The sequence below is a fragment of the Mus musculus genome, chromosome 7, assembly GCF_000001635.26.
Source record: "Mus musculus strain C57BL/6J chromosome 7, GRCm38.p6 C57BL/6J".
NCBI lineage: Eukaryota > Metazoa > Chordata > Mammalia > Rodentia > Muridae > Mus > Mus musculus.
The window spans coordinates 131,011,129-131,155,307 of NC_000073.6; the positions used below are offsets into that span (position 1 = coordinate 131,011,129).

Sequence of the window (144,179 nt, forward strand, 5' to 3'; positions counted from 1 at the left end):
TGTCAGGACCAGGAATGGGAGTGGGTGGGCTGGGGAGCACTGGGGCGGGGAGGGGGTAGGGGATTTTCAGAGAGAAAACTAGGAAAGGGGATAACATTAGAAATTTTCAATAAAGAAAATATCTAATAAAAAAAGAAGTGAGATTCTGAAGCAAATAAATTAAGAACAAACTACCTATACATGTTTGAGTTTCAAGAAAATGGTACAGTGTGCCTGCATATGATACGATATAAACTTCCTATTCTTTGTAAAATCTCCAGTTGTAGCATGCCTTTAGTGGGCAGGAGGGTAAGGCTTTGAATGGTATTCACATTCAAACAAACATATGTAAACATAAAGAGTATCTCACCATATTGGGAATCTTTCAGTCTGTTTGAGTCAATGAGCTGTTTGAACGTCATTATATTTTTCATGGGTAACACAGCCTTTATTGTGTTGTCTGTGAGATGAAAAAGTAAAATTTATATACAATTAAAAAAAAAGAGTTTAGTATGCAGTTGAGCCTGGGACTGATGTGAATGTATGAGCACAGTCAGGGCATTAAGTTTCTGGCCGGAGCTTCGGTGGGAGAGCAGTGGGGGAAACATTAGCTGGGTCCTTTTATAGGCAATGCAGAAATTCTCATATGGTTTTAACAGTTTTGAAAGTTTGATACTTCAAGTTCCTGTTAGAATCCTAGATGGGAACCATTGCTCCAGAAAGAGTGGTCAGCCCACCAATAATAAGCCACAAACTCTGGGGGAGGGATTTTGGGGGATATCAGTGGCCCTTTTGTTTCCTAGATCTCCTGCCATTTTTTCAAGATGATTATATGATAAAAAGTCAAGGGCTGCACCCACTTTGTATTTTTATGAAACTCTTACCCTTTGGCAAGTATTGCAAATATGTCTGACCTCCTGCTCTCAGTTACTGAGTCATTTCCCAGTAGCAATCTCCATCTGGCTGGTTATAAGTAAGTGTTTTTCAGAGAATGATAAGAGTAAATGATGTTGACATAGAATGTTGAAATCACAGTGTGAGAGCTTTCGCTGGTCTCCTGCCAGTGGTTAGATTTTAATCAGGATTTGGTAGCTGGCTCTCCTTAATATTCTAGAACTCTTCCTAGTCCTATCAACTTTAGACCTTAATCTACAGTATCTGGGCTAAAATCTTGGATTGTGGTTTTTGGAAGTGGTTTTAATTTCTCCTCCAATCATATGCCTAATATGCTTCAAGATTATGTTGGTAGATGTAATCAGATGTTGCTGAAATATTTCCCTTAAAGATTGTATCATTCTTTTTTTAATCCTTGTAAATATTTTTACTATAAATTATATATTTTTGCTAAAATCTGACATCACCATGCAAGCCTTTGTTTGATATTTGAGTGGTATCTCTTTTTACAATCATTCAAGGTCATTTTGTTTTAGGCATGACTTTTATAGACAGGGCATACCTTGATTGAGAAAACATAGTAGATAGTCTGCTTCTACTGAAAAGTAAATCTAGCCCACTTATATTTAGTGTGATTTGTTGTCTATTTGGATTTATTCTAAATATTTAACATTTTCTGCTTCTATGTAATTTGTTTGTTTGGTTGGTTTGGTTCTTCTGTGTAGCCCTGACTGTCCTAGAATTCAGGTCTGTAGACCAGACTGGCCTCAAATTCGTAGAGCTGCCCAAGTATTGAGATTAAAGGCATGCACTACCACTGTCTGACACTACTACCCAATTTGTTTACATTTCAGTGCTATTCCTATTTTTGTATGACAGTGTGGTATTAGAATCCAGCCTCTGCTAAGGCCTCTAACAGATACTAACAGGTATTTTATTTGGACCTCATCTGTGAATCCCTAGCTAACAGACTTGCTGGTGCTGTGACTTCCTGACAGTGCTACATCCTGCTCTTTACTTCTTTTCCTGCCTCCTGCCTTGGAATAAGGGAGATGGACTGCAGGCTTTTGTTGTGAACTGCTTCCATCCTGAATAAAGGGTACAAGAAGAGATTGAATCCCTGTTGTGCAGTTTCTGATTCTTTTCGATACACTGTATACTGTTTGTCTCTGATGGTAGGGCCTAACTCTATTTGAAGTCCCTCCCCTGCTGTTGCCCCCTATCTGCTGTTCATGGTGTTAATAATGTTTCTAATAAACTCCTTAGGTCTCCATAGCCCATCTCAGTGTCAGGTCCCCATGGTCCATTGGTATCCTCTCAAACCATCTTCTTTATTCAAAACCTAACCAATCAGTCTGATTTAAGATTGAATGTCATACTATCATTCTTTCTTTCTTGGTTTTCTCACTTTCTCTCTTCCTCCCTCCCTCCCTTCATTTCTCTCATTTTTGTTCAGGGTCTGTCTATACCACTCTGCCTGTCCTGATGCTTCCTCTAGCTGGCCTTGAGCTCACAGGTGCTGGGATTAAAGGTATGTATCACTATATATGAGCACAATTTCTCTTCCTTCCTTCCTTCTTTCCTTCCTTCCTTCCTTCCTTCCTTCCTTCCTTCCTTCCTTCCTTCCTTCCTTCCTTCCTTCCTTCCTCTCTGTCTCTCTCTGTCTGTCTCTCTCTCTTCCTTTCTTCCTTCCTTTCTTCCTTTCTTTCTTTCTTTCTTTCTTTCTTTCTTTCTTTCTTTCTTTCTTTCTTTCTCTCCTTCCTTCTCTCTCTCTCTCTCTCTCTTTCTTTCTTTCTTTCTTTCTTTCTTTCTTTCTCTCTCTCCTTCCTTCTCTCTCCTTCCTTCTCTCTCTCTCTCTCTCTCTCTCTCTCTCTCTCTCTCTCTCTCTCTCTCGCTCTCTCTTTCTTTCTTTCTGATACAGGATATTGCTATATAACCCTGACAAATAATGAACTCATTATGTAGTGTGTGCTGGTCTCAAACTCTTAAGCATCCTGCATCAACCTCCAGGGTGCTGGGAGATGAGATGGTGTATACCATCACATCTGGTTTTGTTTGTGTATCTTTTCCATCCTACCTTCATTGAGATGATAATGTTTATTAACATTTATTCTTCATCTTTTTTGCTCATGTAAAAGGTATAAACTATATATTATTATTTTAATTCTTACTATTTCTAATAATAATTATTTTTTATTTACATGTGTGCATATCTGTGTGAATATGTGCACATGAGTGCAGGTTTCCGCAGAGAGCAGAAGGTATCAGTTCCTCTGAAGCTGGAGTTCCAGGTGGTTGTGAGCTGTCTTATGTGGGTGCTAAGACCTGAACTCAGGTTCTCTGGAAGAGCAGCAAGTGCTCTTAACAGCTAAGCCATCTCTCCCGCCACTTTAATAGTTACTTCTAAATGTAACAATGTAATTGGTTAATGTAACTATAGTTAATACAAACAATAGTTAATATAACATTTTCTATGAAATATAAGGTTCTTCAGTTTTTAGATTCTACCTTCTTAGTGTCAGTAGGACATATTCTCTTTTACTGTTATTTCATACAAGCATGTTTTCATCAATGATGCTGAGGGGGTGGGATTTAGACAGAGTCCCTTTTAGACAGACAAGGAGAGGGGCCATAGTTATGTAATAAAGGTGGTGAACTTCTCAGACTGTTGGCTTCTTCCTTACTCTCCTGGTGTGAGACAAAAGCCTGACAGATTAAAAGGTATGTATCACTATATATGAGCACAATTTCTCATTGTGCTCATATATAGTGATACATACCTTTAATCCCAGCTTTGGACTCCCTCCCCCCCAACCTCCACCCGTGGACACTAGCATGTCCCCTGCTGGGGGGACTTGCCCAGGCTGGATCAGGACATGCTATGTAACATTGTAGGCCAATCAAACATCCTGTTTTCTTCAAATTGCCAACCCTAATTCAGAGGAAGAAAACTCCACAAACATCAATTTTTGAGAAGAAGATATTGGATTCCCGTTACCCTCTGCAAGGATCTTTTTCTCTGTGTTCCCTTGCTATGTGAGTCTGTCTCTCTCATCCTCCAATAAATGCCTTTCTTCAACTGCTGATTTCATGTGCTGCTGCTTGCTATGTTGGAGATTTTCCCAACACTCCCTGTTGCTGAGATGTTTTTCCTGCCTTTTCACTCTTTAACTGGCAGAGAAAACAAACCTGTATCATTTTCATCAGTGCACACCGCACACAGACATACGGATACTTTATTGTGGTTGTCTATTCTGAATGTTCTGTCCTCCATTCTTCCAAGATCACATTTCCTACTGCTCCCTGAAGCTGCCCCTTTCATTTCAGTGGGAGTTCTTAGAGACCCAAATTAAATTTGCTAATTAGCTTAGTGAATAATGTGATCCAAAGTAGGCTAATTAAACTCATTTCCCAAAGTTTTTAAATAGGGACAGAAAAAAAAAGATTTTTTTTTCATGTACCAGACAGTGACACATGGCATGGACACATACATTGAAGATGAAGGAAACAACAAGTCCCATGGAAGGCAGAGGGCTGAAGGCCACTAGGCTCTTCAGGAAAGGGACCAGAAGGAAGGGTTGCTATCATTGTGACCATTGCTTTTCAAGAAATAGGGTATGTTCAAGAAATTAGATGTATTTGTACCTCATGATCTGTAAAAAAGACAAGCTTTGAAGCAGAAGGGTGAAAGGAGCAGGCTGGCCAGAGCTGCAGTGGGTTATATGAATCCCAGCCCCCCCAAATGTAATAAATCTCTAAACTTTATGAAAAAGGAAGGATGAAGTTGGAACATGATAGGAGAGGGTTGTAAAGATGAATCTGTGACAGGGTAAGACACTACAGAGGTTTTTCCATCTTGTGTTTTCACTAAGGGAATTTTTTAAAAAAAAATTCTTTTATTAGATTTTTTTTTCTTTATATACATTTCAAATGCTATCCCGAAAGTTCCCTATACCGTCCCCCTGCTCTGTTCCCCTACCCACCCACTCCCGCTTCTTGGCCCTGGCGTTCCTCTGTACTGGGGTATATAAAGTTTGCAAGACCAAGGGGCCTCTCTTCCCAGTGATGGCCCACTAGTCCTTCTTCTGCTACATATGCAGCTAGAGATATGAGCTCTGGGGGTACTGGTTAGTTCATATTGTTGTTCCACCTATAGGGTTGCAGACCCCTTTAGCTCCTTGGGTTCTTTCTCTAGCTTCTCCATTGGGGGCCCTGTGTTCCATCTTATAGATGACTGTGAGCATCCACTGCTGTATTTGCCAGGCACTGGCATAGCCTCATATGAGACAGCTATAACAGGGTCCCTTCAGCAAAATCTTTCTGGCATATGCAATGGTGTCTGGGTTTGGTGGCTGATTATGGGATGGATCCCCGGGTGGGGTAGTCTCTGGATAGTCCATCCTTTCATCTTATCTCCAAACTTTGTCTCTGTAACTCCTTTCATGGATATTTTGTTCCCTATTCTAAGGAGGAATGAAGTATCCACCCATTGGTCTTCCCTTTTCTTGATTTTCTTGTGTTTTGCAAATTGTATCTTGGGTATTCTATGTTTCTGGGCTAATATCCACTTATCAGTGAGTGCATATCATGTGAGTTCTTTTGTGATTGGGTTACCTCACTAAGGATGATATCCTCCAGATATATCCATTTGTCCAAGAATTTCATAAATCCATTGTTTTTAATAGCTGAGTAGTACTCCATTGTGTAAATGTACCACATTTTCTGTATCCATTCTTCTGTTGAGGGACATCTGGATTCTTTCGAGCTTCTGGATATTATAAATAAGGCTGCTATGAACATAGTGGAGCATATGTTCTTATTACCAGTTGGAACTTCTGGGTATATGCCCAGGATAGGTATTGCTGGATCTTCCGGTCACTGAGGGCATTTTAAGTTTAACTAGAATTTGATCACCTTGATGGAGAATCCTGTGGGGAACTATCAAACTCTGTTCTAAGAACCCAAGGTCAAGATGACCCAGCTAACTTATCTTTGCTTCTGCCTGCTTGTACAAACATCCCCCTCCACCTAACTACTTATCTTAGCTTCTGTTATACTGCTTGCTTGCATAAAACCTCCCCCTATAGCAGCCGAGTAAGATATCAGGATGTGGTTTTTTCCTTTAAAAACTCCTTACCCTAAACACTTGGAGCTATGCTTGGGTCCTGAATATTTTGAGTGTAGTCCCAGTCAGCTGGAACAAAGACTTTCAACTGGCTGTAAACTGTGTCTGAGGTGTCTGAGTGGCTATCTCTGGTGAGCTCCCTGTAACAAAAGGCTAGGACAGAGTAATTTCTGATGCGGCATCAAAGGAAGATAGACGTTCCCCTTCCTCATTTGGGTCAGTGTTTAACAGCCTTCATTCTTGTACATTCTGAGTCTTGTTCTTCATGAAAAGGATAACTAAGAGCTATGGAATCTCATCGTGCTTTTTTTCTTGACATTATGAAATACATGTAGAGGATAAATGGTTATTATGATAAAGCAGATGAAACTATTCATCATATATGGTTTCTTTTTTTTTGTTTTCTTCTTTTTTCAAAATTTTTATTAGATAATTTCTTCATTTACTTTTCAAATGCTATCCCAAAAGTCCCCTATAACTTCCCCTGGCCATGCTCTCCTACCCACTCACTCCCACTTCTTGGTCCTGGTGTTGCCCTGTACTGGGGCATATACATTTTGCAAGACCAAGGGGCCTCTCTTTTCAATGATGGCTGACTAGGCCATCCTCTGCTACATATGCAGGTAGAGACACGAGCTCTGGGGGTACTGGTTAGTTCATATTGTTGTTCCACCTATAGGGTTGCAGACTCCTTCAGCTCCTTGAGTACTTTCTCTAGCTCCTTCATTGGGGACCCTGTGTTTCATCTTACAGATGACTGTGAGCATCCACTTCTGTATTTGCCAGGCACTGGCATAGCCTCACAAGAGACAGCTATATCAGGGTCCTTTCAGCAAAATCTTGCTGGCATATGCAATGGTGTCTGGGTTTGGTGGTTGATTATCGGATGGACCCCAGGGTGGGGCAGTCTCTGGATGGTCCATCCTTTCATCTTAGCTCCAAACTTTGTCTCTGCTTTTCTTAATTCTCTCTCTCTTTCTTTCTCTCTTCTTCTTTTGTGTGTGTGTGTGACAGTAGTAGCATACATTTTAAAAACACAACTCCTGACACAGTTCAGTGTTATTGGCTATAGTCTTTATGCTGTTTGTTAGTTATACAAACTTTTTTGTTGCACATGTTTGTTATTTCTGTATTTTTTTGTTGTCACATACTTGGGCACCTACTATTTTATTCTCACCCCAGCACACACACACACACACACTTTCTATGTCAGGGTTTCTCTGTGTAAGTCTGGTTGTCATGAAACTTGCCCTGACCTTGAACTCCAAGGGATCCACCTGTCTCTGCCTTTCAAGTGCTGGGATTAAAGGCATGCACAACCACTGCCCAACTATCCCAGTATATTTTAACCTCAGTATATTGTCTTTCTTTTTGTATTCCACATGTAAGTGAAATGGTGTGCATTGATTTTTAACCCTGCCTGGCTTCTTGAAAGAGAGAGAGAGAGAGAGAAAGAGAGGAAGACAGAGAGAAACAGAGACATACACATTTATATGATCTCTCTCTATATATTTATACATATAAATATATATTTCTTTATATATATATATATATATATATATATTCACACACACACATATGTGTGTGTGTGTGTGTGTTTGTGTAATGTGTGTGTGCATGCATGTGTGTGTGTGTAATGGAGCATAACTCCACCTTAAACAAAGAGGATGAGCCAGGCAGTGGTGGTGCATGCCTTTCTTTAATCCTAGCACTTGGGAGGCAGAGGCAGGCAGATTGTTGAGTTCGAGGCCAGCCTGGTCTACAGAATGAGTTCCAGGACAGCCAGGGCTACACAGAGAAGCCCTGTCTCGAAAAACCAATAAATAAATAAATAAATAAATAAATAAATAAATAAATAAATAAATAAATAAGGATGGCCCTGTCATTTGTCACATGACAGATGGGACTCTGGATGGTAGCATACTAAGTGAAATAAACTAGACATAGTACCTCAAGTTTAAATGTCTTAAAACAGGTAGGTTTCACCATCTGGGATAGCTCAAAGTGATGTCTTAAGCAGAAGACCAAGGGAAAGATAAATTAGCTTCCTAATGAGTCCTTTCTTGCCCAGAGATGAAAATTCTGTGATAAAGACAGTTGTGGTGTGAGCTTGGCCAAGTGCCCTACAGTGGATCTAAAGGCACTTCCCTGATCAAAGCTCGATGTGATTACAGACAGCTGCGATGTTCTAGACCTATCCTAGAGGGAAGGAAAAACAGAGTGGGAGCCACATGGGATGGCTGTGAAAGACACACCCCTCTGACTATAACAGTGCCAGCTGCCAACAGGAAAGTCATTCTGATAGAGACAGGCAGGTGGGTGCCAGGCACAGGTAGGCCTTGGGCCAAGAGGCTTGAGGCTCCTCTGTAACACCAAGCAGTCTTCTGAGAGGAGACAGCCAAACATGGATTAGTCAGGAGAGAGGGCAAGGAAGAAGGTTCTGGAAGAAAGCCATGTAAAAGGAAGATGAGGAAGTCTGTTTTTTCAGCTTCAGAGGAGCATGCCCAAAACAAAGAGGGGAGATGGACATTGTAGGAGGTAGACATAGTGAAGACCTCACATCCTATAATAACAACCTGTGGCTAAGGATGAAGGGGAAGGGTGTTTGGCAATCAATGTTGGCAGCAGGAAGAGGAAGCTTTCCCCAGTGCTCTGCAGCCTTAGCTATGGTCATTGCCATACAAAGAGACATAAGATAACCCATCCCTTGTGCCAGGGTTTCTAAGGAGTGGTAGGGCAGCAGGTAGTTTGTTTAGTTGTTCTTCTACAACCCAGGAACCTGTGGAAGTCTTTTGTACAACCCGGAGGATGAGTGAGACACTCTTCTGATGCTGACCTCATAGCCCTCCCCACTACCTTCACATCTGTCTGTTCCCCTCGAGCCTGACTCTTACAAAAACTGGGTGCCCACAGTGGGCTTCCTTCTTGGAGTGACCATCAGCTCTTGGCATGGTTCAGAAGCGAGGATGGAACAGGAAGTAGGGGAGAGCTGGATACACATGTGGCCGTCTTCTCATCTGTAAAATGGAGAAGAGGGAACTGGCTGTCTCGTGAGCTTCTTGATGCTTCTAAGATCCTACAACTCAAGGGACCATCATGGACTCAAGGCCATGCATGGCAGTTTCCAGAGAAATGAGGGGGCTTTTAAGAACTTGCTGAGGGAGCCAGTCAGCTTTTCCCTGGTGCCCCCATTTTCTCACTTTAAGGTCAACCAATGTGCCTTCATAATGCCCATATTCTTAGCCCCAAATGGGAACAATGGTTTAAACTTTTCTATTGGTAGGGTGATGCTTAAGAAACAAGATTGTCACTTTCCCTAGTGAGGATAAGTAGGAATAGACTTCTCAATGAATGAAGGGGGCTGGGAGGAGTCTTTCAGTGGCCTACATCCCCTCACACAAGCACCATGTTTCAGGAACAGGTCTGCTGTGTAAAGAAGAATCTGTCTAGGGAGGGCCCACAACACAAGCATCCCTTGGGAGTAGGTTGGATACTTTGTACAATGATAAGCTGCTCATAGTTTAGTAACTACATTTAAAAAATTGCATTTGTGCAGGCCTGTGAGGTAGTGTGTGAGCTCACATGCACACACCACACACACACACACACACACACACACACACACACACATTAAAAATCTCAAAAAATTGTATTTGCCCTCAAGAACTTTGCTAGTATAATTAAGACACTGAATAAATTCAATAATATTCATGGTATCATCTAAACAAAAATTCCTTTTAAGACTTTACATTATTGTGTATGTGTGTGCATGTGTGTGTTTGTGTGTGTGTGTATAGTATGCCTGAAGATATAAATCAATGGTAACAGCAGCTTTCCTTGATTAAATTCCCCACCAACACACACGCATACACACACACACACACAATTAATCTAAAATAAAAAATAAAGTGGTTTGTATTTCAATAAAAAGCAGAAAACAGATATTCCAGAAATGTCAGCAGTCACTTTGAAAGTATCCTTGAGGGCCCAAACTGCTCTGTGAGCCTCATTCTGTGCATTCAAACCCCAGAGTACTGGTTTCTGTAGATCTCATACCTCCTGCAAATGACACAGAGCAACTTGTGTTCTGTTTGTAGGCTTTTCAGCTTTTAAAAGAAAGTATTTCTGCAAATAACATTTTTTCATATTTTTTGTTTTTGTTTTTTAAATGTATTCTTTAATGTTTGTTTGTTTGTTTGTTTGCTTGTTTGTTTTGAGACAGGGTTTCTCTGTGTAGCCCTGGCTGTCCTGGCACTCATTCTGTAGACCAGACTGGCTTTGAACTCAGAAATCCACCTGCCTCTGCCTCCTGAGTGCTGGGATTAAAGGCGTGCACCACCAAAGCCCGTCTTTTTTTTTTTTTTTTTTTTTTTTTTTTTTACAGTCCATACTTTATCCTATTCCCAGTCCATCCTCTGACTGTTCCACAATCCACACCTCCCCCCACCCCTGTCTCTAAAAGGATGTCCCCATTCCACCCCCACCCCACCAGATTCCCCCATTCCCTGGAGCCTCAAGTCTCTCTAGGGTTAAGTGCATCTTCTCTCACTGAGGCTAGACCTGGCAGTCCTCTGCTGTATATGTGTTGGGACCTCATATCAGCTGGTGTATACTGCCTGGTTGGTGGCTCAGTGTCTGAGAGATCCCGGGGGTCCAGGTTAGTTGAGACTGCTGGTCTTCCTATAGGGTCACCCTCCACCTCAGCCTCTTTCAGATTTTTCCCTAATTTAACTACAGGAGTTTCCAGCTTCTGTCCATTGGTTGGGTGTAAATATCTGCATCTGACTCTTTCAGCTGCTTGTTGGGCCTTTTGGAGGGCAGTCATGATAAACTCTTTTTGTGAGCGCCCCATAGCCTCAGTAATAGTGTCAGGCCTTGGGACCTCTCCCTGAGCTGGGTCACTGGACCGCCTTTTTCTCAGGCTCTTCTCCATTTTTGTCCCTGCAGTTCTTTCAGACAGGAACAATTCTGGGTCAGAGTTTTTGACTGTGGGGTAGCAACCCATCCCTCCACTTGATTCCCTGTCTTTCTACTGGAGGTGGGCTCTACAAGTTCTCTCTCCCCACTGTAGGGCATTTTATCTAATAACATTTTAAAATAATCATTTCCTATTTCTAAGTGTGTAGGCAGTGTCAGTTACCACCTCATAAATGGTTGACTATGAGGGAATCTAACACCTGTACCTCATGGCTGACACTCATGAGAACTTTGACGAGTGATACCTGTGTCTTAGCATCAGAGGTCCTTCAAGGCTAGAGTACACATCTCACATCTTTAGTGCCCTTTCTGATGCAGGGCTCTTGAAAGATCCAGGTTGTCAGTTACTTTCCAGTGCACCAGTGAGGGTTTTGTTTTGTTTTTTAAAATTTTTTCTCTTTCCACCTGTACTGGCTAGTTTTGTGTCAACTTGACACAGCTGGGGTTATCACAGAGAAAGGAGCTTCAGTTGAGGAAATGCCTCCATGAGATCCAACTCTAAGGCATTTTCTCAATTAGTGATCAAGGGGGAAAGGCCCCTTGTGGGTGGTACCATCTCTGGGCTGGTAGTCTTGGGTTCTATAAGAGAGCAGGCTGAGCAAGCCAGGGGAGGCAAGCCAGTAAAGAACATCCCTCCATGGCCTCTGCATCGGCTCCTGCTTTCTGACCTGCTTGAGTTCCAGTCCTACTTCCTTGGTGATGAACAGCAGTATGGAAGTGTAAGCCGAATAAACCCTTTCCTCCCCAACTTGCTTCTTGGTCATGATGTTTGTGCAGGAATAGAAACCCTGACTAAGACACCACCTGAATTGTAAGTGCTTCAATAATTCCTACAGTGCTATCTGTAATTCCTTCAGATAGGAATGGTGGTCTTCCTGGGAATTCGACAGAGCTCTGAAACAGTACGTTGACTACATCTGTCCTCAATAAATTAGTGCGCATCTTCCATGCCTCCCAGGACAGACCAGCTTTCAATTTGTATGTAATGGGTGCAGTAAAAAAAACAAAAAAACCAAAAAACCCAAAACAATAACAAGAAAAGACCTTCTGAAATGACTGCTACATTAAGGGGAAGGTTTTTACTATGAATAAGAGAAAGACAGAGAGAGAAGGAGAGAGAGAGAGAGAGAGAGAAAGAGAGAGAGAGAGAGAGAGAGACTGTGGAGTGTGTTTTAGACTCTGAGGGTTAGCTAGGTCCGGGTGATATGATGTCTCCCAAATGAGGCCCTTGATAACCTCAGAGTCAGAATGAAAATGTGGTTGTTGGGAGTTGAACCTGGGTCCCCTGGAAGAGCAGTCAATGCTCTTAACTGCGGAGCCCTCTCTCCAGCCTTCCCTCCAACCAAACAAGTAATTTTTTATCTCTTGAACTAATATATATATAAATAAATAAATATATAAAAATAAATATATATATTTATTTCAGTAGACCACTAATCTAGACATTTTAAGCAAACACAAAGCAAAGGCATCTTGGGCCCTTGTTAGGAACTTAAGTAACTATTACTTAAGTAAGTAACTCAAAAGCTATTTTTTTTTAAAATTTTTTTAGATTTATTTATTTATTATATGTAAGTACACTGTAGCTGTCTTCAGACACTCCAGAAGAGGGAGTCAGATCTTGTTACGGATGGTTGTGAGCCACCATGTGGTTGCTGGGATTTGAACTCCGGACCTTCGGAAGAGCAGTCAGGTGCTCTTACCCACTGAGCCATCTCACCAGCCCTCAAAAGCTATTCTATATGTCGTAAAATAACATGATGCCTAAAAGCAAGACTCTACAGGCCACTGTAGAGCCCAGATCCAAAGCCTAGACCAGAACAGGCCTTGATATGCTAATGAGCTAACCCCAAGTGGTGTTGATGAAGTGAACCAGCCTCAAGCTGTGAGCCCTGATAGTACAAAGCTTTCACCCAATGAAGTGATACACAAATAAGAACTTGGGGATGGTTTCTAGGACCACATTGCTGTGCTCTCAGACATGGTTTCTCCAGCCTCTGTGTTGTCCATCTGCTAGAAGACTTGAGACTCTGTGTATGGCCCTGACCTCAGTGACCATTGAACTTCCTGCACTGTTGCTGGGCCCACACAGGCTGACCTGTTAGCACTGGGCCTATGCTCCCAAGGACCTCCTGAGCATCCGTCAGTGCCATCCTCCCAGCCCGCCACAGCTGAAGGACTTCATGGTAGATGTAGGTTCAGTCGGCACGTTACCAAATCGTCCTCAGTCCTCATGGGAGATTCCCCATGGGGAAACCTGCAGTAGCATTTCTCACTTGATGTCCCTCACTTGATGAGATGTCTGTTTAACTTTTATGTCAGCAAGATATTATAAGGAGTGTTTGTGTGAATAAACCAAGCATATTTGAAAAGACAAATCCTGGGCGGACATCCTGATTGCTGGGAGCTTTACAGCCCACAGGCAGTGCTCTCTGCAGCTCTCCTTGTGTCAAGCTCGGGGAATCAGAATCTATATGCTTCTAAGCTCAGGCGTCTCTCTGGAGAGTCTTTCAGGCACCCAGAACAGCTCAGTGGCCTCTGAGTATGGCATAATCAGCTCTGAGCAACCTCACCCTTCTGACAGCTGTTATGTTTAACATCCTAGAGGAATGAAGCTAGCTTGAATGGCTCTCCAGGGCAAGTGTCTCTTGTCCAACGAAGGCAGCTTCCAGAAGGACATGGAGGAGGCAACTTGTGTCTAGTCTGTCACTGGGGAAAACCCTCTTAACCTCTGGGCTACAGGTAATAAATAGCAAGTCAATTCTCTGTCCAACCAGGAAGCAAGGGTAGAAAAATTAGGCCCTTTGGGCCACTGTCTTATCTCCAAATTCCTACTGGATTTCTTTAGACTGGCAGGGCTTACTATAGGTGATAAAAAAACAACAGACGCTTGCAGGAAGGAAGCAGGTGGGGTGGGGTGACTTTGACTAGGGGTTTGGAGAGGGCATGCAACATTGCAGCCTGTTTCCTCCTTGGAAAACAAGAAATGTTCATTAAGTAGACTCTAAGTTCTGAGAGGAGGTTTCAGCCCCAGGAACAGGAATGCATCTAAGATCCAAGAGATGGGTTAAGCTTTATGGAGACACACACACACACACACACACACACACACACACACACACACACACACACACACTTGAAACAGGGTCACATGTATTCCAGCTGGCCTTGAACTTGCTATGACGTTAAGGAAGACCTTAAACTTCAGATCTTCCTGCCTTTAACTTGGAGTGCTGAGGTTATAGGGATGCACACCCCCTCCTCAGCCCCCTTGTGTGTAGGGCTCAAGCCTTGAGCTTCTTCACCCCAGGAAAACATACTCTCAAGTGAACTTTATCTCCAACCTCGATAGATACCTTGTTTCCATCTTTGCTTTGACTGCTAGGAGGCTCACGGCCACAATCCTAGTTGATCTTTAGTAGCTAAGTCCTTCTAGCAGGTGGTGGGAAGGGTGGGGGTGGGCAGGCCTATGGGGGTGTTTATGGGGAAGGCTCCTGGCATGCCTCAAGTCTTTGCTCTGTCTCTCCAGCTCCGATGTCCTTGTCTGCCATTATTTTTCTGTTTATATGATAAGTGTTTGCTTAGTGCATTGTAGGAGGTTTTGAAAATGATGTCAGGTTGCTTTGGCATAAGCAATCTCACCCCCATCAGGGAGAGGCAGTGATGTCACAGTCATACCCCATTGTCCTCACTTCTTGATCATCATCTTAGGAAGGTCAAGTCCCCTCTTTGAGCCTCTTTTCTTTCTCTGTAAGATGGTTGTACTGCTGCGCCCTAAGTCCTGCCTGCCCAGGGCATGTGGGACTGTTCCACGAGATACAGGGTGCAGGAAGGTGATAGCATTTACAAGACTTCCCCAGCTGCCGTTTGAGGACATGCTGGGTGAGCAGAGGTGGGGGGTGGAACTTCTGGGTAGGACAGGAATGAGTGCATGTTGGATGTAGGCTGCAGCAGCATGGTGTGAGAGATGAAGGAAGTGTGAAGAGAGTGAGGTGGATAGGAGGCTGTGCAGGAGCTGGAGAAGAAGGCACCAGCTTTCTATGTGGGACCAGAATCAGAGGCGAGGACTCTTAGTGGTCCCTTCTGCTTGGGTGAGAAAGGTCCCTTTGTCCCTGGCCCTTGAGACACAGGGCAGACTATATCAACCAGAGCCCCTTGGCAGAGTCCAGGCTGTTTGCCTGGGGATGCACTAGAAGCCATGGAGATCACTTTGTGAAAGAGTGCTTCCTCCTGCTCTGCCCCTGCTTGCTTCTCCTGGAGGCTGACACTGTCCTATTAGAACCACCAGCATGGTGGCCTTCAAGTCAGTGAAGAACATGTGCTTGTCTAACTGTCCACCAAGATAAGCTTGTGTTAGTCATTTGTGCTGTGATTTACTATATGACAACATGTGCGCGCACGCGCACACACACACACACACACACACACACACACACACACACACACACACACACCTCTGTAGCTCTCTGGCCTGGGGCTGTAATGAGGAAGCAGGAAATAAAACTGAAATGATCCCTCCACTCAAAGAACTCACCCAGTGTCAGTGAGCTTAGTGGAGGCCATCCACTGTGGTTTGTCAGTCAGCGAGCTTAGCAGAGGCCATTCTCTGTGGTTTGCCCCTTCACTGGCCACACATAAGAATCCCATTATGGCCCTGCTGCCCTTTAGCTCGGGGACACCAATGGCACTTTTATTGACTTTGTTTTGGCTTAGTGTTGTGAACCTGTCACTGCCCCATACACATTTAAAGCTCCCCTTTTGTTCCAAGTTCCTTGGGGGTGACAGTGTTTGTTGTGTTCTTTCAATGCCACCTGCCAAACCCACTGACAAAGGCTGTGTGAGAACATGTATGGTAGCAGTTGTTGAGCAAATCAGTGGTTCTGAGCCATTGCACTGAGCTCTGCAGGAAGCAGTAATCTGGGGTAGAGAGGCCTGGTCCAGGCTTCTGGGTCCCAAGGGACACACCTTAGCTGATTTGGTGGCCCAATATGCCACCTTGGCATAGTGGGCAACAAATTATGAGTCCTCCCTCTTTCTCTCTCCTTCTCTCCTTCCTTTCTTACCTCTTTCCCTCTCTCTCCCTCTTTTCCTTCCTCTCTATTTTTCCTTCCCCCTCTCTCCCTCTCCCTCTCCCCCTCCCCCTCCCCCCTCCCCTCCCCTCCTCCTCCTCCTCCTCCTCCTTCTTCTTCTTCTCTTCTTCTCCTCCTTCTCCTTCTCTTTTCCTTCTCTCCTCCTCCTCCTTCTTTTCTTCTCTCTCTCTCTCTTCCCTCTCTCTCTCTTCCTATCTTCTTTCCAGACACTGTTTCCATGAAGCTCAAGATGTCTTTAAACTTGCTGTGTGGTTAAGACCTTGAGTTTATTTATGATCTACCTACCTCAGGTGCTGAAAGGCCAGGTGTGTGCTTCCACATTTGGTTTTTGATGTTCTAGGACTGGAATCCATGGCTTCATATATGCCAGACTTCATATATACAAATACTCTACCAGCCCCAGCCCTGCCCCCTCTTTTTTTTTTAGGGCTTTCCTTTTAGATGGGATCTTTGGGGTTGTTCAACAGGACCTACTCAGCTAGCAGCTCACAAGGTTGCCTTTGTCCTTAGAGAAGCTGACACAAATGAACTCTGTACAGCTAGAGAAGTCACGGCTGAGATAAGGCCCTGCCTGCCCAGAGCCTACTAGGGCCCTGCTGGGGCTGGAGTCTCAGGACAGCTCAGGACTGGGTTCCCTCATGTTTTCCTTCTGAGCAGCCACAGCATTTCCAACATTGCTCCCTGACCCTTTGTCACATGGTTTCTTGTCTTACCCTTCTACCTCTATGGCTTCCTGGACTTGAAAGGTACAAACCCCTTATCAAAGACGAGAAAGGTGAATGTGTAGGACCTCCTTCCAGATCTCAGGAAAGGGAAGGCCAGTCTTCTGGAAGCCCGAGGACAGGAAGATGGTGATTCCCATGCACTGGGAGCAGCCTTAGATGAAGCAACCCCACAATGATCCTAACCCAACATTTTACCCATGTGAGGTAAAGAGGCACCGTCATTCACAAGCCTTGGATAAGAAGTCATAGCTGAACAGTGGTGGTGCAGGCCTTTAATCCCAGCACTTGGGAGGCAGAGGCAGGTGGATTTCTGAGTTCAAGTCTAGCCTGGTCTATGGAGTGAGTTCCAGGACAGCCTCGGCTATATAGAGAAATCCTGTCTTGAAAAACAGAAGAAGAAGAAGAAGAAGAAGAAGAAGAAGAAGAAGAAGAAGAAGAAGAAGAAGAAGAAGAAGAAGAAGAAGAAGAAGAAGAAGAGGAAGAAGGAGGGGAGGGGGAGGGGGAGGGGGAGGGGGAAGGGGAGGAGAAGAAGAAAAGAAGTAGTCAGCCTGCTGCTCCAGGCTGACTGGACACATGGTCTCTGCTTGAGACAGCCATGGAGTTCAGTCTTTATGAAGAGCCACTGAGGTGGCCACAAGTGTGTTTAGGAAGGTGTGGAGGTATAGAACCAGGATAGGCTGTCGGAAGGAGGCTGGCTCTCGGTTGGGATATGGTCCTTTAGAATGGCCTATGCTACTCATCTCTGACGTTCACAGATGATATGGATGTGCTAAACCAGAGCCTGGTACTTGTCCAGAGGCCAGGCCTTGATTCTGAACCTGTATCACTCTTGCCTCTTTTTTTGTTTAAATATCCATGGGTTTATGATATGGAGGGGAGAGAAACTGAAAATCTCTTTGTTTACCAAATAAAAATTGGCTCTTTGTGTTGATCTCAGAAGAGAAATGTATTTGACCATTTGCAGGTTTGTAGAGTGTAGTTAGAAGAAGGAAGGTCCTATGGCCTGAAGCATGGGTCTCAGTAAAAGGCTTCAGCTCTCTGACTTTCTGTCCCCCCACACCCCGACTTTTTCTTTCTTGAGCTTTGTCCCTCAGTCATACTGCCGCACCCCAGCCTTGCCCACATTAGAGACCATAGCCTGCTGGACCGATGCCCATCTTGGCCTAGGCCCCTGCTTCTTTTTCCTTGGCTTTGGCGTGTATGTGGGGAAGTCTCCACACCTTGTTTTATTTCCCCTGTACCTACTCCTAGCACCAGCTCCTGTCTCCCAGCCTCACCTGTGTTCACTATAGTTTCAAACATTCTGTTTCCACCTTCCAGACAAAAGCCCTGGAATCCCAGAACTTGGGTGGGTGCGGGCCCCTTATGTGTAGCCCAATCCTAGCTGCCACTGGCTGCTTGTCAGTGAGTGCTTCAGTTCACCTTTGACCCAGGACCTCCTCTCCTGGTCAGAACTGTAGGACAGTTTTTCACAAGGTGAAGGTAGCCTGAAAGTTGCAAAGGACTTGAGAGCAAGGCTGCTGGAGAGATGTGGGGGTCCATGGAATATTGACTGTCAGTAAAGCTACAGACTAGATGGACCATGAGGAGAAAGAAGAGCAGTGGATGGGACAGGGCCTGGGGGACACATGTCCTCCAAACTCCTTTCCTTTTGAGCTTCCTCTCACCTAGGTGTCATCAATGACTGTTATCAATGACTCAAAGCCCATTTGGGGGTCATTCTGGGCTCTTGTATTTGCCATGCACATATTTCCCTAACATAACTGCAATCTGTGGAGTTTCCTATGCTCACTGACTCTGCCTGGTGATTGGAGTTAAGGCTCATGACTTGTTTGTCCGTGTGTCCCCAGATGTAAAGCAAATCTGACACATTGACAATGTTCTTTGTGTGTTCTGGCATGCAGACATTCTCTACATTGAGTTAGGTTCTGAACTCATGAATGACCCGTTGAAACATATCACAAGGCCCTATCAGACAGCCTTGGCTTTTATACTACAAGCTCTTAGCAGATACATGAAGTCCAGAGCCCACTCATCAAAAGCCAGGGGTTCAATGCAGAAATGCTCAAGGTAGGGTGGTCCATTTAAGAGGAAAATGGTCTTCCTTCTTTTAGGGCCCAAGACCCATCTACGTTTTGGGGTAGCCTCTGCTGGGCTTGCAGTCAATCTTGATGAAGATTGCCACCCAGCATTGCCTTGCCATGTTCTTCCTGGTGTACACCATACCATCCCTACCCTCCAAGAATTGTGCAGCTAAGTTTTAGACGCTAGGATAGATCTGACTTGGGGTACACTTGATCTCATTCTACCCTATCACTGACTTCTATCTTTTTAGATGGTGGTGGGTGCTGGTGGCATCTTTGTTTCCTCTTCATCTTTCCTTTGAGTTCACAGATCCAGGTAGAGACTGAAGGGAAAAGGGGACCCTCCAGCTGGGCATCTTTAATGGGCTCCAACATCAGTCCATCTGGGCCATAAACTTTCTGATGGAAGAGATGAGCTCTCCTTTTCTGTCCAAAGACCAATGGATGCCACTGTCTAACCCAAGTGGAATACAACAGGAATCCTTAGGTGACCTGAGTAGATTCATCTCGTGCTCTGTGACCATGCCCATGCGTGCTCTGGCTTGGAGGTGGTCTAGTAAATTCTCCTATGACTCCAACACACCTGGGACCATATGTCCGTGATTTGGAGGGGCAGTTGTGACGCCAAGCACTTAGAGGTGCCTAGACCAGTTCTTTGTGCAGAAACTGCCTGAGGAGGTCCATGGAAGTCGCCCTTTATCTGGATAAGAGTTACCCTTGGATGCCATTCAGTTTCCTTGTTCTTATTCTTTGCTCCGAAACAAACTATTAGGATATATTTTAGTCTTTCACACAGACTCATTCTAAAGCCAAAACACACTTCCATTGTCAATGACTGACTTGGTTTCCTGGTGTACCAATAGTATCTGAGCAGTGTAATTAATGCAGTTGGACGTCTGAGGATCAAGTTTTACTTCAAAGTCTGCCATGGGTGATGGTGCAATCCTGTGAAGGAGGACCTCTCTGAAAGAGCTGTCCCCACTGTCTGAGGACCCTGGTCTGCACAGAAGCCAAATCTGGAATGTAGCTTGTTTTTGGATGAAATTAGAGGCAGAGTCTCAGTCCCTAAAGATGACTTCACAGCATCCCACTAGAATCAAGTGACAGAGACTGTGGGTTAACAGGGCAAGGTAAAGGAGGCAAGGTACTCCAAGGTCTTATGTGGCAAGACCCTACTCACCAGGCCAGAAAACAGTCAATTCTGCTGAGCTGGCTGCTTCTTACCAGCTCATTCCACCACAGAGACTATCTTACAAATGTCAAGTAACCTTCTCAGAGTCTTCATCGGGTCTATCGGAATCCTGGAACGCAAACTGGAGTGTCCCAAAGAGTTTGGGAACATTTACTTCATAAACCCAAGGAGGAGAATTAGAACCTAAGACAGAAACAAGGGGCAAGTTCCATGGCTTTCCCAAAATCTAAGCATCATACCGTGTGCTTGCCGAGGACAAGAAATGGAAGCAAGGTAAGATGGTTGGGGAGTGGTTTGGTTTAAGGCCAGGGATTTCTCAGCTGAGATGAAGATGTTGGGGGATCATCTGGTAGAAGTTGGGATGGGTGCATGGTCTGAGTGAACCAGTTCTTCATGTCTTCTACTTTTAGTCAGTGTGCAAGGGCATTCTCAGTCCTCTGAGCCTTGGTGATACCCTCAAGAGCTAACTAGGAGGACAGCATGCCAGTATAAACCATCCTGAACATATGCCTTCCCCTTGGCACCATGTCTCTTATTTGCCCAGCAGCCCACATCCTGCTTCCCATAAGTTGCTTGGACTCTCCAAGATAAAAATCAAGGCCATGTTCAGGGAGCCACTGGGAGTCTTCTATGCTCATCAAGAAGGAAATTTTATCACTGAAGTCAGGCCTTCTACATTGGGCAACAGCCAGTTTGTTCCTACCACAATCAGTCAAACACACCTAACCTTGTTCCCACGGATTAGTCAAACTGTTAACAAAGTTCCCCACTTCCGTCATATTGATTTATAGTAGCAATAGAAGCACACCACCCAAGAGGGCACACCTCTTTCCACCCAGGAACTTATAAATGTCAAGGAATTTCTACTCAAATCGAGAGGAACCGGCACAATGGGGATCTCCACTGTTATCTTTGAAATATGTCTTTTGTGGGGTCAAATTCTGTCTACAGGTATTTCGTCTCATTTATTTATAGTCATGAATTGTGCTTCTGCAAATCTCAGTCCTGGTGGGTTGGATGAATTTGTTCATGGTTGTGTGACTGTCCGTCTCAAGGAGGCTCTTTGCTAATAACTGTAAATATTTGTAAGTGTGTGGAGGCGTGTGCTTTCCTTTTTGCCCCATGTCTGCCTGAGAGATAGAAGAGGCGGCGGCAGGGAAGAAGCCAGGCATTCTGTTGGTGTTCTCAGGGAGTCGTTCGGTGAAGGAAATGATTGACTGAAGTCCCCAGGCTCAGGAAAGGCTTATGGGAATTAGGGAGAGGCCTTGCTAAATACATAGGTCCGGTGCTGTGAAACTGGAAGGAGATGAGCTTGTATTGGTGTTCTGCATGTGCCTTCTTTTCCGTATGTCTGGCTCTCTGACCATTATTTGCTGAGCAAAGCCAGGTCAAGGGACCAACAGACAGGATGGTGTTAGTGTGCCAGTCACACTGCTTGCAGCTCAGTCACTCCAACACTGTGTCAAGTGATGATCAGGGAAGACTTACCTGGTCACTCCTCCATATGGCTGAATGTGTCATCTCACAGAGGACACCCTGTGTAACCCATCTCTTTCTCTCTGGCTGTATGTCCTCCCTCTGTCTGTCTCTTTCTGTCTCTCTGTTTTTCTGTTTGTCCTTCTCTTTGCTCTGCCTCTCTGTATCTCTGTCTCTTTCTGTCTGTCTCTTTCTCTGTCTCTTTGTTTCTGTCTCTGCCTCTCTCCTCTCTACCTTTCCCTTTCCTGGATATCCTATCTCTCATCTCTTTCACCCAGTTCTTTTTTTCTTTCCTCCCTCTTTCCCTCCCTCCTCTTTCCCTTCCTCTTTTTCTTCCCTTCCTCTTCTCTTTATTTCTTCTTCACACACCCTGTTCTTTTCTTTCTCCCTTTGGAGCCTCTATGGCTAGGTTTCTTAGGCAAGATTATCAGATGAATTCCAGAATGCTCACTCTCCCCAGGCTGGGTGAGATGAAGACTCATTTGGGGCATGGCTTTCACGAGAACATCACCCCAAGACCAAATCCTCAGGCGTGCACTGCTGACCAAGGGGTCCTAGACTGAGGCAGCCAAGAACTAGTCAGGCTGTCTGTCTTCTTGGAGAGTGTGAAATGGGAGGCAAGGCCAGCTTTCAGGGTGACAGACTTGCTCTGTCCTTGCCCAGTGACCTGGAATCACCATAGTCCTTGGGGGGAGACAGCCGTGCCCTTATCCACAAAGAAACAAAGGCAGTAGTGCTATGGGGCTGAGGGAGTTTGTCCTTTTAACATGATGCTACATGTGTGCTTACATACAAATATGCATGCTGGCCCTACATGTGTGCTTACATACAGGTATGCATGCTGTGGCTTCAGCACACAGAGGGGGAACTGACCCTCTTCCACTTGAGCTTCTTCTCTAATTCAAGCCAGGAAACACCCCAAAGTTAGGCACCATAGTTCAGATGAGGGACACAAAGACTCAGGAGATTGGCTATATGGGAGCTGGGCTAGAATTTGAACCTGGAGTAAGGCCTGATGGCACTGAAGTGACAGCTACGTCAGATTAAGCCATGGCTGCTCCAGGCAGGGAGCAGAGGGAGCTGCATGTCTGACCTCAGTGTCATCTTTGTACAGAGTCAGGTGCACAGGTCATGCTGGGCAGGAGAGAGGCTGAGGCACTGCTGTTGGTCAATGGCAGAGCCAAGGACACTGTTGGGACAGACCCTCTCCTGCAGTAAAACCCAGTTTACCCCTTTGCAAATGGGGTGGCATGCTCTTTTCTACAGAGTAAGGGAATGAGACACCTCCCACCGGCCACCCCGTCGGACTAGCAGGTAGAATAAGTCTTACGATGGTCATGCCCCATTTGGAGCAATTTTCTAATGTTTTATCCACATGTGACTTCCTTAGGGTAGTTTGGGTCTCGGAGTATCTCTAGGAAGACAGGACTTGGGAGCAATTCGAACATTAACCACATCCTCACCATTCCTGAGCAATCATCTCTCCGTTTCCAAAGAAAATGGGTTCTAGGAACTTCCTTGCTTCTACCCAAAGCATCTAGCACTCAAGTCTTTTGTCAACTGGTGTGTGACCCACAGACATCCTTCTGTGTCCTTCCAGATCTAGCCCCTCATAGAATATCAGCCTTGTGTGACTCAGTGCTATACCACATTGCTCATGTGAGGACGGCAAGAGGGAAGGTTTTCATGTTCAATAATACAGGAGCAGGCTTTTTTTTCTTTATATTTTTGATTCACCACCTGTGTAATTTGTGAAGGAGCCCATGGGTACGTAGGGCCAACTGGAATATACTAAGATTATTTTATTGTTTTGACCATGAAAATGGAACCTTGGTGTTTGAGTTTGGGCTTTGAGGGACCCACACAGCAAAGGTGTAAAAGCTATGTCTTTAGGAGTTGGTGAAGGTGACTTCAGGTGTTCCTGGTATGTCGTTGCTTCCAAGGAAGGTTTTTGCCCGGATTCCTGTACATAAAACACAGAACCTGAATTTGCTTTTATTTCTTTCACAGCATCTCAAACAGCTGTTCCCACAGATGGTAAGTACTTTGAAAATATGGACCTGTATCAGTGTATGATTTCCCCCAATGTCGTGATAGACACTGCCTCAATAAATGGTAATAAATGACACTAGGATGAAATATATAGTGTTCCATGTAGACGGTAATGACAATAGAAACTCCTGCCAGCTAGAGCATAAAGGACCCTGTGTTAAGACAATTGCAGTGTTCATTTTTATGTTGCTCCTGCCTCATATTACATTTTATGTTAGAAGCGAATAGAATATCTAAATGCAGGCCTTGGATTCGGTCCTGGTGCAAGAAGTTCTGACTAGGAGACATGAAGCAAACTCAGGGATCAGTGGTTGGCAGATGATATATAAGAATAACTTGCCTTCTTCATACTTGGACCAACTCCTGCTTGAACTAAGACGAATCAGAATCTGATGTTAACAAGATTATAGGACCATTTGCTTGCCATTGGTTTATTTACTCTATTTTGAGACCCACCTAGCCCAGGCTAACCTCAGACATGCTATGAAGGCAATGTTACCCTTGAACTCATGATCTTCTTGCCTGGAGTTTCCAGGTTGTAAGAATCTAGAATTGTGTCACCATCCCCCAACTCTTGTCACATTTGAAATGACATAAAATTCACCTCCAACTCCCTGGCTTTTATCTCCTTTTGCAAAAAAAAATTATTTATCAAGACCTTGGGTAGTGCACATAGACAAAACTGAAACATTGATCCCCCCACCCCCAACTCCCAGGGGAATGAGTGCATTCGAGGCTAACCTTGTACCCTGTATGAGACTATATCTAAGAGGTGGATTCAATTCTAAGCTGAGCTTTGTCTTTTTTAAGGTTGGTGGACCCAGGGAGTGTAGGGGACAAATAACCATAAGGCCTTCTTCTTCGCTCTTGTTTCTGGCTTTGGGCTACTGATGGAATAGGGGTTGGATCTGCTTCCTGTTGCTGGGATCACACACAGGCTCTAAGCAACTTGGAGGAGGGAAGGTCTCTTTGGCTTACAGGTCACCATCCATCATTGAGTGAAGCCAGGGCAGGACCTGGAGGCAGGAACTGAAGCAGAGGCCATGGAGGAGCCCTGTTTGCTGGCTTTCTGACACATGCTTAGCTAGTGTCTTATACAGCACAGGCTCACCTGCCCAAGGACAGTGGGCTGCCCTTGCCCTGACAATTATCCATCAAACCAATCCACACAGACAGGGCCACAGGCAATTCTGATCTGGGCAACTCCCAGATTGAGAGTCCTTTACTTGACTTAGTTGGAGCTATGTTGACAGTGGAGATAACGAGGACAAATGGCCAGCATTGCTGCTGCTGCTTGGGGAGAACCCAACAAAATTGTTGGGCACAGAAGTCAGGGGTGGAGTAGAGAGGAGAGATGTGGGTATCAAGCTGTTGGGTATACCCCACCAATCCCCACCCTTCCCCTTCACTCTTCTCTCTGCCCTCAGTCACGTGATGGGTGAACTTGGCTTTAGCCTCCTGTCTGTAGGGCTAGTGAAAAACAGTCACTGTTTCTTTCTTCCAAAATTAAATATTGCACATAATCAATGCTCAGATATTATAGGTAATATGTGCTATTATCAAAATACCTTCTTGGCAGGAACTCCAGGGAAAGCTTTTTGACCAACTCCCAGAAAGGAACAAACCAAGGCTGGCAATTCTCTAGTGGGACCAATCAGAGAGTGACCAGCAGAGGGTAGTAAGTTTGCGTCCTGCAGACACAGGGCCTTCTTTGGGAACACCTTGGAAGGTTCAGGTTTCCTTTGCCAATCCCCATAGCACCCTCTGAAGATCTCCAACAACAGTAACTGTCTGATCCTCTTACCTTGTCTCCACTTCCTCTCACTCTCAGATCTCAGAGTTCTCACAACCACAAAGGAGCCACCGAAGGGTACACTCAGAATGGGCTCCTGCTGTCAGGATGCAGAACCTGTTTTTTTCCTGCTATCACATAGCTGCTGTCTGTTTCCTCTCACAACACAGCACAGATATAATTGTGAGAGACATAAGGCCAGCACTCCACACAGAAGCATGCTGCCTGACCAGTCATGTGCATTCTTACAGTGCGAGAGTAGACTGGAGGGCTGGAGAGAAGACTGCTGTTAGATGGACTCCATTGTAACCTTGACCCTGATGAAGATGGAGTGGATGCAGAAGCACCCTTGTGGGTGTGTGAGTGTGTGTGTGTGTGTGTGTGTGTGTGTGTGTGTGTGTGTGAGAGAGAGAGAGAGAGAGAGAGAGAGAGAGACAGAGAGACAGAGAGAGAGACAGAGACAGAGACAGAGAGACAGAGACAGAGTCTCACCATGTAGCCCTGGCTGGAATTCCTCATGCAGACCATGTAGACCTTGATTTGCATAAACCTACCTGATTGTGTCCCAGTAGTGCAGGGATTAAAGGTGTGAGCCATCATTCCTGGACTTTGAGAAAGCAGTTTGGGACAGGGAAGTAACTAAAATATATAGGTGTTTTTTCAAAATAAAACTTAAGGAGCAGCCACTGGTCATGGGTGGGTCGTCGGGACAGCCCTGGGCATGACTTCAGAGACTATGGGCAGGTCTGTGATAAGCAGCATTAGATAAGAGCTAGACAGAGGCAAAGTTGAGTGGAGATGTCACAGAGAGGTCACAGAGCAGGGCAGGTTGGAGAGGAAAGAGGTACAGCCTAGTGGGTGAGCCTTAGTGAGAGCTGAGAGTGAAGGTGGAAAGAAACAGACATCAAATGTGATGTCCAAGTTCCAGCACACTTGTGGCTGTGCATGGTAGCATCAAAGATCCCAATGAAATACTGAGTTTAGAGTGGTTGACATGGATATCCTGGATACTGATGGAGTGATATCCAGTGTGAGTCTGGAGTTCTACACTGGGACTGTCAGGGCTAAATAAGGACTAAAGAGGTGACCTTGAGAGACCCTTGTCTAGGATGTTTCCAGAGGATATGGGGAAGAGGATACTAGGAAGACGATGTAGAAAGTAACCTTTTGGCTCCTAGGGTGGGGAATGACAAGTAAGACAGCCCTGCAGGCCAGGGGAGGAGAGGGTACATGGTGGTGCTGGCACAGGACACAGAAGCCACAGAGCCCAGCATGCCAAGAGAGCAGTTCCCGCTGTGTCAATGCAGGTTTGTCTCTGAGGCTGGTGAATGGCAGTGACCGCTGTCAGGGCCGGGTGGAGGTCCTGTACCAAGGCTCCTGGGGCACCGTGTGTGATGACAGCTGGGACACCCAGGATGCAGATGTCGTCTGTCAACAGCTCGGCTGTGGCCATTCTGTGTCAGCACCAGGAGGGGCCCATTTTGGAGAGGGCTCAGGGAACATTCTCTTGGGAGCTGTGCACTGCTCAGGATGGGAGTCCTACCTGTCCAGCTGTCAACATGACGGGTGGTACAACCATGACTGTGGCCACAGGGAAGACGCCGGAGTTGTATGCTCAGGTAGTGTTGTTGTGACCTCTAGATGTTGCACTATATGCCTAGGCAACATTGTGATTGTGTGTGTGCACACATGTCTGCCTGTGTGTGCATGTGTGTGTATGCATGTACTCACACAGCTTGAGTGTGCTTCTGCTATGAGTCATACCTTATTTAATGTCAGAGGCTCTATATCGCAGTCTCTGTTCATAGATGATGACATTGAGTGCTGAGAAGTCCCAAACTGGGAGGTGGTGAAGACAGATTTTTAGCTTCTGTCTCATCAGAGCTCACTGACACCATCACTCAGTGATGACTGGGACCAAGATTATCCTTGACCCTGAAGAGGATAAGGCGACTGCTGGTCCTTACCACCTAATTGTATAAAGCAAACGCAAAGCAATGAGTGGCCCATATGTCCTCTCTATTGGAGATTACATGATAAACAGAAATACACCATCTTGAGGGCGACAAATTCTCCCTAATCCTAATCCTAATTGATTATATGATGCTGGTATCCATTCAAATAAAGGCAGCTTTTAATCTACAAAGAAGGCACCCAGGGTTGCAGTCCATTGTATGTAGCCAAGAAGATTTCTAGTTCAACCACTGGTAGGCAGTTTTTATATCCTGGACTGTGCGCATGTCACAGGAAACAAAGAGTGACCGAGTGGATCACAGCCCACCTGAGAATGGCACTTATTCTCAGGACCATGGTCCTGCCAGCAGCCACACTGTGAGAGGCTCTATCTGCCCTTCCAGAATAATCCCTGGAAGTCACCTCTTTTGTTAGTTAGAGCCACTTTCTCAGGATTGTTTCAGCAATGGCAAATGTTTATAATGAGAGGTTATGTCTGGGTTCCTCAAGGTAGGACCAACACCCAGTGAACTCTTTCTCATTCTGCAGAAGTGTCCTATACAGCTGAACAAAGCACAGAAGGTAAGTTGTAGTAGGTTGTATCCCTGTGGCCTATTGTCCCCAGAACCCCCAGACTCACCTCCTATCAGAAGATGGGCAGAAGGAAGAGCATGTGGAGTCCTTAGCAACCAGGGAAATTTCCCAGTAAGGTCAGGCCTATAGCGGCGTATATGCCATGGATTATGGCCCTGAGTTGTGCAGGTTGGGGAGGATCAGCCAGAGGAGGCACCTTCAAGGGTCACCAAGGACTTCTTTTTTGTAGGGATTCCATTGACCAGTCTCAGTGCCCCGAGGTCCCCATGTTTCATCCACACCTTGGCCAGTCTAGGGAGCAGAATTTATAACTTCAGTGCCTGGAGAGGAAATCAAAACTCTGCTTAGCCAATGCCCTTGTCATTTCCTTTCATCTAAGGCCTTATAAAGCTACTCTGGATGCCTGAATCACCAACAAGGGACATTAAATATCCGGTTCCATCTCTTTGAGTTCCTCCAATGAGTGGTGTTGGTGGCACATCAGTACAGTTTAGACGCTGATGGCCTGGGCTTTGGGAAAGAAAATCCCTTTCTTCTCTCCTTGGCATTCTTTTGATCCTAGGACACTGCAAGAACTGTTTCCATAGCAGTGTCTCTGGCCAGCCCAGGGTTTGTAGGGAATCCAATTGGCCCAGTGTCAGGCATCACTTTTCCTTAGGAATATGAGGTGTCCCAAAGATGAGGCTGGCTTTACTCTCACTAAAGCCATATTCCTTCCCAAGATTCCACCCAGTTTATATCAGGAGCTGCTGTGTAGGGGAGAGGTCAATTCTTTCTGTATCCTGAGACCTTTGAAGGTTATGCAGAGCTGGTTGCTGGGTGCCAGTGGGTTAATGTCTTGATATCATCACTCCAATCCCCAGTACCAAGTATACTCTTGAAGGCACTGTGTCTGAGAGCCAGGGCTCTTTTAAAGTAATTTAAACATATGTTTGAAATTTGTCTCTCATTTAAAGAGGACAGATTAGAGTAATTTCCAAAACAGTAAAAAAAATGAGCATGTCCACACACACATATACACAACCACACACACATACATAACACACACAACAGCACATAGACAACACACACACACACAGCTGAGAGTGTAGGATGACATACAATATTCTACCACTCATGATGCTGAGCTAGTAGGTTGTTGAGTTTCAGTGTAGCCTAGGGTACATGAGGCAGTCATGTGATCCAGGACAGTAGGGGACAGGCAGCTCATTCAGGTTTATAATTTTGTATTAGGCCTGAAAGCAATTCTAATGTAAACTGTCAACCATGTGTATGTAAGCAGCTGTTGAGAGCCTTTGCCATGCACTCTTTTGACGGTAGGATCATCTTTAAGCCCCTTTGGTCTATTTTAGACCAACCTGCTCTGCCTTCTCATTTACTGCTGACAGGTATGGCTCAAGGTAGAGAGTAATGTGTGCAGGTCCAGTGTGTGAGGAGTTGGGAGGGGTTTGCAATCTCTCTCTCCTTGAAATAGTCTTGATTCTACAGTACACGGCCCTCCAAGTACCTCCAAGCCATAGGTACAAGGTAGAGTAAGTTTCTTGTCACTATTCAAGGCAGATTCAACCTATGCCAACACAGTTTGCAGAAACTTATTCACCCGGGTGACCAACTTGGTCCTCATGTCTAGGACAGAAGTAGAGAGCATTGTAGTGAAGGTTCACAGGCAAAGTGAGAGGGTACAGATCTTTACAGGTCAGTGTGGCCAGGATGCAGCAGCAGGAGCTGTTCATGTCCTATATTGCTTTAAAGTTCATGAGTGAGCTGCCACCAAGTGTACAAGTGAGACATGACCAACAATGGAGAAACCACCATGTCTTTCCAGGAACAGATTCTGGTTTGGCCGTGAGGCTGGTGAATGGAGGAGACAGGTGTCAGGGTCGAGTGGAGATCCTTTACCAGGGTTCCTGGGGCACTGTGTGTGACGACAGCTGGGACCTCAATGATGCCAACGTGGTGTGCAGGCAGCTGGGCTGTGGCTTGGCCGTGTCTGCCCCGGGAAATGCCAGGTTTGGACAGGGCTCAGGGCCCATTGTCATGGATGACGTGGCCTGTGGAGGCTATGAGGACTATCTGTGGAGATGTTCCCACCGAGGCTGGCTCTCTCATAACTGTGGACACCAGGAAGATGCTGGAGTCATCTGTTCAGGTAAGACCCAGTGATCATTACATCTGCCTGACAGCAATGAGCTCAGGTCACTATGAATGCTGTCAGAACTCCATTCTGGCCACTTCATTGGTCCTTGTAAGGACTGGTGACTATCCAGGACAATGCCTTTCTCAGTCATTGTCCTGCACAAGGCTCTCAGTCTCTAGTGAGTGTAGAGTTTCTGTGAGAGAGGTAAGCAATGGAAATGCAATGTCAAGTCTTACCCATGAGTAAGGTCAAAGGTCAGCATACATGTGCTCTTGCAAAAGGTAATCCAGCTTTGGTCTGGAGTATTGGAATCCTGTTTCTATGCTGAATTTGAACTATCAGAAGGGCAAAGCTGTACCGAATAGCAAGGTGAGCAAATTCACTCTTCTTTTTCCATAGTGTTCCCCAGAATCCTTCCCAAAAAGTTTTGCTGAAGGACTCTTCTGGGGAAGCTTCAGTAACTCCTTCAGTCCCTCAGGGTCTGCAGAGTCCTGGGTTCTCACAGATCGGGTTCAATAGCTCAATCATGATAACACACTGGGAATGTTATTCATGAATGTTGGTGGTGTGGACATGGCAGTTAGGTCCTATGTAGTATGTTCATGAGGTAAATTGACAAATATTTGGACATGGATATAGCAGAGAGGATTGCTAGAGTCCTACAGAATCCTTTAACTGTGAAGGTGGATCTTTGAATCTTCAACAAGTCAAGGCTGACTGTGTTGTTGGCCCATTACCCACACAGTAACATAGAACCCTGGTTTCCTGTCATGTCTGCAGGTGGTCATGGTTTTTTACTTGCTATTATTAAACTGCATAAAACCGGGTCCACCTGGGGCATGGAGTACATGGTAGAAGTACATGAGTAGCTGTATTACTCATGGTCTGCTTTGGCAACCCCCACCTTGGAGCATCAGCCTCAGCTACATCTGTAGAAATGCTGAGTCTGTCTTCCCTGGGAGTCCAGGTGAAATTCAGGTGCTTTCTATCAAGTGTCCTTCTATTTCTCAAAGATGTCTGTGCCTCCCCTTGCTCAGGTCAATGTCGACAGCTTGGAGTCCCCTCTTCTCCTGTTCATTTCAGGGTCATGCTTTTTCTTCTGACACTAGGGAATTATTGATAAGACACACATTGCTCACTCCCTCTAGTTTTCACCAAATATGTTACCTGGGTCATCAGCTTTGCTCTTTGCACATTCATGGCTGACACAACATGTCTGGTATGTTTTATACACACATCACTGGGCATCATAGACCCCACTGCTGCATGCTACTCAGAATGGATGGCCTGAGGCTTTGCATGGTGCTAACCTCAATTGGGCGGGCTGGTACCTCAGAGTACCACACTGTGTCCTGATGCTCTTAGAGTAGCTTCCTCTGCATCTGGACATCTGAATGTTTCAATTCCTCATGTTCTTTCCTGTTTTCTACATTGATTATCTTACTGATAAATAAGTTTATCAGTATATTAGTATATGTATAACCCAGGCTGCTGTCCTTGAGCTATGAATTCCCCATCTTCATTTCCCCAGTGCTGGGATTACTTCAATGAGCCCTGGTACCCAGCATACATCCTGGTTTCATTTCTTCTTATACAGGGTACTGCAGTTCACTCAGTCTACCCTAGTGTGCTTGCCATAACCATGTTCCAACACCACCCCCTATAGCCTCAGGCAGCTCACTGCAGATGCTATGGTGTCCTGGAGCAGGTCGCCTTTGTCCTGTCCCTCACCAGACTCCACTTGGTTTGTTCTAACTGTTCTTTCTAAATTCTAGGGGCACTGTCACCTTCAGAAGTCCCTACCTGGTTTATACTTTTAAAGACACACACACACACACACACACACACACACACACACACACACACACTCAGACAGAAACAGACAAACGATACACACATACATATACTTGGATGGACAGAGACACACAAACATACATAGTGATAAATACACAGACACAGAAACACACACATATAGTCTCACATGCAAAGGAAATGGGTTCCAAGAACTTCTTTGCTTCTACCCAAAGCATACGACACTCAAGTCTTTTATCAACTGGTGTGTGACCCACAGACGCCCTCCTGTGTCCTTCCAGGCATCCCAGATCTAGTCCCTCATAGAATATCAGCCTTGTGTGACTCAGTGCTGTTCCACATTGCTCATGTGAATATGGCAAGAGGGAAAGGTTTTCATGCTCAATAATACAGGGGCAGGCTGCTTTTCTTTAATATTTATGATTTACCACTTATGTAATTTGTGAAGAAGCCTATGGGTACAGAGGGCCAACTGGAATATTACAAAGATTATCTTGCTCTTTTGACCAATGAAAAAGGTATTTAAGTTTTGTCTTTGGGGTGAAGCCCACAAAGAATAGGTGTAGAAACTATCCCTTTAGAAAGGATTTTTGCCAGGATCCTTGTGGTCGAAACACACACTCTGAATTTGTTTTTATTCCTTTCACAGATTCTCAAACAAGCAGTCCCACACCTGGTAAGTACATTGAAAATATAGACTTGTATCAGTGTATAACTTCCTCCTATATTGTGATAGAGGCTGGCCCACTANATAGTAATAAATGACAGTAGGATGAAATATATAGTGTCCCATCTAGACAGTAATGACAATAGAAACTCCTGCCAGCTATAGCAAAAAAGGCCCCTGTGCTAAGACAGTTATAGTCTTCAATTTTATGTTGCCCTGGTCTCAATTTTCAGTTGATGTTAGAATCGAGTAGAATATCTGGATGTAGGTCTTGGATTCAGTCCTTCTGCAAGAAGCTCTGACTAGGAGACATGAAGAAGACTCAGGGATCTGTGGTCGGCAGATGATATGTAAGGATATCATGCCCTCTTCACACTTGGGCCAACTCTGGCTTGTCCCAAGCCGAATCAGAATTTAATGTTAGCAAGGTTGTAGGGCCACTTGTTTGCTATTGGTTTGTTTATTTACTTCTTTTTGAGACCCACAGAGCCCAGGCTAACTTCAGACTTGCTGATTTGGCAAGGGTCCCCTTGAACTCCTGATCCTCTTGTCTGTAGTTTCCGAGTTCTAGGATTCCAAAATGTTGCCACCATGTCCAGCTGTTTTTTTTTTTTTTTTACCACATTGGACATGATGTGTAGTTCACCTCTATGCCTAGACCTTGGGCATAGCCAAACTGAAACACTGATTCCCACCCCCACCCCCAACCTCTCAGAAGGCATGGCTGTGTAGTGCAGTTCAGGCTAAGTGTATCTTGTATGAGACCATCTCTACATGGTGGATCCAATTCTAAACTAAGCTTTTTCTTTATTAAGGCTGGTGGAATCCAGGAGGGACAAATAACGGTAAGGCCATCTCCTTCACTCTTGTTTCTGTCTTTGGGTTACTGATAGAATGGGGAGAGATTCTGAGTCCTGTTGCTGTGATCACACACTGGCCCTAAGCAACTTGGAGGAGGACAGGTCCGTTGGGCTTACAGGTCACCACCCATCACTGAGTGAAGCCAAGGCCAGTTCCTGAGGTTCCAGCTGGAGGCAGGAACTGAAGCAGAGGCCTTGGAGCAGCCCAGCTTACTGACTTTCTGGCTCATGCTTAGCTAGCGTCTTATACAGCGCAGGCTCACATTGCCCAAGGACAATGGGCTGGATTTCTCTGACAGTTATCGATCAAGAAAATCCATACAGACAGGGCTATAGTCAATCCTGTTCTGGGTAACTCCCAGATTGAGAGACCTGTACATGACTTAGCTGGGGTTCTGTTGACAATGGAGATAACGAGGACAAATGGCCAGCGCTGCTGCTGCTGCTGCTGCTGCTGCTGTGGCTCCTGCTGCTGCTGTTGCTGTTGCTCCTGCTGCTGCTGGTGGTAGTATTCCTGCTGGTGCTAGTGATGCATCTGCTGTCTGGAGGAATCCAACTGAATCGGTGGACACAGAAATCAGGGATGGAGTAGAGATGAGAGACATGGGTGTCACACTGCTGGGTAGACCCTACCAAGCCCCTCCTTTCCTCTTCATTCTTCTCTCTGCTCTTCAGTTATGTGATGGATGAAATTAACTTTAGCCTCCTGTCTGTAGGACTAATGAAAAACAGTCACTGATTCTTCCTTCCAAAATTAAAAATATTGCACATCATCAATGCTCAGCTATCACAGGTAGTATGTACTTTAACAGAACATACACATGTCGGGGAATCCAGAGGAAGGTTTTTGACCAACTTCTAGAAAGGGCCAAACCAAGGCCGGCAGTTCTCTAGGGGGAAACAATCGAGAGTGACCAGCAGAGGGCAGTAACATTGTGTCCTGCAGACCTGTGCCTTCTTTGGGAACACCTTGGAAGTTTCAGGTGTCCTTTGCCAATCCCCATAGCACCCTCTGAAGATCTGCAACAACAGCAACTGTCTGATCCTCTTACCTTGTCTCCACTTCCTCTCACTCTCAGACCACAGAGTTCTCACAACAACAGAGGAGCCACTGAAGGGTACACCCAGGATTGGCTCCTCCTGTCAGGAGGCTGAACCTGTTCTTTCCTGCTACCACACAGCTGCTGTCTGTTTCCTCTCACAACACAGCACAGATTCATGTGTGAGAGACTTAGAGCCAGCCCTCCACACAGAAGCCTGCTGCCTGCCCAGTCATGTGCATCCTTACAGTGGGAGAGCAGGCTGGAGGGCTGGAGAGAAGACTGCTGTTAGACGGACTCCATTGTAACCTTGACCCTGATGAAGATGGAGTGGATGCAGAAGCACTGTGTGTGTGTGTATGTGTGAGAGAGAGAGAGACAGAGACAGAGACAGAGAGAGCATATGTGTGTGTGTGTGTGTGTGTGTGTGTGTGTGTGTGTGCATGTGTTCCCATATCAATTGCTGGTTTAACCAGATAAACAATGTCACAGGAAACAGTGTGACTGTGGTGATCACCACCCACCTGAGAATGACCCTTAAAAGGAACATGGCCCTGCCAACAGCCACACTTGACTATTTATTCTGTCCTTCCACAGTAATCTCTGGAAGTCACCTCTTTTGCTAGTTGGATCCACTATCTCAGGACTGTTTTATTGATAACAAATGTTTATAATGAGAGGTTCTGCTTGAACTACAGAGATATCCAAATGACTTTTGAATACTTTGTGCCCACATTGGGGCTGTTGGTGAACCGGATAGTTTTTTGGAATGAATAGACAAAGAAGGAGAGTGAGGCCAGAAGATGCTCATGGTGACATGTCAGTAGCAAGTTAAAGAAGGATCAGTGTCAGATCCCACAATGCATTTCAGCATTTCTAGTGATGAAAGGCCTTTAGCACGGGAGACTGCAGCTCCTGCCTCTGGGTTCCTCAAGAGAAGACCAACACCCAATGAACTCTTCCTTTCTCATTTTGCAGATGTGTTCTATCCAACTGAACAAACCACAGCAGGTAAGTTGTTCTATGTTGTATCCCTGCGGCCTATTGTCCCCAGAACCCATAAGTTCACCTCTGACCCAGAAGATGGGCAGAAGGAAGAGCATGTGGAGTCCTTAGCTCCCAGTTAAATTTCCCAGTAAGGTCAAGCCTATAGCGGCATATATACCATGGATTATGGCTCTGAGTTGTGGAGGTTGGGGAGGATCAGCCAGAGGAGGCACCTTCAAGGGTCACCAAGGAGGTCTTGTTTGTAGGGATTCCATTGACCAGTCTCAGTGCCCAAGGTCCCCATGTTTCATCCACACCTTGGCCAGTGTAGGGAGCAGAATTACTGACTTCAGTGCCTGGAGAGGAAGTCAAAACTGCTTAGCTAATGCCCTGGTCATTTCCTTTCGTCTAAGCCCCTATAAAACTACTGTGGATGTCTCAGGCCAAAACCTTGAACATGAAATATCCTGTTCCATCTCTGAGTTCCTCCAATGAGCGGTGTTGGTGGCACATCAGTACAGTTTAGACTCTGAAGGCCTGGGCTTTGGGAAAGAAAAGCCCTTTCTTTTCTCCTTGGCATTTTTTGATCCTAGGACACAGCAAGAACTGTTTCCATAGCAGTGCCTCTGGCCAGCCCAGGGTTTGTAGGGAATCCAATTGGCCCAGTGTCAGGCATCACTTTTCCTCAGGCATGTGAGGTGTCCCAAGGATGAGGCTGGCTTTACTCTCACTAAAGTCATATTCCTTCCCAATATTCCACTCTGTTTATATCAGGAGCTGCTGTGTGGGTAGAGGTCAGTTCTTTCTGTATCCTGAGACCTTTGAAGGTTACGCAGAAGCTGGTTGCTTGGTGCCAGTTGAATAATACCTTCATATCTTCACTCCAATCCCTAGCACCAAGTCTACTCTTGAAGGCACTCTGTCCAAGAGCTAGGGCTCTTTTAAAGTAACTTAACCATATGTTTGAAGTTTCTGTCTCATTTAAAAGTGGCAGATTAGATTCATTTCAAAACCAGTAAAAAAACAATGAGAAAGGTCTCACACACACATGCACATACACACACACACACACACACACACTGAATCACACACATACTCTATTGTACTACTCAGGATGCTGAGTTAGTATGATCTTGAGTTTCACTCTAGCTTTAGGTACATCTAGACATACAGACCTAAAATAAAAAAACAACATTCACATACAAAATTGAGGCAAACAGTCATTCCACACATCTGCTAGTGCATAATATATTGATCTTCCAGCCAGTGTAATTTAAAAAGAATTAATTAGATGTGTACGTGTGAGAAAAAGTTTTGTACTTGTTCCCAAGATCTCAGTGCAAGTCCAATGTAGGCAAGTTAGAGCTAGGGTCTATGGGATATCCCTTTCTATAAAAATAGACTTTAGACTTGGAGGACTGAAGACTACATAGATTTCTCACTAGTGTCAAGTCAAACAGCATTGCCCAGAACAGACCCTGAATCACATCCCATCAGCAGGTTGACTGCACTTGCATGTCTTGGTTTTTCTCCATGGAGACTTAACACTATGTTTCTCATTTTTCTTCCTCATCTGTATATGTACATACAGAGCAGACAACCATTCCTGATTATACACCAATAGGTAAGAAAAGATTGTATAAATCTCGCACTGTAGGTCACAATGCTGATTGTATTCACAGCATCGACTTCCTTGTAACACTTAAGGGGATAGGGTGGTGGGTGTGTGCTGTGAAGACTTAGAGAAGCTGTGGATGCCTCCTGATCCTGAGGACGTCCCTCCTGTCAACCCTGTGTCTGTATTTCTCTGCCTGTGGAGGGGGTCAGTCAGTCTGCTGTCGCTTGACCTTTCCCTCTCCCTGTGTGTAGAAGTCAGTATTGGAGTGGGTTCCAAAACTCCCCTGTCTCTACATTTAGTATGATGTCAGAAGAGACTCTGGGGTTAGAGTGATTAATATAAGACAACCTTCCAGAGAGGTTGGGTGACAAAATGAGACTGATGACCTCTTATGAGAGGCCATTCTGATTCACTTCAAGTGGGTGCCCAGTCGAGGAATATGTCTTAGTGCAAACCCTCTACAGATGTTTGTCGTGTTTAAACATGCTGGGTTGAACTTTGTCATTAATGAAAAGTTCACATCAGTGGTCTTAGTGACCAGCAGTGACAAAGCTTGGGGACCTTATTTCAAACAGAGAGGAAGGTCTTGGAGTGTGTCATGTGGTCCTAGGGCAGTGTAGACCAGCACCTTTTTCAGATTAATAATTTTATATTGGGCCTGATAGCATTTCCATGTAAACTCTCCATCTTGTGTGTGTAAGCATCTGTTGAGAGCCTTTTCCAGGGACCCATGATCTTCTGTTGTGGGAGGAAGCTATCGTTCTGCCCCTTTGGTCTCTCATAGAGACTACCTGCTCTACCTTCTCTTTTACTGCTCTTTTTCTCTGTTCAGGATAGAGATGAATGTGCGCATGTGCAGTGTGTGTGTGTGTGAGGAGTTGGGAGGGCTCTGCATCCTCTCTCTCCTTGATCCTACAGTGCATGGTACTGCAAGGCCTAATGAACAAGGAAGCGTAGGTAGACAAGGTATCTTGTCATCATCCAGGGCAGATTCAACCCATGCCAACACAGTGTGTAGAAACCTAGGCATCCTGGTGACCAACTTGGTCCTCATGTCTAGGACAGAAGTAGTGACATTGTAGTGAGGGCACAGGGGCCATTGTCAAAGTGAGAGGGTACAGGTCTTTTTTTTTTTATTGGGTATTTATTTCATTTACATTTCCAATGCTATCCCAAAAGTCCACCACGTGCTCCCCCCTCCACTCCCACTTCTTGGTCCTGGCGTTCCCCTGTACTGAGGCATATAAACTTTGCACAACCAATGGGCCTCTCTTTCCACTGATGGCCGACTAGGCCATCTTGTGATTCATATGCAGCTAGAGACATGAGCTCCGGGGGGTGGGGGGGAGGTACTGGTTAGTTCATAATGTTGTTCCACCTATAGGGTTGCAGATCCCTTTAGCTCCTTGGGTACTTTCTCTAGCTCCTCCATTGGGGGCCTTGTGATCCATCCAATAGCTGGCTGTGAGCATCCACTTCTGTGTTTGCTAGGCCCTGGCATAGTCTCACAAGGGACAGCTATATCTGGGTTCTTTCAGCAAAACCTTGCTAGTGTATGCAATGGGGGAGGGGTACAGGTCTTTACAAGACAGTGTGGTCAGGATGCAGCAGCAGGAGGTGTTCATATCCCATATTGCTTTTAAGTTCATGAGTCAGTGTCCCACAAAGTGTACAAGGTCCATCATCCACACGGGACCAACAATGGAGAAACCACCATGTCTTTCCAGGAACAGATTCTGGTTTGGCCGTGAGGCTGGTGAACGGAGGAGACAGGTGTCAGGGTCGAGTGGAGATCCTTTACCAGGGTTCCTGGGGCACTGTGTGTGATGACAGCTGGGACGTCAGTGATGCCAACGTGGTGTGCAGACAGCTGGGCTGTGGCTGGGCCGTGTCTGCCCCAGGAAATGCCTACTTTGGACAGGGCCAAGGGCCCATTGTCCTGGATGACGTGGCCTGTGGAGGCTATGAGAACTATCTGTGGAGCTGCTCTCACCAAGGCTGGCTCTCTCATAACTGTGGACACCAGGAAGATGCTGGAGTCATCTGTTCAGGTAAGACCCAGTGATCATTACATCTGCCTGACAGCAATGAGCTCAGGTCACTATGAATGCTGTTAGAACTCCATTCTGGCCTATTCATCATTGGTCCTTGTAAGGATTGGTGACTATCCAGGATAATGCCCTTCTCAGTCATTGTCCTGCACAAGGCTCTCAGTCTCTAGTGAGTGTAGAGTATATGTGAGAGAGGTAAGCAATGGAAATGCAATGTCAAGTCCTACCCATGTGAAAGGTCAAAGGTCAGCATACATGTGCTCTTGCAAGGGGTAATCCAGCTTTGGTCTGGAGTATTGGAATCCTGTTTCTATGTTGAATTTGGACTATCAGAAGGACAAAGCTGTACAGCATAGCGAGCTGAGCAAATTCACTGTTCTTTTTCCAGTGTTTCACAGAATCCTTCTCAGAAAGTCCTGCAGAAGGACTCTTCTGGGGAAGCTTCAGTAACTCCTTCAGTTCCTCAGGCTCTGCATAGTTCTGGGTTCTCACAGATTCTGGTTCAATACCTCAGTCATGATAACACACTAGTAATATTACTCATGAACGTTGGGGTGTGGAAATGGCAGGGAGGTCCTATGTAGTATGTTTATGAGATAAATGGACAAGAAATATTTGTGCATGGATGTAGCAGGGATGATTGCTAGAGTCCTACAGAATCCTTTAACCATGGGGGTGGATCTTTGAATCTTCAACAAGTCAAGGATGAATGTGCTTTTGGCCCCACTACCCACACAGTAACATAGAACCCTGGTTTCCTGTCATGTCTGCAGGGGGTCATGACTTTCTTACTTGCTATTAGTCCCACCTGGGGCACGGAGTACATGGTAGAAGTTCATGAGTAACTGTATTACTCATGGTCCACTCTGGCAGCACCCACCCTGGAACTTCAGCCTCAGCTACATCTGTAGAAATGCTGAGTCTGTCTTCCCTGTGTGTCCAGGTGAACTTCAGGTGCTTTCTATCAAGTGTCCTATTATTTCTCACAGATGTCTGTGCCTCCCTCAGCTTGGGTCACTGTCAACAGCTTGGAGTCCCCTCTTCACCTGTTCATTGTAGAGTCATGCTTTTTCTTCTGACACTAGGGAATTATTATAAGACACACACTCCTCACCCCTCTGAGTTTTCACCAAATTCATTCCCTGGGTCATGGACTTTCTTCTTTGCACATTCATGGCTGACACGCCCTGTCTAGAAGGTTTTATGCACACAGCACTGGGCATCATAGACCCCACTGCTGCATGCTACTCAAAATGGATGGCCTGAGGCTGCATGGTTCTAACCCCACGTTGACAGGCTGGCACCTCAGAGCCCCACACTTTCTCCTGGTGCTCTTAGAGTATCTTCCTCTGTATCTGGACATCTGAACATTTCATTTCCTACATGTTCTTTACTATTTTCTACGTTGATTATCTTACTGATAAGTTTGTATGTGTATGTGTATGTGTATGTGTATATGTATATGCTAACCCAGGCTGCTGACTTTGATCTACTATTTCTCCAGCTTCATTTCCAAATGTTGGAATTACCACTGTGAGATCTGGTGCACAGCATGCATCCTGGTTTCATTTTTCCTCTTTATTGTTATACAGGGTACTGTAGTTCTCTTGGTCTACAATAATGTGCTTGCCACATTCCCCATTCCAACAGCCTCCTTTGTAGACACAGTCAGGTCACTGCAGATGCCATAATGTCCTGGAGTATATCTACTTTGTCTTGTCCTTAACCAGCCACCACTTGGTTTGTTCTAACTGTTCTTTCTAAAGATTAAGGACATGTGCCCTTCAGAAGTCCCTCCCTGATTAATACATTTTATGACACAACATACACACACACACATTGACACTCAGACATTAACACATATAATCCATATATACATACAAACATATTTGCATGGACAGACACACGAACATACAAAGAGTTACATACATGGATACAAAAACCATAGACATATATTCTCACATGCAAATATGCACATCGTAGACAGATACAGCACAGAAACACATTGTTATACACAACCCCTCCCCCACAAAGGCACAGAGACACATAAAATCCCAGAAGTACACACAGAGACAGATGTGGACACTGACACACAGGCACACACATGTACATTCTATTGGTTGTCCATGCATACTTACCCATAACATCTCCATTAGCACTTGTCCCTTGTTCAGAGCTCTCTGTTGAACCTTCAGGGGCCTAGATATGCTGGATTCTCTGCAGGGCTGGGAGCACTCATTGCTCCTTTCGTTCCTAGCTTGGTACATGTACCAAGAGCCTAACAGGGTGCCTGACTCAGGAGAGTGTACTGCAGCTCGCAGGATGGAGGGTGGAACTGTGAGCATCCACCCTCATGGCTCCTGAGAGCCTTCCTGCTGATTCCACAGATTATGCATATACACCAAGACATATTCATGCACACATGCTACACCAGCAACATTAACCACATCCTCACCATTCCTGAGCAATTACCTCACAGTAACCAAGGAAATGGGTTCCAAGAACTTCTCTGCTTCTTCTTAAACCTCTGACGCTCAAGTTTTTTATCAACTTGTGTTTGACCCACAGACACCCTCTGTCATCCAGTCATCCCAGATCTGGTCCCTCATAGAATATCAGCCTTGTGTGACTTAGTGCTATATCACATCACTCAAGTGAGGACAGCAAGAGGGAAAGGTTTTAATATTCAATAATATAGGGGCAGGCTATTTTCCTTCATATTTTTGATTTATCACCTGTGTAGTTTGTGAAGGAGCCCATGCTACAAAGGGCCCCGATTGGAATATTTTTCTAAGAACATCTTGTTCTTTTGACAAATCAAAAAGGAACCTAGAAAGTTGAGTTTGGAGTTTGGGGTGGGGCCCAATAAGAGAGTTGTAAAAGCTACCACTTCAGAAAGGATTTTTGCCAGGATTCTTGTGGTGAAACACACACACTGAATTTGCTTTTTTCTTTGACAGCTTCTCAATCAAGCAGTCCCACACCTGGTAAGTATATTGAAAATATGGACCTGTATCAGTGTATAACTTCCCCCTATGTTGTGAGATGCTGACACAGTACATGTCAATGAATTACACTAGGCTGAAATATATAGTGTCTCATCCAGATAGTAATGACAATAGAAACTCCTGCCAGCTATAACATACAGGGAAGCAATTACAGTCTTCAATTTTGTGTTACTCCAGTCTCAAATTTCATTATCTGAAGAAGCAAATAGAATATCTGAATGTAGGTCTTGGATTCAGTCCTGCTGGAAGAAATTCTGACAAGGAGACATGAAGCAGACTCAGGGATCTGTGGTTGGCAGATGATATGTAATGATAACATGCCCTCTTCACACTTGGGCCAATCCCAGCTTGTCCCAAGCCTAACCAGAATTTAATGTTAGCAAGGTTACAGGCCCACTTGTTTGCTATTGGTTTGTTCATTTATTTATGCATTTTTTTTGAGATCCATCTAGCCAAGGCTAACCTTGGACTTGCTGTTTTTGGCAACGGTATCCTTGAACTCCTGGTCTTCCTGTCTGTAATTTCCAGGTTCTAGGATTGCAAGACGTCCAATTTGTTTGTTTGTTTGTTTGTTTTTAAATCTCATCAGACATGATGTGTATTTCACACCCAGCTCAGATGTTTTTTATCTTTTCTTACAAAAAAAAATCATGTTTATCAAGACCTTGGGCAGTGCACATACCCAAAGTTGAAACACTGATCCCACCCCAATTTCTCAGAAGGCATGGCTGTGCAGTGAAGTTGAGGCTAACTTTGCACCCTGTATGAGAACATCTCTCCACAGTGGATCCAATTCTAATCTTAGCTTTTTCTTTATTAAGGTTGGTGGAATCCAGGAGGGACAAATAATGGTAAGGCCTTCTTCTTTGCTCTCGTCTATGGCGTTGGGCTATTAATGAAATTGGGGTTGGATCTGTTTCCTGTTGCTGTGATCACACACTGGCCCTAAGCAACCTGGAGGAAGACAAGTCTATTTGGCTTGCAGGTCACCATCCATCATTGAGTGAAACCAGGACAGGACCTGTAGGCAGGAACTTAAGCAGAGGCCATGGAGGATCCCTGTTACCTGGCTTTCTGACTCATGTTTAGCTAGTGTTTTTACACAGCACGGGCTCACCTGCCTAAAGATATGGGGCTCAACTTGTCCTGACCATTATCAATCAAAGAAGTCCATACAGACAGCTCCATAGGCAATTCTGATGAGGGCGACTCCCAGATTGTGAGTCCTGTACATACTTAGCTGGAGTTCTGTTGACAGTGGAGATAACGAGGACAACTGGCCAGCATTGCTGCTGCTGCTGCTGTAGCTGCTGCTGTAGGTGCTGCTGCTGTTGCTCCTGCTGCTCCTGCTGCTCCTGCTGCTCCTGCTGCTATCTGGTGGAATTTAATGGGATTGTTGGGCACAAAAGTCAGGGATGGAGTAGGATGAGAGACATGGGTGTCACACTGCTGGGCAGACCCTACCAATCTCCACCCTTCATCTTCATTCTTCTCTCTGCCCTCAGTCATGTGATAGATGAAGTTAGTTTCAGCCTCCTGTCAGAGGGCTAGTAGAATACAGTCATTGAATCTTCCTCCCAAAATTAAAAATATTGCACATCATTAATGCTCACCTATTACAGGTAGTATGTGCTATCATCAGGATATGTTCCTGGCAGGGAATCCAGGGGAAGCTTTTGACTATATTCCAGAAAGGCCAAACCAAGGCAGGTAGTTCTCCAGGATGATCATTCAGAGAGTGGCCAGCAGAGGGCAGTAAGATTGTTTCCTGCAGACCCAGAGCTTTCTTTGGGAATGCCTTGGAAGGCTCAGTTGGCCTTTGCAAATCCTCATAGCACCCTCTGAAGATCACCAACAACAGCAACTGTCTTAGCCCCTCCCTCACCTTGCATCCACTTCCTCTCACTCTCAGACCACAGAGTTCTCACAACAACAGAGGAGCCACTGAAGGGTACACCCAGGATTGGCTCCTCCTGTCAGGAGGCTGAACCTGTTCTTTCCTGCTATCACACAGCTGCTGTCTGTTTCCTCTCACAACACAGCACAGATTCATGTGTGAGAGACTTAGGGCCAGCACTCCACACAGAAGCCTGCTGCCTGCCCAGTCATGTGCATCCTTACAGTGGGAGAGCAGGCTGGAGGGCTGGAGAGAAGACTGCTGTTGGTTGGACTCCATTGTACCCTTGACCTTGATAAAGATGGGTTGGATGCAGAAGCACCTTGTGTGTGTGTGTGTGTGGTATGTGAGTGTGAGTGTGTGAGAGTGTGTATGAGTGTGTGTGAGAGAGAGAGTGTGTGTGTGAGTGTGTGTAAGTGTGTGTGTGTGTGTGTGTGTGTGTGTGTGTGTGTGTGTGTGTATTCCCATGTAGATTGCCAGCTTAACCATTGATAGGTAGGATGTACTGTTAACATGTCACAGAAAACAGTGTGATTGTGATGATCACACCCCACCGGACAATAGGAGAAGGATCATGGTTCTGCCAATAGACACACTGTGACTGTGTTTATTCTGTCCTTCTGGAATAATCGTGGGAATTTGTTTCTTTTGCTTGTCAGAGCCACTCTCTCAGAACCGTTTTAGTGATGGCAGAGGTTCTGTTTGAACAACAGAAACATCCTAATAACTTTTGGATACTTTGTGTCTACAATGGGGCCATTGGTGAACCGTTCTCTTATTTTGGGGGGTGGTAGTGGTGAAATAGAAGCAAAGATGAAGGAGAGTGAGGCCAAGAGATGCTCATGACATGTCAGTAGCCAGTTAAAGAAGGATCAGTGTCAGATCCCACACTGCATTTCAGCATTTCTAGTGATGAAAGGCCTTTAGCACGGGAGACTGCAGCTCCTGCCCCTGGGTTCCTCAAGAGAAGACCAACACCCAATGAACTCTTCCTTTCTCATTTTGCAGATGTGTTCTACCCAACTGAACAAACCACTGCAGGTAAGTTGTGCTATGTTGTATCCCTGTGGCCTATTGTCCCCAGAATCCCCAGGCTCATCTCCTATCAGAAAATGGGCAGAAGGAAGAGCATGTGGAGTCCTCAGCTCCCAGGGAAATTTCCCAGTAAGGTCAGGCCTATAGCGGCGTATATGCCATGGATTATGGCCCTGAGTTGTGCAGGTTGGGGAGGATCAGTAGAGGAGGCACCTTCAAGGGTCACCAAGGACTTCTTTTTTATAGGGATTCCATTGACCATTCTCAGTTTCCTGAGGTCCCCATGTTTCACCCACACCTTGGCCAGTCCAGAGAGCAAGCCTTGGGCTTCAGTTTCTGGAGAGGATATCAAAACTCTGCTTAGCCAATGTCTTGTCATTTCCCTTTTTCTGTGGCCTCATAAAGCTATTGTGGATGCCTGAATCCCCAACCTGGGACATGAAAGATTCTGTTTTATCTCTCTGAGTTCCTCTAATGAGGGTTGTTTGTGGCACACCAGTGTAGTTTAGACTCTGATGGCCTGGGGTTTGGGAAAGAAAATCTTTCTTTTTTCCTTGAAATTTTTATCCTAGAACACAGCAAGGACTGTTTCCATAGTGGTGCCTCTGGTCAGCACAGAGTTTGCAGGGAATCCAATTGTTCCAGTGTCAGGCATCACTTTCCCTTATGCATGTGAGGAGTCCCAAGGTTGAGGCTGGCTTTACTCTCACTAAAGCCATATTCCATCCCAAGATTCCACCCAGATTATATCAGGAGCTGCTGTGTGGGGAGAGGTCAATTCTTTCTGTATCCTGAGACCTTTGAAGGTTATGCAGAGGCTGGTTGCTTGGTGCCAGTGGGTTAATGTCTTGATATCATCACTCCAATTCCCAGCACCAAGTCTACTCTTGAAGGCACTGTGTCTGAGAGCCAGGGCTCTTTTAAAGTAATTTAAACATATGTTTTAGGTTTGTGTGTCATTTAAAAAGGACAGATTAGAGTAATTTCAAAACAGTAAAAAAAAACAATGAGCAGGTCCACACACACATATACACAACCACACACACATACATAACACACACAACTGCACATAGATAACACATACACACACAGCTGTGAGTGTAGGAAGACATACAATATTCTACCACTCATGATGCTGAGCTAGTAGGTTGTTGAGTTTCAGTCTAGCCTAGGGTACATGAGGCAGTCATGTGATCCAGGACAGTAGGGGACAGTCAGCTCATTCAGGTTTATAATTTTGTATTAGGCCTGAAAGCAATTCTAATGTAAACTGTCAACCATGTGTATGTAAGCAGCTGTTGAGAGCCTTTGCCATGCACTCTTTTGACGGTAGGATCATCTTTAAGCCCCTTTGGTCTATTTTAGACCAACCAGCTCTGCCTTCTCATTTACTGCTGACAGGTATGGATCAAGGTAGAGAGTAATGTGTGCAGGTCCAGTGTGTGAGGAGTTGGGAGGAGTTTGCAACCACTCTCTCCTTGAAATAGTCTTGATTCTACAGTACACGGCCCTCCAAGCCATTGGTACAAGGTAGAGTAAGTTTCTTGTCACCATTCAAGGCAGATTCAAACTATGCCAACACAGTTTGCAGAAACCTATTCACCCAGGTGACCAACTTGGTCCTCATGTCTAGGACAGAAGTAGAGAGCATTGTAGTGAGGGTTCACAGGCAAAGTGAGAGGGTACAGATCTTTACAGGACAGTGTGGCCAGGATGCAGCAGCAGGAGCTGTTCATGTCCCATATTGCTTTAAAGTTCATAAGTGAGCAGCCTACAAAGTGTACAAGTGAGACATGACCAACAATGGAGAAACCACCATGTCTTTCCAGGAACAGATTCTGGTTTGGCTGTGAGGCTGGTGAACGGAGGAGACAGGTGTCAGGGTCGAGTGGAGATCCTTTACCAGGGTTCCTGGGGCACTGTATGTGACGACAGCTGGGACACCAATGATGCCAACGTGGTGTGCAGGCAGCTGGGCTGTGGCTGGGCCGTGTCTGCCCCAGGAAATGCCTACTTTGGACCGGGCTCTGGATCTATTGTTCTGGATGACGTGGCCTGTACAGGACACGAGGACTATCTGTGGAGATGTTCCCACCGAGGCTGGCTCTCTCATAACTGTGGACACCATGAGGATGCTGGAGTCATCTGTTCAGGTAAGACCCAGTGATCATTACATCTGCCTGACAGCAATGAGCTCAGGTCACTATGAATGCTGTCAGAACTCCACCCTGGCCTATTCATTGGTCCTTGTAAGGTTTGGTGAATATCCCAGACAATGCCCCTCTTAGCCATGGTCCTCCACAAGGCTCTTAGTCTCTAGTGAGTCTAGACTTTATGTGAGAGAGAGAAGGCATGGAAATGTAGTGTCAAGTCCCACACTTGAGAAAGGACCAGGATCAGCATACATGTGCTCTTGCAAGAAATCAACCAGCCTTGGTCTGGAGTATTGGAATCCTGTTTCTATGTTGAATTTGGACTATCAGAAGGGCAAAGCTGTACAGCATAGTGAGCTGAGCATATTCACTGTTCTTTTTCCAGTGTTTCACAGAATCCTTCTCAGAAAGTCTTGCAGAAGGACTCTTCTGGGCAAGCTTCAGTAACTTTCTTCAGTCCCTCAGGCTCTGCAGAGTTCTGGGTTCTCACAGATCAGGTTCAATAGCTCAATGGTGATAAAACAGTGGAAATGTTACTCATGAATATAGGGGTGTGGGCATGGCAGGGAGGTCCTATGCATTATGTTCATGAGATAAATGGACAGGAAATATTTGGGCATGGATGTAGCATGGAGGATTGCTAGAGTCCTACAGAATCCTTTAACCATGAGGATGGATCTTTGAATCTTCAACAAGTCAAGACAGAGTGTGTTATTGGCCCATTACCCACACAGTAACATAGAACCCTGGTTTCCTGTCATGTCTGCAGGTGGTCATGATTTTTTACTTGCTATTATTAAACTGCATAAAACCGGGTCCCACCTGGGGCAAGGAGTACATGGCAGAAATTCGTGAGTAACTGTATTATTCATGGTCTGCTCTGGCAGCACCAGCCCTGGAACATCAGCCTCAGCTGCATCTGTAGAAACGCTGAGTCTGTCTTCTCTTGATGTCCAGGTGAACTTCTAGGGACTTTCTATGCACTCTCCTTTTATTTCTCACAGATGTCTGTGCCTCCCCAGCTCAGGTCAATGTCAACAGCTTGGATTCCCCTCTTCTCCTATTCATTGTAGAGTCATGCTTTTTATTCTGGTACTAAGGCATTACTGATAAGACATACACTCCTCAACCACTCTGAATTTTCATCAAATTCATACACTGGGTTATGGACTTTCCTCTTTGCACATTAACGGCTGGTCCGGCCTGTCTAGTAGGTTTTATGCACACAGCACTGGGCATCATAGAACCCACTGCTGCATGCTAGTCAAAATGGATGGCCTGAGGCTTGCATGGTGCTAACCCAAGTGGGCAGGCTGGCACCTCAGAGAGCCACACTGTCTCCTGGTGCTCTTTGTGTATCTTCCTCTGCATTGAGACATCTGAATGTTTTAGTTCCTACACGTTCTTTCCTGTTTTCTACATTGATTATCTTACTGATATATAAATGTATATGTATACATGTAAGTATATGTTTATGTATAACATAAACCAGGCTGCTCACTTTGACCTAGTAATTCTCCAGCCTCATTTCCAAATGCTGGGATTTCTACTCTAATCCTCAGTGCCCAGCATACATTTTGGTTACAGTTCTTCTCCTTATTTTACAGGATATTTTAGTTCACTCAGTCTACAATACTTTGCTTGCCACATTCCCCATTCCAATAGCGCCCTCTGTACACGCAGTCTGCTCACTGCTGATACTATGATGTCCTGGAGCAGGTCTACTTTGTCCTGTGTTTAACCAGCCACCATTTGGTTTGTTCTAACTGTTCTCTAAAGATCAAGGACACTGTGCCTTTTAGAGGTCCCTCCCTGATTTACACCTTTTAAGACATACAAACACATGCACACAATTACACATAAACACACACACACACATTGACACTCAGACATTAACACATATAATCCATATATACATACATACACATTTGCATGGACAGACACACAAACATACAAAGAGTTACATACATGGACCAAAAACCATAGTCATATATATCTCACATGCAAATATGTACATCATAGACAGATACAACACAGATACACATTGTTATACAAACTCCCCACACACAGAGACACAGAGACATACACAATCCCAGAACACACAGAGACAGATGTGGACACTGACACACAGACACAGACATGTACATTCTATGTCATTGAGTGTCCGTGTATATTCTCCCACAACACCTCCAGTAGCACTTGTCCCTTGTTCAAAACTCTCTGTTGAACCTTCAGGGGCCTAGATATGCTGGATTCTCTGCAGGGCTGGAAGCTCTCATTGCTCCTTTCGTTCCTAGCTTGGGACATGTACCAAGAGCCTAACAGGGTGCCTGACTCAGGAGAGTGTACTGCAGCTCACAGGATGGAGGGTGGAACTGTGACCATCCTCCCTCATGGCTCCTGGGAGCCTTCCTGCTGATTCCACAGATTATGCATATTCATAAAGACATATTTATGCACACATGATACACCAGCAACATTAACCACACCTCACCATTCCTGAGAGATCATCTCTTAGTTTCCAAGGAAATGGGTTACAGAGACTGCTTTGCTTCTACCCAAAGCATCTGACACTCAAGTCTTTATCAGTTGGTGTGTGACCCATAGACACCTTTCTGTGTCCTGCCAGTCATCCCAGATCTAGTCCCTCATCGATTATCAGCCTTGTGTGACTCAGTGGTATATCACATCGCTCACGTGAGGACGGCAAGAGGGAAAGATTTTCATGCTCAGTAATACAGAGTCAGGCTGTTTTCCTTCATCGTTTTGATTCACCCCCTGTGTAATTGGTGTAGACGCCCATGATACAAATGACCTGGACTAGAATATTTCTAAGACGATCTTGCTCTTTTGACCAATCAAAAAGGAACCTAGAAAGTTGAGTTTGGTCTTTGGGGTGGGGCCCACATAGGAGAGTTGTAAAAGCTACCACTTCAGAAAGGATTTTTGCCAGGATTCTTGTGGATGAAATGCACACTCTGAATTTGTTTTTATTTTTTTGATAGCTTCTCAATCAAGCAGTCCCACACCTGGTAAGTACATTGCAAATATGGACCTGTATCAGTGTATAACTTCCCCCTATGTTGTGATTGATCCTGACACACTCCATGCTAATAAATGACACTCGGCTGGAATTCATAGTGTCCCATCTAGACAGTAACGACAACAGAAACTCCTGCCAGCGCTAGTATAAAGCGTCCTGTGGTAAGACAATTACAGTCTTCAATTTTATGTTTTCCTGCCTCAAATTTCAGTTGATGTTAGAATCAAATAGAATATCTGAATGCAGGTCTTTGATTCAGTCCTTCCGCAAGTAGCTCTAACTGTGAGACATGAATCAGACTCAGGGATCTGTGATTGGTAGGTGATATGTAAGGTTATCATGCCCTCTTCACACATTGGCCAACGCCTGCTTGTCCCAAGACTAATCAGGATCTAATATTCACAAGGTTACAGGGCCACTTGGTTGCTATTGGTTGGTTTATGTACTATTTCTTGAGTCTGACCTCGCTCAGGCTAAACTTGGCCTTGCTGTTTTTGGCAAGGGTCCCCCTGAACTCCTGATCATCTTTTCTGTAGTTTCCTTTGTGTAATTTATTTATTTATTAGATATTTTCTATATATACATTTCAAATGCTATCCCAAAAGTTCCCTATACCCTCCCTCCACCTTGCTCCCCTACTCACCCACACCTGCTTCATGGCCCTGGCATTCCCCTGTACTGGGGCATATAAAGTTTGCAATACCAAGGGGCCTCCCTTCCCAATGATGGTTGACTAGGCCATCTTCTGCTACATATGCAGCTTTTTCTGTAGTTTCCAGGTTCTAGGATTCCAAGATTTTGCTACCATGTCCAGCTGTTTTAATCACATTGGACATGAGGTGTATTTTACCTCTATCCCAGATGTTTTTTTTTTCTCTTCTTACAAAACAATAAATTTGCTGCTGCTGGTGGTGGTGGTGGTGGTAGTGATCTTGCTGGTTCTCCCGCTGCTGCTGCTGTCTGGTGGAATCCAGTGGAATCATAAGGCACAGAAATCATGGTTGAGGTAGAGATGAGAGACATGGGTGTCACACTGCTGGGCAGACCTGACCAATCCCCAGACTTCCCCTTCATTCTTCTCTCTGCCCTCAGTCATGTGATGGGTGAAATAAGCTTCAGCCTCCTGTCAGAAGGCAGCCTCCAGTCAGCCTTCCTGCTAGTGGAAGACAGTCACTTACTAATCCTTCCAAAATTAAAAATATTGCATATCATGAATGCTCAGCTATCACAGGTAGTATGTACTTTTAACAGAACACATACATGTCGGGGAATCCAGAGGAAGATTTTGACCAACTTCTAGAAAGGAACAAACCAAGCCTTGCAGTTCTCTAGGGGGAACCAATCAGAGAGTGACCAGCAGAGGGCAGTAAGTTTGTGTCCTGCAGACCCAGAGCCTTCTTTGGGAACACCTTGGAAGGATCAGGTGGCCTTTGCCAATCCTCATAGCACCCTGTGAAGATGTCCAACAACAGCAACTGTGTTCCCATGTGAATTGCTGGTTTAACCATTGATACATAGAGTTTACTGTGCACAAGTCATAGGGAACATAGTGTGACTGTGGAGATCCCCGCCCTCCTGAGAATGGCCCTTAAAAGGAACATGGCCCTGCCGGCAGCCACATTGTGACTGTGTTTATTCTGACCTCCCACAGTAATCACTGGAAGTCGCTTCTCTTGCTAGTTGGAGGCAGTTTCTCAGGAGGACTCTTTTACCTATGGTAAATGTTCACAATGAGAGCTTCTGTTTGAACTACAGAATTCTCCATGTGACTTTTGGATACTCTGTGCTGTTGGTGAACCAGATAGTTTTTCAGATGGAATAGATACAGAGATGAAGAAGAGTGAGGCCAAGAGATGCTCATGACATGTCAGGAGCCAGTTAAAGAAGGATCAGTGTCAGATCCCACAATGCATTTCAGCATTTCTAGTGATGAAAGTCTTTAGCACGGGAGACTGCAGCTCCTGCTTCTAGGTTCTCTAAGAGAAGACCAACACCCAATGAACTCTTCCTTTCTCATTTTGCAGATGTGTTCTACCCAACTGACCAAACCACAGCAGGTAAGTTGTGCTATGTTGTATCCCTGTGGCCTATTGTCCCCAGAGCCCATAAGCTTACCTCTGACCCAGAAGACGGGCAGAAGGAAGAGCATGTGAAGTCCTCAGCTCCCAGGGAAATTTCCCAATAAGGTCAGGCCTATATTGGAATATATGCCATGGATTAGGGCCCCGAATTGTGGTGCTTGGTGAGGATCAGCCATAGGAGGCACCTTCAAGGGTCACTAAGGAGGTCTTGTTACTAGAGGTTCTATTGACCATTCTCAGTGCCCTGAGGTTCCGATGTTTTACCCTGTACCTTGGCGAACTCAGGGATCAGAGTCTCTGACTTCAGTCCTTGGAGAGGAAATAAAAACTCCGCTTAGCTAATGCCCTTGTCTTTTCCTTTCCTCTAAGGCCTTATAAAGCTACTCTGGATTCCTGAATCCCCAACCTGGGACATTAAAGATCCTTTCTATCTCTCTGAGTTCCTCCAATGAGCGGTGTTGGTGGCACATCAGTATAGTTTAGACTCTGATGGCCTAGGCTTTGGGAAAGAAAATCTCTTTCTTTTTTCCTTGGCATTTTTTGATCCTAGGACACAGCAAGAACTGTTTCCATAGCAGTGCCTCTGGCCAGCCCAGGGTTTGTAGGGAATCCAATTGGCTCAGTGTCAGGCATCACTTTTTCTTATGCATGTGAGGAGTCCCAAGGATGAGGCTGGCTTTACTCTCACTAAAGCCATATTCCATCCCAAGATTCTACCTAGTTTATATCAGGAGCTGCTGTGTGGGGAGAGGTCAATTCTTTCTGTATCCTGAGACCTTTGAGGGTTACGCAGAGCTGGTTGCTTGGTGCCAGTGGATTAATGTCTTGATATCATCACTCCAATCCCCAGCACCAAGTCTACTCTTGAAGGCATTGTGTCTGAGAGCCAGGGCTCTTTTAGTAATTTAAACATATGTTTGAAATTTGTCTCACATTTAAATGGGACATATTAGAATCATTTCCTAAACAGGAAAAAAAAGAGCATGGTCAAGCACACACAAACACAGCCACACACACATACACAGCTCAACCATACACACACACAACACACACAACCACACAAATACACAATACACATACTCGCACACACCTCCTCATGTAAGCACACATACAGTATTCTACCTCTCATGATGCTGAGCTAGTAGGATCTTGAGTTTCAGTCTAGCCTAAGGTGCATCCAGAGGTACTGAACCAAACAGGCTTTCCACACATATGCTAGTGAATATTATATTGGTCTACCAGCCAGTGTAATTCTAAAAGAAGAATTAATTACATGTGTTTGTGTGAGAAACATTTTTGCACTGGTTCCCTAGAGCTCAGTGCAAGTCCTACATTGGCAAGTTAGAGCTAGGGTCTATGGCTTAACACTTTCTATAAAAAAAGAGGTTGAGACTTGGAGAACTCAACTTTCTCTAAAAGTAGACTTGGAGACTTGGAGGACTGAAGACTACACAGATTTCTCACTAGTGTCAAGTCAAACAGCATTGCCCAGAACAGACCCTGAATCACATCCCATCAGCAGGTTGACTACACTTGCATGTCTTGGTTTTTCTCAATGGAGACTTAACACCATGTTTCTCATTTTTCTTCCTCATCTGTATATGGACATACAGAGCAGACACCCGTTCCTGATTATACACCAATAGGTAAGAAAAGATTGTATAGATCTCGCACTGTAGGTCACAATGCTGATTGTATTCACAGCATCGACTTCCTTGTAACACTTAAGGGCATAGGGTGGTGGGCGTGTGCTGTGAAGACTTAGAGGAGTGGGGATGCCTCCTGACCCTGAGGACGTCCCTCCTGTCAACCCTGTCACTGTCTGTATTTCTCTGCCTGTGGAGGGGATCAGTCAGCCTGCTGTCCCTTGACCTTTCCCTCTCCCTGTGTGTAGAAGTCAGTATTTGTGTGGGTTCCAAAACTCCCCGGTCTCTACATTTAGTATTATGTCAGAAGAGACTCTGGGGTTAGAGTGCTTAATATAAGACAACCTTCCAGAGACTTTTGGTGACAAAATGAGACTGATGACTTTTTTGCGAGGCCATTCTGATTCACTTCAAGTGGGTGCCCAATTGAGAAAGCTGTGTCTTAGTGCACACTGTGTGCAGATATTTGTCCTGTTAAAACTGTTGGGTTGAACTTTGACTTTAATGAAAAGTTCACACCAGGGTCCTAGTGACCAGCAGTGACAAAGCTTGGGGTCCTCTAGTGTGGTCTCATTCCAGACAGAGAGTGAGGTGGTGGTGGCTGTCATGTCACCCGAGCCCATTGGGTCCGAGCAGCTCCTTCAGGTTTATAATTTTATATTGGGTCTGAAAGGAGTTCTTATATAAAAATGAAACTGGTGTTTGTGTGTGCGTGTGTGTGTGTGTGTGTGTGTGTGTGTGTGTGTGTGTCAGCAGCTGTTGAGAGCCTTTTTCCGGGACCCATGAACTTCTGTTGTGGCAGGAAGCTATCCTTTGCCCCTTTGGTGTCTCATATACCACCTTGCTATGCATCGCCTTTACTGCTGGCAGATATGGGGCATGGTGGAGGTGAATGTGTGCATGTACAGTGTGTGTGTGTGAGGAGTTGGGAGGGCTCTGCATCCTCTCTCTCCTTGAAACCCACTTAATCCTACAGTGCATGGTACTCCAAGGCATAATGGCAAGGTAGAGTAGGTAGACAAGGTATCTTGTCACCATCCAGGGCAGATTCAACCCATGCCAACACAGTGTGTAGAAACATAGGCATCCTGGTGACCAACTTGGTCCTCATGTCTAGAAAAGATGTAGTGACATTGTAGTGAGGGCACAGGGGCCATTGTTAAAGTGAGAGGGTACAGATCTTTACAGGTCAGTGTGGCCAGGATGCAGCAGCAGGAGCTGTTCATGTCCCGTATTGCTTTAAAGTTCATGAGTGAGCTGCCACCAAGTGTACAAGTGAGACATGACCAACAATGGAGAAACCACCATGTCTTTCCAGGAACAGATTCTGGTTTGGCCGTGAGGCTGGTGAACGGAGGAGACAGGTGTCAGGGTCGAGTGGAGATCCTTTACCAGGGTTCCTGGGGCACTGTGTGTGACGACAGCTGGGACCTCAATGATGCCAACGTGGTGTGCAGGCAGCTGGGCTGTGGCTTGGCCGTGTCTGCCCCAGGAAGTGCCAGGTTTGGACAGGGCACAGGGCCCATTGTCATGGATGACGTGGCCTGTGGAGGCTATGAGGACTATCTGTGGAGATGTTCCCACCGAGGCTGGCTCTCTCATAACTGTGGACACCATGAGGATGCTGGAGTCATCTGTTCAGGTAAGACCCAGTGATCATTACATCTGCTTGGCTGCAATGAGCTCAGGTCACTATGAATGCTGTCAGAACTCCATCCTGGCCTCTTCATTGGTCCTTGTAAGGATTGGTGAATATTCCGGACAATGCCCTTCTCAGTCATGGTCCTGCCCAAGGCTCTCAGTCTCTAGTGAGGCTTGAGTTTATGTGAGAGAGGGAAGCCATAGAAATGCAGTGTCAAGTCCCACACTTGAGAAAGGACCAGGGTCAGCATACATGTGCTCTTGCAAGAAGAAAACCAGCCTTGGTTTGGAGTATTGGAATCCTGTTTCTATGTTGAATTTGGACTATCAGAAGGGCGAAGCTGTATGGCATAGCGCTCTGAGCAAATTCAGTGTTCTTTTTCAATGTTCCCCAGAATCCTTCCCAGAAAGTCCTGCAGAAGGACTCTTCTGGGCAAGCTTCAGTAACTCCTTCAGTCCCTCAGGCTCTGCAGAGTTCTGGGTTTTCACTGATCGGGTTCAATAGCTCAATGGTGATAAAACAGTGGGAATGTTACTCATGAATGGAGATCCTGTGTAGTATGTTCATGAGGTAAATGGACAAAAAATATTTGTGCATGGATGTAGCATGGAGAATTTTAGAGTCCTACAGAATCCTTTAACCATGAGGGTGGATCTTTGAATCTTCAAGAAGTCAAGCCTGAGTGTGCTTTTGGCCCAATACCCACACAGTAACATAGAACCCTGGTTTCCTGTCTTGTATCCAGGCTCTCATAATTTTCTTACTTGCTATTAGTAAACTGCCTCAAACCAGGTCCCACCTGGGGCACGGAGTACATGGCAGAAATTCATGAGTAACTGTATTATTCATGGTCTGCTCTGGCAGCACCAGCCCTGGAACATCAGCCTCAGCTGCATCTGTAGAAACGCTGAGTCTGTCTTCCCTTGATGTCCAGGTGAACTGCTAGGGACTTTCTGTCCACTGTCCTTCTATTTCTCACAGATGTCTGTGCCTCCCGCAGCTCAGGTCAATGTCCACAGCTTGGAGTCCCCTCTTCTCCTATTCATTATAGAGTCATGCTTTTTCTTCTGACACTAGGGAATTATTGATAAGACATACATTCCTCACCCCTCAGATTTTTCACCAAATTCATTCGCTGGGTCATGGACTTTCCTCTTTCACATTCATGGCTGACAAGACCTGTCTGGTATGTTTTATGCTCACAGCACTGGGCATCATAGACCCCACTGCTGCATGCTACTCAAAATGCATGGCCTGAGGCTTGCATGGTGCTAACCCAAGTTGGCAGGCTGGCACCTCAGAGTGCCACAATGTCTACTGGTGCTCTTTGTGTATCTTCCTCTGCATCGAGACATCTGAATGTTTCAGTTCCTCCATGTTCTTTCCTGTTTTCTACATTGATTATCTTACTGATATATAAGTGTACATGTATACATGTAAGTATATGTTTATGTATAACATAAACCAGGCTGCTCACTTTTACCTAGTAATTCTCCAGCTTCATTTCCAAATGCTGGGATTTCTACTCCAATCCTCAGTGCCCAGCATACACTCTGGTTACAGTTCTTCTCCTTATCTTACAGGATATTTTAGTTCACTCAGTCTACAATACTTTGCTTGCCACATTCCCCATTCCAATAGCGCCCTCTGTAGACACAGTCTGCTCACTGCAGATGCTGTGATGTCCTGGAGCAGGTCTACTTTGTCCTGTGTTTAACCAGCCACCATTTGTTTTGTTCTAACTGTCTCTAAAGATCAAGGACACTGTGCCTTTTAGAGGTCCCTCCCTGATTTACACCTTTTAAGACATACAAACACATGCACACACTTACACATAAACACACACACACATTGACACTCAGACATTAACACATATAATCCATATATATGTACATACACATTTGCATGGACAGACACACAAACATACATAGAGTTACATACATGGACCAAAAACCATAGTCATATATATCTCACATGCAAATATGTACATCATAGACAGATACAACACAGATACACATTGTTATACATGCTCTCCACACAGAGAGACACACACAATCCCAGAAGTTCACACAGAGCAAGATGTGGATACTGATACACAGACACACACATATACATTCTTTGTCATTGAGTGTCCATGTATATTCTCCCACAACACCTCCAGTAGCACTTGTCCCTTGTTCAAAGCTCTCTGTTGATGCCTTCAGGAGTCTAGATATGCTGGACTCTCTACAGGGCTGGGAGCACTCATTGCTCCTTTCGTTCCTAGCTTGGGACATGTATCAAGAGCCTAACAGGGTGCCTGACTCAGGAGAGTGGAGAGTGTACTGCAGCTCACAGGATGGAGGATGGAACTGTGAGCATCCACCCTCATGGCTCCTGAGAGCCTTCCTGCTGATTTCACAGATTATGCATATACACCAAGACATATTCACACACACATGCTACACCAGCAACATTAACCACATTCTTCCCATTCCTGAGAGATCATCTCTTAGTTTCCAAAGGAAATGGGTTCCAAGAACTTCTTTGCTTCTACCCAAAGCATCTGACACTCAAGTCTTTATCAGTTGGTGTGTGACCCATAGACACCTTTCTGTGTCCTGCCAGTCATCCCAGATCTAGTCCCTCATCGATTATCAGCCTTGTGTGACTCAGTGGTATATCACATCGCTCATGTGAGGACAGCAAGAGGGAAAGATTTTCGAAAGTTTTTCATGCTCAGTAATACAGAGTCAGGCTGTTTTCCTTCATCGTTTTGATTCACCCCCTGTGTAATTGGTTTAGACGCCCATGATACAAAGGACCTGGACTAGAATATTTCTAAGACTAACTTGCTCTTTTGACCAATCAAAAAGGAACCTAGAAAGTTGAGTTTGGTCTTTGGGGTGGGGCCCACATAGGAGAGTTGTAAAAGCTACCACTTCAGAAAGGATTTTTGCCAGGATTCTTGTGGATGAAATGCACACTCTGAATTTGTTTTTATTTCTTTGACAGCTTCTCAATCAAGCAGTCCCACACCTGGTAAGTACATTGCAAATATGGACCTGTATCATTGTATAACTTCCCCCTATGTTGTGATTGATCCTGACACACTCCATGCTAATAAATGACACTCGGCTGAAATTCATAGTGTGCCATCTAGACAGTAACGACAACAGAAACTCCTGCCAGCGCTAGTATAAAGCGTCCTGTGGTAAGACAATTACAGTCTTCAATTTTATGTTTTCCTGCCTCAAATTTCAGTTGATGTTAGAATCGAATAGAATATCTGAATGCAGGTCTTTGATTCAGTCCTTCCGCAAGTAGCTCTAACTGTGAGACATGAATCAGACTCAGGATCTGTGATTGGCAGATGATATGTAAGGTTATCATGCCCTCTTCACACATTGGCCAACGCCTGCTTGTCCCAAGACTAATCAGGATCCAATATTCACAAGGTTACAGGGCCACTTGTTTGCTATTGGTTGATTTATGTACTATTTCTTGAGTCTGACCTCGCTCAGGCTAACCTTGGCCTTGCTGTTTTTGGCAAGGGTCCCCCTGAACTCCTGATCATCTTTTCTGTAGTTTCCTTTGTGTAATTTATTTATTTATTAGATATTTTCTTTATATACATTTCAAATGCTATCCCTCCACCCTGCTCCCCTACCCACCCACTCCTGCTTCATGGCCCTGGCATTCCCCTGTATTGGGGCATATAAAGTTTGCAATACCAAGGGGCCTCCCTTCCCAATGATTGTTGACTAGGCCATCTTCTGCTACATATGCAGCTTTTTCTGTAGTCCAGGTTCTAGGATTCCAAGATTTTGCTACCATGTCCAGCTGTTTTAATCACATTGGACATGAGGTGTATTTTACCTCCAGCCCAGATGTTTTTTTTTTTTTTTCTCTTCTTACAAAACAATAAATTTGCTGCTGGTGGTGGTGGTGGTAGTGATCTTGCTGGTTCTCCAGCTGCTGCTGCTGTCTGATGGAATCCAGTGGAATCATAAGGCACAGAAATCATGGTTGAGGTAGAGATGAGAGACATGGGTGTCACACTGCTGGGCAGACCTGACCAATCCCTACCCTTCCCTGTCATTCTTCTCTCTGCCCTCAGTCATGTGATGGGTGAAATTAGATTCAGACTCCTGTCAGAAGGGCTAGTGGAAGACAGTCACTGACTGTTTGAACTACAGAATTCTCCATGTGACTTTTGGATACTCTGTGCTGTTGGTGAACCAGATAGTTTTTTAGATGGAATAGATACAGAGATGAAGAAGAGTGAGGCCAAGAGATGCTCATGACATGTCAGTAGCCAGTTAAAGAAGGATCAGTGTCAGATCCCACAATGCATTTCAGCATTTCTAGTGATGAAAGGCTTTTAGCACGGGAGACTGCAGCTCCTGCTTCTAGGTTCTCCAAGAGAAGACCAACACCCAATGAACTCTTCCTTTCTTATTTTGCAGATGTGTTCTACCCAACTGACCAAACCACAGCAGGTAAGTTGTATCCCTGTGGCCTATTGTCCCCAGAACCCATAAGTTCACCTCTGACCCAGAAGATGGGAGGAAGGCAGAGCATGTGGAGTCCTTAGCTCCCAGGGAAATGTCCCCATAAGGTCAGGCCTATATGGGTATATAGACCATGGATTATGGTCCTGAATTGTGGTGACTGGGGAGGATCAGACAAAGGAGGCACCTTCAAGGGTCACCAAGGAGGTCTTGTTACTAGAGGTTCTATTGACCATTCTCAGTGCCCTGAGGTTCCGATGTTTTATCCTACACCTTGGCCAACCCAGGGAGCAGAGTCTCTGACTTCAGTCCTTGGAGAGGAAATCAAAACTCTCCTTAACCGATGCCCTTGTCATTTCCTTTCGTCTAAGGCCTTAAAAAGCTACTCTGGATGCCTGAATCCCCAATCTGGGACATTAAAGATCCTGTTTCATCTTTCTGAGTTCCTCCAATGAGCAGTGTTGGTGGCACATCAGTACAGTTTAGACTCTTATGGCCTGGGCTTTGGGAAAGAAAAGCCATTTCTTTTCTCCTGGGCATTTTTTGATCCTAGGACACAGCAAGAACTGTTTCCATAGCAGTGCCTCTGGCCAGCCCAGGGTTTGTAGGGAATCCAATTGGCCCAGTGTCAGGCATCACTTTTCCTTAGGAATATGAGGTATCCCAAGGATGAGGCTGGCTTTACTCTCACTAAAGCCATATTCCATCCCAAGATTCCACCCAGTTTATATCAGGAGCTGCTGTGTGGGGGAGAGGTCAATTCTTTCTGTATCCTGAGACCTTTGAAGGTTACGCAGAGCTGTTTGCTTGGTGCCAGTGGGTTAATGTCTTGATATCATCACTCCAATCCCCAGTACCAAGTGTATTCTTGAAGGCACTGTGTCCAAGAGCTAGGGCTCTTTTAAAGTAATTTAAACATATGCTTGAAGTTTGTCTCTCATTTAAATGGGACATATTAGAATAATTTCCTAAACAGGAAAAAATGAGAGCATGGTCAAGCACACACAAACACAGCCACACCCACATACACAGCACAACGATACATACACACAACACACACAACCACACATACACAACACACATACTCACACACCCCTATGCATGTAAGCACACATACAGTATTCTACCACTCATGATGATGAGCTAATAGGAACTTGACTTTCAGTCTATCCTAAGGTGCATCCAGAGGTACTGAACCAAACAGGCTTTCCACACATATGCTAGTGAATATTATATTGGTCTACCAGCCAGTGTAATTCTAAAAGAAGAATTAATTACATGTGTTTGTGTGAGAAACATTTTTGCACTGATTCCCTAGAGCTCAGTGCAAGTCCTACGTTGGCAAGTTAGAGCTAGGGTGTATGGTTTAACACTTTCTATAAAAAAAAGAGGTTGAGACTTGGAGAACTCAACTTTCTCTAAAAGTAGACCTGGAGACTTGGAGAACTGAAGACTACATAGATTTCTCACTAGTGTCAAGTCAAACAGCATTGCCCAGAACAGACCCTGAATCACATCCCATCAGCAGGTTGACTGCACTTGCATGTCTTGGTTTTTCTCCATGGAGACTTAACACTATGTTTCTCATTTTTCTTCCTCATCTGTATATGGACATACAGAGCAGACAACCGTTCCTGATTATACAACAATAGGTAAGAAAAGATTGTATAAATCTCGCACTGTAGGTCACAATGCTGATTGTATTCACAGCATTGACTTCCTTGTAACACTTAAGGGCATAGGGTGGTGGGTGTGTGCTGTGAAGACTTAGAGAAGTTGGGATGCCTCCTGATCCTGAGGACGTCCCTCCTTTCAACCCTGTCACTGTCTGTATTTCTCTGCCTGTGGAGGGGATCAGTCAGCCTGCTGTCCCTTGACCTTTCCCTCTCCCTGTGTGTGGAAGTCAGTATTGGTGTGGGTTCCAAAACTCCCCGGTCTCTACATTTAGTATTATGTCAGAAGAGACTCTGGGGTTAGAGTGATTAATATAAGACAACCTTCCAGAGAGGTTGGGTGACAAAATGAGACTGATGACTTTTAGGCGAGGCCATTCTGATTCACTTCAATTGGTTGCCCAGTTGAGAAAGCTGTGTCTTAGTGCATGCTGGGTGCAGACATTTGTCGTGTTTAAACATGCTGGGTTGAACCTTGACTTTAATGAAAAAATTCACATCAGTGGTCTTAGTGACCAGCAGTGACAAAGCTTGGGGTCCTCTATTATGGTCTCATTCCAGACAGAGTGTGAGGTGGTGGTGGCAGTCATGTCACCCGAGACATTGGGGTCCCAGCAGCTCCTTCAGATTTATAATTTTATGTTGGGTCTGAAAGGAGTTATGATACAAAACTGAAACTGGTGTTTGTGTGTGTGTGTGTGTGTGTGTGTGTGTGTGTGTGTGTGTGTGTGTGTAAGCAGCTGTTGAAAGCCTTTTTCCGGGACCCATGAACTTCTGTTGTGGCAGGAAGCTATCCTCTGCCCCTTTGGTGTCTCATATACCAACTTGCTATACATCGCCTTTACTGCTGGCAGATATGGGGCATGGTGGAGGTGAATGTGTGCATGTGCAGTGTGTGTGTGAGGAGTTGGGAGGGCTCTGCATCCTCTCTCTCCTTGAAACCCACTTAATCCTACAGTGCATGGTACTCCAAGGCATAATGGCAAGGTAGATTAGGTAGACAAGTTATCTTGTCACCAGCTAGGGCAGATTCAACCCATGCCAACACAGTGTGTAGAAACATAGGCATCCTGGTGACCAACTTGGTCCTCATGTCTAGAAAAGATGTAGTGACATTTTAGTGAGGGTTCACAGTCAAAGTGAGAGGGTACAGATTTTTACAGGACAGTGTGTCCAGGATGCAGCAGCAGGAGTTATTCATATCCCATATTGTTCATGAGTGAGTGGCCCACAAAGTGTATAAGCTTCATCACCCACAATGAACCAACAATGGAGAAACCACCATGTCTTTCCAGGAACAGAAAACAGTTTGGCCGTGAGGCTGGAGAATGGAGGAGACAGGTGTCAGGGTCGTGTGGAGATCCTTTACCAGGGTTCCTGGGGCACTGTGTGTGACGACAGCTGGGACCTCAATGATGCCAATGTGGTGTGCAGGCAGCTGGGCTGTGGCTTGGCCGTGTCTGCCCCAGGAAGTGCCAGGTTTGGACAGGGCACAGGGCCCATTGTCATGGATGACGTGGCCTGTGGAGGCTATGAGGACTATCTTTGGAGATGTTCCCACCGAGGCTGGCTCTCTCATAACTGTGGACACCATGAGGATGCTGGAGTCATCTGTTCAGGTAAGACCCAGTAATCATTACATCTGCTTGGCTGCAATGAGCTTAGGTCACTATGAATGCTGTCAGAACTCCATCCTGGCCTCTTCATTGGTCCTTGTAAGGTTTGGTGAATATCCCGGACAATGCCCTTCTCAGTCATGGTCCTGCCCAAGGCTCTCAGTCTCTAGTGAGGCTTGAGTTTATGGGAGAGAGGGAAGCCATGGAAATGCAGTGTCAAGTCCCACACTTGAGAAAGGACCAGGGTCTGCATACATGTGCTCTTGCAAGAAGTAAACCAGCCTTGGTTTGGAGTATTGGAATCCTGTTTCTATGTTGAATTTGGACTATCAGAAGGGCAAAGCTGTATGGCATAGCACACTGAGCAAATTCACTGTTTTTTTTCCACATTGTTCCCCATCTCAGAAAGTCCTGCAGAAGGACTCTTCTGGGCAAGCTTCAGTAACTCCTTCAGTCCCTCAGGCTCTGCAGAGTTCTGGGTTTTCACAGATCGGGTTCAATAGCTCAATGGTGATAAAACAGTGGGAATGTTACTCATGAATGGAGATCCTATGTAGTATGTTCATGAGATAAATGGACAAGAAATATTTGTGCCTGGAGAAATTTAGAGTCCTACAGAATACTTTAACCATGACGGTGGATCTTTGATTCTTGAAGAAGTCAAGCCTGAGTGTGCTTTAGGCCCAATACCCACACAGTAACATAGAACCCTGGTTTCCTGTCATGTATCCAGGCTCTCACAATTTTCTTACTTGCTATTAGTAAACTGCCTCAAACCAGGTCCCACCTGGGGCACGGAGTACATGGTAGAAATTCATGAGTAACTGCAATATTCATGGTCTGCTCTGGCAGCACCAGCCCTGGAACATCAGCCTCAGCTGCATCTGTAGAAACGCTGAGTCTGTCTTCCCTGGATGTCCAGGTGAACTCCTAGGGACTTTCTGTCCACTGTCCTTCTATTTCTCACAGATGTCTGTGCCTCCCCCAGCTCAGGTCAATGTCAACAGCTTGGAGTCCCCTCTTCTACTATTCATTGTATAGTCATGCTTTTTATTCTGACACGAGGGAATTATCGATAAGACACACACTCCTCACCCCTCTGAGTTTTCACCAAATTCATACGCTGGGTCATGGACTTTCCTCTTTGCACATTCATGGCTGACACGACTTGTCTGGTATGTTTTATGCTCACAGCACTGGGCATCATAGACCCCACTGCTGCATGCTAGTCAAAATGGATGGCCTGAGGCTTGCATGGTGCTAACCCCAAGTGGGCAGGCTGGCACCTCAGAGTGCCACACTGTCACCTGGTGCTCTTTGTGTATCTTCCTCTGCATCGAGACATCTGAATGTTTTTAGTTCCTCCATGTTTTTTCCTGTTTTCTACATTGATTATCTTACTGATATATAAGTGTACATGTATACATGTAAGTATATGTTTATGTATAACATAAACCAGGCTGCTCACTTTGACCTAGTCTCTCCAGCTTCATTTCCAAATGCTGGGATTTCTACTCAAATCCTCAGTGTCCAGCATACACTCTGGTTACAGTTCTTCTCCTTATTTTACAGGATACTGCAGTTCACTCAGGCTACAATACTTTGCTTGCCACATTCCCCATTCCAATAGCGCCCTCTGTAGACACAGTCTGCTAACTGCAGATGGTATAATGTCCTGGAGCAGGTCTACTTTGTCCTGGTTTAACCAGCCACCATTTGGTTTGTTCTAATTGTTCTCTAAAGATCAAGGACACTGTGCCTTTTAGAGGTCCCTCCCTGATTTACACCTTTTAAAACATACAAACACATGCACACACTTACACATAAACACACACACACATTGACACTCAGACATTAACACATATAATCCGTATATACGTACATATACATTTGCATGGACAGACACACAAACATACATAGAGTTACATACATGGACCAAAAACCATAGTCATATATATCTCACATGCATATATGTACATCATAGACAGATACAACACAGATACACATTGTTATACACGCTCTCCACACACAGAGACACACACAATCCCAGAAGTTCACACAGAGACAGATGTGGACACTGACACACAGACACACACATGTACATTCTATGTCATTGAGTGTCCATGTATATTCTCCCACAACACCTCCAGTAGCACTTGTCCCTTGTTCAAAGCTCTCTGTTGATGCCTTCAGGAGTCTAGGTATGCTGAACTCTCTACAGGGCTGGGAGCACACATTGCTCCTTTTGTTCCTAGCTTGGGACATGTACCAAGAGCCTAACAGGGTGCCTGTCTCAGGAGAGTGTACTGCAGCTCACAGGATGGAGGATGGAACTGTGAGCATCCACCCTCATGGCTCCTGAGAGCCTTCCTGCTGATTTCACAGATTATGCATATACATCAAGACATATTCACACACACATGCTACACCAGCAACATTAACCACACCTCGCCATCCCTGAGAGATCATCTCTTAGTTTCCAAAGGAAATGGGTTGCAGGAACTTCTTTGCTTCTACCCAAAGAATCTGACACTCAAGTCTTCATCAGTTGGTGTGTGACCCATAGACACCTTCCTGTGTCCTTCCAGTCATCCCAGATCTAGTCCCTCATCGATTATCAGCCTTGTGTGACTCAGTGGTATATCACATTGCTCACGTGAGGACGGCAGAGGGAAAGATTTTCATGCTCAGTAATACAGAGTCAGGCTGTTTTCCTTCATCGTTTTGATTCACCCCCTGTGTGATTGGTTTAGACGCCCATGATACAAAGGACCTGGACTAGAATATTTCTAAGACTATCTTGCTCTTTTGACCAATCAAAAAGGAACCTAGAAAGTTGAGTTTGGTCTTTGGGGTGGGGCCCACATAGGAGAGTTGTAAAAGCTACCACTTCAGAAAGGATTTTTGCCAGGATTCTTGTGGATGAAATGCACACTCTGAATTTGTTTTTATTTCTTTGACAGCTTCTCAATCAAGCAGTCCCACACCTGGTAAGTACATTGCAAATATGGACCTGTATCATTGTATAACTTCCCCCTATGTTGTGAGTGATTGTGACACACTCCATGCTAATAAATGACACTAGGCTGAAATTCATAGTGTGCCATCTAGACAGTAACGACAACAGAAACTCCTGCCAGCGCTAGTATAAAGCGTCCTGTGGTAAGACAATTACAGTCTTCAATTTTATGTTTTCCTGCCTCAAATTTCTGTTCATGTTAGAAGCGAATAGAATATCTGAATGCAGGTCTTTGATTCAGTCCTTCCGCAAGTAGCTCTAACTATGAGACATGAATCAGACTCAGGATCTGTGATTGGTAGGTGATATGTAAGGTTATCATGCCCTCTTCACACATTGGCCAACGCCTGCTTGTCCCAAGACTAATCAGGATCCAATATTCACAAGGTTACAGGGCCACTTGTTTGCTATTGGTTGGTTTATGTACTATTTCTTGAGCCTCACCTCCCTCAGGCTAACCTTGGCCTTGCTGTTTTTGGAAAAGGTCCCCCTGAACTCCTGATCATCTTTTCTGTAGTTTCCTTTGTGTAATTTATTTATTTATTAGATATTTTCTTTATATACATTTCAAATGCTATCGCGAAATTTCCCTATACCCTCCCTCCACCCTGCTCCCCTACCCACCCACTCCTGCTTCTTGGCCCTGGCATTCCCCTGTACTGGGGCATATAAAGTTTGCAATACCAAGGGGCCTCCCTTCCCAATGATGGTTGACTAGGCCATCTTCTGCTACACATGCAGCTTTTCCTGTAGTTTCCAGGTTCTAGGATTCCAAGATTTTGCTACCATGTCCAGCTGTTTTAATCACATTGGACATGAGGTGAATTTTACCTCCATCCCAGATGTTTTTTTCTCTTCTTACAAAACAATAAATTTGCTGCTGCTGGTGATGGTGGTAGTGATCTTGCTGGTTCTCCAGCTGCTGCTGCTGTCTGGTGGAATCCAGTGGGATCATAAGGCACAGAAATCATGGATGGAGTAGAGATGAGAGACACTGGTGTCACACTGCTGGGCAGACCTTACCAATCCCCACCCTTCCGTGTCATTCTTCTCTTTGCCCTCAGTCATGTGATGGGTGAAATTAGATTCAGCCTCATGTCAGAAGGGCTAGTGGAATACAGTCACTGACTACTCCTTCCAAAATTAAAAATATTGCACATCATCAATGCTCAGCTATTACAGGTAGTATGTAGTTTTAACAGAACATATATGTGTTGGAGATGCAAGAGGAAGATTTTTGACCAACTTCTAGAAAGGGCCAAACCAAGGCTTGCAGTTCTCTAGGGGGAACCAATCAGAGAGTGACCAGCAGAGGGCAGTAAGTTTGTGTCCTCCAGACCCAGAGCCTTCTTTGGAACACCTTGGAAGGCTCAGGTGGCCTTTCCTATCGTCATTGACCCTGTGAAGATGTCCAACAACAGCAACTGTGTTCCCATGTGAATTGCTGGTTTAGCCATTGATACATAGAGTTTACTGTGCGCAAGTTACAGGGAACATAGTGTGACTGTGGAGATCCCCACCCACCTGAGAATGGCCCTTAAAAGGAACATGGCCCTGCCGGCAGCCACATTGTGACTGTGTTTATTCTGACCTCCCACAGTAATCACTGGAAGTCGCTTCTCTTGCTAGTTGGAGGCAGTTTCTCAGGAAGACTGTTTTACCTATGGTAAAGGTTCACAATGAGAGCTTCTGTTTGAACTACAGAATTCTCCATGTGACTTTTGGATACTCTGTGCTGTTGGTGAACCAGATAGTTTTCCAGATGGAATAGATACAGAGATGAAGAAGAGTGAGGCCAAGAGATGCTCATGACATGTCAGTAGACAGTTAAAGAAGGATCAGTGTCAGATCCCACAATGCATTTCAGCATTTCTAGTGATGAAAGTCTTTAGCACGGGAGACTGCATCTCCTGCTTCTAGGTTCTCCAAGAGAAGACCAACACCCAATGAACTCTTCCTATCTCATTTTGCAGATGTGTTCTACCCAACTGACCAAACCACAGTAGGTAAGTTGTGCTATGTTGTATCCCTGTGGCCTATTGTCCCCAGAGCCCATAAGCTTACCTCTGACCCAGAAGACGGGCAGAAGGAAGAGCATGTGAAGTCCTCAGCTCCCAGGGAAATTTCCCAATAAGGTCAGGCCTATATTGGAATATATGCCATGGATTAGGGCCCCGAATTGTGGTGCTTGGTGAGGATCAGCCATAGGAGGCACCTTCAAGGGTTACTAAGGAGGTCTTGTTACTAGAGGTTCTATTGACCATTCTCAGTGCCCTGAGGTTCCGATGTTTTACCCTGTACTTTGGTGAACCCAGGGAGCAGAGTCTCTGACTTCAGTCCTTGGAGAGGAAATAAAAACTCCGCTTAGCTAATGCCCTTGTCTTTTCCTTTCCTCTAAGGCCTTATAAAGCCACTCTGGATTCCTGAATCCCCAACCTGGGACATTAAAGATCCTTTCTATCTCTCTGAGTTCCTCCTATGAGCGGTGTTGGTGGCACATCAGTATAGTTTAGACTCTGATGGCCTGGGCTTTGGGAGAGAAAATCTCTTTCTTTTTTCCTTGGCGTTTTTTGATCCTAGGACACAGCAAGAACTGTTTCCATAGCAGTGCCTCTGGCCAGCCCAGGGTTTGTAGGGAATCCAATTGGCTCAGTGTCAGGCATCACTTTTCCTTATGCATGTGAGGAGTCCCAAGGATGAGGCTGGCTTTACTCTCACTAAAGCCATATTCCATCCCAAGATTCCACCCAGTTTATATCAGGAGCTGCTGTGTGGGGAGAGGTCAATTCTTTCTGTATCCTGAGACCTTTGAGGGTTACGCAGAGCTGGTTGCTTGGTGCCAGTGGGTTAATGTCTTGATATCATCACTCCAATCCCCAGCACCAAGTCTACTCTTGAAGGCATTGTGTCTGAAAGCCAGGGCTCTTTTAAAGTAATTTAAACATATGTTTGAGATTTGTGTCTCATTTAAATGGGACGTATTAGAATCATTTCTGAAACAGTAAAAAAAAAGAGCATGGTTATGCACACACAAACACAGACACACACACACACATACAACCAAACACAACCACACATACAACACACACAACCACACATACAAGACACACATACTCCCACACACTTATGCCTGTAAACACACATACAATATTCTACCACTCATGATGCTGAGCTAGTAGGATCTTGAGTTTCAGTCTAGCCTAGGGTATATCCAAAGATACCTTACCCAAAAAAGCATTCATATACAAAGATAAAGCAAAACAGGCTTTCCCCCACATATGCTAGTGAATATTATATTGGGTTCCCAGCCAGTGTAATTAAAAAAGAAGAATTTAATTAGATGTGTAAGTGTGAGAAACATTTTTGTACTGGTTCCCTAGAGCTCAGTGCAAGTCCTGTGTAGGCAAGTTAGAGCTAGGGTGTATGGGATATCCCTTTCTATAAAAATAGACTTTAGACTTGGAGGACTGAAGACTACATAGATTTCTCACTAGTGTCAAGTCAAACAGCATTGCCCAGAACAGACCCTGAATCACATCCCATCAGCAGGTTGACTGCACTTGCATGTCTTGGTTTTTTTCCATGGAGACTTAACACCATGTTTCTCATTTTTCTTCCTCATCTGTATATGGACATACAGAGCAGACAACCGTTCCTGATTATACACCAATAGGTAAGAAAAATTGTATAAATCTCGCACTGTAGGTCACAATGCTGATTGTATTCACAGCATCGACTTCCTTGTAACACTTAAGGGCATAGGGTGGTGGGTGTGTGCTGTGAAGACTTAGAGGAGTTGGGGATGCCTCCTGATCCTGAGGACTTCCCTCCTGTCAACCCTGTCACTGTCTGTATTTCTCTGCCTGTGGAGGGGATCAGTCAGCCTGCTGTCGCTTGACCTTTCCCTCTCCCTGTGTGTGGAAGTCAGTATTGGTGTGGGTTCCAAAACTCCCCGGTCTCTACATTTAGTATTATGTCAGAAGAGACTCTGGGGTTAGAGTGATTAATATAAGACAACCTTCCAGAGACGTTGGGTGACAAAATGAGACTGATGACCTCTTATGAGATGCCATTCTGATTCACTTCAAATGGGTGCCCAGTTGTGGAAGCTGTGTCTTAGTGCTCACTGGTGCAGATATTTGTCGTGTTTAAACATGTTGGGTTGAACCTTGACTTTAATGAGAAATTCACATCAGTGGTCTTAGTGACCAGCAGTGACAAAGCTTGGGGTCCTCTAGTGTGGTCTCATTGCAGACAGAGAGTGAGGTGGTAGAGGCATTCATGTGACCTGGGACAGCGGGGGGGGGGGGAGGGGAACCAGCAGCTCCCTCAGGTTTATAATTCTGCATTGAGCCTGAATGCAGTTCTGATATAAACTCTCCATCTTGTATATGTAAGCAGTTGTGAGAGCCTTTGCAAGGGACCATGAACTTTTGTTGTTGCATGAAGCTATCATTCTGCCCCTTTGGTTTTTCATAGACTAACCTACTCCGCCTTCTCCTTTACTGCTGGCAGGTGTGGTAAGGATGGAGGTGAATGTGCGCATGTGCAATGTGTGTGTGAGGAGTCGAGAGGGCTCTGCATCCCCTTCTCCTCAAAACACACTTGATTCTACAGTGCAGGACACTCCAAGGCCTTAGGTTCAAGGTAGAGTAGGTATCTTGTCACCATCCAGGGCAGATTCAACCCATGCCAACACAGTGTGTAGAAACCTAGGCATCCTGGTGACCAACTTGGTCCTCATGTCTAGGACAGAAGTAGTGACATTGTAGTGAGGGTTCACAGTCAAAGTGAGAGGGTACAGATCTTTACAGGACAGTGTGGCCAGGATGCAGCAGCAGGAGGTGTTCATATCCCATATTGTTCATGAGTGAGTGGCCCACAAAGTGTACAAAGCTCCATCACCCACAATGAACCAACAATGCAGAAACCACCATTTCTTCCCAGGAACAGAAAACAGTTTGGCCGTGAGGCTGGAGAATGGAGGAGACAGGTGTCAGGGTCGAGTGGAGATCCTTTACCAGGGATCCTGGGGCACTGTGTGTGACGACAGCTGGGACACCAAGGATGCCAACGTGGTGTGCAGACAGCTGGGCTGTGGCTGGGCCGTGTCTGCCCCAGGAAATGCCTACTTTGGACCGGGCTCTGGGTCTATTGTTCTGGATGACGTGGCCTGTACAGGACACGAGGACTATCTGTGGAGCTGCTCTCACCGAGGCTGGCTCTCTCATAACTGTGGACACCATGAGGATGCTGGAGTCATCTGTTCAGGTATAACCCAAAAGCCATCAGATATTGTCTTCAAGACTGTGCTTTTAGATGTCACTGAATTCTGTTCTCTGTACTCTATTTGGGCTTCATCAATAGTGGGACTCCTTGTGCATTTTTGTTGAGTTTTTCTCACTCAGAGAACTGTCCAAAACTTTCACAGCTGTCTTGGAACTCTAGAGTTCCTTGGTGCAGAGCTAGGTCCCCAGTTTGAAGAAACACTGGTGTCTTCACATGCTCACTCTTGTAAGCTTTCCCATAGTATCTGAAAGTTCTTAGGTACTGGTTTTAAGATTTAGCATCCAGCAACTCATATATAAAAACTATAATCCATTATTTTACCCGAGGAACATCCATTTGACTCTACTTCTGTGGTCCCTTACATCAGTCATAGAGATAGAGCCTATGCAGGACACATGTGTTGCAGCTCACCACTTTCTTTTGTTTCATAGTCATTTGCGATTAGCCATAATCATCGTATGTTAGCACAGTAGCTAACCTAAAGTGAATGGCTCATTTACTAGTCAAGGTAGAAATCTGGATGACAGAGTAAGGTATAGGCTTCGCAGGATGGTGATATACTTTGTGCTCATGAACCAGCCATATTGGAGCAGTGAAGCAAGGAAGACCACATGTTTTCAACAGCATCCTCCTAATATGAGGGTAGTCCGTGGGTCTCCAGCAGCTCATCACTGAGACTAATTTTGGATGATTACCTCCATGCTTATGCAAAGAAGTTTGTAGCCTGTTCTAGTGGTAGCCATTACTTTCTTACTCCAGATAATGACTTATTGGTACTCAGGTCCCGGCTTTGGCTGTGGGGTGCAGTGTGGATTTCAGTGAGTGTTATCTAGGTTTCTGGGTACTCTGGTTACAATAGAACATCAGCTCTTTGTGTAAAAACACCAACTCTGTCCCCCATGTTAGTCTATGTGGGGTCTTGTTCTCAGTGTCTAATCTATCTTCTTTATCACAGATGCCCAAATCCAGAGCACAACCAGGCCAGGTGAGTCCCAGCAGCTTTCTATGGAAGATCTCTGTTCTTGGGAATCCCATTTTGGGATACATACTCTTCTCTCGCCACTTTGGTATTCAGGGGGCACTTTCTTATCCCAAACCCAAGTTTGCATCAAATATGTTGGTAGGTAGTGGTTGAGACACTTGCAACTGAAATAAAAACCCACACATGCAAGGATCTTTGGCCCTTTTATATTCAAGATCTGTCTGCAAATCGATGTGGACATTCTTTGAACTTCTGAAACCATCAGCATTATCCAAGTCACTCCCTTCTATTTCTGCAAAGCCCGTATTTATTACTGCATGGTCACCTCCCCACCAACCCGTATGTACTGCATAGTTGCCTCCCTATGCTATGTGAGATGGATCAATGTGGGGAATTGCAGCTGGTATCCAGTTGAGCTGAGGTCCGAACCCCGATGGTCATAATTCACCTACATGACATGGTCCTGGATCTCCGGCCCCTGCCTAAGGTATTACCTCCCACAGCCCCCACAAGAGAAGCATGGTCAATAGTCACATAAGAAAAGGCCCAAGCTTCTGACCTTCAGGCTAAACTCCTCCCCAGTTACCTAGCAACAGTGAAGACCATAAAAAGAGGTGACCAGCCCTCACCTCACTCTCTTACTCCTTTGTTCCTTTACCTCTCACTTCTCTTACTTCTCTCCTCTTCCCTTTCTCTTTGTCTTCTCTTCTCTCTCCTTTCTCTTTGTCTTCTTCTTTCCTCTCCTCTCTCCCTCTTTCTCCCTCTTTCTCTCTAGCCTTCCCCCCTCTCTCCCTCTCCCCCTCTCTCTTCTACCTTCTCTATTTCCCCTGAATTTCTATAATTAAGCTCTTAAACCATAGATAGTCTCTGCTCCTTCAAGTTCTGCTGCACACTCTGGTCAGTGTTGGGAACCTCTTCCCCTATTCCCTCTCTCCTACAACCCTGGTGGCTTTATCAAAGTAGCTCGGGGGGGGGGGTGTCCCCAGGCAGGGCTGCCCCTTGGCTTCCCCCTGAAGAGTGGGATAGAGGAATGCCCACCCAGGGATGAGTGGATAGGGTAGGTAGCAGCCCTCTCATGCCTGACTGACCAGAGAATAGGGAAACTCTGGCAGGACATGGGCCTCTTTTCCCTTCCCCCACTTCCCCCAGTCCCTCCCCTGGTTCCCCCTTTATTTTGTTCCCAACAGATCAAGAGGCAAGGAATGTTTTGTGATTCCAGTTGTCAGGAAAGACAATTCTTCTATTTACTACACTCTATTGCCTTTGGCCTCTTTCTCCACTCTTTATCTATCTAAATCTGGGACATGGCGTCACATGTACCTGTCCCATATTTGGGTCCCCAAATGGACAGACAGAGTTTCTTAGACAAAAGAATGTCTCATAGAGAGGTGGGAAAACATCCTTATGTCCTTTGGGCTTTGTTCTTTGCATGAATATCTGGGTTGGACCCTTGTGCATAAGTCACAAGTGCTGCTCTTGAATGGATTCTGCATTGTGTGGAGAACATTTTGTGTGTGTGTGTGTGTCCATTTGTCTTCTAATCTTACATTCTGTTGCCATTTTCAGATCTGTGGCCTACTACTACTACCCCAGAAACTACAACAGGTAATGAGTCTTCTTACTGTGGGCTGGCTACCTGTACATTACAGGTTGAAACCTTGACTGGCTAATAAGAGATTAAGATGAAGGAGTTTCTTGCCTTGCTTAGGATCCTTTGTGTTTAGTCATATAGAAAGGAGTTTCACAAGCTGCTGATAGGTTGTTGGTAGAGATCCCTATTCTGTTCACAGCCACACCAACACCGACAGAGTGGGTAGGACTCTTTCATATTTGTTCTGCCCCAGAACCTTCAGCATTCTCCATAAAGTACCAAGACAGTATCTGCTGAGCCCACTTCACCTTCTGCTCGTTTTAGGAGAATCACAGACTTGCAGCACGTAGTCAATTTTGCTAAACTTAACTTTTCTGTGAAATCATTTGCTATGGTGGTCCTTTCCTATGACATTTTCCTGGAAAGCATCATCCTTGCAAGAGTCATGTGACACGGGGCCGCAGAGACTGTTCTTGTCATGCTCCTAAAGTCTAGATGGCATGATTCTTTTACCAACCAACCGTTATTCAGGACAATGCTATCATTGCCCTAGGGCCCAGGGTCACCTCACTGGCACTATGATGGACACATGAGAGCATGGTCTGTGCCACCACGTGCCCTTGAGAAAAGACTCTCTGCTTCTCAGGCACAGTGCTTCTGTGTCCAATGTTTCCATCTTGCTAGCACAGCGATCTTGACTACACTTTGATGTATAGACCTTCCTTCTAATCTAGCTTTGTTTTCTCTCTAGAATTGTTGACTACAACTCCTTATTTTGGTAAGTTTGGGATGAGACCAAAGCATAGCTTTCAGCATTTCAACCAAGAGGATGGGGAAAGACAGGAATTCTGGAATCTTCTTGACGTCTTTGCTGGAGCACAGCTCAGAAAGACAAGGAGAAGGAATGGAATTAGAAAGAGGGCCTGTCTTCCCTGTGTACACCCACAGTGATCCACTCTGTCCACAAAATCCATCTCCTACATACTCCATTCCAGAATTAACGAATAGGTTTGGAAAGACCTCTCAGAATGCAATCATGGAGTTGGACTCATGAGTGGGACACAAAATCTTCAATATGAGCCCTCAGTGGACATTTCCTAACCCATTCAGAACATCATGGCATTGCTAGAACAGCAAGGTTTGGGATGTTGTAAATCAGAATAGCAGAAATACGTACAGAGTCTAGAGATTCTCTCTGTTCATCAGAGAGAGTGATACCATATTTGCAAACACAGGCACACTTGAAATAACCCCTGGGATAGGTGCCAATTACACCTGGATACATTGTATCCAGGTAGCAGAGAATCTGTACCACTGGGCTAAGAGATTGGTACCCACAATCATCTGCCAGACAATGGGTCAAAGAGACTCAATGAACGATTTTCCCCACAATCATAGAGGACACCTTACTGTGGCTTTGATGGAACTTTCCTAAGGACGGCCATTTTCCATCCATCCATCCACTGAAAAACCTGCACCTACTCCCACAAAGAAAAGCCATGAGGAGGGGATCCAGCATGTTCTCAGAATATGACCAGGGCTAGGAACTGCTTGTGTCAATTCCCGTCTCTGGTTCTGCATTAGAGAACCCTAAGCACAAATTCCCTCACTGGGCCTTGATATAGGTGTATGTTTGCACAGCTTTTCAAGTACTGGGGTGGAGTCTGTGCTCATGGCTATAAATCCCTCCAGATCTGTGCCTCATGGGCAGCATGGGAAGAGATATCCTAAGAGACCTGAATGCTCTATTGTAAGGGCTTGGTTTGGACATGGGGTAGTCATCCATAATTCACTGGGCAGACACAAACTACAGGATCCATCCTGTCAACAAATGCATCTTCTTGTGAGGTGGGAGCAGAATGTGAGTACTTAATGACCCCATGAGTAGTATCTTCCTGGCAGTGAGTATGGCCACACCCTTGCTCTGAGGCAGCAGATGAGTACAACTCAGACTGTTATGCTCAGCATCATGCACAAAGGACCAGGACGGGTAACTTCTCTTCAAGACTCTGACATGACTTCTTTTTCTCACAGTTCCTTCAACCATAGCTGGTAAATCTTGACTCCCTTCAACTCTTCTAATCCTATCCATACCTACTCTGGTCACAGCCATGGCCAGCAGCTCCAGAGTGGCTGGAACTAAAGTAATCTGTCTGCCCAAGGACCTTCCCCTCTCTCTATAGTACAAAGGCAGCATCTCTTGTGACAGCCTCATTCTCTGCTTAATTCAGTGGGATATGAGAGTTGCAGCACTTAATCCATTTGGCTAACTGTCACTTCCTGTGAAACATTTTCCCCCAGATGCCCTTTCCTATGTTATTCATTCTGAAAGCATTGTATCTTGCAAGATTCACGAGATATTGGGCAACAGAGACTGTTCCTGCCATGTTGCTAAGGTATAGACGGCATGATTCTTTTCCCAAGCAACTGTCATTCAGGACAAAGTTGCAGTGTCCATGAGGTCAGGGCCACATCATTGTTAATATGAAGTACACATGAGAGCTCAGTCAGGGACACCGCATGATCTCAAGGAAAGGACTTTGTTACTCTCAGCCACAGTGCTTCTGTGTCCACGGTTTCCCACTTCTAACCATAAGTGCCTGGACAGAATCCTGGTGCACAAAACTTTCTCTAATCTAGCTTTGTTTTCCTCTGCAGATTGGTGGACAACTACTTCTGGTAAGTCTGGGAAGAGGCCAAACTTCTCTTTCAAGCACTTCATCTAAGAGTTGGAAAGAGTTGGGAGTTCTAGGATCTTCTTGTAATCTGTGCTGGAGCACAGCTCACAAACAAGAGAAACAAAAGCACTGGAAAGAGGGCCTATCTTTCCTGTGTCTATCTCCAGTGAAGATTTTCTGTTCCCTAGAAAGACTGACACTCTTATCAGCAAAGATATGCACACTTGAAATAACCCCTGGGATAGGTGTTAATTATACCTAGACCCCTTGTGTCCAGGTAGCAGAGAATCTGCACCACTTGTCTAAGAGATTGGTACCTACAGTCACCTGCCAGCCAGAGAGTCAAAGAAGTTCAAGGAAAGCTTTTCCTATGAGCACAGGAGACAGAAGACTGTGGCTTTGGTAGCACTTTCTATTTTTCATCCTCCCATCCACTGAACTATTTGAACCTACTCCCACAAAGGAAAGACACAAGGAAAGAATCCTGCATGTCCTCAGAATGTCACCAAGGCTAGGTTACCTCCTATCTGTTCCTCCCTTGGAATTTTGGTAAATCCTGACTCTTGCCCCTGGTTGTAACCTGTGCAGTATGATCCAGTGTTCATCAGCATTTCCACACTTTTCTGTTTGCAGACTACAGCTGTGGAGGTCTCCTGACCCAACCCTCTGGGCAATTTTCCAGCCCATACTACCCTTCAAACTATCCAAACAATGCCAGATGTTCGTGGAAAATTGTGCTCCCCAACATGAACCGCGTGACAGTGGTCTTCACAGATGTGCAGTAAGTGTGTGTGTGTGTGTGTGTGTGCAGAGGAGATGTTATAGAGAATAGTGGGGTGCTTTGAAAGTTATGGGATGATAGTCATGTTGGCTTTTGCAATATGGGTTCCATTTTTGATGTACAACAAGAGTCTCCCAGGGAGGATGTAATGGGTGCAAAAGCACATTGAAAATACTCTGTCTTTTAGTCCCAGCTTGTCATGAATTTGCACTATGGCCATGTGGAGCCATGTTCTAAATCCTCAGATAGAAGAAAGGGGCTGGAATGCCTGTTTGCCTCACCTTGTTGATCAGCAAGTGAGCAGAGAATGGCAACACACTTGGAGACCTTACTCAGTGGGATGGAAAGGTGGTGGCCTAGGGAGTGACAGTCTTGGGTGCACATTAGGACAGTGCTGCTAATGAGGGTACCTATTTGGTGCAAAATTTCCCCACAGCTCCTTCTCAGTCCATGAGGCACCAGGAGCAGGTCAGTGCATTTCCAGAGTAGTGAGTAAGGTCCCAGCACTTATTAACTAAGCTGTGTTCCCAGGCCTCCTCTTGGTGTCTATAGTGGTTTTGCAAGTCTCTGCTGTAGAGCTATGTATACATAGTTTCAGTGTCCTTCTTAGGACGATTCAAGAGGCACCTGAGGCCATTTGGTCCTATGCAGGAGGCTCCTCAGTATGTTCTTGTCAGGACACTACTGACAGTTAGCGGCACACAGTAGTGACATTTTATGAACCCACCTTACTCTCCAACCTTCCCTGCTCCTCCTGGTAATATAGAATTTTGTCATAGCTCCTTTGTAGTGTTTCTATGTGAACATGGATTTCAGTATTGCTCTCAGAACATGAGAAACTTGAGGGTCAGAGAGTTCCAGGGACTTATCTTGTGGTGTTTTTAATTTTGTTAGATTTTTATTTAATGTGTGTGGGTGTATTTTTGTGTAGATGTATGTCTCTGGATTGCATGTTTGCCTGGTCCCCACACAGGTGAGAAGAAGGTGTTTAATTCCCTGGATAGTGAGGTAATGACAGTAGTGAGCTCTGTTGTAGGTGCTGGGAATCAAACCTTTAGTTCTCTAGAACAACAGGCAGTGCACAGAACCACTGAGCCATCTTTCTACCACTTGCCTTGAGTGTATGTCTCCCTTTTTTATATTCACTAGAGATATTTGTTTTATCCCAAAGATAATTGAGGATTTTTGAAGGAACTAATTAGTGTGTCCTCAGGTGAGCTTCCTGTGTTGATGTAAAGGCTTTCAAGGAGAGGTATTATGGATTACATATCTGTGAGCCTCAAAGGTAGAATTTTACAAGGGATGCTGGGCATGGGAAGATAGATGAATTACCTTTGGATTCCAGGTAGCCATCTACTCTTCAAATGATGTAGTTAGTCACTGTTATCAGGACAATGGCTCCACAGATGTGAACCCCACATCACATTCCAGACACAGAAAAGGGTCCTTTTCCTTTTGTGTCCTCAGGCTTGAAGGAGGCTGCAACTATGACTATATCCTGGTTTATGATGGCCCTGAATACAATTCTTCTCTCATTGCTCGGGTTTGTGATGGTTCCAATGGCTCTTTCACCTCAACCGGAAACTTCATGTCCGTAGTCTTCATCACAGATGGCAGTGTGACAAGGAGAGGGTTCCAGGCTCACTACTACTCTACAGTCAGCACAAGTAAGTTCCCTTGTGAGAATGAATGTGCATGTGGGATTGGGGATGTCAAAAGGGACTATCTGAGCCTAAGATTTCTGAATTTGTGACAAGGGTAATAGAGTGGTGCCGTGGGTCCCATGCTTGCTGAGAGGGACTGTGGCCATAAGTCTTGGTTCTGACTTGGGGAAAGAGAGGCTTTGGCCAGCACTGACTGATGGGATGTACAATGGCTTTCCCGTCATCATTAGACACTAAAAGTCCAAGGTGATTATTCAACAGATAGTGAGAAGTCAGTGCCAGGCATGGAAGATGCCAGCATGGTTGGACCTTTATGACCTTTCCAAAGTGTGGGACACTGGTTAGGTCTTTGGATCAAGCACATTTTGCTTCCATCTGAAAGAGAATAAAATATTTGATATGAAGATTGGCAGAAGACAGACTCAGAGGTTGAGTTCTTAGTCAGAGACACCATGTAGACCTCAGAATGTAATGGAGAAGGACTGAGGACTGATGTCCAAGGTCTTTTGTTCAGCAAGGAGCATAAGGGTGGACTTTGTCCTGAGCTAAAGACCTGACTGGATGCTGCTGCTACTCTTGGCTGTGGAGTTGCTTTACTGCACGTGAAAATGATTACTATGAAAATATTTTGCTTTGGTCAATTCCTGTCTCCCATTCCCCATCAGAGAAGAACTTAGCACAAGTTCATTCTTTGGGCCTTGATGTCCATGTGTGCCTCTGCATAGCCTTTCAGGTACTGAGGTAGAGTCTGTGCTCATGGCTGGAAATCCATCTACATCTGTGCCTCATGGCAAGAGTAGCTGAAGATGTCCTTAGAGGCCTTAATGGTCAAATGTGAGGACTTGCTCTTTGCTTGTTGTAGTCATTCACCCATAAATCCCTGGGGAGACACAAAGTACAGGATCTTACCTCTCAACAAATGCAGATACAAATGTCTACATGCAGTCAGAATAGACTACTGATTCTTAATGACTCCATCAGAAGGATCCTCTTGTATTGTATATGGTTACACACTTGCAATGAGGCAGCAGGTGAGTACAACTCACTCTGGCGTGCTCAGCATCATGCACAAAGGACCATGACAGACAACTTCTCTTCAAGGTTCTGTCAAGGATTTTTTTCTCACAGCTCCTCCAGTGCCAATCCCAACCGTAGCTGGTGAGTCAGAACCTCCTTCAACTCCTCTCTATCCTCTCCACACCTATTATCACCACAGTCATGGCCATTAGCTCCAGAGTAGGTGGAATTCCATTATTCTAGCTACCCTAGGATCTTCCCATCTCTCCATAAAGATCAAAAGCAGCATGTGTTGTGACAACCTCACTGTCTGTTTGACCTAGTGGCATATGAGATTTGAAGCACTTAATCCATTTGTCTAACTGTCACTTCCTGTGAAATGATTTCCTCCTGATACCCTTTCCTATGTAATTCTTTCTGAAAGCATGGTATCTTGCCAAAGCCATGAGATATTGGGCAACAGAAACTGTTCTTGTCAGGATCCTAAGGAAAGGATGGCTTGATTCTTTTCCCAAGCAACTTTCATTCTGGAAAAAGTTGCAGTGTCTCTGAGGTCAGGGCCACATCATTTTTAATATGAAGTACATATGAGACCTCAGTCAGGGCCACCATATAGTCTCAAAGAAAGAACTTTGTTACTCTCAGCCACAGTCCTTCTGTGTCCACTGTTTCCCACTTCCCACCATGTGTGACTCGAGAGAATCTTGGTGCACAGAACTTTGTGTAATCTAGCTTTGTTTTCCTCTGCATATTGATGGACAACTCTTTCTCATTGCATGTCTGGGAAGAGGCTAAACTTCTCTTTTAGCATTTCAACTAAGAGTTGGAGAGAGTTGGGAGTGCTAGGATCTTCTTGTAATCTGTGCTGGAGCACTGGTCATGAAGACAAGAGGAAACAAGGCACTGGGAAGAGGGCCTATCTTCCCTGTGCCCATCTGCAGTGACCCACTGTCCACCCTATTCCATCTCCTATTCATTTGATCAGAGATTTAATGAGTAGGTTTGGAAACAGCCCACAGGAGGATCTCTTGTGTTTGGGATTCCATATCTTCAATAGGAACCTTTAGTAGAGAATGTCTATCCGATTCAGAATGCCATGAATACCAGAAGAAATAGGCTTTGGATGGTCTAAGTCAGAATAGCAGAGCAGTGCTTCTTGTAGATTTGCTGTTCTCTAGAAAAAGTGACACTCTTAACAGGAAAGGTATGCACACTTTACATAATCCTGGGATAGGTGTTGAGATTGGCACCTACATTCATCTGCCAGCCAGGGAGTTAAAGAAATTCCTGGTAAGGTTTTCACCATGAGCACAGGGGACAGAAGACTGCAGATGTGATAGAACTGTCCATTGTTGATCCACCCATCCAGGGAACCACATGAACCTACTCCCAACAAAAGCAGGGGTCCTGCATGACCTCAGAATATGACCAAGGCTAGCTCATCTCCTGTCTGTTTCCTCCCTTGGAATTTTGGTCAAACCTGACTCTTGGCCCTGGTAGTTGTCTGTGCAGTGTGATCCAGGGTTCATCAGCATTTCCACACTTTTCTGTTTGCAGACTACAGCTGTGGAGGTCTCCTGACCCAACCCTCTGGACAATTTTCCAGCCCATACTACCCTTCAAACTATCCTAACAATGCCAGATGTTCCTGGGAAATATTGGTCCCCAACATGAACCGTGTGACAGTGGTCTTCACAGATGTGCAGTAAGTGTGTGTGTGTGTGCCGAGGAGATGTGATAGAGAATAGTGGGGTGCTTTGAAAGTCATGGGATGAGAGTAGAGTTGGCACTTACAATACAGGTTCCATTTTTGATGTGGAGTAAGAGTCTCCCAGGGAGGATGTAATGGCTGCTAAAGCAAAGGAATTTTAAAATACACTGTCTTAAAGTCCCAGGTTGATATGAATTTGCCATATAGCCATGGGTTGCCATGTTCTGAATAGTCAGCCAGAAGGAAGGGGCTGTAAAGCCTGTTTGTTGATCAGCAAGTGAGCAGAGAATGGGAACACACTTGGTGTCCTGACGCAGTGAGATGGAAGGGTGGTGGTCTAGGGAGTGACCTAGGGTCTTGGGTACACATTAGGACAGTGCTGCTAATGAGGGTACCTATTTGGTGCAAAGTTTTCCCCATAGTCCCTTCACAATCCATGAGGCACCAGGAGCAGGTCAGTGCATTTCCAGAGAAGTGACTAAGGTCCCAGCACTCATTGACTAAGCTGTGTTCCCTGGCCCTCTCTTGTTGTCTACAGTGGTTTTGCAAGTCTCTGCTGTACAACTACCTATACATAGTCTCAGTGTCCTTGTTAGGACAATTCAAGAGTGCACCTGAGGCCATCTCTTTCTATGCAGGAGGCTCTTCATTCTGTTCTTGTCAGGACACCACTGACAGTCACCAGTACAAAGTAGTGACATTTTATGAAGTCACGTCCCACTTCAACCTTCCCTGCTCCTCCTGTTAACATAGTATTTTGTCATGGCTTCTTTGTAGTGTTTCTATGTGAACATGGAATTCAGTGTTGCTCTCAGTATTTGAGAATGTTGAGGGTCAGAGAGTTCAAGTGACTTGTCTTGTGGCCATCTTTTATTTTGTTAAATTTTTATTTAATGTGTTTGAGTGTATTTTGTGTAGATGTATGTCTCTGGATTGCATGTTTGCCTGGTCCCCACACAGGTGAGAAGAAGGTGTTTAATTTCCTTGATAGGGAGGTAATGACAGTAGTGAGCTTTGTTGTAGGTGCTGAGAATAGAACCACTAGTCCTCTAGAACAACAGGCAGTGCACAGAACCACTGAGCCATCTTTCTACCACTTGCCTTGAGTGTGCTTCTTCCCTTTTTATATTTACTAGTGCTATTTATTTTATTCCAAAGTTAATTGGGGAGTTTGTGAGGAAACCAATTAAAACATCCTCGGGTGACCTTCCCTTGTTGATGTAAAGGCTTTCAAGGAAAGGTATTATGCAATCCATATCTGTGAGCCCAAAGATAGAAATTTACAAGAGATGCTGGGCACGGGAAGGTAGATGAATTACCTTTGATTACAGAAAGGCATCTAGTCTTCAAATGATGTAGTTAGTCACTGTTATCAGGACAATAGCCCCTTAGATGTGTGACCTCACATCACATTCCAGACACCGAAAAGGGGATTATTTCTTCTTTGTCTTCAGGCTTGAAGGAGGCTGCAACTATGACTATATCCTGGTTTATGATGGCCCTCAGTACAATTCGTCTCTCATTGCTCGGGTGTGTGATGGGTCCAATGGATCTTTCACCTCAACCGGAAACTTCATGTCCGTAGTCTTCATCACAGATGGCAGTGTGACAAGGAGAGGGTTCCAGGCTCACTACTACTCTACAGTCAGCACAAGTAAGTTCCCTTGTGGGAATGAATGTCCATGTGGGATTGGGGATGTCAAAAGGGACTATCTGAGCCTCAACTTTTCTGACAATGGCAATAGAGTGCTACTCTGGGTCCCATGCTTGCTGAGAAAGATTGTGGCCCATAGTCTTGGTTCTGACTTGGGGAAAGGGTGGCCAGTACTTACTGATGGGATGTACAATGGATTTCCTGTCATCATCAGACACTATATGTCAAAGGTGATTTTTCACAGGTAGAGAGAAATTCAGTGCCAGGCATGGAAGATGCCATCATGCTTGGACCTTTGTGACTTTCCAAAGTGTGGGACACTGGTCATGCCTTTTCACCAAGCACATTTGGTTTCTATCTGAAGGAGAATAAAGTAGTAGATATGAAGATGGACAGAACACAGGCTCAGAGGTTGAGTTATTAGTAAAAGTTGCCCGTAGACCACACAGTGTAATGGAGAAGGACTGAGGACTGATGTCCAAGGTCTTTTGTTCAGCAAGGAGCATAAGGGTGGACATTTTCCTGAGCTAAGACCTGACTTGCTGCTGCTGCTCCTCTTGGCTGTGGAGTTGCTTTATTGCACGTGGAAACGATTACTGGACAAAACATTCTGCTTGTATCAATTCCTGTCTCTTGTTCCCCATTAAAAAATGCTTAGCACAAGTTCATTCCCTGGGCCTTGATGTCAGTGTGTGCCTCTGCAAAGCCTTTCAGGTACTGAGGAAGAGACTTTGCTCATGGCTGTAAATCCATCTGCATCTGTGCCTCATGGCCAGTGTGCTGAAGATGTCTTAGAGACATGAATAGTCAAATGTAAGGACTTGCTTTTACTTGTGGTAGTCATTCACCCATAATTCACTGGGCAGACACAAACTACAGGATCCAACCTCTCAACAAATACAGACACAAACCTCTTTATGTGGTGGGGATAGAGTATGGATCCTTAATGACCCCATGGGAACCCTCTTTGTGCATTGTATATGGTCACACACTTTCAATGCGGCAGCAGGTGAATACAACTCAGACTGTTATGCTCAGCATCATGCACAAAGGACCATGACAGGCAACTTCTCTTCAAGGTTCTGACATGAATTTTCTTTCTCACAGCTCCTCCAGTGCCAATCCCAACCACAGATGGTGAGTCCTAACCTCCTTCAACTCCTCTCTATCTTCTATACACCTATTATGGCTACAGTCATGGCCTTCAGCTCCAGAGTGGGTGGGACTCCAGTATACTGTGTGCCCTAGAATCTTCCCTTCTCTTCATATAGTACAAAGGCAGTATGCTTTGTGACAACCTCACTGTCTGTTTGACTCAGTGGGATATGAGATTTGCAGCACTTAATCCATTTGGCTAACTGTTTCTTCCTGTGAAACATTTTCCCCCAGATGCCCTTCCCTATGTTATTTTTTCTGAAAGCATTTTATTTTGCAAGATTCATGAGATACTGGGCAACAGAAACTGTTCTTGTCAGGTTGCTAAGGTATAGACGGCATGATTCTTTTCCCAAGCAACCGTCATTCAGGACAAAGTAGCAGTGTCCCTGAGGTCAGGGCCACATCATTGTTCATATGACTTACACAGGAGAGCTCAGTCAGGGACAAAACATGCTCTCGAGGAAAGTACTTTGAAGTCTCAGCAACAGTACCTCTGTGTATATGGTTTCCCACTTCCAACCATGGGTGCCTTGACAGAATCTTGGTGCAGAAAACTTTTTCTAATCTAGCTTTGTTTTCCTCTGCATATTGGTGGACAAGTACTTCTTCTGGTAAGTCTGGGGAGAAGTCAAACTTCTCCTTCAAGCACTTCAAGTAAGAGATGGAGGGATTTCAGTGTTCTAGGATCTTCTTGTAATCTGTGCTGGAGCACAGCTCATAAAGAGAAGAAACAAAGGCATTGAAAAGAGGACCTATCTTTCCTGTGTCCATCTCTAGTGATCCACTCAGTCCACCCATTTCTATTTCCTATTTATTAGACCAGAGGTTTAATTAGTAGTATGAGTAGTTTTGGAAAGAGCTCACAGGAGGACCTCATGGGGTTGGGATTCCAAGTCTTCAATATGAACTTTTAGCGGCTACTGCTATCCCATTTCAATACCATGGCATACCAGAAGACATAGGCCTTGGTTGCTCTGAGTCAGAAGAGCAGAGCAGTGCTTCTTGTAGATTTTCTCTTCTTGAGGAAGAGTGATACTAATATCAGCAGGATATGCACACTTGACATAACTCCTGGGATAGAGGTTAACTATACCTAGACCCTTTGTGTCCAGGTAGCATAGAATCTGCACCAGTAGTCTAAGAGATTGGAACCTACAGTCCTTCATATTCAAGGAAATGTTTTCCTATGAGCACAGGGGACAAAGACTGGGGAATTGATGGAACTTTCCATTTTTGATCCACCCATCCACGGAACCACCTGAACCTAACCCCACAAAGGAAAGACACAAGGAAGGCATCCTCCATGTCCTCAGAATGTCACCAAGGCTAGGTTATCTCCTGTCTGTTCCTCCCTTGGAATTATGGTCAAACCTGACTATTGCCCCTGGTTGTAAGCTGTGCATTATGATCCAGCATTATGTAGTTCATCAGCATTTCCACACTTTTCTGTTTGCAGACTACAGCTGTGGAGGTCTCCTGACCCTACCCTCTGGACAATTTTCTAGCCCACACTATCCTTCAAACTATCCTAACAATGCCAGATGTTCCTGGGAAATATTGGTCCCCAACATGAACCGTGTGACAGTGGCCTTCACAGATGTGCAGTAAGTGTGTGTGTGTGCAGAGGAGATGTGTTAGAGAATAGTGGGGTGCTTTGAAAGTCATGGGATGAAAGTAGAATCGGCAGTTACAATACAGGTTCCATTTTTGGTGTGGAACAAGATGTAATGGGTGCTAAAGCACAAGAATTAAAAAATACTCTGTCTTATAGCCCCAGATTGTCATGAATTTGCACTATGGTCATGGGGTGCCATGTTCTGAATCCTCAGCCAGAAGGAAGGGGCTGGAATGCCTGTTTGCCTCACCTTGTTGATCAGCAAGTGAACAGAGAATGACAACACACTGGAGCCCTTACTCAGTGGGATGGAAGGGCGGTGGCCTATGGAGTGACCTAGCATCTTGGCTGCACATTAGGGCAGTGCTGCTAATGAGGGTACATATTTGGGGTAAAGCTTTCCCCAGAGTTCCTTCTCAGTCCATGAGGCACCAGAAGCAGGTCAGTGCATTTCCAGAGAAGTGACTAAGGTCACAGCACTCATTGAGTAAGCTGTGTCCCCAGGTGCTCTCTTAGTGTCTATAGAGCTTTTACAAGTCTCTGCTGTACAACTACATATACATCGTTTCAGTGTCCTTCTTAGGACAATTCAGGAGTGCACCTGAGGCCATCTGGTCCTATGCAGGAGGCTTCTTAGTCTGTTCTTGTCAGGACACCAGTAACAGTTACCAGCACACAGTAGTGACATTTTATGAAGTCACGTCCCTCTCCAACCTTCCCTGCTCCTCCTGGTAATATAGTATTTTGTCATGTTTTCTTTGTAGTGTTTCTATGTGAACATGGAATTCAGTTTTGCTCTCAGTATGTGAGAAACTTGAGGGTTAGAGTGTTCCAGTGACTGGTCTTGTGGCGATTTTTTTATTTTGTTACATTTTTATTTAATGTGTTTGAGTGTATTTTGTGTAGATGTATGTCTCTGGATTGCATGTTTGCCTGGTCCCCACACAGGTGAGGAGAAGGTGTTTAATTCCCTGGATAGTGAGGTAATCACAGTACTGAGCTTTGACGTAGGTGCTGGGAATCAAACCTTAGTTCTCTTGAATAACAGGCAGTGCACAGAACCACTGAGCCATCTTTCTACCACTTGCCTTGAGTGTATGTCTCCTTTTTTATATTCACTAGAGATGTTTATTTTTTCCCAAAGATAATTGAGGACTTTTGAAGGAACTAATTAGTATGTCCTTAGGTGAGATTCCTGTGTTGATGTAAAGGCTTTCAAGGAGAGGTATTATGGATTGCATATCTGTGAGCCACAAAGGTAGAATTTTACAAGGGATGCTGGGCATGGGAAGATAGATGAATTACCTTTGGATTCCAGGTAGCCATCTACTCTTCAAATGATGTAGTTAGTCACTGTTATCAGGACAATGGCTCCACAGATGTGAACCCCACATCACATTCCAGACACAGAAAAGGGTCCTTTTCCTTTTGTGTCCTCAGGCTTGAAGGAGGCTGCAACTATGACTATATCCTGGTTTATGATGGCCCTGAATACAATTCTTCTCTCATTGCTCGGGTTTGTGATGGTTCCAATGGCTCTTTCACCTCAACCGGAAACTTCATGTCCGTAGTCTTCATCACAGATGGCAGTGTGACAAGGAGAGGGTTCCAGGCTCACTACTACTCTACAGTCAGCACAAGTAAGTTCCCTTGTGAGAATGAATGTCCATGTGGGATCAGGGATGTCACAAGGGACTATCTGAGCCTAAGATTTCTGAGTTTGTGACAAGGGTAATAGAGTGGTACCCTGGGTCCCATGCTTGCTGAGAGGGACTGTGGCCATAAGTCTTGGTTCTGACTTGGGGAAAGAGAGGCTTCGGCCAGCACCGACTGATGGGATGTACAATGGCTTTCCTGTCATCATTAGACACTAAAAGACAAAGCTGATTATTCAAGAGATAGTGAGAAGTCAGTGCCAGGCATAGTAGCTGCCAGCATGGTTGGACTTTTATGACCTTTCCAAAGTTGGGACACTGATTATTTCTTTGGATCAAGCACATTTTGCTTCCATCTGATGGATTATAAATTATTAGATATGAAGATGGACAGATACAGACTCAGAGGTTGAGTTCTTAGTCAGAGACACCATGTAGACCTCAGAATGTAATGGAGAAGGACTGAGGACTGATATCCAAGGTCTTTTTTTTATTTTTAGCAAGGAGTACAAGGGTGGACATTGTCCTGAGCTAAAGACCTGACTGGATGCTGCTGCTACTCTTGGCTGTGGAGTTGCTTTATTGCACGTGAAAATGATTACTTAACAAAATATTTTGCTTGGGTCAATTCCTGTCTTTCATTGCCCATCAGAGAAGAACTTAGTACAAGTTCATTGTCTGGGCCTTGATGTCGATGTGTGCCTCTGCATAGCCTTTCAGGCACTCAGGTAGAGTCTGTGCTCATGGCTGGAAATCCATCGACATCTGTGCCTCATGGCAAGAGTAGCTGAAGATGTCCTTAGAGGCCTGAATGGTCAAATGTGAGGACTTGCTCTTTACTTGTGGTAGTCATTCACCCATAATTCACTGGGGAGACACAAAGTACAGTATCCTACCTCTCGCAAATGCAGACACAAATGTCTACATGCAGTGGAATAGAATACTGATTCTTAATGATCTATGGGAAGCATCTTCTTGTATTGTATATGGTTACACACTTGCAATGAGGCAGCAGGTGAGTATAACTCACTCTGGCGTGCTCAGCATCATGCACAAAGGACCATGATAGACAACTTCTCTTCAAGATTCTATCAAGGATTTTTCTCACAGATCCTCCAGTGCCAATCTCAACCATAGCTGGTGAGTCAGAACCTCCTTCAACTCCTCTCTATCTTCTCCACACCTATTATCACCACAGTCATGGCCTTCAGCTCCAGAGTAGCTGGGATTCCATTATTCTAGCTACCCTAGGATCTTCCCATCTCTCCATAAAGATCAAAGGCAGCATGTGTTGTGACAACCTCACTGTTTGACCTAGTGGCATATGAGTTTTGAAGCACTTAATCCATTTGGCTAACTGTCACTTCCTGTCAAATGATTTCCTCCTGATGCCCTTTCCTATGTAATTCTTTCTGAAAGCATGGTATCTTGCCAAAGCCATGAGATATTGGGCAACAGAAACTGTTCTTGTCAGGATTCAAAGGAAAAGATGGCTTGATTCTTTTCCCAAGCAACTTTCATTCAGGAAAAAGTTGTAGTTTCCCGAGGTCAGGGCCACATCATTGTTAATATGAAGTACACATGAGACCTCAGTCAGGGCCACCATATGGTCTCAAAGAAAGAACTTTGTTACTCTCAGCCACAGTCCTTCTGTGTCCATGTTTTCCCACTTCCCACCATGGGTGCTTCGAGAGAATCTTGGTGCACAGACCTTTGTATAATCTAGCTTTGTTTTCCTCTGCATATTGGTGGACAACTCTTTCTCATTGCATGTCTGGGAAGAGGCTAAACTTCTCTTTCAGCATTTCAACTAAGAGTTGGAGAGAGTTGGGAGTGCTAGGATCTTCTTGTAATCTGTGCTGGAGCACTGGTCATGAAGATAAGAGGAAACAAGGCACTGGAAAGAGGGCCTATCTTCCCTGTGCCCATCTGCAGTGATCCACTGTCCACCCTATTCCATCTCCTATTGATTTGATCAGAGATTTAATGAGTAGGTTTGGAAACAGCCCACAGGAGGATCTCTTGTGTTTGGGATTCCATATCTTCAATAGGAACCTTTAGTAGAGAATGTCTATCCGATTCAGAATGCCATGAATACCAGAAGAAATAGGCTTTGGATGGTCTAAGTCAGAATAGCAGAGCAGTGCTTCTTGTAGATTTGCTGTTCTCTAGAAAAAGTGACACTCTTAACAGGAAAGATATGCACACTTTATATAATCCCTGGGATAGGTGTTATATCCAGTCACTCTGTGTCCAGGTAGCAGAGAATCTGCACCACTACTCTAAGAGATTGGCACCTACATTCATCTGCCAGCCAGGGAGTTAAAGAAATTCCTGGTAAGGTTTTCACCATGAGCACAGGGGACAGAAGACTGCAGATGTGATAGAACTGTCCATTGTTGATCCACCCATCCAGGGAACTACATGAACCTACTCCCAACAAAAGCAGGGGTCCTGCATGACCTCAGAATATGACCAAGGCTAGCTCATCTCCTGTCTGTTTCCTCCTTTTGAATTTTGGTCAAACCTGATTCTTGGCCCTGGTAGTTGTCTGTGCAGTGTGATCCTGGGTTCATCAGCATTTCATACTTTTCTGTTTGCAGACTACAGCTGTGGAGGTCTCCTGACCCAACCCTCTGGACAATTTTCCAGCCCACACTACCCTTCAAACTATCCTAACAATGTCAGATGTTCCTGGGAAATATTGGTCCCCAGCATGAACCGTGTGACAGTGGCCTTCACAGATGTGCAGTAAGTGTGTGTGTGTGCCGAGGAGATGTGATAGAGAATAGTGGGGTGCTTTGAAATCATCGGATGAGAGTCAAGTCGGCATTTATAATACATGTTCCATTTTTGATGTGGAATAAGAGTCTCCCAGGAGGATATAATGGGCACTCAAGCACAGGATTTTGAAAATACTCCGTCTTAAAGTCCCAGATTGACATGAATTTCCTATATATCCATGGGGTGCCATGTTCTGAATCCTCAGCTAGAAGGTAGGAGTTGTAAAGCCTATTTGTTGATCAGCAAGTGTCCAGAGAATGCGAACACATTTGGAGCCCTTACTCAGTGGGATGAAATGGTGGTGGCCTAGCGAGTGACTTAGGGTCTTGGGTGCACATTAGGACAGTGCTGTTAATGAGGGTACCTATTTGGTGTCAAGTTTTCCCCATAGCTCCTTCTCAGACCATGAGGCACCAGGAGCAGGTCAGTGCATTTCCAGAGTAGTGAGTAAGGTCCCAGCACTGATTAACTAAGCTATGTTCCCTGGCCCTCTCTTGGTGTCTATAGATGTTTTGCAAGTCTCTGCTGTACAACTACCTATACATAGTCTCAGTGTCCTTGTTAGGACAATTTAACAGTGCACCTGAGGCCATCTGGTCCTATGCAGGAGGCTCCTCAGTCTGTTCTTGTCAGCACACCACTGACAGTTAGCAGCACACAGTAGTGACATTTTATGATGTCACCTCCCTCTCCAACCTTCCCTGCTCCTGCTAGTAATATAGTATTTTGTCATGGCTTCTTTGTAGTGTTTCTCAGTGAAAATGGTATACAGTGTTGCTCTCAGTATGTGAGAAACATGATGGTCAGAGAGTTCCAGTGACTTATATTGTGGTGTTTTTTATTTTGTTAGATTTTTATTTTTTTGTGTGTGACTGCTTTTTGTGTAGATGTATGTCTCTGGATTGCATGTTTGCTTGGTCACCACACAGATGATAAGAAGGTGCTCAATTCCCTGCATAGGGAGGTTATTACAGTAGTGAGCTTTGTTGTAGGTGCTGGGAATGGAATCTTTAGTCCTCTAGAACACCTGGCAATGCACATAACCACTGAGCCATCTTTCTACCACTTGCTTGAGTGTACTTCTTCCCTTTTTATATTCACTAGAGATGTTTATTTTATCCCTAAGATAATTGGGGACTTTGTGAAGGAACCAATTAAAATGTCTTCAGGTGACTTTCCTGTGTTGATGTAAAGGCTTTCAAGGAGAGGTATTGTGCAATCCATATCTGTGAGCCCCAAAGGTAGAAATTTACAAGAGATGCTGGGTATGGGAAGGTAGATGAATTTCCTTTGGATTCCAGAAAGCCATCTACTCTTCAAATGATGTAGTTTGTCACTGTTACCAGGACAATGCCTCCTGAAATATGAGCCCTTACACCACACTCCAGACATAGAAATGGGGACTGTTTCTTCTGTGTCCTCAGGCTTGAAGGAGGCTGCAGCTTTGACTATATCCTGGTTTACGATGGCCCTGAATATAATTCTTCTCTCATTGCTCCGGTGTGTGATGGGTTCAATGGATCTTTCACCTCAACCGGAAACTTCATGTCCGTAGTCTTCATCACGGATGGCAGTGTGACAAGGAGAGGGTTTCAGGCTTACTACTACTCCACAGTCAGCACAAGTAAGTTTCCTTGTGAGAATGAATGTCCATGTGGGATCGGGATTGCCACAAGCTACCATTTGAGACTCAACATTTCTGAGTTTCTTTCAAGGGCAATAGAATGGTGGTACCCTGGGTTCCATGCTTGCTGAGAGGGTTTGTGGCCAGTAAGTCTTGGTTCTGATTTGGGGAAAGAGAGGCTTGGGCCAGCAGCTGATGGGATGTACAATGGCTTTACTTTCGTCATCAGAGACTAAGAAAGCAAAGGTGATTGATTGGTCCACACAGAGTGAAAAGTTAGGACCATGATTGGTCAATGACACTGTGCTTGGACCTTTGTGACCTTTCTACAGTGTCGGACTCTGCCTATGCCTTTGGACCAAGCATATCCTTTATCTGTCTGCAGGAGGATAGGTTATGGGATATGAAGATGGACAGATCACAGACTCAGAGGTTGAGTTCTTAGAGATGTCATGTAGACCTCAGAGTGTCTATGGAGAAGGACTGAGGACTGATGTCCCAGGTCTCTTGTTCAGCAAGGAGCAAAAGGGTAGTCAATGTCCTTAGCTAAAGACCTGACTTGATGCTGCTGGTAGTCTTAGCTGTGGAGTTGCTTTATAACTCTTAAAAATGATCATTTGGCAAAACATTTTCCTTTTGTCTATTCTTGTCTCTGGTTCCCCATCAGAGAACCGAAACACAAGTTCCCTTTCTGGGCCTTGATGTAGATGTGTGTCTCTGCCTAGCCTTTCAGGTGTAGGGTCTATGTTCATGGCTATACATCCTTCCAGATTTGTTCCTCATGGCCAGTGTGTGGGAGAATGTCCCAAGAGAGCTGGGACATTGATTTGGATTTGGGTTAGTTACCCGTAATTCACTGGGTAGACACAAACTACAGGATCCATCCTGTCAAGATATGCAGACAAACATCTCCCTGTGAAGTGGGAGCAGGATATGGGTCCTTAGTCACTCCATGGGTAGCATCTTCCTGGCATTGTGTATGGTCACACACTTGCTCTGAGGCAGCAGATGATTACAACTCAGTCTGGTGTGCTAAGCATCATGCACAAAGGACCAGGCCAGGCATCTTCCCTTCAAGACTCTGACATGGATTCTTTTTCTCACAGGTCCTCCATCATTCCCAAACATAACTGGTGAGTCCTGACCTCCTGTAACTCCTCTCTATCCTCTTCATCCCTATTCTGGACACAGCCACAGCCAACAGCTCCAGAGTGCTGGGACTCCAGTCTTCTGTCTGCCCCAGGACCTTCAACACTCTCCATATAGTACAAAGGCAGCATGTATTGAGTCAGCACCATCCTCTGCTTGACTCAGTGTCATCTGAGAGGTGCAGCACTTAATCCATTTTGCTAAACTTCACTCCCTGTGAGAATTGCTATGGCGGTCCTTTCCTATTCTGTTTGTCTAGAAAGCGTTGTCTTTTGCAATCGTTATATGACATAGGGACGGAGGGTACTGCTCTTTCTAGATTCCTAAGGTATAGATGCCATAATTCTTTTATCAGTTATGTCATTCATGACAAAATACCTCATTGACCACTTGATGGAAACACCTGAGCACGGTTAGGACCAACCCTTGCTGTCAAGTTACGGACAGTCTTTTATTCAGCTTCAGTGCTTCTGTGTCCAATGTTATCTGCTCTTAACCAGAGTCCCTTAACAGACCTCGATGCACAAGGCTTTTTTCTAATCTGTTTTAATTCCCACCCCCCCAACCCCCCAGATTGTTAGCCTACAATATATCCTTCTTATGCTAGGTCTGTTTTCAGTATGTCAACCAAGAGTTTAGAAAGAGACAAAATATTCTGGGATCTTCTTGAAGCCTGTGCTGGAGCACAGCTCAGAAAGACAAGGAGAAAGAAAGAAATTAGAAAGAGGGCCTATCTTTCTTGTGTATATCTGCAGTGATCTAGTCTGTCCACAAAAATCTATCTTTTATTTACTTCATCCCAGGACTAATAAACAGATTTGACCTGAGTCCTTGTGAGGCTGGACTCATGATCAGGACTTGAGGTCTTTAATGTGGGCCTTTGCTGGACACTTCCTGTTCCAGTCAGAACCCTGTGGCATTGCCAGAATACATAAGCCCTGGACGCTGTCATTTGGAACAGCAGAAATATTGTAGTACATAGTGCTTCCTGTAGATTTTCTCTGTTCTCCAGAGAGAGTGACACCCATATCAGCAAACACGTGTGCTCCTGAGATAGCCCCTGAGATAGGTTTGATAGCCCCTGAAGATTCTTTGTGCCCAGGGTGCAGAAACTTTGCACCAGAAATCTAAGGGATTGGTATCTACAATCACCTACCCACTGAGGAGTCAGAGACTCAAGGAAAGCCTTTCACCACAAGTACAGGGGACACCTGACTATGGCATTGGTGGAACTTACCTAATGACTACCACTTTATCTCAGGAAATGATTCTTCATTGGCGCTGAGGCTGGTAAATGGATCAAACCGGTGTGAGGGCCGAGTGGAGATCTTGTACAGAGGCTCTTGGGGCACCGTGTGTGATGACAGCTGGGGCATCAGTGACGCCAATGTGGTCTGCAGACAGCTCGGTTGTGGCTCTGCTCTGTCTGCACCAGGAAATGCTTGGTTCGGTCAGGGCTCAGGGCTCATTGTCCTGGATGATGTGTCTTGCTCGGGGTATGAGTCTCACCTGTGGAACTGTCATCATCCTGGCTGGCTTGTCCATAACTGTCGCCATTCTGAGGATGCAGGAGTCATCTGTGCACGTGAGTTGGGTGGAACCCTCTACTGTCTTCTTCCAGTATGAACGTTCTTCTTATCCTTGGATCTCACCCCTCAGTGCATCTGTCTCTCTTATAAACTGAAACTGCCTCATTTCTTTACCAGTAGTGATTTTTCACCTCCTTCAACAAGGTTGGTTGTGGAAATTGTCACTGGAAACCCACACCTAGGCTTTGGTAGAAGAATCAAGAAGAAAATCACAGGCTTCAGTGCTTTTTCTACCATGGTTGAGTTCTATGGGAACAGGGGGAACTGTAGTTTATAGACTGGAATATACTGTATCAATGAGCATACACCACTTCAAAGTGTTTTCAGGGGAAGTGTGGTTTCCTCAGACCATAGCAGTTCCCAAGGTTTCTGAATGAGGCCTATTGGTTGGCACTGTGAATATGAGTATGTACAGAGAAATTTTTAGGATAGAGATGGGTATCTATATCCTACAAAAGAACACCTTCAATTTTTCTAACTCAAGTCTATTTGATTGGGATTAATCCAACACTGAAAACTCTACGCTAACTTTAACCCAACAGAAAATCTAACCCAAACCCTATCCTGAACACTAACCCTAACCCAAACCCTAATCCCCAAACCCTAACCCTAACTCCCTAACTCTAACCCTAATCCAATATAACCCTAACACTATTCCAATCCTAACATTAACACTAACACTAATCTAACCCTAATCCTAAACCAAATCCTAACCCCCTAAGCCTAACCCACCCCTAATCCCTAACCATAACCCTAACCCAACCCTAACACTAACCCAAACCCTAACCCCCTAACCAATCCTAAACCAAATCCTACCCCCCTAAGCCTACCCCAACCCTAATCCTAACCATAACTCTAACCCAACCCTAACACTAACCCAAACCCTAACCCAACCCTAACCCTAATTCAAACCCTAACCCCCTAACCCAAACCCTAACCCAACCCTAACCCCCTAACCCAAACTCTAATCCAACCCTACCCCCATAACCCAAACCCTAACCCAACCCTAACCCCTTAACCAAACTCTAACCCAACCCTAACCACCTAACCCAAACCTTAACCCAATCCTAACCCTAACCCAACTCTAACCCTAACCCTGAGGCCTAGATGGTTCCATGTAAAAATTTGTCCTGGACAAGGCCAATTAACATCTGAATCACTGGGCAGTTATGAAATACAAAGTTCAGTCTATTACCTTGTCCAGACACATTTGTCACCTTCTTCCAGAAGGTGGAATACTAGTTGAGCCTCACAAAAAAAAATCTTCCTATGAGTATAGATGGCTATCAATTTCTACTTGGTGGTGGGGGGTGAGCAGGGCTTAATTCAAAGTCTGCCCAGTGTCACCCGCTCAGGTTCCAGATTAGTCACCTTCTGATCTAACATGGCTTCTTTTTCTTACAGTCCCTGAGGTGACTTCTCCCAGTCCAGGTGAGTCCAGGTGTCCTTTAATTCCCATGTGTCCCTCTTTTCTTTGCGCTGCTCACAATACCAGGCAGTAGCTACAGAGTAGGTAGGGATCAAAGAAATATTGCTGCCCCAGAACCTTCTGTGTTTTCCTTAGAGTAGAAAAGTACCTTCCGAGGAGCTCGCATCACCCTCTGGCCTGACCCAGTGGAATAAGAATGTTACAGTAATTAATCTATGTTATTAAGCAGTACTTTCCTGAGCTATTGGGATCTATTCTGGTCAAAGCATTGTCTTATCCATGCATTGTGTGTTATGGGGCACCTGACAGTTCTCATGACAACATTTAGGAGAGAGTTAAAGTTGCCAGCAGGTCTGGCCACCTTACTATCCCCAAGGTGGGCATCCCTGAGTGTGGTCTAGGGTATTCCTGGCTCTGTATAAAACGAGTCCCTGCCTCCCAGCCATAGTGACTTCCTGGCTCCTGCACCCCATGTCCCAGCCACACTGGGCTTCACCCTTGATTCATGAAATCTCATTCTAATCCAGCTTTGTTTCCCTTTCTAGGTTGGTGGACTACAAGTCCTTCCTATGGTAAGTATTTTATTTCTTATCTGTGGTGGGTCAAAAATGAGAGGGAAGAGAGAGAGACACACAGGCACACAGACACATAGACAGACACACAGAGAATATGTAGAGGGAGGGACAGGCATTACAGCCAAGGTATATGTTTCTAGGGGATGTCCCCAGTGACCTATTTTATTCAACCAGGCCCCATTACCCAATGATTATTCTATATTATCAAACAATTAATCTATAAATCTGCTCAAAGCTCTCAGCATACAGTCACAGGATTGGATTTATGAGTTGGCCTCCACGTCTTTAATAATGACATTATTAGTATATGTTTCAAATCTAACCCATAATACTATGTCTCTGCAAGAGGGTAACAGCATTTGACTCCGTGAACTGGATAGGTAGAAATAGCTATGTAGTCATGTTCCTTGCTCTAGATGTCTGAATTCATCAGAGAGATTCAACACCCCTCCAGCAAACTCAAAGATCTTTGGGAAAAAACCCAAGGTGGGGGCTAGGAATTCCTTTGCATCCAGAGTCCATGGACACAGATACAAGTGGCCTATTTCTCACCATTGTCTGCCAGTCAGTGAGAGCAAGAGTTTACTGGCTTAACCAATGAACTCCAGGTTCAGTGAAAGATCCCATTTCAAAACACATATCTGTGTTATCCCCAACTACTGATGAACATTATGTCACACACACATACTCACACTCATACATATACTCACACACACTCACATACACTATCACACACACACTCATATTCACACATTCACACACATATATTCACACACACAGAGTGTGTATATGTGTGTGTGTGTGTGTGTGTGTGTGTGTGTGTGTGTGTGTGAGAGAGAGAGAGAGAGAGAGAGAGAGAGAGAGAGAGAGAGCTCTAGGCTTCAACGAGCGAGCCAGGGCCAGGCTAACTTTTATTGGGTTCCTTAAGCATTTCTCCCCATGCCAGGCAGGTGTGCAGTGTGTTCTGGGGTTCATCCACGTTTCCCCTCTTTCTTGACAGTAAACTATACTTGTGGAGGTTTCCTGACCCAACCCTCTGGGCAATTTTCTAGCCCATTCTACCCTGGGAATTATCCTAATAATGCCAGATGTCTGTGGAACATCGAGGTCCCAAACAACTACCGTGTGACTGTGGTCTTCAGAGATTTGCAGTAAGTGTGGGTGCATAGCAGATGTTAGCCAATGTGGGGTGCCTTTGAAATTCCTGGGGGTGATAGACAAGTTGGCATTTACAATAGAGGTTACATGTTTGAAGTGGGATAAGAGTCGCCCATGGAAGGCGGTGAATCTGTGCAAGATCACATCAGAAAATACTCTGGCTTAAAGTCCCAGGGTGTCATGAATTTGCTCTATGGCCTTGGGGTGCCACTTTCCTAAGCCTCAGTCAGAAGAAGGGGCTAGAATGCCTGCTCTCCTCATATCCTCATCTTGTTGATCAGGAGTTCACCAGAGCATTTGAAAATACTTAGAGTAAGCCGATTGTGGTGGTGCACGCCTTTAATCCCAGCACTTGGGAGGCAGAGGCAGGCGGATTTCTGAGTTCGAGGCCAGCCTGGTTTACTACAGAGTGAGTTCCAGGACATCCAGGGCTATAGAGAGAAACCCTGTCTTGAAAAACCAAAAAAAAAAGAAAGAGAGAAAGAAAATACTTAGAGTATTCTCAGCAGGAGGGAGGGAGGATCTGTGACTTGGGTAATGACAGTCTTGGGAGCACAATATAAAAGTGTGCCTGTCCTGTGCGGACCTTTCCTCATCGATCCCTTCCTTTCTGTGAGTCCCCAGGAACCAGGGTGCTAGTATCAACTGCTGCATTTGGCACCATCCATATGCTTACAAAGGAAAATGTTCTTGAGCAGGGCGACATCTACAAGAGCTCACTAATATACACAACATTCCGGGAGGCGAGTGGCCCAGATGGCCAAGAAACCATGCCAGTTTTCTCTAGCACCCCAAGAGCAGTGTCCACTGCTTGTGACCTTTTATGAACTATGTTTTCCCCATGCAGTGCTCCGTGTGATACTATCAGCACCCTCTTCGGTATACATAGCGCACAGTGTCTATCTTAGTGGCTGAGAGATCTGAGCATTACAGAGGTCCAGGGTTTATTTCTTTCTCTGTTCACCCCCACCACTCTGATGTCATTGGCACTTGTTTTATTCTGGAAGGGACCTGGAAGCACTTTGAAGGAACAAATCAAGATTTCTCTTGTGACCTTCCTGTGTTGATTTAAAGGGCAGTCAGGGAGAGAGATTATAGATCTCTTACATGTGGCCTTAGAGGGCAGTACGAAGACAAGCCATGGCAGTCTTGGCAAGATGAATTCCCCTGGGTTTAAGAAAATCCTCTTTCCCTTCAAATAATGAACCTGGTTAGGGTCTCCATGGCAAAGGCTCCTGAGGCCTGAGCACTCATCAATTGCTCCTTTTGTCTCTCCAGGCTGGAAAGGGGCTGCAGCTATGATTATATAGAGATTTTTGATGGCCCCCACCACAGTTCACCTCTCATCGCCCGGGTTTGTGATGGGTCCCTGGGCTCTTTCACCTCAACATCCAACTTCATGTCAATTCGCTTCATCACTGATCACAGTATTACTGCGAGAGGGTTCCAGGCTCACTACTACTCCGACTTTGACAATAACACCACCAGTAAGTTTCCTTGTTAGAACAATGGCTTATTAGGACTGCAGGTGCCACTGAGAGCCTACTGCTCCTGTATTTTCTTGGGGACATAAAATATTAGATTTCTCTGTAACATAAAATATTAGAACAACCATGGCCCCTATGATTGAGTTCATGCACTGTCAATTGAGAGAGACTGTGTGGTGAGTCTTGGGGCTCTGGATGTCTAAAAGAGTGCCAAGGGCCAGCATTGGCTGATGAGAGTTGTCCTGGCCTTACTGTGGTTGGCAAAGAATATAAAGGTATAAGATGATGTTCTCAATAGACAGTGAGAAGGCAGTGCCAGAAGGAATTGTGGGTGACACCAGGCTTGAAACTTTAGGACCCTCCCAGAGTAGGAGTCACTGGCCATGTCCTGAGACCTAATACATTTGGCTTCTGTCTGAAGATGGGTAAAGCTGGACATCTTAACAGAGGTGGACTACTGCAACAGAGGCTCTATGGATCCAGTTTGAGATGCTATATGAACCTATATCTACATTGGTGAAGGGCTGAGCCTGGAGAGAACCATGGTCTCTAGCCGGTCAGCATCAGAGGCATCAATTTTCTCCTTAGCTAAAGTACATTACCTAATGCTATCATTACTATCTTATTGTACAGTTGCTCTCCTTCATGGGAGAATGCTAACTTGGCAACAAATGTTTTGGATATTTAAAAATCTTATCAGATCCACATCAGAAAATCCTATACCTCTAAGTGCCCTCATTGGGCATTCCTGAGATGAGGTTGAGTGTAGCCATAGGGTACCCTCGGAGCCATAGTGACTCTGTTTTGAGCATGAGTGTTATGTGTGAACCATGTGAGTCAGCCATCCTGATCTGCGTTTCTTTAGCTGGGGAAAGACCCTCATGAGGGTTGTGGGTTTCGAATCCTGACTCTGTCTGCTCTGATCTTGCCCTTCAGATCTCCTTTGTCAGTCAAATCACATGCAAGCCAGCGTGAGCAGGAGCTACCTTCAGTCCATGGGCTATTCTGCCAGGGATCTTGTCATTCCTGGTTGGAACTCCAGCTACCACTGTCAGCCCCAGATAACACAGAGGGAGGTCATATTCACAATTCCCTACACAGGCTGTGGCACAATCAAACAGGTAAGCCTGGCACGGCCCACTCTATTTCCCACTGAGCATGCTTTCTTTAGTCAAAAATGTGTGTGTGTGTGTGTGTGTGTGTGTGTGTGTGTGTGTGTGTGTTTTAGCATGCCTCTGCATGCATATGGAGGTCAAAAAGCAACCTATGGGAGTTGGGGTTTTCCTTCTACCATGTGGATCGTGGGACTAGAACTCAGATTGTTAGGCTTGGCAGCAAGTTCCTTTACCCACTGAGCCATCTTAGCAGCCCTGAGCATGACTTATCACAGTGATGGCTGCCACGCTTCTAGAACCCTGGAGATCTACAAGTTATGGCTGGGATGTAATCAGAACATCAGAATGGAGACTGAAGCCTCTGGTACAGTAGCTATAGCTACTTCTAAATAGGAGGAATGCAGAGGAAGAAAATGGGGAATTCCAGTAGTGTCCAGCAGAGGGAGCACTCAGCAGGCAGCCGCTCACACAGCTCCCAGAAGCTTGAGAGTTTTCAGAAGAAGAATTTTTCTTATGGTTTCATTTGGGATGTGTCAAAGAAGCAGAGGCCCCTAAACCAAAGATACAAATACACTTTACATAGCTAAGGTCTACAACAGCCATCAGCTGTTAAATGCGTTGTTATGCCTTTGAGGAAGCCAGTGCCCTGCTGAGACTCACACTCACTTAGTTGCCACAGTTGCCATTTCTTGAGTGATCAACAGGAGTGGTGGTGGTGGGGCAATGCTTTGACATCATACTATGACATTGTCGTCTACAAAATTCATAATGGAGTACTGAATATTGACTTACAAAAGCATGTACCCTGCTTGGCATTTTGAGTAGTGTGGCCCATGGGCCATCATGGTTTAGACAGGACTAGTAGAGTGGTCACCCATCTTGATTTGCTTGAGACTTGGTGATTTTAACATAGACTGCCCTGTTGTCATCCTGTCAGTGGAAGGCACTGTGCTGAGTCCATGTTCTACTTCCAAAATGTTATTTTATTATTTTATGTTTTGAAGCAAAGTTTCTCCATGCAGTTCTTGATGGTTATGTAGACCAGATTTGGCTTTGAACTCACAAAGATCTGCCTACCTTTGTCTCTTGAATCCTGGGATTAAAGACTCACAATACCATGTCTGGCTATGCCCAAATTCTTAACAAGTACTCTTGTATTGTCAGTCCCACTTTAGAAGTGAGGAAATTGAATGAAGAGAGATCAGGCCCATTGACCAAAGCCATGTAGACCAATAGGATAGGGCTGACACCACAAGTCAAGACTCTCAGAAACATCCTGCTAAGAAAAAGAAGCCAAACACAGAAGAGTTAGACAAAAATTCTATGTATATCACTATTAGATAGAAATGTGCCATTCATGCTAAATTTAGCAAAAGAGAATGACTGTGCAATAGGAAAAAGGGTTTCATGGGTGGCCTGCTTCTAGGTTAGCAGGATGGAGATGGTTGGGCAATGGAAAAGTGGTGTGTCTTACTATGGTGGTATGTACAGGACAGACAAGTTCAGATGCCTGTAATGCAGCAGATACGTGATAAGCATTTGCCATATGCCAGGAACTGTGTGGAGGGCTACAGGGCATTCCTTCCCGTTCCTCTGACACACAGTACACACTGAGAGAGGAACTGGGCACTCAGCCAATAAGGCGGGCCTTGGGTCATCCCTATGACTGTGATCCAGATCTCCTGGTGAGACTCTAAACACCCAGGAGTTCCTTCAGAACTTAGTGGGTGAGATGAGCTACTCACAGAGAAGAATGCGTATCAGCCAGGCACTGTGTGAAGGGCTACGGATTCCTTCCGCTTCCTCTGACACACAGCTGGGTTTGTTATTTTGCTCTTTAAGTTAAACATGTCACCTCCAGCCTTTGGTGAGTCGGCCACTGAAGGTGATTACTGCTCCTTTTTTCAAATGTGCAGCCCGGAGAATCAAGCATCTCAGAAGCTTGCTGGTGGCACTTCATAGATCACTGAGGGCATCTAACCAGCGTGCCAGCCCTGCCTGTTCTAACTGGAATGAGCCTGGGTAGCACTTGCTGCATTCTTGTCTCCCCACTTATGAAACAGCTGCAGAACCTATCAAACTGAGTGCTTCAGAGGCAGGGCTAATTTTATTTACCTTTGCCATCCTTGGTGTTCTGGTACAGAACCCAAGACTTTATGATAGTATCAACAACTATTATGTATGGCAGGGCACTGAACGGAGACTTCTACATGACTTATAAAAGTCTCAGGAAGCCTTTTATCCTCCCTTAATCACAGGAGATAAAAAAAATCTTAGAGAAACTGAGCCAAGTATCCAGGGACACATACTCAGGAACTGTGGAGTCAGTGTGCTCTGTAGCAGGCTATTTATGGCTTCGTCAGGCTGCCACACACTGGGAAGGTGATGTGTTGGCTGGTGTCACAGAATGGATGAGCTTTCTCACAGTGAAAGGCATGCCAGGACACTGAGAACCCAGGTCTCTCAGTAGATTCACACATAGGACTTTCTGTCACATTGGTTGTGTTTCTACCTAGGCAGATGCCTAAGAAGAATTTTAATCTAGAGTCATAATGGCCCCTTCCAGTCAAGAAATAAGTTTTCATTCTGTGCTTACTGTTTAGAGAAGATTCAGAACTGAGCTCTGTCACAGAGAGACATATATGGACTTCATGTGTAAACTCATGTTAAATATAATTTGAGAGACATATGTGGTTTGTAACACCATTGGTACCAAAATATGAATGGTTAAAAACTTTGAAGAATTCACAGAAGAAATACAGTATGCTTCCCCTGAGAACTTGGAAAGCAAAAGTTCTGTCTGTTGGTTCTTCTCCAGACCTGGGTCTGGAGTGCAGGCTCTGATGCCCTCTGTCGATCAGGCTGGCCATGCCCTAGGCTCTGGTCAGTCTGTGGAGGGAACGATCAGGCTAGAGAAGATAAAGGAAGAGTCAACAAAGTTACCCCCAAAGCTCTTGTCTTATGTTTAGATTACATTACATGCAGAGTAGAGTTCTCAACAATAGACAAGAAGTAGAAAGGTCTTTATCCTGGAAAAAAATTAATTATATGTAAGTTGCATGAGTGCACTGGCAACAAATGGGGCCTTGTCCAGGTCCCAACCAATTAGAACAGAGCTTCACCATTCACAGCTGGCATGACTAGAGTGGAAAACACTCTCTTCATCTGTCTCTGTTTCCCCCCTCCCCCATGTGTGTCTATCTGTCTGTCTCTGATCTGTCCTGCCCTGCCATACCTTTTTTTTTCCACTATGAAGAGTACAATTGCTTTAAATTCTGGATAGTGTCCACGCCACCCTTCTATTATTCTGCTCTTACAACATACAGGGCTCTAAGCATAAGGGACTGGGAGAAGTGGGTCACAGCACTCAGGCTGTGAAGAGCCCCACTGGTGCACTTGTGCTTACCTCTCTGGAGCCAGAGTCCCGACATGGTGCTTCCAGGAATTACTGTTCACGTGTGTCCTCTTGGCCACTGGGCTATACCTCCCTGCCACACCCTTTGTTTATCGTAGTACTCCCCAGACGCTCCCTTCATTCATGTCAACTGCTTCACAGACTCCTACAGATGCTACTGATGCTGCTGTTATACCAAGAAAAAAAAGAGAAAGAGACATTGTTGGACACCACCCTTTCCTTGAGATGCTCACAGGCCCCAGGCATAAGGCTATCAGCAAGGCTCAGAAGGTGGCAGATACAGTAAATGGCGCAAGACACCAGCCTCCTTAGGAGTTTGCCACCCAGTGGAAGTCACAGTGGTGAATCATTCCATAACACAATGACATAAGGCAGGCATGGGCTCAGGGTTGCTATGACCTCATTCAGATGTTCACAGAGGCTCTGGGGAAGTCTCAACCCCAGGGGTCAAGACCTGCTTCAGTTATAACTGCAAACTCCATGGCTTGAAAATTCCACCGTGCCAATCACCACACTGAGAAAGTCACCAGTCACTCAAAATAGAAAGCATCCTATGCTGGTACTACCAGGCCCCTCTCATAAGTATGAGACCAAGATTTTGAGAATGAATAAGCTCAGAATATGCTGCTCTGAGTCCTGAACCATGGAGTCTGAGCTTGGTCAGATACACTTCAGGTCAGGGGCCATCCAGAAACCCTAGATTTGTCACAAGCAAAAGCAACAAGTGTGGATTATCATGGCCTCTACCACCATGTGCCAGAGAATGTGGGAGAGTCGGGGAGAGTTTGCTGGCTAAGCTGATGCTATTACCATTCTAGGTAATAGCAGCCACAGTGCAGACAGGTGCCTTCTCTGTAGGATTCTGCAGGAGTCTGACTGTGTCATCTCCCTCTCTCTAACCAGCATCCCTGCTGACTCTATCTGCTTTCACCTACTAGGCTGACAACGAGACCATCAACTACTCCAACTTCCTCAGAGCGGTTGTTTCAAACGGCATCATCAAAAGGAGAAAGGACCTGAATATCCACGTCAGCTGCAAGATGCTGCAGAACACCTGGGTCAACACCATGTACATCACCAACAACACAGTGGAGATCCAGGAAGTTCAGTATGGCAATTTCGACGTAAACATTTCCTTCTACACATCCTCCTCCTTCTTGTTTCCAGTGACCAGCAGCCCATACTACGTGGATCTGGACCAGAATTTGTACCTTCAGGCCGAAATCCTCCATTCTGACGCCTCCTTGGCTCTGTTTGTGGACACCTGTGTGGCTTCGCCACATCCCAATGACTTCTCATCTTTGACATATGATCTCATCCGGAGTGGGTAAGGACTTCTGTGTGGGATAGATGCCAACTTTTGCTTTATAACTCACACATTAGTAGCCAAAAAGCTCAGGGAATGAAGATTTTTGGCTAACTGAACTTCCCACAGGTTTGGGTTTAGAGACTTTTCTCCGTATGGCTTTTGCCTTTGTGGAACCCTCACACTGTCCCCTGAGTCACATTTCTGACTATGGGGATGGGTAACTAGGCACCATTTCTTGTTAACATGTGGGACGAGAGGAACGACTTATCAACGGTCATTCAACTAGTCGGCTTTAAACTGGGGTTAGATCTTCAGTCATCAAACTCTAGTCTTAGGGTTAATCACTGATTTGAGAGCAGATCCAAACTAAAATATCTAAATCTCTGGGTCAGTTTCTGCACCCCAAGTTAACTGGAGATAGTGGCAAGAAGTAGGTGTTTGGAAGTTTAAATGAGAAAGATCACTTTATTCTCACCAGATGGGTTACTGCAGCAAAGGTACACATGAGCCTCACATCCTCCATCCATTAGAAATGCAAGTTGTGGCTCAGGACATGTTGAGGTTGAACCACTGGAGACCAGGTTGGCTGCCCTGATCTCCTCGGCTCTACCCTCCCTGGAGGAGGCTCTTTGGGGAGGTGTGATGCTCCTACACTCTTGGAGGAGGCCTGACATCCTGGGTGTACAAGCCCAGTTCCCAGTGTGTAATCTCTGCTGGTGGGCATGGTACTTCTTGGCTTCTAGTATGGCCCTTGGCACCTCAGTACCCATCGCCTCCCATGGGACTGCTGATAGTAATTATGGCAGTAGGCTTGAATCTCACACCAGCCTGAGACACCAAAGAAGACAGCCTCACCTCCTAGGAACTATTTGAATATGAATATCAGTTCAGCAAACAGACTGAAAATCATCTTGTCCAATCTGTCTAGTTGATCCTACTTGAGTCTGCCCAGTTGGAGGCAGCAAACAGGAGAAAACTTACCTAGGCCCTTCTTGCTCTAAGTTGTAACTGTCTTAGTTAAGGTTATACTGCTGTGAACAGACACCATGACCAAGGCAACTCTTATAAGGAGAACGTTTAATTGGGGCTGGCTTACAGGTTCAGAGGTTCAGTCCATTATCATTAAGGGGAGCACAGCAGCATCTAGACAGGTATGGTACAGGCATTGCTGAGAGTTCTACACCTTCATCTGAAGGCTGCTAGTTATTATGAAGACTTCAGCTAGGAATAGGGTCTTAAAGCCCATGCCCACAGTGACACACCTACTCCAACAAGGCCACACCTCCAAATAGTGCCACTCCCTGGGCCATCACAACAACCAAGTAGTTTCTCTGAATGGATATGGAATGACTGAAGTGGATGCAAACCAGTGAGCAATTAGTTTTTCTCTGCTAAAGGTTCTTTCTCTACTCTGGCAACATTTTGCCATATCTGTGGCCATGACATTTGTAATGCCAACTGAGCCTAGAGCATAGGGACTCACTAGCTATGGCTGGTTAGTTCCCTCACCCCAGCCCTCATCCTCATCTCCACCCCTACTCCCACTCCAGATCTTTCAAATGCCCCAGCTCTGAACAAACCTCCGGCTAGCCTTTCACTTGGCATGCTAATAGGGCTGCAGTAAAGAAAAGGAGTCTAGGTATTTCAGGGCAGTTGAGTTGATGGTAGAAACAGGAAGGAAGCTCTGGGAGGGAGGAGGAAGAAGGAAGGTTGACATGGGACTAACCCTCTGGGAGAGCCAGGCTGCTCTGGAACAGTCCACCTAGGAAGCACTTCTTTTCTGAAGTCCCAGGCCCATTCTGCTCCTCTTTCAGCACATCCCCTTCAGCCTTGCTATTATAAGCCTCACATGGTTTGACCCCTGGAGACAGCCTCATTTGCTTCCACAGTGGAATTCCTTAAGTAGATTGGCCGGGTGGTTTTCTTTCATTACCAGCAGGTGCCGGAGGGAAGAGGAAGCACTGGATGCTGGAGTAGGGTCTTTGAGAGAACTCACCATCGTGGAGATGTGGTTACATAAGGGCAGGCCTGGTGAGAGGCTCAGCAGAGAGGCCCTAGGAGTCAGGGGACAGGGAACACAGAAGATGTTCAGCTTATATCTGAATGTCAAGCCTAGTGACAAGGCCTAGTGACAAGGAAAGGGAAGAAGAGGCCATCTCCTTTCCTTTCCTATCTCTGGCTTGCTCTTGGATTCCAAAATTGAGTTTCCTTCTCTACTTCCCTGGTTGCTCCGGCCCACTAAACTTATCCTCATGGCTGGTGATTTGCGCTGTCAACATGCTGGTGAGGCACAAGAGCCGCTGGGACTTATGTGCACACCTCACAATGAGTGTGTGGAGGCACTGAAGGCTCAGGCAGCCAAGGTGACAGTGGAATGCAGGGGAATTAAGGTGGGTCCATGCTTCCACAAGCTAACAACTTCCTCTCCTTACTTCCAGATGCGTACGGGATGATACCTACCAATCCTACTCCTCGCCCTCACCACGCGTCTCCCGCTTTAAATTCAGTTCTTTCCACTTCCTGAACCGCTTCCCCTCAGTGTACCTGCAGTGTAAACTGGTAGTATGTCGAGCGTATGATACCTCCTCACGGTGCTACAGAGGCTGCGTAGTGAGATCTAAGAGGGATGTAGGCTCCTACCAAGAAAAGGTGGATGTTGTCCTGGGACCCATCCAGTTGCAATCCCCCAGCAAAGAAAAGAGGAGCCTCGGTAGGTGGTTACGCTCAAATCCTTCCTTCCACTGGGGCCCATGATTCTAGGGAGAAGGGGGAATTTGGGATGCTTTTTGTTTATGTTATGGGCCAACCCAAACTGCACACAAGTTGATGAATTAGGCCTGGTTACTGCCTTCCCCCAAGACTTAAGGTCACATGTAGGTGATAGGCAAAAGATTTGTGACCTGGAAGGCTTGATTCTCTGGGTTTGGAGCTCCCAGAATCCTCAGTTATAAGCTGAGAGGGTTAATGTCTCTTAGGACTGTCAAGGGCTTGCTAAAGCAATGCTCGTTAAACTGCCATGGTCCTTCTCTGGTGCAAGTCCCTGGATGTTTGATGAATGTTCTATAGTTTTTGTTGTTAACATAATTGATGGTAATATTATGCCTCACCACAATGGTGACAGGTGTTTTGAATTAACCAATGGATGGGATGTGGAAATGCAGGCAGCATGGATTGGTTTTGACTGCTGGAGGTTGGGGGTTCTAGCACAAAAGGGGCCATTTTGCTTCCCACCTAGACAGGGTGGTAGGTATAATAATTTCTGCTGTGTTGTTTTGTTGCTGTTTGTTTTGTTGTGGGTATTGACTAGAAAATGTCCACAGTGGGACTCCTAGGACTTCTGACCTAGGCTGGGGCCAGATCTACCTATCTTCTAGGTAGGGAGATACAATGGCCAGGGTGACAGGGGCAGAGTGGATTTGTTATATTGCTACAAACCTACCTCTAGAAAGGGGCAACAGCACCACCCCGTGGGAGCCATCTGTGATAGCTCTCTGTCTTCATGCCCCATCCTAGCCCCACCCCACACCTGGTCCCAGACTCTTCTCCATTCATTCATTAACTATTTACCAGAAGCCCATTGTGTGGCAGGAAACACACAAACAGGCACAGTCAGAGCAGACTTGTATGCAGTGCCTCTGATGGGGATGGGGCTATGTAGAATAGGACAGTGGGCAAATCGAGGAGCCAGGTGGTGCCTGTTTCTTTTTATACCCAAAGTCACCACAGTGGCTCAGGTCCTGGATTTCTTTGGCCTGGGACTCTTATCACCATTTCCCAACTGGCTTAAACGCCACAACTCTCTCCCTTCTCACTCATTTTCAGACCCAGAATTGTCCTCCCAAAGCCAAGGCCCGAGTTCCCACTAAAACCCCCCCTAACTCTCTTGGTTGGGAAGACAACGGGGGTAAGTCTCTCTAGACCAACACTCAGCTGCTACCTGGGATACTGGCAGTCTCAGTTTCCCCTTCTCCTATCTCTTTATCCCTCCCCACTGGAAAGTCCTGACAAGGGCTACCCTGTTCCTTGTCTCCTCAAGGTGCCTTTTTCTGACTGTGTCCTTTTCCCACCCCATCATCTTGCTCTCTGTTCTTCTTCCTCAGACTTGGCAGTGGAGGATGTGAAGAAGCCAGCAAGCTCCCAGGCCGTCTACCCTACTGCAGCCATCTTTGGCGGAGTCTTCCTGGCCATGGTCCTGGCTGTGGCAGCCTTCACATTGGGAAGGAGGACACACATTGACCGTGGCCAACCTCCAAGTACTAAGTTGTGAAGTGAAACAACCCAGACATTGGCTCCACAAGCACAGATTCCCAGAAAAGATGGAAGACATGAGAGCCTGACGCTTGGCACCCAGATACATGGTGACTAGGATTCCCTTAGCACAAATGCTTAGCCAAGAACAATGAGATGGCAAAGAAGAAAGGTGGGGGCCAAGTTTTCCCAGGATCTACAGACTGAAGGCTAGGAAGAATGTCATAGGAGAATGAGACCAGTGTCTACAATCACAGGCAACTGTGAGCTGAGCACTGGTGGCAGCCATGCTTTCTCTCGCTAGACTTTCCCTTTTCCCCATGTATAGCCAACTTTCTCCATCTGTAGTGTCGATGTCAGCTTTTTCTTACAATACTGCAATACTGAATATAAATAATCTTTCTCATGGCAAGTGTCTGCGTGGTCATTGTCTGTATAGGCTTACCAACATACTGGATTCCCTCAAGTCAGGCAGACAGCTTCGGTGACATGGCCACAGAAATGATAAAAGGGCAAGGGACTTGCTCTGTGGCTTCCAGAACCTTCAAGAGAATGATCAACTATATTCCTCCAAGACTCTTCATCTTTCCATTTGTGTCACACAGAGATGTTCAGAGCTATGGGCTGGGAAGGGCCAGGGGAGGGTACCCATGCCTAGGACAGGAATCCTGTTTGCATGAAATCTCCAAGGAGAAGAAATATGACAGATGATCGTAGAAGATAAAGAAATGTAGCCAGGTACCCAGGCTGGCAGGCCCCAGCTTCTAGGTACTGTGCTGGCTATGCCAACACAGATCCCAACAGGTAGCTGCTAGGATGATCCTAACTATGAACATGTTGCTAGAGTTAGGTGAGACTCCTTGGGACCAAGGGCAGGAGAAGTTCAGCTGCCAGCACTGACGAGAGATGACTGAGAGCTGCCCATCACCAGCCTTGATGAGATTTCAGCTCCTATGAGAGAGCTCATGGGATAGCACACACACACACACACACACACACACACACACACACACACACACACCCTTTCAGCATGCAGTGGAGCAAAAGGCCAGGGGCATAGCTTCTGGCTTTCATTACCCATATTCATGTCCCAGGCTGGGGACATCGGGGAGAATCCTGAGGGATCACTCTGTGTGGGGTAGCCTGGAAAACAACAGTAGTAGAGTGAAATGTAGACCCAGCCTGTGGCTAGATCTGAACATATGTGGACCTGCTTAGAGATCTGTGGCTCTATGTTGGGCAACACCCTCAAATGTATGACAGACACACAGTGGGTAAAAAAACAGGACTCAGCAAATTTGTTTTGAGCTGTGTCTTGCTTGCCTTCCAATTCCTTCCAAGCAGAAAAGGCTCCCGATCACACTCTTGCCATCCCAGTGGTGGAGACAAGAGGGCACTACAGCTCAACATTAGTGCCTTGTTGTTACTGTACCTCCCTTCCTTTCTCCCTCCCTTGCTTCCTTCTTCCTTCCTATATGAATTGTGTACATATAGATACTTCTCTCTGAGAGAGAAAGAGAGAGAGAGAGAGAGACAGAGAAAGAAAGAGAGAGAGACAGAGAGACAGAGAGAGACAGAGAGACAGAGAGACAAAGACAGAGACAGACAGAGACAGACACAGAGAGAGACACAGAGACACAGAGAGACACACAGACACAGAGACAGATAGGAGAGAGACAGAGAGACAGAGGGTGACAGTGAGAAAGAGGCACTTTGGGTGTCTTCCTTGAGAGCTAGCTCTCCAATTTACACAGGTAGGATCTCACGCTGAACCCGGAGCCAATCAGTTCTGCGGGTCTAGAACACCAGTCTTCACCTTCTCAAGTGCTGGTTTCAGAGACAGCTACCATGTTCCCCTTCTTTCTCCCTTTAACCATACAACTATTCTGTGAATCTTGACCCACCCAGACTTCACAAGTGGACAGACTCCAGGAGGGAAGCCAGGTCATTCTTACTTCATCAAGGAAGTTTACAGATCTCAAGTTTCCAGACTCTGGGGCATCTACAAGGTTCCAGCACATCCCCCTCTGGTACAATGGACACACCTTAATGTGTTCCTCCTCTTCCTCCTCCACACACTCAGAGTCACACATTCCTTCCAAGAAGAGAAGATCTTGGTCGGCCCCAGCACTGGGTCACATTGAGTACAGAGTCGGTGGACACCCCTGAGGTCCCTAGAGCACTCTCCACGGGATCTTAGGACCTCTGGTGAGTGGAACACAACTTCTGCCAGGAGGCAGGTTCGAGCACCAGATATCTGGGCACCTTCCCTGCAAGAGGAGAGCCTGCCTGCAGGAGTGCTCTGACCACTGAAATTCAGGAGAGAGCTAGTCTCCCTGAATAGAGAGATAACAGAATCCCAAGAGGAAAAAGCTCTAACCAGAGACAACTATAACAACTGACACCAGAGATTACCAGATGGCGAGAGGCAAACATAAGAATCTTACTAACAGAAGCCAAGACCACTCATCATCATCAGAACACAGCACTCCCACCTCACCCAGTCCTGGGCACCCTAACACACCCGAAAAGCTAGACCCGGATTTAAAAGCTTATCTCATGATGATGGTAAAGGACATCAAGAAGGACTTTCATAACTCACTTAAAGAAATACAGGAGAACTCTGCTAAAGAGTTACAAGTCCTTAAAGAAAAACAGGAAAACACAACCAAACAGGTAGAAGCCCTTAAAGAAAAACAAGAAAACACAACCAAACAGGTGATGGAAATGAACAAAACCATACTAGACCTAAGAAGCGAAGTAGACACAATAAAGAAAACCCAAAATGAGGCAACACTAGAGATAGAAACCCTAGGAAAGAAACCTGGAACCATAGATGCAAGCATCAGCAACAGAATACAAGAGATGGAAGAGAGAATCTCAGGTGCAGAAGATTCCATAGAGAACATCGGCACAACAATCAAAGAAAGTGGAAAATGCAAAAAGATCCTAACTCAAAACATCCAGGAAATCCAGGACACAATGAGAAGACCAAACCTACGGATAATAGGAGTAGATGAGAATGAAGATTTTCAACTTAAAGGGCCAGCAAATATCTTCAACAAAATAATAGAAGAAAACTTCCCAAACTTAAAGAAAGAGATGCCCATGAACATACAAGAAGCCTACAGAACTCCAAATAGACTGGACCAGAAAAGAAATTCCTCCCGACACATAATAATCAGAACGACAAATGCACTAAATAAAGATAGAATATTAAAAGCAGTAAGGGAAAAAAGTCAAGTAACATATAAAGGCAGGCCTATCAGAATTACACCAGACTTTTCACCAGAGACTATGAAAGCCAGAAGATCCTGGACAGATGATATACAGACACTAAGAGAACACAAATGCCAGCCCAGGCTACTATACCCAGCCAAACTCTCAATTACCATATATGGAGGAAACCAAAGTATTCCACAACAAAACCAAATTCACATATTATCTTTCCACGAATGTAGCCCTTCAAAGGATAATAACAGAAAAAAAAATACAAGGACGGAAACCACGCCCTAGAAAAAACAAGAAAGTAATCCTTCAACAAACCAAAAAGAAGACAGCCACAAAAAGAGATTGCCAACTCTAACAACAAAAATAATAGGAAGCAACAATTACTTTTCCTTAATATCTCTTAATATCAATGGACTCAATTCCCCATTAAAAAGACATAAACTGGGGCTACACAAACAGGACCCAACATTTTGCTGCTTACAGGAAACCCATCTCAGGGAAAAAGACAGACACTACCTCAGAGTGAAAGGCTGGAAAGCAATTTTCCAAGCAAATGTTCTGAAGAAACAAGCTGGAGTAGCCATTCTAATATGGAATAAAATCAACTTCCAACCCAAAGTTATCAAAAAAGACAAGGAGAGACACTTCATACTCATCAAAGGTAAAATCCTCCATGAGGAACTCTCAATTCTGAATATCTATGCTCCAAATGCAAGGGCAGCCACATTCATTAAAAAAACTTTAGTAAAGCTCAAAGCACACATTGTACCTCACACAATAATAGTGGGAGACTTCAACACACCACTTTCATCAATGGACAGATCGTGGAGACAGAAACTAAACAGGGACACAGTGAAACTAACAGAAGTTATGAAACAAATGGACCTGATAGATATCTACAGAACATTTTATCCTAAAACAAAAGGATATACCTTCTTCTCAGCACCTCATGGTACCTTCTCCAAAACTGACCATATAATTGGTCACAAAACAGGCTTCAACAGATACAAAAATATTGAAATTGTCCTATGCATCCTATCAGATCATCATGGACTAAGGCTGATCTTCAATAACAACATAAATAATAGAAAGCCAAAATTCACATGGAAACTGAACAACTCCCTTCTCAGTGATACCTTGGTCAAGGAAGGAATAAAGAAAAAAATTAAAGACATTTTAGAGTTTAATGAAAATGAAGCCACAACGTACCCAAACTTATGGGACACATGAAAGCATTTCTAAGAGGGAAACTCATAGCTCTGAGTGCCTCCAAAAAGAAACTAGAGAGAGCACACACTAGCAGCTTGACAACACACCTAAAAGCTCTAGATCAAAAGGAAGCAAATTCACCCAAGAGGAGTAGACGGCAGGAAATAATCAAACTCAGGGGCGAAATCAACCAAGTGGAAACAAGAAGAACTATTCAAAGAGTCAACCAAATGAGGAGCTGGTTCTTTGAGAAAATCAAGAAGATAGATAAACCCTTAGCCAGACTCACTAGAGGGCACAGGGACAGCATCCTAACTAACAAAATCAGAAATGAAAATGGAGACATAACAACAGATCCTGGAGAAATCCAAAACACCATCAGATCCTTCTACAAAAGGCTATACTCAGCAAAACTGGAAAACCTGGATGAAATGGACAAATTTCTAGACAGATACCAGGTACCAAAGTTAAATGAGGATCAAGTTAATGATCTAAACTGCCCCATATCCCCTAAAGAAATAGAAGCAGTCATTAATAGTCTCCCAGCCAAAAAAAGCCCAGGACCAGATGGATTTAGTGCAGAGTTCTATCAGACCTTCAAAGAAGATCTAATTCCAGTTCTGCACAAACTATTCCAGAAAATAGAAGCAGAAGGTACTCTACCCAATTCATTCTATGAAGCCACAATTACTCTGATACCTAAACCACAAAAAGACCCAACAAAGATAAAGAACTTCAGACCAATTTCCCTTATGAATATCGATGCAAAAATACTCAATAAAATTCTTGCTAACTGAATCCAAGAACACATTAAAACAATTATCCATCCTGACCAAGTAGGTTTTATTCCAGGGATGCAGGGATGGTTTAATATACAGAAATCCATCAACGTAATCCATTATATAAGCAAACTAAAAGACAAAAACCACATGATCATCTCGTTAGATGAGGACAAAGCATTTGACAAATTCCAACACCCATTCAAGATAAAAGTCTTGGAAAGATCAGGAATTCAAGGCCCATACCTAAATATGATAAAAGCAATCTACAGCAAACCAGTAGCCAACATCAAAGTAAATGGTGAGAAGCTGGAAGCAATCCCACTAAAATCAGGGACTAGACAAGGCTGTCCACTTTCTCCCTACCTATTCAACGTTGTACTTGAAGTCCTAGCCAGAGCAATTTGACAACAAAAGGAGATCAAGGGGATACAAATTGGAAAGGAAGAAGTCAAAATATCACTTTTTGCAGATGATATGATAGTATATATACATGACCCTAATAATTCCACCAGAGAACTCCTAAGCCTGATAAACAGCTTCAATGAAGTAGCTGGATATAAAATTAACTCAAACAAGTCAATGGCCTTTCTGTACACAAAGGATAAACAGGCTGAGAAAGAAATTAGGGAAACAACACCCTTCTCAATAGTCACAAATAATATAACATACCTTGGAGTGACTCTAACTAAGGAAGTGAAAGATCTGTATGATGAAAAGAACTTCAAGTCTCTGAAGAAAGAAATTAAAGAAGATCTCAGAAGATGGAAAGATCTCCCATACTCATGGATTGGCAGGATCAATATAGTAAAAATGGCTATCTTGCTAAAAGCAATCTACAGATTCAATGCAATCTCCATCAAAATTCCAACTCAATTCTTCAACGAATTAGAAAGAGCAATCTGCAAATTCATCTGGAATAACAAAAAACCTAGGATAGCAAATACTCTTCTCAAGGATAAAAGAACCTCTGGTGGAATCACCATGCTTGACCTAAAGCTGTACTACAGAGCAATTGTGATTAAAAACTGCATGGTACTGGTATAGCGACGTCAAGTAGACCAGTGGAATAGCATTGAAGACCCAGAAATGAACCCACACACCTATGGTCACTTGATCTTTGACAAGGAAGCTAAAACCATCCAGTGGAAAAAAGACAGCATTTTCAACAAATGGTGCTGGTACAACTGGTGGTTAACATGTAGAAAAATGAGAATTGATCCTTTCCCATCTCTTTGTACTAAGGTCAAATCTAAGTGGATTAAGGAACTCCACATAAAACCAGAGACAGTAAAACTTATAGAGGAGAAAGTGGGGAAAAGCCTCGAAGATATGGGTACAGGGGAAAAATTCCTGACTAGAACAGCAATGGCTTGTGCTGTAAGATCGAGAATTGACAAATGGGACCTCATAAAATTGCAAAGCTTCTGTAAGGCAAAGGACATCGTCAATAAGACAAAAAGGCCACCAACAGACTGGGAAAGGATCTTTACCTATCCTAAATCAGATAGGGGACTAATATCTAATATATATAAACAACTGAAGAAGGTGGACTTCAGAAAATCAGATAACCCCATTAAAAAATGGGTCTCAGAGCTAAACAAAGAATTCTCACCTGAGGAATACCAAATGGCTGAGAACCACCTGAAAAAATGTTCAGCATCCTTAATCATCAGGGAAATGCAAAGAAAAACAGCCCTGAGATTCCATCTCACATCAGTCAGAATGGCTAAGATCAAAAATTCAGATGACAGCAGATGCTGGCAAGGATGTGGAGAAAGAGGAACACTCCTCCATTGCTGGTGGGATTGCAAGCTTGTACAACCACTCTGGAAATCAGTCTGGCAGTTCCTCAGAAAATTGGACATAGTATTACCGAAGGATCCCGCAATACCTCTCCTGGGCATATATCCAGAAGATGTCCCAACTGGTAAGAAAGACACATGCTCCACTATGTTCATAGCATCCTTATTTATAATAGCCAGAAGCTGGAAAGAGCCCAGATGCCCCTCAACAGAGGAATGGATACAAAAAATGTGGTACATTTACACAATAGAGTACTACTCAGCTATTAAAAAGAATGAATTTATGAAATTCCTAGGCAAATGGATGGACCCGGAGGGCATCATCCTGAGTGAGGTAACCCAATCACAAAAGAACTCACATGATATGTACTCACTGATAAGTGGATATTAGCCCAGAAAGTTAGAATACCCAAGATACAAGATACAAAGCACATGAAACTCAAGAAGAATGAAGACCAAAGTGTGGACACTTTGCCCCTTCTTAGAATTGGGAACAAAACACCCATGGAAGGAGTTACAGAGACAAAGTTTGGAGCTGAGACAAAAGGATGGCCTATCTAGAGACTGCCATACCCGGGGATCCATCCCATAATCAGCCCCCAAACGCTGACACCATTGCATACACTAGCAAGATTTTGCTGAAAGGACCCAGATATAGCTGTCTCTTGTGAGAATATGCCGGGGCCTAGCAAACACAGAAGTGGATGCTCACAGTCAGCTATTGGATGGGTCACAGGGCCCCCAATGGAGGAGCTAGAGAAAGTACCCAAGGAGCTAAAGGGATCTGCAACCCTATAGGTGCAACAACAATATGAACTAACCAGTACCCCCTGGAGCTTGTGTCTCTAGCTGCATATGTATCAGAAGATGGCCTAGCCGGCCATCAGTGGAAAGAGAGGACCATTCGTGCAAACTTTATATGCCTCAGTACAGGGAATGCCAGGGCCAAGAAGTGGGAGTGGGTGGGTAGGAAAGTGCGGGGGGAGGTTATGGGGGACTTTTGGGATAGCATTGGAAGTGTAAATGAGGAAAATAAAAAAAGAGAAGATCTCTCCCCTCTCTTTGCCACCAGGAATCAAGGGCTGTGCCCCCTGTTGTGGCCCAGTCATCAATCACCTGTATGAGAACCTCTTCCTTCCTCTGAGTTCTATTAGAGGGGGCAGCCACTCTGCATCATGGGCCAGAACCTTCTGGGCTGTTTTTTTGTTTTGTTTTGTTTTGTTTTGTTTTGTTTTTTGTTGTTGTTGTTGTTTTTGTTTTGTTTTGTTTTGTTTTGTTTTTTTTGTCAGCTGGATTTATGCCACAGTTGTCTTGGAAGAAGGAAACTCAATTGAGAAAATGCCTGTGTCTGATACAAAGCATTTTCTTTACTGATTATTGATCTGGGAGGGCCCAGGCTATTGTAGGCAGTGCCACTCCTGGGCAGGTAGTCCTGGGCTGTATAAGAAAGCAGGCTAAGCAAGCCATGGGGAGCAAGCCAGTAAGTAGTGTTCCTTCAAGGCTTCTGCTTTGATTCCTGTCTGCAGGATCCTGCCTCAGTTTTCCTAGATGGTAGGCTCTACCCTGTGAGCCAAATAAACTGTCTCCTCCTCAAGTTGCTTTTGGTTTATCACAGCAATAGAGAAGCAAACCAAAACACTCCTTTTAGATCCCTTGCCATATTATCCGTTTCTTTGTAAGTCCATGATGTTAATAATTTTCTCAATGAATCTCTTATTCAAAATGACAGTCTACCTTGGTGTCCCCTGAGCCTCAAACCTGAGGCATTTCAGTTACTATTCTTGTCCCTGTGACATGTGCTGACGGACAAGGGACTTACTTTGTTCACCACTTCAGGGGACTCAGTTCATCATGGTGTGGAGACACAGAAAGAGGAGTGACACAGTACACACTGGTGGCTTCCAGACCAGGAAGCAGAGAACAGACCCAGGAGAGGGGCTAGCCATATCTTTCAAGCGTCTGCTGGCGAGTTCTATATCAACATAACACAAGCACACGTCACCCGGGAGGAGTGAGCCTTGATTGAGAACATGCCTCCATAAAGATCAGGCTGTCAGCCAGCCTGGAAGGCATTTTCTTAAGTAGTGATTGATGTGGTGGGAGGGTCCCGCGGGTCCCGCCCCGCCCATTGTGCCCTTCCGCCCCGCCCATTGTGGGTGGGACTACGCCTGGGCCAGTGGTCCAGGCTTTTATAAGAAAGCAGGCTGAGCATGTCACAAGGAGCAATCCAATAAGTGAGTACCTCTCTATGGCCTCAGCATCAGCTCCTGCCCCAGGTTCCTGCCCTGTTTGAGTTCCTGTCTTGACTTCGGTTGATAGTAAACAGTGTCGCAGAAGCATAAGCCACACGAACCCTTTCATTCCTAGCCTGCTTTGGCCATGGTGTTTCATCAGAGCAATAATAAACCTAACTAGGACAAAGGGCATGCCCCTGTTCCCAGTAACCTCACTCCCTCCAGCCTGGACCTATAACACCCTCAGGTGGGGCCCACGTGAGTCTGAGGGGGAACAAACACTTCAGACTCAGTTTGTAAGAGGTACCACATTGTTTTATGGGAGGAAAGAAGAGCTAGGAATCTCCTATTCTACCATCTTGCTTGTAATTGTCCCCTACTCTTAAGTGATAAATTCTTCAGCAGAAATATAGGTGGGATTTGTGTTAACCTTGAGATCTCTATATTCTCACACTCACACACATGCAGGATCATTGGAGACAGAAAGGACAGTGTGGAAATCAGATTGACTTTTTTTTTTCCACACTGAGAGAAATAATTCCTGAGGTTGTGACATTTACCTTTGGATAGCTCTGAGCGAGGTCCTCATTAAGACAGGACTGTAAGCGGCTAATGCTTTTCCGTGCATTAGGGGCCTTTAGATACCATCAGGGCTCTTAAGAACAGGACAGCTTTATAGCTCTTGAAAGGCAATATCTCTCCTCTTTGAAAGCATTTCAGGTTCAAAGAGGGGAAATTTCCCCTCTAGGCAGGGAAGGGTACCTCACACTCTCCACAGAATATCAAAAATAACTGAAACAACCTTTAATAGGCAGTGAGTTGGATTGTTAGAAGCTGTGACAGAAAAGGCTTTCTCAGTAATAGCTGATTTAAAAGCTAAAAGCGGTGTCCCTCACCAGGAAGAGAAATTACCAAATGATAAGTAACAGGCTTATTTGAAGTGGGAGGACCATCGAGGGATGCATGTGGATTTATACACACATGTTACATCATGCGCTCTTCATGTCGAAATTACCATAGAGTACTAAGAGGAAATAGAAGGACAACAAGGACATCGATTAATCTTCGTGGGGATATGGACATTTTCCCTGAGGACTAAGTCTTTAGAACTTCCAGGTCGACATCACTTGGGTCTCTGAGTTTGTGCCCAAGATTAGCAATACTCAGAATAGCGTTATGATTATTTGTCACAACGGAGGACGGCATTGTGGGTGCTGTTGTTAGGATATGGTTCATTGAATCGGGCTGTATCTTGGTCTTCCATAGTTGGATTTTTGAAAGCCAAGGTGGTGGAATTCAAAGTCAGGGAGGACACAAGGCATGGTTCTGTGTCACTCTTCAGGATGGGCGTTCTTGGAAGTAGAATATCTTGCATGTTTCCCTCTGGATGAGATTTTTGGCAGCTGTGACTGCTTTGGAGGTTTTAGTAAAGCACAACTGAGGTGAGCACTAATTTCCCAAAAATAATCTGTCTGTCTGTCTATCTATCTATCTATCTATCTATCTATCTATCTATCTATCTATCACCTATTATCTATCTATCTATCTATCTATCTATCTATCTATCTATCTATATATCTATCTATCTATCTACTATCTATCTATCTATCTATCTATCTATCTATCTATCTATCTATCTATTATCTATCTATCTATCTATCTATCTATCTATCATCTATCTATCTATCTATCATCTATCTATCTATCTATCATCTATTATCTATCTATTATCTATCTATCTATCTATCTATCTATCTATCTATCTATCTATCTATCTATCTATCTATCTATCGAATATATTTTATCAGAGAGACTGGAAGGTACTTTGTAACCATTTGCCTAAGCTATTAGCATCTCCCAGAAAGAACAAGCTGAGACAATTCTTCTAAACCTGGGAGTGCCGGCAGTAGCAGACTGTGTTCGTCTGACTCTCTAAGAGGCAGGCACTTTAGGTATTTATGACCCCTTGCAGTGGCAGGTCTTAGAGAGCCAGTCTCCGATGGGTTTAAAGAAGAACCAGGATTGACTTCTGAAATGGCACACAAAGGTGGCAGGCTGGCAGCAATTAGATGCCCTGGCATTTTCCCATGCCCCAGTCTTGCTTTGCCTGCTCTAAGAGCTGACATCCTTCTTGGTGAGCAGCAACTGGGGAGCAGCGCCTCTCACCCCGCTCTGCATCACACTTCACTTTGACTCGTTCCAGGGTCTATCACCTTCCTGTCTGCACCAGTCACTGACTGGTGGGGATGGCGAGGCTCATTTATATCATTTATACCTTGTTTTCATTGTTCTCAGGCTAGTTTCCAAGCAGGGCTTGGATTGTTTCCTCCTGGGGACATTGACTAGTGAGTGGGGTAGGGATAGATAGCTGGACAAACCTGGAGTTCTCTGTTATGACAGAGGGGAACCATGCAGAGGAGGCTACTTCCAACACACCCTTCAGACCTTTCACTGGTCTTTGTGGGATGAAAGTCAGGGCACTGGGGAGGGGAGTGAGGCAGCCTTGGGTCAACACAGACTGAGACCAGTTGGGTTGTCCTGATGGTGTGAATGCTGTTGGCAGGTCTGGACAGATAGACACTGTTTCAAGTAGAAGAAAAGACACACAGGAGAGTTTTGAGAGACTATTTAAGGACCTTTAGAAACAGTGTAGCCAGGACAAAGATCTGGGGGACAAAAATCCTCAGAAACTGAGGCTAACCCAGAAGTTTCTGCCAAGAGGACATTGTGACATTGAATATCAAAGACTTTGATTTCTGGGTATCCCTGGAAACCACAGTCCTTTTGGTCTCCCCAGGCAGCCAGAAGCATGCTGGTATGTGGTTGCAGAGCAGGGAATCAGGCCTGACATAACGGAGTGGATGCCTCATCCTTGGGCTGGGACCCAGGAGGAAGGCTTCACTTTCTCCCAGCATTTGATCTATCTGGGCACATCCGACAAAACTGCAGAGAGCTTTGTTCTTGCCACAGCTCAGCATGAAGAATAGAGTAAAGGAGACAGAAATGGTGGAGGGTTTCTGGAGTAGAAGAGGAAATGGGTGGAAGTTTGGGCGTTATAGTAGTCATGGCCTGGAGGCTGAGTCACAGAAGTGGAATCTCTTTTGAATGCTGAGCAGGAGACAGTGTTGCAACCTTGTTCCTCAACCCATCCTCTGTGAGAACTGCTTGATCAACCAGATAGTTCAGCTTATCTGCCCTGTTCTGATGGAGTGTGGTCCTCTCTCCCTGGGAACTAAGGATCCAGTGTAAAGAAAGGTCACAGATGGTCTCTCTACTCCACAAGAAGACAAGTCAATGTAAGAGGAAATTAGCCAGGAAATGGGAAAATCTGCACTTTTCTGTAGAGACACTGAAAAGAAGTCAACCCCACGGGGAATTGAGGAAGTGTAGCCCCTTAAAATAAAAAATTAGCTGTTATTTGTTGCATATTTGATTAAGCTGTTTTTAAGATTCTTGGTAAAAATCTAGAGTTGGTTAGATTTTGGGAGATGGAAGCTTATATTCTCTTGACTACTGTATATGTTGGTGATATTCTTCCTGGACAACTATTAGTGTGTAGCCAAACATAAGCACATTCATTTTGACTCACCAATGTCACTTTCCCCCAAAGCACTGTTTCTCTATCGTAGACCTATGACACTATTAACCTGCTTTATTCCCTGTCCATTGTGGGATTGCGTTGTTTAGTAGTGACTCTGGCCCCTTCCTACAAGATACCAGCAACATCCCTGACTTGCCTCCCTGTGGGACGTGTGGTCCATGCCACCAGACAGGCATAAGAACTGGTGAGGTAGAGCTTCCTCAAACCCTGGAATCTCAGAGATCTGAGACAGCAAGAGTGAGACTGCTCCCTCCCTGCTTCTATGCTTGCTCTGCAGCATGTAGCCAGGACACTCAACTAAGGTGACCATCGGCAGTCGGTCAGTCACATAGCACATGGGATGCCTCTCCATAGTAATGAAGCATCTCAAGAGCCTTAGCCTTCAGCCTGATTCCTTTCCTTCCTTTCCTGATTTTCTCATGACCTTACCCAAAATTATATAAACTCTGGTTCATCCTGAATAAAGTGTATGCATTCATATCTACCCCCAATAAAGAAAAACAAACAAGCTACAATCATTGCAGAGAGTTGCTTCATCAAAAATCACCATGGGGAAGTGTGGGGAGCCGCCCTCACATTCGCCGTTGCAAGATGGCACTGACATCCTGTGTTCTAAGTGGTAAACAAATAATCTGCGCATGTGCCAAGGGTAGTTCTCCACCCCATGTGCTCTGCCTTCCCTGTGACGACAACTCGGCCGATGGGCTGCAGCCAATCAGGGAGTGACACGTCCTAGGCGGAGGATAATTCTCCTTAAAGGGGACGGGGTTTCGCCATTCTCTCTCTTGCTCTGGCTCTTGCTTCTTGCTCCTGAAGATGTAAGCAATAAAGCTCTTGTGCTCTTGCGCTCTTGCTCTGGCTCTTGCTCTCTTGCTCTCTGGCTCCTGAAGATGTAAGCAATAAAGCTTTGCCGCAGAAGATTCCGGTTTGCTGCCTCTTTCCTGGCCGGTCTCGAGAACGCGTATAAGAGGGAAGGCCTTTGCCTAAATGAGCCATGACACTAAGGCTTCTGAAGAAGGTCTTCTCTCTTCTTTCGTTCCCTCTGGCATTGGGCACTTACTTCCAACCAGACCAGAATCCTGCCTGGCCCCTGGCTCTGCTTTCCCCTTCCAGCCTGGCATGCACCAGCACTTGGATGCCCCAGAGGGAAACCCAGATGGCTGACTCCCTGAGCCAGTTTGTGGGCAGTGTCCAGATACCACCAGAGGAGAGGCAGAAGACAGGACCACACAGCCCTAAGTGGTGACACAAAAAATATCTCCAGACATTGTGGCCATACAGGGAGATGGGTGTCAGGACAGTGAGTCATGGGTTTGTGAAAGAAGTCACCCAGACAAAAAGGGGAGGTGGAACTGTATTAGACCCTCAGTGGCACAGCTAGAGTATGAGGCAGTTGGAGAGACTGTTGGAGTTTTCTAAGATACTGCCTTCATGGCAGGATTTATGCACAGGCAGACAGGCAGGAGATAAATCAGTGTTATAGTGTCTTGGTTATTTAGGTCTTACTGGGTGAGACACATGGAGCTTGTATCTGACAATATAGTATTTTGCTAAGGGTTTACACCATGTAACCTTAACCCTAATCCTCAAACCCTAACCCCCTAACCTTAACCCTAACCTTAGCCTTAACCGTAACCATTTTGGTCCTGCTTGGAGGCAATGGTGGCCTTGCTATGGACTCAGCCTGCTCTGTTCTCAGGTCAAAATGACATAGCACTGCCTCCATCCCAGGACAGTGCCCACAGTTGTCAAACATTGTGAGGAGTAAGGACTTGAAATTTAACTTTGTTAAGGAGCCCTGCCCTAAAGACATAACTTCATGGAAGCAAAGGATGGGCATGGTAGGAAGCCTAAAGTCTAGAACTGCTCTGTTGTGGGGCTCATCTACCACTGAGAGAGGAGAAGGGAGTCCCCACACTTGGCCTTGGGTCCTTCCTTCTCTACCTCCTAAGCAGAGCTCAGGCTGGTTGCTAGAGAAATACAGATGGAAGGACTGGAGGGTTCCAGTTGTTCTTGACCACATGTGCAGCATTTTCCCTCTAGTCCCATTGTTTCAGTAAATTAAAGTCATTCATGGCCACTAATACCTGATATGCCAGCTTTATTGATAATCACATACTGTGCAATCCACTCACTTAAGCTTACCATCCAGCGATCTTAAGACGGTTGGAAGAGCAGTCCAGTACCATCACATCTTCCTAGAACACCGTTATCACTTCCAAAAGAAATACCAAAGCCATCCAACCTACTCATTTGCTCCCACCTTCACCCCAAGCTTTCAGTAACCACAAAATTTATTTCTGACTCTAAATATAACTCTGATGCATAAACAGAAGCAGAAAGTGTGTGGTCTTTAAGGGACCGGATTCATTCACTTGGCATGATACTTCTATATTTAATCACAATTGGGTCTTGAGCAGTTCCTAACCTTTCACATACCTGAAAAACATTTTCTTGCATGAATGTTACCATCGCCTTACCCATCACCAGAGGGACATTTTGGTTATTTCTACTTTAGACCTACTGTAAGGAAACTGCTATGAGCATTTACGTACAAACACTTGTGTGTGGACACAGTCTGGATTCTCCTGGATGTGTCCTGAGAGAGAGGGGGGTGGGGAGCTATACATAACCTTTTCATTTATTGTACTGTTGGACTGTTCCACAAGGGTTTGTACAGTAGACTTTGTAACCATGGACACTGTTTTGGGAATGAACCATGAGAATTCTAGCTTGATATGTAATAAGTGGAAACACATGTCTGTCCATTTGGACAACCCTACTCCCAAGGGGCTAGCTCCTACAGCATCTCTGCTGTTACCCCTGGGCTGGTTTCTGTGCCTTTGCTTTAGGCGCATTCAAAGGGTTTTGAATAAATCAGTCAGGGGAGTGGGGTTTGACTGGTTCTGATACTGAAATCTAGTGAATGTAGGCAAGGCTTTTAGGCTCAAAAGATTTCTTGACTGCCTCATCTCCAGGTTCAAGGTCATGTAATGTAGTAGAGGGGGGCTGGAACTTCTTCAAGTATGGAGTCATGATGGACCATGACCAACTAGTTACTCTTCCTTGGAGACTTCCAGAATAATCAAACAGGAACCACTGTTTCCCCAGAGCCATGAGGAGAGTGGTAAATGGGAATTTGTCTCTAGCTACTTTGCCCTTCTTTTCTAGACCACCCAGGGGACCCCCAGAAGTCTCACTGTGGCCAGTGTCATTCCAGGAGAGGAGGAGACAGATTTCAGTAGTGTCTCATGAGTAGCCTCAAGCCACCAGACTGAATTGTCTCTGCCGCTGGAGCCAGGACCTGCTTGGGACGAATGTCTATAGCTTTCATTTGGGCATTGTTGACAAGGATAGTGTGTAATTCATGAGCCCTCTCTATACCCTGAAGACACCTTGCTCTCTGTTCAACTTCAGAATTTTGTAGCTTGCTCAATACAAAGAAATCCCATGGTAGACGGGCTTCAAGAGACTCTCCTCCAAATGAAAGTGTCCTACTTCCTCCTTAGTGCTAGAGAAGGAAGGGACAAAGAAGAGGATGCCTTTGTCACTGGGGGAGATGCCTCCTTTGTGTGTGTGTGTGTGTGTGTGTGTGTGTGTGTGTGTGTGTGCAAATGTGAATGTATTTTGCTGCAGGGAGTGTTGAATTTCTTTTATTTTTTCCTGGTCAAAAACAGATTATAAACCGGGCCTGGTGGTTTTATGTTTATAATCTGAGGTACTTGGAAGCTCAATCTGAACAATTTCCTGAAGTGCTGTATCAAAAAAACAAAAAGTAAGAGCCCGGAGAGATGACTCAGTGGTTAAGAGCACTGGCTGCTCTTCCCGAGAACCCAAGTTTGACTGACTGCACCCACATGGTGGTTCACAACCATCTCTAACTCTAGTGCTAAGGGATCCAAACACTGCTCTGGCCTCCAGGGGCATCAGGCACATATGTGGTGCACTGATGCACAGGCAGGAAACATCAAAGTTTTGTCTTTGGAGGGAAACGTCTTCATTCGCTCTAGATGCTCGCCTCTGAACTGAAGTTTCTATTTATGCTCATGCTGAACCAGACGATATCTTGGAGGAGACAGAATCCACTCCTTGTCACTCACATTTGTGTTGCTTTCTAATTGCCAGGACTCAGTGTTTGATGGACAACTTCAGTTTTTCAATGAATACCCAGGGTCACAAAAACAACCCAGCCCGTTGGGGCAAGTCCATTGTTGAGAACTAACGATGGTGGTAGCTAAAACTTAAGAGCTTCTGGAAATAAGGAAGCCTCCGCCACAGGGTCTCATCTTGGAAACACTGGAGAGACTTAGCAGGAGCCAAGGAGCTCAAAAGAACAGCAGAGGGGGAAGGAGCCGGGGGTACACCGTGCAGGAGACATGAAGAACAGTACACTTGCACCTGCTCAGGACTGGGCAGAGCTTCAATGTGGGCAGCAAGCAGGCCTTTGCTTGCGACCCTTGAAGAGATCCTCTTCCGGCAGCCAGTAGATTTTAATGGCGTCACTCGGGTGGATTCCCTTTGATACAAAATCCTGGTTCATGAGCATCAGGTCTCCAGGAAAGCCAGTGATAGGGAAGAGGTTTCTGTTTGTGAGGCCCGTGATCCGCCTCTCCGGTCTCTTCACTGGGAGGAAGGTTTTCCGATCATTCCGATGGCATACTACACAACTTTTGGTTTCTTCAGACTTGAAAGCCACATTCAGTATGACTTCTCGTTTATTTGTGGGTTCAAACTTGGCCTCCCCTTTCTCCCCCCGATTGGCTTTATCATTGCTATCCGTGTCATCATCCTCTCCCTCTTCACTGAACTTGTCTGTTTTGGGGGACAGCCTTCCAATATCTGTAGAAGACTGCTTGTTTTCCAGGGCTCGTGCCAGCTGCATTCTTTTGATGTGTTTCTTGATGCCTGTCACCTCTCGGTGCGGCGTTTGGAACTCTTCAGCAGGCACAGACACCTTCGCTGTCCATATTTTTTCTGGGGGTCCACACACAGCGTAAGAGGAGGGGTCTCTTCCCAACTCTATGGCCCTTTTGTAGTCTGCAGACTGCTTCTGGAGTTCCCTCAGCATCCTCCACTCCTTGTATTGTTTCTCAACCAAAAATCTTCTTGCTGCTCTGGTATGAACGCCACCGAGATGCTGGAGATAGAAAAAGGATGGTTAAAAATCTCATTGGAAATGTAGATGAAGAAAATACCTAATTAAAAAAATAAATTACAAAAAAAATCTCAATACCTAGAGGTAGGCAGCCCCAGCAATGAGAATTAGCTAATGCCTGGTTCTCCCTTTGCTGCTAAGAGCATTCGATGTTGGGAATTAAAGACACTACTAATGATGGCGGTAGCTAAAACTCAAGAGCTTCCGGAAATAAGGAAGCCTTGGGTTCAAAGCTTGGCTCTCCTTTTGTCCTTTACAAATTTAGAGTACAGAGGGCATCATCATTAGCACAGGAACCAAGGCCAGGCAAAAGACCAGAAGGCTCATCCTATCAGTGACCCACTTTCTGTTTCAGACAGACCCCACCTCCTAAAGGTTCCATAACTTCTCAAAACTTTGACACTTACTAGAGACCATACGTTGAAACACACAGGCTCGTGGGGGCACACCACACACTCAAGCACAGCACAGTGCCTGGAAGAAGAGCTGAGGGTCCCACAGCTTCATCTTTATTCTATGTTTGCAGCTGACACTTTTTTTAAAAATTAATTAATTCATTTATTTTTTGCACTCTATATTTTATTCCTCCCCCCCCCATCCACCCTCTGACTGTTCCACATCCCATACCTCCTCCCTACCCCCCTGTTTCCATGAGGATGTCCCCACCCACCATTCTACCTGACCTCTAAACTCCCTGGGGCCTCCAGTCTCTTGAGGGTTAGGTGCGTTATCCCTGAATGAACACAGACCTGGCAGTCCTCTGCTGTAGGTGTGTTGGGGGCCTCATATCAGATGGTGTATGCTGCCTGGTTGGTGGTTCAGTGTTTGAGAGACCTTGGGGGTCCAGATTAATTGAGACTGTTGGTCCTCCTACAGAGTTGCCTTTCTCCACAGTTCCTTCCCTAATTCTACAACAGGGGTTAGTTGCTTTTCTTCATTGGTTGGGAGCAAATATCTGCATCTGACTCTTTCAGCTGCTTGTTGAGTCTTCTGGATTACCGTCATGCTAAGTCCCTTTTTGTGAGTGCTCCATAGCTTCAGTAATAGTGACTGGCCTTGGGACCTCCCCTTGAGCTGGATCCTACTTTGGGCCTGTTGCTGGACCTTCTTTTCCTCAGGCTCATCTTCATTTCCATCCCTGCAGTTCTTTCAGACAGGGACAATTATGGGTCAGAATTGTGACTATGGGATGGCCCTCCTCTCCCTCATTTGATGCCCTGTCTTCTTGCTGGAGATGGGTACTATAAGTTCCCTCTCCCTACTGTCAGGCATTTCATCTAAGGACCCTTTGAGTCCTGAGAGTCTTTCACCTCCCAGGTCTCTGATGCATTCTGGAGGGTCCCCTCAGCCTCCTATCTCCAGAGGTTGCCTGTTTCCATTCTTTGCTGGCCTTCTGCTGACTTTCAGGGCTCTAGTCCTTTTTCCTCACCTGATACCAGATCAGATTCCCCTTTCCCCCCACTCTCCCGCTGTCCACTTTCCCTCCCTCCCTCCCTCCCTCCCTTCCTCCCTCCCTCCCTCCCCACTTGTGATTGTTTTCTTCTCTCTCCCAAGTGGGTCTGAGGCATTTTCATTTGGACACTTCACCTTGTTGACCTTTTTGAGTTCTGTGGACTGTATCTTGGACATTCTGTACTTTTTTTTTTTTTTTTTTTGGCTAACATCCACTTATTAGTGACTACATGCCATGCATGTCCTTTTGGGTCTGAGTTACCTCACTCAGGATGATATTTTCTAGTTCCATCCATTTGCCTGCAAAACTCAGGATGTCTTCATGCTTAATAGCTGAGTAGTATTCCATTGTGTAAATGAACCACATTTTCTGTATCCATTCTTCTGTTATGGGACATCTGGGTTGTTTCCAGCTTCTGGCTATCACAAATAAGGCCGCTATGAACATAGTGGAACATGTGCCCTGTGGCATGGTGGGACATCTTTTGGGTATATTTTCAAGAGTGGTATCGCTGGGTCTTCAGGTAGATCTATTTCCAATTTTCTGAGGAACCTCCAGATTGATTTCCAGAGTGGTTGTACCAGTTTGCAATTTCACCAGCAATGGAGGAGTGTTCCTCTTTCTCCACATCCTCTCCAATATGTGTTGTCACCTGTGGTTTTGATCTTAGCCATTCTGATTGGTGTAAGGTGGAATCTTAGGATCATTTTGATTTGCATTTCTCTGATCACTAAGGGACTTTGAACATTTCTTTAGGTGCTTCTCAGCCATTCTAGATTCCTCAGTTGTGAAATCGGTTTAGTTCTATACCCCATTATTTGATTGGGTTGCTTGTTTTTTTAAAAATTAATTAATTAATTAATTAATTTTGTGATTAGCTTCTTGGGGTTGGTGAAGTTTTTTTTTCCCTAATCTGTAGGTTGCCGGTTTGTCTATTGACTATGTCCTTTGCCTTACAGAAGCTTTCCAGTTTCATGAGGTCCCATTTATCAATTATTGGTCTTAGAGCATGAGACATTGGAGTTCTGTTAAGGAAATTTCCCCTAAGCCCATGAATTCAAGGCCCTTTCCCACTTTTTCTTCTATTTGATTCAGCGTATCTGGTTTTATGTTGAGGTCCTTTATCCACTTGGACTTGAGCTTTGTGGAAGGTGAAAATATGGGTCTATTTTCATTTTTCCACATACAGACAGCCACTTAGACCAGCACCATTTATTGAAGATGCTTTCTTTTTTCCACTGTATAATTTTGGCTTCTTTGTCAAAGATCAAGTGTCCATAAGTGTGTAGTTTTATTTCTGGGTCTTCAATTCTATTCCATTGATCAACGTGTCTGTCTCTGTACCACTACCATGCAGTTTTTATCACTATTGCTCTGTAGTAAAGCTTGAGGTCAGGGTGGTGATTCCCCCAGCTGTTCTTTGTTTGTTTGTTTTGTTCTTTTTTTTTTTTTTTTGAGACAGGGTTTCTCTGTGTAGCCTTGGCTGTCCCAGAACTCACTTTGTAGACCAGGCTGGCCTTGAACTAAGAAATCTGCCTGCCTCTGCTTCCCAAGTGCTGGAATTAAAGGCGTGTGCCACCACCTCCCGGCCCAGCTGTTCTTTTATTGTTTAGAATTGTTTTCACTATTCTGGGTTTTTTTCCTTTCCAGATGAATTTGAGAATTGCTCTTTCCATGTCTTTGAAGAATTGTGTTGGGATTTTGATGGGGATTGCATTGAATCTATAAATTGCCTTTGGTAGGATGGCCATTTTTACTATGTTAATTCTGCCAATCAATGAGCATGAAAGATCTCTCCATTTTCTGAGATCTTCTTCTGTGTCTTTCTTGAGAGACTTGAAGTTATTGTCATACAGGTCTTTCACTTGTTTGGTTAGTTACCCCAAGATATTTTATATTATTTGTGGCTATTGGGAAGGGAATTTTTCTGCAATTTCTTTCTCAGCCTGTTTATCCTTTGTATAAAGGAAGGCTATTGATTTATTTGAGTTAATTTTATATCTGGCAACTTTGCTGAAGTTGTTTATCAACTGGAGAAGTTCTCTGGTAGAATTTTTGGGGTTGCTTATGTATAGTATCATGCCATCTGCAAATAGTGATACCTTTATTTCTTCTTTGCCAATTTGTATCCCCTTGATCTCTCTTTGTTGTCTTATTCTCCTAGCTAGCACTTCGAGTACTATATTGAATAGATATGGAGAGAGTGGGCATTTTTGTTTTGTCCCCAATTTCAGTGGGATTGCTTCAAGTATGTCTCCATTTAATTTGATATTGGCTGTTGGTTTGCAGTAAATTGCTTTTATTATGTCTAGGTATGGGCCTTGAATTCCTGATCTCTCCAATACTTTTAACATGAAGGGGTGTTGGATTTTGTCAAATGCTTTTTCTGCATCTAAGGAGATGATCATGTGATTTTTAAAAAATATATAAATGTACTTATATTATTATTTATTATTTTTTCTTTTTTTAATTGGGTATTTATTTCATTTACATTTCCAATGCTATCCCAAAAGTCTCCCACACACTCCCCCACCCACTCTTCTACCCACCCACTCCCACTTCTTGGCCCTGGCGTTCCCCTGTACTGAGGCATATAAAGTTTGTACGACTAATGGGCCTCTCTTTCCACTGATGGCCGACTAGGCCATCTTCTGATTCATATGCAGCTAGAGACACGAGCTCCGGGGCAAAGTTTGGAGCTGAGACAAAAGGATGGACCATCTAGAGACTGCCATATCCCGGGAGCCATCCCATAATCAGCTTCCAAACACTGACACCATTGCATACACTAGCAAGATTTTGCTGAAAGGACCCACATATGGCTGTGTCTTGTGAGACTATGCCGGGGCCTGGTAAACACAGAAGTAGATGCTCACAGTCAGCTATTGGATGGATCACAGGGCCCCCAATGGAGGAGGTAGAGAAAGTACCCAAGGAGCTGAAGGGATCTGCAATCCTATAGGTGGAACAACAATATGATCATGTGATTTTTTTCCTTTGAGTTTTCCATTTCCAGGTTTGCCTCCATTTGTGTTTTCTTTATTGTTTCTACTTCCACTTTTAGGTCTTGGATGGCTTTATTCAATTCCTTCACCAGTTTACCTGTGTTTTCCTGTATTTCTTTCAGTGAGCTATTGATATCTTCCTTAAAGGACTCTCTTATCTTCACGAGATAGGATTTTAGGTCAGCTTCCTGATTTTCAGGTGTGTTATTTTATTCAGGGCTTGCTGTAGTGGGAGAACTGGGTTCTGATGATGCCCACATATAATGGCTTCTGTTGCTTATGGTCTTGCATTTGCCTTTCACCATCTGGATATCCCTAGTGTTTGTTGGTCTGGTTGACTGTCTGGAGTTTACCTCTTTTGTTCCTGGGTTGCTTCAAGTCTCCCAGTAGGCCTTCAGCCTTCGCTGTAGCAAGCCACCTGTGGGGTCTTCCAACTGGGGGCTCTTCATAGGGGCAGAGAAACTGCTGATCTGTTGCCCTGGCTGCAGTAGATCTCCTGGGAGGCCTTCAGACTGTTGGGTCTTCAGTGGAGCAGTCAAGCTGCTGTTTAACTGCTCTGAGTACAGCTGATCCTCAACTGCTCTGAGTTTAGCAGGTCCTCTATGATGGGTCAGGATATGGTGTTTTCCCTGGAGCAGACCAGCTAAGAGTTTACTCCAGCAGAAAAGCCATCTTTGCTTTTTCATTTTTTGATTATTATTGGTTTTATTTTTTATTTTGAATTTTTGATTATGTTTTAAAAGATTAATTTGTTTTTAATTATGTATATTTGTGTGTGGGGGTATGTGCATGTGTGTGCAGGTGACTGTGGAGGCTGGAAGAGGGTGTTCCTGGAGGTACAGTTGTGGGCGATTGTGGGTTACCTGACTTGGGTCCTGGGAACTGAGCTCTGCAACAGCAGTGTGGGCTCTCTCTGCAGGTCCCGGCTTTTAGTGTTTGACAGTTTAATAGATGATATAATGAGCATTTCACCCATTACATGCTCTTATATCCCTCTCAGTGCCACCAAACTTTTTGCATACAAGTCCTTTCCTTTCCAGCTTTCATGGCTTCTCTCTTCTCTTCTCTTCTCTTCTCTTCTCTTCTCTTCTCTTCTCTTCTCTTCTCTTCTCTTCTCTTCTCTTCTCTTCTCTTCTCTTCTCTCCTCTCCTCTCCTCTCCTCTCCTCTTCTCTTCTCTCTCTCTCCCCTCCTCTCTCTGCCCTCTCTCTCCTTTATTTTCTTCCACTTTCCCTCTTTCTCTTTTCTTTGTGTATTTTGTTTTGTGACCCCCCCAACTTTAATTCATGTTATTTCTGGCTCACAAGCAACTCACTAGTGGTTATACCACTGAAGTAATGAATGACTCCTTCTCCACCCCAATCCCTGTCTCTGCCTCATCCCCCAACATTAACAGTTTAGGGAGGACTAATGTCTTGTGAGCCTCTCCCCCACTATGATTGAATGTTGATGGGCACCATCTTGGGCAGATCTTTGTGTGGTATTAAAAGGCCAAGTATTAAGACACATGAGTTTGTGGGGGACATGTCACACTCAAAGTACAGCATAATACCAGGTAAGAAATATTTAAGAAATGGCAGTTTCATAATTTATTTCCATTTACAGTTATATTTCTCTCTCTCTCTCTCGTTTCTCTCGTGTTTGGTGTGTGTGTGTGTGTGTGTGTGTGTGTGTGTGTGTGTGTGTTGCTTACATGCAGAAGAGGATGCACAGCCTGTGCATATACACTCAGGATCCAGAAGAGGACATTAAGTATCTTCCTTGCCCCATCACTTATCTCCATATCCCTTTGAGACATATTCTCTCACTGAACTAGAAGCTTGCCATTTTGTATAGGCTACCTGGCCAGCAAGCTCCAGGGTCCACCTGTCTCGGCCCCCCAGGGCACACATGCAGTCATGCCTGGCACTTTTATATAGTTGCAAAGGACTCAATATCAGGCCTTCATGCTTGTACTGCAAGTGTACTCATCCCCCCGAGCCATTTTTCCAAGCCCTGCTTATGGCTGTACTTGTGATTGGGACATTCAGAGACTGAGATCCAGCCGATGTGAGCTGTTGTGGAAAGGCCTGCTTTTGTGAATTTTTAAACCTAGGATCCCCTGCCTCTGTAAGAAGACTCCAGGGGAATTATTGTCCATGCAAACTTGAGGGCACTCACTTGAATTTCTTGTTCCATTGGGGAGTATTTTCCAAGGGCAATGCGTGGATCTGATTTGTAGAATGCCGTCCATATCCTAGAAGGCAAGGACAAGGAGTTAGAGCTCTAAAAAGAGCCTTTCTAGTCTCTTCTCATGGTGAGAAGGTCACAGATGGTCATTCTACATTAACTAGGTTGAGGCTGCACAGGAAAGGACTGGCTACCCAAGTCATACTCACCCCAAAGGTGATGGAGTACAGAGGTCCTCTTTGTGGTGTGGGAAATCTTGAACTACCCAGGGATGGTTGTCACTGCAGATCCTGGATGGCTTTCTACTATTTTGCTCTCCCTCGGCTGGGGTCCCTTCCTGAGCCTTTGGATATCCACATCTCTGGCTTTTATACTGCTGAAAGTGGTTTTCCCACTCCTTAATCATGCTCCGGCAATAGGTTAGGGCAGGAGGTGTTACTGTCCGGAGTTTGTATCTGAGACAGTTTAATGGGAGCTCAAGACACAGTTAAAAGCACTTACTGTGTCATAACTGGCTTAGCCAAGGCCTCATTGTGAAGTCTGCACCTAAGGGTTAGATGACCCTTGGAGTGAAACAGGCAGCAGACTGGAGCCCAGGAAGAGACTGGGCAGAGTGTGGCTGGGAGCCTGTACAGCTGCTCAGTTATAGGATGAAGAAGAGGACTTTGCACTGGTACCTATTGAAGGTGGGGTTTTTAGGAGGGGAGGGGAATTGTTTTTTCTTGTTATTTTCACAATACCACATAGATTTTCTTTCCATATTTTTGGTTAAATAAATTATGAATATTTACTTCTGTTCTTTTTTTAATGATTTTAGAGCTTTATTATAGAAAGGCAGGGGGAAAGAGAAAAGTAAAAGAGAGAGACCAGCCATGGCCAAGAGGAGAGAAGGGGGAAAGAGAAAGAGAGAAGAAAGGCTAGAGAGTAAGAGAGTGAGAGGAGAGAAGAGAATAGAGAGGAGAGTAAGGGGAGTTAGAGGAGCAAGAGCTACTTCTGTTCTTAACATATCTTTCTATTATTAATTTTTAAATTTTGTGTATATGCATGTGTGCCAGAGTGTTTGTATGGGTGTCACATGCATGCAATGCCTGTAGAAGTCAGAAGAAGGTAACAGATCCCCTGAGAGGGAGTTAGAGATGGTTGTGAGCTGCCATGTGGATGCAGGAAAGAGAACCTGGATCCTCCTCTGCAAGAGTAGCAAGTGTTCTTAGCCACTGAGCCATCCAGCCCTACCTTTTGACTTCCTTAAAGTGAATGGCAGTTCCTATATTTATGTCAGGCACACTCTAATTATTGATATAAAGCTTTCCTTGCACTGTGAAAGAAACTGTCACCTATCCAAAGCAGGAATGATACATTCATATGCATGTAGTTAGCTCTAGGATAATAATTATCATTCTCTCCTCTCATTTTACACTTCTTTTAAGTATATATTTTTATTAGATATTTTCTTCATTTACATTTCAAATGCTATCCCCTTTCCTAGTTTCCTCTCTGAAAGTCCCCTATACCCTCCCCCTGCCCTGCTCCCCAACCCACCCACTCCCGCTTCCTGACCCTGGCATTCCCCTGTACTGAGGCATATAATCTTGGCAAGACCAAGGGCCTCTCCTCCCATTGATGGCCGACTAGGCCATCCTCTGCTACATATGCAACTAGAGACAAAAGCTCTGGGGGGGGGTACTGGTTTAAGTATATTTTAAAGTTATTTTATAATGGCTGTTAAGATGTATATGTGTTTATGACCAAGCCAAAGGACTCTCTCCTCTGTATCCACAGTTGTTCCTGAAGCCACTGGCCTGAGCCCGACTCCCTCTGGTAGATCTTGTAGTTTATGTCAATTACTCTTCTCATTACTACAACAAAGCACAGAAGAAATTTGAGAGAAGAGGGGTTTCTTTTGGCTCACAGTTTTATCACAGCAAGAAAGGCTTGGTGGAGTAGTCCAGTCCAGGGTGGTGGGAACTCTTTGCTGTTGCAATTTCTCAGATCAGGAAGTAGGGGGTTCAGGCTGGAGCCAGGATATAGATATCACCAAGTCCCAGCCCTGGCAACTGACTTCTTCTATCTAGGTCACACTCCCAGAGTTTCTATAACCTCCCTAAACACCACCACTGATAGCATCACACCTCGGGCCTGCGTGTTCAAACACGTGAGACTATGAGGGGCATTTCACATCCAAACGATTAAAGGCTGATCCCAAGGCACACCTGCCATATCAGAGACTAAGCAATAGGTTCCTGAAACCCGGGGTTCCCATTCTGACATTGATTCATACACAAATACGATTTTACATAAGATTTCTTGCCAGCCTTGCCCTGATGGGTTCAGTGGAGACATTGTCCCTCACCTTCTTCTCAAAGGCACCTGTGAGAGTCTCTGTGGTGTTTTGGGTGGGATATTCCCTGTATTCTTAAGCATCTGAATACAGTGTCACATTTACTGGCAGTGTTGGGGGAGGATTAGGAGGTGTGGCCTTGCTAGAAGAAGTGTATCACTGAGGGCAGGCTTCTGGGTTTCAAAAGCTATGCTCCATCTTCCTCAGCTTACTATCTCTCTACCTGCTGCATGTGGTATGAGATGTGAACTCTCAGCTGCTCCTGCTGTCACGCCAGCCTGCTGTCATGCTTTCCCACCATCTGGAGATGGACTCTGATTCCTCTGGAATGTAAGCCCCCAATAAACCCTTTCGATTATAAGTTGTCTTAGTTGTGGGGTTTCATTACACCAATAGGAAAATAATGTAGTCTTCCTTTGATTTCTTGTGCTTCTAAGATCCAGCACAAGGCATGAGTAATGCCTTCCTGAAGTATAGGCAGGCATTGTGATGGCTAGTTTTCCATCCAGCTGACACAGGCTAGAGTTGTTTAAGAGGAGAGAGCCTCAATTGAGAAAATGCCTCCATAAAATGGGTCTGTAGATATTGATGATACTCTGTTATGCTTGCACACAGGAGCGTAGCATAGCTGTCCTTGGAGATGCTCCACCCAGCAGCTGACTGAAACTGATGCATAGACATATAGTCAAGCATTAGAGGGGGCTTAGTAAGTCTTGTGGAAGAGGTGGGGGAAGGATTGAGGAACCTGGAAGGGGAAAGGGACTCCACAAGAATATCAACAGAGTCAACTAATCTGGACTCTTGGGGGCTCTCAGAGACTGAACCACCATTTAAAGAGCATACATGGGCTGGACTGAGTGCCCGCCCCACCTATGTAGAAATATGCAGCTTTGTCTTCATGTGGGGGGAGGCAACAACTGGAGGGAGGCTGTCCCTGACCTTGTTGCCTGCCTGTAACTCCTGTTTTCCCTAACTCGGCTGCCTTGTCTGGTCTCAGTGGGAGAGGATGCACCTAGTACTGCAGTGACTTGATGTGCCAGTGTGGGTTGGTTTGGGGGCCTCCCCATTCTCAGAGAAGAAGGAGAAGAGGAGGCTATGTGAAGGGGAGACTATGGGGGGAAGGGGAGGACTTTGATAGGTATGTAAAGTAAAAAAAAAATGGGGCTGTAGGCAAGCCTATAAGACATTTCCTTAATTCATGATTGATGTGGGAGGGCTCACCTAATTGTGGGTGGGACCATACCTAGACTAGTGGTCCTGGGTTCTGTAAGAAAGCAGGCTAAGCAAGCCATGAGAAGGAAGCCAATAAGCAGCACCCTCTTTATGGCCCCCAGGTTTCTGCCCCCAGTTTTCTGACCTGCTTGAGTCCCTGTCCTGACTTCCTTCGATGATGGACTATGAGGTGGGTGTGTAAGCCTGTCCTTCTCAGCTTGCTTCTGGTCATGGTGTTGCATCATAGCAATGATGACCCTAACTAGAACACATGAGTTCCTGGATCAAGAGACTTGAGAAGGCAAATATTCATCTTCAAATTAGGGCCAGTGTCTTAGTTTCTTTTCCCATTTCTGTGATAAAATACTCAAAAACAGTTTAAAGGAGAAAGGGTTCATTATAGCTCATAATTCAAGGTATAGTCTATCATGGTGGGGAAGAAAGGCAGCAGGGGCTTTAAGCAGCTGGGCATATGCCATTCAGAGTCAGAAAGAAGAGAGCATATAAATGCAAAGGTGTTTCTCAGTTTCTGTTCTCCGGCTACAAAGTCCAGGATCCCACCCAAGGGATGATGATGGCCATAGTGGGTTGTGTCACTGCTCCCGAGGCAGGGGGACCAAGGAGGATGGAGCTGATAAATGAGGCAGACAAGAGTTCCCTGCAACAGCCAACATTATTCAGAGCAACAGATTACTTGTGTTGTCAGGATTAAGGGAGTTCGTATGGTTAATGTTCACATGAGTTCAAGCTGTTTACCATAATAAAGACAAACCTTGTGTAATGTGGCAAAAAACCATGTTTTTCCACAGAGGCACACAAAGGATAGTTTAAACATTCAACCAGATAACAGAATAACAGCAGCGAGCCGAAATGAGCAACCTGAAGTAAACCCACTCTTATCCAAGACACCTGGGAGGAGCACACAACCACATTCCAAGAACAGTCTGGTGTTTTGAAGAAATGGAGGTCACAAGACTCTTGTCCTGTTTTCTTGGAGTGCTCTCATAAGCACTCAGAAGTCTCTTCACCAGACTCCATTCCTGGACCATATTCCTAGTGGGTAGGTCTTCCTCCCGCTATGCCCAGAGGCCCACATTCCAAGTAATTTTGATTCTGTCAAGCTGGTAATTACCACTAACCACTGCAGTTAATAAAGGAACAGTTTAAGAACCCAACGCTCCCCCTAAACATGTTACTAGATGTCTGATGGTTGAAAGCTCTGTGGATTTTGAGAAAAGGTAATCATGATAAAGATGTGTTTTAGAACGGTGGGAAGGCATGTGTGTGCTAACAATAGTTCTCTGAGTGAAGCTACTGTGTTTGACCATAAAAATTGGAGTCCATTTAATTTGAATTTTAGATATATTCCATTTACTTAATGTAGGGAATAGGTCATTTTTATTGAAAATTCCATTTTAGCAGGGAGTTTTCCATGTTGTTTGGCAACTCTATCTTTGGGCTGGTGGAGGGCTTAACGAAGGCTGATGTACAGTACTGACCCATTTCTTTGGTGTAAATAGTTCCATGGTGTTGATGTTAAGACGCTAAGGTGAGTGATGCAGAAAATTGGAATTAAGAATAAATGCACACAACTGGCTCTCTCTCAAATACTGCCCCTTGCCATTTGACAACTTACCACCCCTGGGGGGTCACTAAGTTTTGGGTGAACAACATGGCCCCTGTTAAGAGGCAGTTGGAAAGATCAAGTGAATAAAAGAGCCACCAAGGGACTCACTGTTGTCTGCACACATTTACAGCATCAACTCAGTTGTCAGAACAGAACAGACTGTTTCTTGGAAGGATGATGCCTACCATTGTCCCTGTCATCTCTGGGGAACTTTTTCATCTTACTGCATTTAATAGGTCCTGAACAGACATTTCACACCCAGCCCACCATAAGGCCCCTTGAAAACTTTGTCCCTTTCATTTTTCTAAAACATCCCAGCCTCACAGCTGTGTTCTTCTTAGAAACCTTGTAGGCTGGACTTGCAGAAGATTTCTGAAATCACTGATGAGTTTAATGGATTGCTTCCATTTTAGGAAGAGACTAACTGATGCCTGTGAATTGATGTAGCCTCCTGGGCCTACAGGTTCTGTATCTGAGGATTCAACTGGTCACTGTCATTAGAATGGGGAGCACTGATTTCACACTGGGCTTTATAAGATGCTGATGTCTAGATCCCCACTTCCCAGTGGTACTGTTGTGATAGGATTTCAGGAGATCTGGATGCTCTCCAAGGAGTCCAATTGGGAAGCATGATGGAGAACCAGCACCTTGCAAAAGTCTCTAGGAATACTGGTTGCTATGACCTCACTTCTACCATTTCTGCTCTAACAAAGCAGGCATTTTAATGATCTTGACTTTATTTCCCTGCCTTCAATGTGATTTCTGGCACACAGAGGTTGTTCAGTAAATAGTTGTGGGATGTGGAATGCTGAGATATGGTAGCAGTACAAAGTAAATTGAGAGCCTTGGGCTGTAGGACATGAGTTCCAGGCATGATGGGAAGGGGCAGGGATTGGCTTGATAGGAACAGAACCTTAAGTCCAATCAGCCAGAATGGTGATTCTGACTTCTGCTGAGTGCTTGGGTTAGGCCACACGATCATCTCTTACTAGAGATGGAATTTCCTGAAGAGATGAGGGCAGTCCTTAGGCAGGAAAAAGGAAGATGGAAGGATTGTGTATTGACAAGAGCAGGGACCATCTTATACTCTGTGACTAAGCTGTGAGAAATCCAGCCATCCCTGCAAAGAGCCCTGGTGAGGAGGGGAAGGTCAAGCTGCCACACAGTGCAGGCTAAAGCCAGGTCCAGAACTAGAATCCAGGCTGGGAGACTCTGGTGCAGGCCCCAGCCAGGCAGGAGCAAATCAACAGACCTATGGTCTTTTCCAGTTGTGTCCACAGTCAGTTCAGCCTTAGTTCAGATGAGTTGAAGGAGGCAAGGGGGTGGAAGAGTGGAAGTTCCTACTAAGCCAGGACTCTGGAAACCTTAAGAGTTAAGGACCTGTATTTATGATTTTTCTGTAGCTGTGATAAAACACCATGGCCAAGGAAACATATAAATAAGAGTTTACTTGAGCTTTTGGTTCCAAAGGGGGCATCCATGCCAGAGCAGGGGTTAAGAGATCTTGTATTCAATGATAAACAAAAACAGAGTGAACTGGAGTGGGGCAGGGTATCAACTCTTAAAGCCCACCTCTAATGACGCACTTTCTCCAACAAGGCTCCAGCTCCTAAGGATTCCAAGACCTTCCCAAACGGTTACAACAACTTGGGACCAATTGTTTAAGCACATGAGCCTATGGGGGTGTTTCTCATTCAGATCACCACAGAACCCTTCGGGGGAAGGTTTATTCCAGGAAAGGGTACTCAGAGGTTGTTCATGGTACCCAGAAGTCTTAGGGATGGAAGCTCCATCCTAATGCCAAGGTGACCTTGACTCTGTTGTCTATAGACATTTGCACTAACTCAACAATGAGGACTTGGCAGGCAGAGAGGAAATGCTCTTTGGAGGAGAGCCAAAGAGAGCTGGTATGGTCAGGAGAACTAAAAGCAGTTTGATTTGCAGAGGGAGTGGATGGGTGGGACATGGCAAAGTTGGGTATGTTGTTCCTCTGCCATCAAAGCAGTCATCTGTACATCCATTCTCAGGGACCATGTCCTCTTCTCATACATCTGGAAGCATCTGTCTATGTCTAGAGTTGCATCAACCCCTGAGCTCACAGGCCAGCTGGTTTCCTGGTCAGCTGAGTTACAGAGCCTCTAACCTGGACTGTAGTCTCTCACAGTTCCGAGACTGTATCAGATTACCAAGGAAGGGCATCGACTGTGGTTTCCCTTATCTTCAAATAACAGCTTCCTGTATTAGTTGGGCATGGACATGGCGCCAGGCAAGCCCTCTTGTGACTGCTGGTCCTACCACAGCCAGACAAAGCTGGAGACTGGGTGGGTGGAATTCCTTTGATTGGAGCCCTTCATCCTGTTTGTGCCGTCTGAACAGAAATAATATAAGAGCGGTGACCCTTCCCCAACCCTGGGGCTGTACCTGGTCAAGTTCATATCATATGATAGCTATTACTCTTCCTCCCATGATGATGAAAGACCTGGGGAAGTGTAGGGTGAACAGGGTCTAGCATCCACTCTAGTCTTCCTGTGCTTCATGCCCCATTGGCTTACTCCATTTGGGTTGTTAGAAAAGGAACTGGTCTTTTTTGGGAGGACCTACGTGGCTCACTATGAGTGGGGTGTGCATTGGACCTTTGGAGGCTTAAGAGAAAGGGCTGAAAAGGAATCACCCAAGAGTAAGTGGCTTATAGCAGATCAGTGCCACCGCCCCCAAACCAACATGATATCACCAATGGAGAAGCAAAGACTGGGGATATTTAGGATTGGGATATAGTAATGGGATGAGTCTGAGATTTTGTTTATAGACAAACTATACCACTTTCCTTCTCATCTGCAGAAGCACTTAGGGAACAGATTAACTCTCAAGTGCTTGCTTTGTATGTAGTGACTTCATTAGTAGAGCTCACGAGCAGTTTGTCTGGTGGGGATTAGTGTGATATGTACTTGTCTAAAAGTGCAAAGGGGACTATTTCTCTCTGGTCAGCTCCCTGTGGTAGTCACACACTAATGCATTCAGTAGAACACTGCCCTGAGCTCCACTCTTTATGCTAGGCACTAGGAATACAGCGGTGAAGAAGACAGGGTTCTTGTCTTGAGGAAGAGTTCTTGTGCATTGGGATAGGCAGAGATGCAAGGTCAGTGAACTATGCAAGGTCACTACACACTATGGCAAGAAGACGGATGCTCTTACAGTGCTGAGCCGAGTGCTCGGGGGAGCCACAGGGCAACACTGGGGGTGTTTGAAGATAAAGCACATGGAAAATTGGGAGGGAGCATCCACCTATCTCCTTTAGTTAATATGGGTTTTTCTCATGGAATAGATATCACACAAATTCTTAGCCTTCAACAGTAGCAACAGCATGTAAGGAGACACAAGAAGAAGGAATTTGGGAAATTCCTTCTCTGGGCCTCTGTTGGGAGAAATCAATGCTTGGCTGTTGGAACATGTGGCAGGATCTCACGAACAAATCTGTCTTCTGTCTTAGAGCAAAGTCAATGAAGTCTATTCACGGGAAACAAGAAAGCCGTGGAGGGTTGCTGTGTCATGGGGGGCTGCTGTGTCATGGGCTTTTCCTGTATCCTAAAACTCCCAGGCCACATCTTTCCTCAGTGGCTTGTTTTGTTGTTGTTGTTTTGTTTTTTGTTTTGTTTGTTCGTTTTTTAAAGAAAGGGCTTTATACATCCTAGGCAGCTTTGAGCTTGAAACTTCAAGCCAGCTGTGTAGACAAGAATGAACTTGAATGGCTCATATTCTGCCTCCCTGTGAGTGTTGGGATTATAGGTGTGTATCGCCATGTTTTATGTGATGCTTGGTGTTGAACACAGGGCACATCAGGTAAGAACGCCACAAATTAAATTGCATCCCCAGCCCCCAGTTGGGTGGCCTCTTGAGCAGCTTCACTGTCATTGGACCCAACCCCAGAGGTTCCCAGGAGAGGCCAGCTCTGGACATTCAGCTTCTCCCAGGTCCTTCAGAGATGTTCTTGGGAGTAGTACTCTGTCTGAAGGGAAGACATGACACCTGAACTTTCTGGTTCCCAAAGCAATTTTGATGGGAAACAAGTCTAACCTTCATGCCCAGGATATAACTATCCTAAATCCCCAAACATAGAATTTAAGTAGGTTCAGGGGTGCCTGGAACAAGTTGAGACAAAGGAAGCCCCCCACCCCCACCCAAGGGCTTCTTCTCTGCCTTGGACTTCTCTGTCTCTATGTCAGAATTTGCTGAGCAGGCACCACTCTGAAAATTCCCTTTGCTAATGTGCTATTTAGT

The 144,179-nt window shown here is 45.0% G+C and overlaps 2 protein-coding genes and 1 long non-coding RNA gene across 13 annotated transcripts; 2 read left to right on the forward strand and 1 right to left on the reverse strand.

The window, feature by feature from the left end:
- The first annotated feature begins 20,928 nt into the window (after window positions 1-20,928).
- Window positions 20,929-110,500, forward strand: Dmbt1 (deleted in malignant brain tumors 1). 11 transcript variants are annotated; one of them, XM_006507302.4, is made up of 50 exons: window positions 20,931-21,017; window positions 23,553-23,579; window positions 26,694-27,005; window positions 27,889-27,921; window positions 29,759-30,082; window positions 32,532-32,558; window positions 33,365-33,394; window positions 35,428-35,460; window positions 37,028-37,060; window positions 38,782-39,105; window positions 42,066-42,092; window positions 42,935-42,964; window positions 45,019-45,051; window positions 46,875-47,198; window positions 50,204-50,230; window positions 52,266-52,298; window positions 53,936-53,968; window positions 55,287-55,610; window positions 58,605-58,631; window positions 60,059-60,091; window positions 61,723-61,755; window positions 63,072-63,395; window positions 66,356-66,382; window positions 68,385-68,417; window positions 70,052-70,084; window positions 71,359-71,682; window positions 72,656-72,685; window positions 74,249-74,287; window positions 75,025-75,051; window positions 76,932-76,952; window positions 77,585-77,732; window positions 79,200-79,399; window positions 81,971-82,118; window positions 83,579-83,778; window positions 84,886-84,915; window positions 86,393-86,540; window positions 87,992-88,191; window positions 90,810-90,957; window positions 92,415-92,614; window positions 93,721-93,747; window positions 95,025-95,348; window positions 96,757-96,783; window positions 97,327-97,353; window positions 98,357-98,507; window positions 99,793-100,001; window positions 100,938-101,122; window positions 105,470-105,858; window positions 108,279-108,550; window positions 109,663-109,744; window positions 109,941-110,500. In XM_006507302.4, exons 1-49 carry the CDS (start codon window positions 20,957-20,959, stop codon window positions 109,704-109,706), a joined length of 6,063 nt encoding a protein of 2,020 aa, XP_006507365.1. In that variant the 5' UTR covers window positions 20,931-20,956; the 3' UTR covers window positions 109,707-109,744; window positions 109,941-110,500.
- Window positions 110,501-127,218: 16,718 nt separating this feature from the next.
- 4933402N03Rik (RIKEN cDNA 4933402N03 gene) lies at window positions 127,219-135,155 on the reverse strand. The gene is made up of 3 exons (NM_173409.4): window positions 134,937-135,155; window positions 134,719-134,794; window positions 127,219-128,084 (listed from the first exon to the last, which is right to left on the reverse strand). The coding sequence occupies exons 1-3, from the start codon at window positions 135,131-135,133 to the stop codon at window positions 127,368-127,370; spliced, it is 990 nt and encodes a 329-aa protein (NP_775585.1). The 5' UTR covers window positions 135,134-135,155; the 3' UTR covers window positions 127,219-127,367.
- A 155-nt stretch (window positions 135,156-135,310) lies between these two features.
- Window positions 135,311-139,450, forward strand: 1700029B22Rik (RIKEN cDNA 1700029B22 gene). Its single transcript, NR_040531.1, has 5 exons — window positions 135,311-135,413; window positions 136,507-136,545; window positions 137,273-137,395; window positions 138,400-138,467; window positions 139,087-139,450. It is a non-coding gene; the product is annotated as an RIKEN cDNA 1700029B22 gene (long non-coding RNA).
- Window positions 139,451-144,179: the final 4,729 nt, after the last annotated feature.

Excerpts from the sequence above, each read along its gene's own strand:
- 4933402N03Rik (NM_173409.4), bottom strand. The coding sequence starts at position 135,133 with ATGATTAAGGAGTGGGAAAACCACTTTCAGCAGTATAAAAGCCAGAGA. Across the intron at positions 134,795-134,936 it reads TGTACTCCATCACCTTTGGG|GATATGGACGGCATTCTACA; the intron begins GTGAGTATGACT and ends CTTGCCTTCTAG. Across the intron at positions 128,085-134,718 it reads CAATGGAACAAGAAATTCAA|CATCTCGGTGGCGTTCATAC; the intron begins GTGAGTGCCCTC and ends TTCTATCTCCAG.
- Dmbt1 (XM_006507298.4), top strand. The coding sequence starts at position 20,957 with ATGGGGATCTCCACTGTTATCTTTGAAATATGTCTTTTGTGGGGTCAA. Across the intron at positions 50,231-52,265 it reads ATCAAGCAGTCCCACACCTG|ATGTGTTCTACCCAACTGAC; the intron begins GTAAGTACATTG and ends CTCATTTTGCAG. Across the intron at positions 76,953-77,584 it reads TTGGTGGACAACTACTTCTG|ACTACAGCTGTGGAGGTCTC; the intron begins GTAAGTCTGGGA and ends TTCTGTTTGCAG.